General features: G+C 37.0%; 7 protein-coding genes across 14 annotated transcripts; 6 read left to right on the top strand and 1 right to left on the bottom strand.

The window, feature by feature from the left end:
* The first annotated feature begins 5,263 nt into the window (after positions 1-5,263).
* LOC127446474 (endoplasmic reticulum membrane sensor NFE2L1-like) lies at positions 5,264-28,949 on the top strand. Of its 2 annotated transcripts, XM_051707424.1 has the most exons (5): positions 5,264-5,384; positions 5,966-6,048; positions 23,144-23,359; positions 23,642-23,800; positions 26,143-28,949. In XM_051707424.1, the coding sequence occupies exons 2-5, from the start codon at positions 6,010-6,012 to the stop codon at positions 27,373-27,375; spliced, it is 1,647 nt and encodes a 548-aa protein (XP_051563384.1). In that variant the 5' UTR covers positions 5,264-5,384; positions 5,966-6,009; the 3' UTR covers positions 27,376-28,949. The 2 variants fall into 2 exon arrangements, with proteins under 2 accessions (XP_051563384.1, XP_051563385.1); XM_051707425.1 differs by lacking the exon at positions 5,264-5,384 and having other exon boundaries at positions 6,006-6,048; positions 23,167-23,359.
* A 1,199-nt stretch (positions 28,950-30,148) lies between these two features.
* On the bottom strand, positions 30,149-37,001 carry LOC127446482 (metaxin-2-like). Of its 2 annotated transcripts, XM_051707445.1 has the most exons (11): positions 36,627-37,001; positions 36,319-36,490; positions 35,941-35,988; positions 35,803-35,849; positions 35,580-35,652; positions 35,354-35,430; positions 35,177-35,269; positions 33,979-34,017; positions 33,140-33,265; positions 30,896-30,972; positions 30,149-30,813 (listed from the first exon to the last, which is right to left on the bottom strand). In XM_051707445.1, exons 2-11 carry the CDS (start codon positions 36,356-36,358, stop codon positions 30,645-30,647), a joined length of 789 nt encoding a protein of 262 aa, XP_051563405.1. In that variant the 5' UTR covers positions 36,359-36,490; positions 36,627-37,001; the 3' UTR covers positions 30,149-30,644. The 2 variants fall into 2 exon arrangements, with proteins under 2 accessions (XP_051563405.1, XP_051563404.1); XM_051707444.1 differs by lacking the exon at positions 36,627-37,001 and having other exon boundaries at positions 36,319-36,567.
* A 4,833-nt stretch (positions 37,002-41,834) lies between these two features.
* lnpk (lunapark, ER junction formation factor) lies at positions 41,835-53,679 on the top strand. 3 transcript variants are annotated; one of them, XM_051707431.1, is made up of 14 exons: positions 41,835-41,886; positions 42,241-42,289; positions 42,377-42,418; positions 43,856-44,043; positions 45,699-45,757; positions 45,957-45,997; positions 46,130-46,213; positions 46,343-46,394; positions 46,485-46,697; positions 47,719-47,824; positions 49,610-49,680; positions 49,800-49,964; positions 50,786-50,863; positions 52,364-53,679. In XM_051707431.1, the coding sequence occupies exons 2-14, from the start codon at positions 42,263-42,265 to the stop codon at positions 52,549-52,551; spliced, it is 1,314 nt and encodes a 437-aa protein (XP_051563391.1). In that variant the 5' UTR covers positions 41,835-41,886; positions 42,241-42,262; the 3' UTR covers positions 52,552-53,679. The 3 variants fall into 3 exon arrangements, with proteins under 3 accessions (XP_051563391.1, XP_051563393.1, XP_051563392.1); XM_051707433.1 differs by lacking the exon at positions 50,786-50,863 and adding an exon at positions 51,374-51,449 and having other exon boundaries at positions 52,364-52,506; XM_051707432.1 differs by lacking the exon at positions 50,786-50,863.
* A 1,450-nt stretch (positions 53,680-55,129) lies between these two features.
* On the top strand, positions 55,130-57,533 carry LOC127446486 (ATP synthase F(0) complex subunit C3, mitochondrial-like). The gene is made up of 5 exons (XM_051707451.1): positions 55,130-55,204; positions 55,416-55,503; positions 56,210-56,287; positions 56,599-56,789; positions 57,231-57,533. The coding sequence occupies exons 2-5, from the start codon at positions 55,465-55,467 to the stop codon at positions 57,343-57,345; spliced, it is 423 nt and encodes a 140-aa protein (XP_051563411.1). The 5' UTR covers positions 55,130-55,204; positions 55,416-55,464; the 3' UTR covers positions 57,346-57,533.
* Positions 57,534-58,843: 1,310 nt separating this feature from the next.
* chrna1 (cholinergic receptor, nicotinic, alpha 1 (muscle)) lies at positions 58,844-77,628 on the top strand. The gene is made up of 9 exons (XM_051707430.1): positions 58,844-59,149; positions 60,738-60,880; positions 62,683-62,727; positions 63,322-63,431; positions 63,608-63,803; positions 64,622-64,859; positions 66,233-66,456; positions 76,468-76,707; positions 76,946-77,628. Exons 1-9 carry the CDS (start codon positions 59,101-59,103, stop codon positions 77,072-77,074), a joined length of 1,374 nt encoding a protein of 457 aa, XP_051563390.1. The 5' UTR covers positions 58,844-59,100; the 3' UTR covers positions 77,075-77,628.
* Positions 77,629-78,412: 784 nt separating this feature from the next.
* wipf1b (WAS/WASL interacting protein family, member 1b) lies at positions 78,413-115,064 on the top strand. Of its 2 annotated transcripts, XM_051707427.1 has the most exons (9): positions 78,413-78,485; positions 78,776-78,857; positions 103,242-103,328; positions 103,444-103,573; positions 106,303-106,461; positions 107,015-107,767; positions 111,324-111,530; positions 113,110-113,223; positions 113,379-115,064. In XM_051707427.1, the coding sequence occupies exons 3-9, from the start codon at positions 103,278-103,280 to the stop codon at positions 113,429-113,431; spliced, it is 1,467 nt and encodes a 488-aa protein (XP_051563387.1). In that variant the 5' UTR covers positions 78,413-78,485; positions 78,776-78,857; positions 103,242-103,277; the 3' UTR covers positions 113,432-115,064. The 2 variants fall into 2 exon arrangements, with proteins under 2 accessions (XP_051563387.1, XP_051563388.1); XM_051707428.1 differs by lacking the exon at positions 78,413-78,485 and having other exon boundaries at positions 78,530-78,857.
* A 2,529-nt stretch (positions 115,065-117,593) lies between these two features.
* gpr155b (G protein-coupled receptor 155b) lies at positions 117,594-138,476 on the top strand. 3 transcript variants are annotated; one of them, XM_051707417.1, is made up of 18 exons: positions 117,602-117,729; positions 121,750-121,891; positions 122,649-123,120; positions 123,517-123,695; positions 123,805-124,025; positions 124,267-124,435; positions 124,576-124,731; positions 129,583-129,666; positions 129,873-129,993; positions 130,137-130,221; positions 130,326-130,416; positions 130,582-130,798; positions 130,881-130,952; positions 131,072-131,175; positions 131,626-131,721; positions 135,158-135,222; positions 135,343-135,480; positions 136,173-138,476. In XM_051707417.1, the coding sequence occupies exons 3-18, from the start codon at positions 122,703-122,705 to the stop codon at positions 136,219-136,221; spliced, it is 2,265 nt and encodes a 754-aa protein (XP_051563377.1). In that variant the 5' UTR covers positions 117,602-117,729; positions 121,750-121,891; positions 122,649-122,702; the 3' UTR covers positions 136,222-138,476. The 3 variants fall into 3 exon arrangements, with proteins under 3 accessions (XP_051563378.1, XP_051563377.1, XP_051563379.1); XM_051707419.1 differs by having other exon boundaries at positions 130,582-130,789; positions 136,173-138,475; XM_051707418.1 differs by lacking the exon at positions 121,750-121,891 and having other exon boundaries at positions 117,594-117,729.
* Positions 138,477-140,052: the final 1,576 nt, after the last annotated feature.

Here is a 140,052-nt window from a genome sequence, read left to right as displayed (position 1 = left end):
AACATCTTGAAGGTAATAATGCCCGATACATGAACAGAAAAACAAACAATGCATTAAGAACAGTATTAGATTTTCCCAAATCAAAATCTAGCAGTTAACCATGGAAGTAACTTGAGTTACGACATCAACATAACATCAATATCCTCAAGGTGAAAGTATGGAGATAGAATTGTTGCATATTAACGTACAAATGGAAAGATATTCACAAATAGAAAGTTGGTTCACAAATAAATTTAATGAGATCCACAAATAAATGTAAGTAGTTTCACAAAAATGAAATGAATTCACAAATAAAAAGAATGAGTTTTACAAATATATATGTTAGGAGTTTCACAAAAATAAAGTGAATTCACAAATAAATAAAATGAGATTTTCAACAAACAAAATAATAATAATAATAATAATTGCAAATATATATTTTTAACTCACAAACACAACTCTGTCCAGCATCATTTGTGAATTGTGTGCATTTATTTGTGGATCGCTTCCTGTGTATTTGCAGATCGCTACACGCATTTGTCGATTTTGAAACAAATCTAGCATCAAGATGTGCACACAAATCTACAAATAGGTGGACTCCACCCATCGTCTACTCAAGCCAGTCAGATAAGGGCCACATTACTCGGACCAATCGTAGCAAGTTCTATCTTCAATCAATCGCACTTCGTTTTATTATCAGGGCGGGACCAGAGTCACAGCTCTCATGAGTATGGAATCAAACACATACAGATAAGCCCCAAGGCAGTAAACTTTTCAAGAAACGGACGCCATCAGAGGAATACCGTGACATTTATTTGTGGATCTCATTAAATTTATTTGTGAACCAACTTTCTATTTGTGTATCTCTTTCCATTTGTATGTTAATATGCACCACTTCCATCTCCATATGAAAGTGTCTGATACAGGAAATGAGAAGAAACATGAATAAGACATGAGCTGGGAGGGCTCTGAGAATAGCAAAATAGTAAGTGTAAATAATGCAACAGGACTCCACTAGAGGTTAGCAGTAAGCTATTTTTCTCTTTCTTTCTTAAAGGTGCACTCAGTAATTTTTTACTCATTAAAAAAGTTGTACTTAAGAAATTAATTGTAATTTTGAAACATGTATATAAAATCATGAGCACTCATATGAGATGAAGACTCAGTGTCATATCAGTAACCTTATAAAAACATTTTTGTTCTACATGGGGAGAGTACCTTCATGGGGGCTGCCATGTTAGGATCCTATGACCAGCCAAAAACTATTCGCTTAATCTCAGTAGGTGCCCTGTTATTGAACACTTTCACTCGTGGATTAAATTAATCATGGCTGACTGTGAATAGCGCATTTCTACAATGGCATCAGTAACTGAAAACTTTAGCATTTTAAAATAATGCTGCATTCAGGCCTCTAGGTGTCAGTGTAAGTCCATGATGACATGCATACAAAATTAGTGAGTGCACCTTTAAGGCTGAGTAGAAATCAAATGAGCACTTATTTTTTAATGTTTCACTAACACTTTATGCAAGTGTATGCGACAAAAATGGACTGTCTTCATTTTAATATATTAATTTATTGTGCTTCATTGGCATGAAAAACATTTGCATTTCCAAAGCATGTGCAGCTCTCTCTCTCTCTCTCTCTCTATATATATAAAGTGTTTACATACTGCATTAAGTGCAACATAATTAATATCTGCACTTACTTTCCCTAACTGGCCTTGCATTCATAACATTCATATTAGAAAAAGATTAGTCAACAAAGATTAGTCTCTTTGAGTCAATACAATAAAACTGTGTTAAGATAGTTTAGCTACTCTTGAATACATTATGTGCAATGCATTCACCAAAATAAATATTTGGTTAGCTTAAAACATTCACACCAGCATAAAATATTTAAATAAAACATTTTGTATCAGAACTTAGCAATATAAACCATTTTGAATTCTAACAGAACTTCGCTAGCCAAGATTACCAAATTGTATATTTTCATGCTTGGTGTGCCTGATGGGGGGGAAACAAGAAAAACAAAACACTGCATTCAAAACATTACAAGATGTAATAAGTTACAAAATCAAAATCAGCAACAGAAGGATCTGTTGTTCGTTCATTGTTTGTAATAACTGTGCTGAATGCATTTCTTCTCAACTGTCCATAACTGCATAATATTCCATCTCAGGTCTTGAAAATGTCAACAACCACAAATATACACATAGATTTCCAGTATATTATAAGATTTTTATAAATATAGTATATGTTAACCCTTAAATGAATGGGAATTTCAACAAACACATATATTCAGATCTTTAGAGACCTGGCACATATCACAAATGAATCTGCAAAATGCCTAGATAGTGTAAAATTTTCAAAATATTTTCAAAACATTTAGAAAATAATAAAATAAAATATATTTTTATGTTTTATTTTTCATATATCAAAGAGATAATGCAAAAAATCAGGACAAATCTAGAACAGGATTACTTTCACACTGAAATTTCATGAGACAAAATTAGCTATCAAACACATATTCAGCTACACATAACACATAAGGTACACAAGCTACATATCAAATCAAATCAAATCAAATCAAATCACTTTATTGTCACACAGCCATATACACAAGTGCAATGGTGTGTGAAATTCTTGGGTGCAGTTCCAATCAACATAGCAGTCGTGACAGTGATGAGACATATACCAATTTACAATAACATCAAATTAACACAACACAATTAAAATCTGTTATACACATAATTACACTCAACAATATACAAATAATAACATACACTGTACAGTATACAATATGCACTATATAGATACACATTATTCAATAAAAGTAAAAAATAAAAATATATTAAAAAAAGTATATATATATATAATGTACAGTATTGTACTGTATTGACATTCAGGCTGTCGGTTGATAGTCAGTTATTAAGAGAGAATATAATAATAATATAATTTATGACAGTCCGGTGTGAGATATAAGAGTAAGGGTAATAAAGTGCAGTGCTGATGTATTTGATCGTGGGAGATCAAGAGTTCAGAAGTCTGATTGCTTGGGGGAAGAAGCTATCATGGAGTCGGCTGGTGCGAGTCCTGATGCTGCGATACCGCCTGCCTGATGGTAGCAGTGAGAACAGCCGAGAACATATAAGTTACACAAGTATTTTCTCAGGCACTTATTGATTTTAAATAGATGCACAACTTACATAATTTCAGTAGTACACCCAAATGATAATAGTCATCATACTCTTCATGTGTTACACTTGCTGTAGTTAACTTCCATGTTGATTCTTCATCAAATAAATGTAAAATGTAAATCAAGTCAATCACTGAAACATCAGCATGTATATTGTGTGTTTACACGCATATGGGATACTGATAATTCACCATTGTTGCACAGAAAATCAATGTGAAATAGTATTTATTTGTATGAAAATAGTACTAATTTATCTTGAAATAAAGAAATAGATAACCTGTGATAGTAAACTTCTATAGATATGAAATAATCATAAAAATATAATTTATGGAAGTGCAAAAAAATAAATAAATAAATAAATAACGACACTTACATACATAGGGTCTTTAATGACCCTATACACTTTTCCCATTATAATAGTCTTTTTTTTTTCTTTTCTTTTTTTTGCAGTTTTGCTTCTTTTTTGTGTGTGTTACACTATTTATAAGAGAAAGATTGAGGAATACTAAAAAAAGGTGTTGGCACAACTTCAAGTGAAGTACAGGGGTTGGAATGAGGTCCCGGGTCACTAAAGACCTGTGGAATGCGTTTAAGGGTTAAACATATATGAATATAAATACTTCTGTGGGTAGAAGGATTCTGTTAAATCTGCAAAACTGAATTTGTGGTCAATGTATATAACACTAACAACACTAGGTAAACAACAAGCACAGTAATCTATGTTACAATACTTCAAACCAGTCATAAAATCAAGCTTTTATTTTCTCTGAAATCAATACAGATTGGATGGGCGGAGCTTCTAAAGCAAAGTTCTGTAATGCACTGACCACACACTCACACAGCCAGAGTGGATCACAGAACTTTCCCTTAGGAGCCATGGTTGAGCGTGTTTGTGTGTGTGTCCATATGTGTAAATCAGTCTAAATTATGTTAACTTGAGTATATACTGCAAGTATATTCAAGGCCATAGATTTGGCTTGAACATTGGAGGGGTTGCAGCGTGAAGCATTTACTTGGTTCCATTAATCATGGGGGGGGGGGGGGGGTTACTTGTTTTGATTATTGGGGGGGGGTTATCTCTCCCCCATCCCCCCCGGAATCTACACCCCATGCAACTATGACAGAGAATGTCTATGCACGCATTAATGGTTTTATAAATATACAGTTGCCTATAAAAAAATGTATCAGTAGGATATTAAATTACAAAAATTTACTCCCATCATTAGTCTTAAGTCTGTTGCTTGCATTTGCCTTGGTTGAGATGGTAGCCCACTAAGGACCAATCAGCTCCTGAGGTTCCTGGGAAGCAAAACATATGTGGGACTTTATGTCCACTTTCTAGAATAAGCTGACGTGTCTCATTAACAACTGCTGCAATGATACTATATGTAACAAAATCCTTAAAATACTTTGGCACAGTCTATAATTGATGCCTTACTTTAAGTAGCCCAAGTTATGGCAAAGTTATAATTGTGGCATGTTGGTCTAAGAAAAACATGAAAGAAAAAAATGTTGGTCAAGAATATAATATGAATATGTATATGCGGATACTTTCCTCCACCTAAGTGTTAAAATGCTGTAATTCAGTTTTCAGAAGCAAGTTTAAGGTCCTACATTAGGCCTATTTATGAATTTGTGAAGAAAATTAAGCTCTTAAGATGACAATCAAAACACTAGGTTTCAAGCTTTTTTGCACAGGTTCTCTTCTTCAGTCCAGATTGTATCCCAAACTTCTGAAATATTTTTTTAAACCATGGCATCACTTTAAGCACTGACTAGAGCAGTCTAATGTAGTGTACAGTTGTGTGCAAACGCTATCCTGAGTTTAATGCATCACCTCCAAAAACATAAACTAGGGGCCAAAGCCATTGATGAAAGTTTAATGCTGAATAGTAGATCTGAATGTTTAAGTGTCTGCTTACCTTATGGGTCGGCCGGTGTCTGTCCTGCCCGTGCTTTGAAACAGACTGTATATGTATCGCTGGACCCCCCTCTCTCCCTTGCTAAAGGAATGTCGACGTGGAGCTGCCAAACGTGAACGTGTAGGATACTCATGAACGCGCTCGTTGGAGAGACTTTTCATACTTTCTTCCCTGAGCTCGTACCCTTGGCATAGGTAGAGTGGGCACGGCGCTTCTCACAGCTACCTGTCACGTTTCATGGCGCGTTGAAAGCGGGAGGTGGGAGAAATTCTTGAAAGACACCCAATGTATGATTTAACCAGAGCTGTATTTAAAATCTAATGCTTTGCGTTGTTTAATGTTGATAGCAATTCAGCAAAATAAATTCCTCATTAGAGCTTACTTGAACAATAAATTCCAACTTAAATGGTATTGCTTATGTGATTGTATCTTGTTCTAGCAAGTTACCATAATTATACCATTTTATGTTTAAGCGAGGCAAACATGAGCTCTTGTGTTGTACTTATTAGTACTACCTCACACGTGAACTGCATGATTAAAAAGTTTAATCAGCTATGTTATTGATGGGAAACAAGGTTGTAAAGGCAAGTTGTAAAGTAATGAAGGCGTGTCTCTTAAAGATGCGGTTGTGATTGGCCGATACTTTGTAGTAGGCGGATTACGTCGATTATTTGGGTTCTTCTGTTTTATTGGATGATTCTTGCACGTCAGAATGTGTTATCTGCTGTTTGATTGGCTGATGATGATAGTAGGCGGGTCCTGTCCGGTTATGTCTGTGTTTGGGTTCTGTTATGTGCGTGTGTCGTCAGATTTGATTCAGAAAATGTTTGCGGTCGCATGTGTGCTGTTAAATTTTGACTTTTATTAGTGTTCCATATAACAATCCCCTCATAACATCATCTGAAAGAAAACATGGAAGAAACCCCATTAGCCAAGTTTCAATTTGAGCCGGTAAGTCTAAAAATATATTTTTTCACGTGCAGTCTTATGTAGTGTGTTGCCTTGACGATGACATTTCTCCGGTGTGACATAGCTTGTTAAAAGAAACATTGGGTTAAAAGCTACAAAATGGTGTGATGAAAGGCTCCTTCATGAACAAATGCAGTTAAGTAACATCTTTGAAGTAGTTTAGTGGTGAGTAGATTATGGCATGTAGTGTTAAAATGTTGCTGAGCTTAAGAGAGAATACAGTGGACAACAAATTGAAATTGTGTAAAACGTATTGCGCGAAGAAATAACTATTAAAACCCTATTGGAATAATTTGTAAAAGAAAATTCAAAGGTTTTGGCAGTTTAAAAACAACAACAACATCAACAGAAGAAAGTCCTCTTTGTGTGTGTGTGTGTGTGTGTGTGTGTGTGTGTGTAAATATTATCAATATTATGTTTGTGGTCACATTTTCTGTCAGCACTGTAAAATGCCCCATCCTTTCAATAATAATAATAGTTGGGATGTTGCATGTTTGTCTGTCAGACATTCAGGGAGCAACAATTTAAGATAAAGCCACACATCCAATCTTTCAATTGGTCTCAATTTCGACAATTACTCATGATTTCTTTCACCCTAGTGCTTAATTAAAGAAAAAACGTGTCTGTATCATTATATAAAAGGCCTGTGTAAGGATCATCATGCAGTAGATCTCATTTCATGTTAGGCAGGGGCAACAACAGGACATTTTCTATTCAATAATAATTGTTAACAATAAAAATAACAATTTGATGTTTTCTAAAAGTTGGGGGAGAATGTATCCCCCAGGAGTCGTCCTAGAAACTTTTGAGTATCATTGTATTAGATAACGAAATATGAAACCAAGTGGCATTTATTTCATAGAAAGGTAGAACAATCACAAAAAGGGGATTTTACATATAAGGTTTTAAATGATAAAAACAAAAGGTATACAGTTTAAAATAAAGTCATTACCATAACTTAATATAATTTGAGAGAGTTTTTGCAAGCAATTTAATGTCTTTCATTCCGATTAAGTCGGTTTCATTAAGCCAACATATTTTAGTTGGATTAAGTCAAATCAATGTACTATAGTAGTTTTAACTCAACATCATTAGGTTCGACCAAACAATTTACTAAGGTTTTATTCAATAATTTCTTTTTAAAAACGTAATTTATTTTAGTAATAATAGTATATGCCAGCCTAATTTTTAAACACCTAATTTTAATTCATGCTGGGAAATTGAAATCCCCTGCCCAGTTTTATCAGTGCTACATTAACACCACAAAAAGTATTCATGCAGTGCCAACTCAAATGGATTAAGTAAACTTAAATTTTACTAAATTAAATGGATAAATGCAATAAAATTAAGTTGTGAGAATTTTCTGTAATTGTGTTGCTTTAGTTCATTTTAATTAAGTAAACTGAACAAGCAGCAAAAACCATTTATTTATTTTTATTTTTTATTTAATAATTTTTTTTGTTTGTTTGTTTTTTTGAGTGTAGTAAAATAGTAAAGAGAAAAAGTTTTGGGAAACTTTTTGGTTGTCAAACGTTAGTGGAGCATGTCGATAGTTAATGTAATGAACAATTCTGCCAAGACACCTGCATGAACTTAAAGGGAACTGACTTCATACATCAAATAAAATTTATGAAGTTTGTTCTTAGAAAAGGTCTAGCATAATTTGTTTGCAGATGCAAACTATCCAACGCAAACACACTTTTTTGAGGACACTGTAAATTCACATGGGACAATATGATCTAATAATTATACACAAATCATACTTAATAATCTGCAATTAGAGAATATTTCACCATTTTGAAATTGTCTGTTGAAGAGGGAACCCAATTAGAAAAGTTCTGGTCTAGGGTTTGCGACCCCTCTCAAAAAATGTTGTCCCGGGCCTCATGAATTTAAGTGACTGGACTGATTAAATAAACATTTTAAGTGGTGTACTTGAGCCAGCCGCATGCAATTGCTGCATGTTTCAGGGTGGATAACCAGTATCCCCAGTGAGAAGAGTTAATATCAGTTGTCCTTTATACACACAAGGCTGTATCACCTTGTCTACACTTTCACACAGTTGCATCATCACATTCACCACCCAGCTGTAGGCGTGTATGTTCACCTTTCACTCAGCTCACCTTTATACCTTTCTTTCTCCCAGTATTTCTTGTTTTAGCTTTATTTCCTATTATCTGATGGATTGCTTTCTGTAGGTTGCTGAGCGAGACAAAGCTCTCTAAACCATTCATAATGTCATACGTAATCTGGAGAATTTTAGTTGCGTGACTCCAACATGAGGACAGCGAGTTCAAGGCCATTATGGCTGGTACCATTACAAATTCTTTGTGCTTAGCTTGGTTTGTGCTCAGTTTTGTTTGTGCCCCAGCGCATGTAACTTTCACTCACCACAGTGTCATCATGGTTTTTGGTGTAACGGACATACCCAGAAACAGTGAAGCTGGACAGGACATACACTTACTATGCCTAATCTTTGGGTAAATAATAGTGGTCATTTTTTATCACTACTACTGATGTGTACCATGTGCACAGCGCTCTATATCAATCTCCTTGTAAACACTATTGGTAGTATCTTTCACATCACTGATAGTGGGCTTGTTTGAATTGAAATGGCGGTAAAATAGGTTACAAATTAAGCTTTAAAGAACGACTGTATAATAACTTGACTGCTATACTGTGTGACTTAAAACAGATGAAGTCATGATGGATCTTGGATTTTTATTTTCCTTGCAACTCCTTTGGAGCTGCTTTGGGACAATTTTAAATTTGAATTGAATTGAATTAAATTATATTGTTCTTTTTTTATTTCTTCCACTGTCTAATACTTGAAAGGGTTTTATGCTTGAACATAAAAATACCTCAGAAAATTTATTTATTGCTATTTTCCAACACATTAGAGCTGTTTCTCAAAGAGAGGGCTTGCGTTCTCATAAAGATAGGTCTTGCTTAGCTACCTTGGAAGAATGAACTCCGAAGGACAGGAGGACGTAGAATGCATCTACAGTTGTGCTCAAAAGTTTGCATACCGTGGCAGAAATTGTGACATTTTGGCACTGATTTTGAAAATATGACTGATCATGCAAAAAAAAGGTGTCTTTTATTTAAGGATAGTGATCATATGAAGCCATTTATCATCACATAATTGTTTGGCTCCTTTTTAAATCATAATGGTAACAGAAATCACCCAAATGGCCCTGATCAAAAGTTTACATACCCTTAAATGTTTGGCCTTGTTACAGACACACAAGGTGACACACACAGGTTTAAATGGCAATTAAAGCTTAATTTCCCACACCTGTGGCTTTTTAAATTGCAATTAGTGTCTGTGTATAAATAGTCAATGAGTTTGTTAGCTCTCACGTGGATGCACTGAGCAGGCTAGATACTGAGCCATGGGGTGCAGAAAAGAACTCTCAAAAGACTTGCGTAACAAGGTAATGGAACTTTATAAAGATGGAAAAGGATATAAAAAGATATCCAAAGCCTTGAAAATGCCAGTCAGTACTGTGAAATCACTTATTAAGAAGTGGAAAATTTGGGGATCTCTTGATACCAAGCCAAGGTCAGGTAGACCAAGAAAGATTTCATCCACAACTGCAAGAAGAATTGTTCAGGATACAAAGAAAAACCCACAGGTAACCTCAGGAGAAATACAGGCTGCTCTGGAAAAAGACGGTGTGGTTGTTTCAAGGAGCACAATATGACAATACTTGAACAAAAATTTGCTGCATGGTCAAGTTGCCAGAAAGAAGCCTTTACTGCGCCAATGCCACTTAAAAGCCTGGTTACAATATGCCCGACAATACCTTGACACGCCTCGCAGCTTCTGGCACACTGTAATTTGGAATGACGAGACCAAAATAGAGCTTTATGGTCACAACCATAAGCGCTATGTTTGGAGAGGGGTCAACAAGGCCTATAGTGAAAAGAATACCATCCCCACTGTGAAGCATGGTGGTGGCTCACTGATGTTTTGGGGGGTGTGAGCTCTAAAGGCACAGGGAATCTTGTGAAAACTGATGGCAAGATGAATGCAGCATGTTATCAGAAAATACTGGCAGACAATTTGCATTCTTCTGCACGAAAGCTACGCATGGGACGCTCTTGGATTTTCCAGCACGACAATGACCCTAAGCACAAGGCCAAGTTGACCCTCCAGTGGTTACAGCAGAAAAAGGTGAAGGTTCTGGAGTGGCCATCACAGTCTCCTTACCTTTATATCATCGAGCCACTCTGGTGAGATCTCAAACATGTGGTTCATGCAAGATGACCAAAGACTTTGCATGACCTGGAGGCATTTTGCCAAGACGAATGGGCAACTATACCACCTGCAAGAATTTGGGGCCTCATAGACAACTATTACAAAAGACTGCATGCTGTCATTGATGCTAAAGGGGGCAATACACAGTATTAAGAACTAAGGGTATGCAGACTTTTGAACAGGGGTCATTTCATTTTTTTTCATTGTTGCCATGTTTTGTTTTATGATTGTGCCATTCTGTTATAACCTACAGCTGAATATGAATCCCATAAGAAATAAAAGAAATGTGTTTTGCCTGCTCACTCATGTTTTCTTTAAAAATTCTCCAAGGGTATGCAAACTTTTTTTTTTTATTTACAATTTTTTACAATGAAATGTAAACATATATAAAATCAACATTTAAACCCCACAACCCCCCTCCCTGACCCCGCCCCCCCCAAAAAACAACCCTGTGGTCAATATACATACATACATATAAATACATATATATACACATACATACATACATACATTAACACACTGTAAGGGGGTTCAGTGGAAAGGAGGAGGCGAGAACCGGCTTGACAACTTAAATAATAATTTAATAAACAATTTAACCAAAACACACAGTACAGCTGCCTGCAATTCTCTCTCTCGACTGAGTGTTGTGTCGCTCTATTTATGCCGCTCTCCCCGTGCTCACTGAAATTAGAGACAGGTGTTAGACATAATTTAGCTCAGGTGTAAGCGCCTTTACCGCTTTCTCTCTCCGGAGAGATGCTTGACCACGCCCCCGCTGCCACACCAACATAATAATCATACAAACTATAATACACTACTCTCTCCACACCCCACCCGAGATCCCTCCAAAAACTCCAAATACCTGCCCCATTTCTGAACAAACTTATCCAAGCCACCCCGTCATCTAGATGACACCTCCTCATAAGCTGCCACCCTCCCCACCTCCGTGCACCACTCCAGATATGGGGGCGCACCAGCTGACCTCCAACCCCTCAAAATAACCTGCCTGGCGATCATCACACATGTCAGAACCCAGTTCCCTATATGGCCATCCCCCACATCGATGACCACCCCATCGCCCAGAACACAAAGTCTGGGGCAAAATGAAACCTGAGTGCCCACCACATCGCACACAAAATTCTGAACCTTCGACTAGAATTTCTGGATCTCGACACACCACCAAAAAACATGGGCCATGTCTACATCCTCTGATTGGCATCTCCAGCTGGTGGGTGTGTCTTTAAGACCAAGCCTATACAGTCTAGAAGGGGTCCAATAAAATCTATGCAAAATTTTGAATTGTATAAGACATACGCTTGCATCACTAGATGCAGACTTAACATTTTTAAGAATCTTAGCCCACACTCCTTCCTCCAATGCCAAGTTGAAATCTTTCTCCCATACTCTCTTGAGAGAAGTCAAGGCTCCGTCCCCCATACTCTGAATTAACAGGGAGTAGTACACTGATGCCTCATGACCTTTTCCAAAAGCCGCAATCACCTCTCCCAAAGCATCTGCCTCCTTAGGGGGATGTGTGCTACTCACAAAAATAGTGCAAAGAAGGTGGCGCTGTTGTAAATACCTATAAAACTGAGGTCTAGGGATCCCAAAATGTTGGGCCAAGTTTTCAAACAATCTCAACACACCACTTTCATATAGGTCACCGAGTGTAGCAACCCCCCTCACAATCCACTCTGGCCAGCAGAAAGGAGACTTGCCAATACACAGTCTTGGTTTCTGCCATATGTTTGAGGCAGCATTTAAATAAGTGTCCAATTTAAACAATCTGGACACTTTAGTCCATACTGAGTGTAAATGCGAAATAACGGGGTGTAACTTAACTTTTCCAATTAGTTTGATAGCCGCTAGGTGGAACCAATACAAAAAGAAACAAAACCGGCATCCCGGTTCCTCGGATGATCGAGTCAATTCACTCAGAGGCTGCATAAAAGTATATACCATGACTTACACAATCCGTCAGCTTTATAAAAGACATACTTTGTGTGAGCATGTAGATATTTTGCGGTCATCCATAGTGTCCACTCTCAATCTGTCCGGGAACTTAAATGCAAAAGTTTCTTTAGGTAAGTGTTATTCACAAAACAAGCTCCAGCCGTTAGGCGGAGCCAACGCAAAAAAACCTAAAATGTCGCCCAGCTTCCTCAAGAGTTAGTACAGTGAGTCACGCCCACTCACATGAGAAACATCCAATGGTTTACTCAGACATTGATTCTATAAAAGATATTGCCTGATTTGGACACGTGAATACTTTGCGACCGACCTTCGTTTCTATTCTCAGTTTGGCAGGAAACATTAAAGCAAACGAGATCTTTTTCTGATGTAAGAGTTTCTTATATTCCTTGAACCGATCGATCGATTTCTCTCTTGTCGAACTCGCAAAGTCCAGGAACAAGAAAATATTATGGTTCTTCCAAGAAAGCTTCCCTTTGCTCCTCGCCTGGCGCAACACAAGATCTTTATCGGATGATCTCAGAAATCTGGCCAGAATCGATCTGGGCCTGTCTCCCTCAGCAGATCTGTGAGCTGGGACTCTGTGAGCTCGCTCGATTTCCAGCTTGTGACCTGTTATGTCGAGCAGACTCGGGAAAAGCTCGTCTAGGAATTTCACCATATCTCTGCCCTCCACTTGCTCAGGAATTCCAACAATTCAAACGTTATTCCTGCGGCTTCTATTCTCAAGATCTTCAAGCTTTTCAAGGAGATGTTCCAAATCAAATTTGGTCGCGGGCGGATTAGCGGTTAATTCCCTCTCCGAAGATTCCAGAAAATCGATTCGTTTTTCAACATCAGTCACTCTTGTAGCTAACTCAGAGAATTTTGTTTCCATCGCCGTAATCGATCAACGTATTACAGCGAGATCCTCCAAGTCAGCAAGAATCTTCGTCACCATCACCGACATGTTGGACAACTGACGCTGGATTCCTTCTCCCGCCGCGCCATCTAAATCGAGTCCCCGGTCTGTAGGCCTGTCGGGGCTTTCATCATGAACACGTAAGTGTCTTTTAATGTCTCCAGAGTCCGAGGATTTTGACTTCTTTGCCATGTTTTGCAACAAAGGGCAAATGTGTAACTGGGTGTATCAAATTTCACCAGATTATAACATGAGAATAATCGAAAATTCAGCAAAGTGCGCAGAGCTCGTCGCTCACACGTCCGCTCCTTGCATGGCGTCACCTACACACCGGGTATGCAAACTTTTGAGCACAACTGTATGCAAGTTTTGAGATGTACTGCGATATACAGTGAAAAAAGTGTCTAGTAAGATTTAGTTTTACTAATTAAATCTTAATAGTATAAAATTAAGTAAAATCTACTTAACTTCATGACATAATATTGATTAAAGTGAGTGAGTAAATTTAACTTAAACATTTTAGTAAATACAGTAACTTAATATGGTACTTAAACTTAGTTAAATGTAAATGAACATATTATTAGAACAAGTCACATTTTTGACGATGACAAAAATATCAACAGATAAAAAATGTTGATCATGAACAAGTAATTTTGAGTAGAAAATGAACTTCAAACTGCACAAAAACAACAAAACAATAAAAATGGTTTTAATAAACTTTCAAACACTAAAACTGTGTAAGCTTATTAATTATCAAGCCCAGTGCATGCTGGGAACACCAGCTTTGAAAAGTAAAATTTACTTAATTTATTTACTAGTGAAATTTACTCAAATTAGCTAATAAATATGACATGAACATTGTAAAGATAACAAACAATCATAAATAATATTGACTTATAAGCTAGAGCATACATTTTTTACGTTTGAATGTAGAATTTACTTTATATTTTCAAGTTCACACTTATTCAACGTAGTACTTAATCTTTTCTTCAATATTTACATCACCAAAAAAAATACAAAATAAATCAGTGTAGATATATCTATCATATCTAGTTTTTTCTGCTGTGGATGATAACGTCAAACGAGTCCCAAGAACATAAGAACCCTAACTGAGAAACAGCTCTTAAATAATACAATTTCAATATGTAATGTACATTAATGATACAATGAATACAATTGATAAAAATTTTCACAATTGTTTTTCTTCAAAATAGTGCTTTTATTTTCAGATGTACAGCTTGTATCTCTCATGAAAACAACAAGATAGGAACACTGACCTCAGCTGCCTTCTCACAAAATGTTACGATTAGATTAAGATTCTTCTAGTTGATGACAGAATTTTTATACCAAGTCATTTGACATCAGTATTTGCAGGGAGCCATTTTTTAGGGCTAAATTGTGCTTTTGCATCAGATTTGAACCGCACTGGTGATGTCATTGAAGTTTACTTTGAGTAGAAAGCACAGCAGAGATTCACTAAAGCACTTTATTGGCCTGGTGTCGTATATCATTGGGGATAAGCTCCCTCAGTGGCAACACAACCTCTGACCACGCATACAATCAGGGCCCATACACTCTCCAATTACCATTTTATCATGTCAAAAGAAGTGATTAAAAGAGTGTTTTTATATGTTGCTCAGTTGAATTGTGTGTGTTTGTGCATTTGTATTTATTCTGTTAAGGTGAAATGAACACTTGCTGTACTGTTTTAAAAAGATACACTGTAAAAAAAATATATATATATATATATATTTATTTATTATATAAATTCACAGTAAAATACCGGCAGCTATGGTTGCCAGAAATGTACTGTCAAAAATACGGTGACCATGTTTCAAGCTTTATGGAATGTCATTTTGATGACCGGTTCACTACCGTTTATATTATTAAATTATATAAACTTAATATACTAACCTTCTGGAACTATAAAAGTCTGCTTTTCACTTTAAAATGTTTTGTTAATCACCGTAGCAACTACAAAAGGCCACATGATGAGTTAAAGTTTATCAAGAGTGGCCCTTCCATGCAGGAGCAATGACCAATACGCATGTAGAGACAGTGCACAAGTGTTACTCACACAAACACAAAAAAACATCAGGGGTCAGTCCATCTCAAGTGGTCCAATAATTGTAAAGTTGGTTGCTTGACCATTTTTTATTTTTCTAATTTATTTTGAGTGATTATCTCTGTGTATTGGTATTGCAAAACCACCAGTTTTTTATTTTTATTTCACTTGGTTTAACCACGACGGCCGTCTTTGTGTCATGACACACGACAAATTTGGGTTATACAGCTGTTTACGGAAACCGCAATGGCTCAGGATGGTCCTAGCTCCTTGGAACAAAAACTGATCTCTAGAGCACATTGCAAGGTACATGTACATATATAACCATTTTGCACATTCTTGTTCCTTAGACTTAGGACTTAAGTCCTAATGTAATGCTCAAGATTGCTCAAAGTTCCACTTGTAGAGTCAATTTATAATGGGAAGGGTTCGAGTCTTTTTCTTTTTTAGGGGGTACCTAAGTAAGTATTGTGTGCATGCAGAACATTTCAGGTTTGAGACTTCTCTTTTTTTTTTTTTTTTATGGGGGCGAGAAAATGTAATTTTTTAAAATTCCCCTCTCTTTCGGGTTGAATATCTTTGGTGGGCGACCAGATAGGAACCTGAAATTTTCACAGAAATAAGTCCTCTATAGTAGCATTTTGTTTTTGATTTTGAGATTCCACTGGTTATCAGGAATTGTGTCATCTCTGTCTGACTCTTCAAGCACCTGCAGTAAGGCCTCTATACCTGGACACTGGTCACACTTGTTGAGCATGCAGTCATAACTGTTTATGTCACGGACTAGAAGTTCCAGTAGGTCCTTGTAGTCCACTTTTAGCTTTGCTGACTCAACCATCAGCTTGATGTTCTGATGTTGTGTGCAGACACAGACAGTGTGAGTTCCAGATGCTCTTGCTAGCACACACCATTGTGGCCTCCGTTCACAAAATGTTGATCTCCCTAGATCTGGGTGCTGATTTTTAGTATACTCCTCGACTGCCTGTCAGACTCGTCAACTTGCGCCCACACACACACATGTAGCGGAGAAAATGTCAGAGAGAAGCAAGGCGAGGGGGTCTGACATAAGTGAGTGTGTGTGAGAGTTAAAGCAGTGTTTCTCAACTGGTGGGTCGCGACCCAAAAGGTCGCAGATCTTTTCGGACTGGGTCGCGGACAGCAGGGAAAGAACAATGCCATGGTTCTCCCACTGAAGATATTTCGGCGGCCGCCCAAGTGATCTATTTAGGACTGCCGAGACAGATTTAATGATAATCTCGCAATCAGCTAAAGGCTTCTCATCTGCACTTTCGCAGGAGTGTAACGGAACCAGCTCGTGAACATGATCTGCTGTTCTCTATGGCGCGCGTGCAACAACCGGGCTTCCCTCGATATTGCGGAGCGCAGACCTCAAAACTGATGTGACCTATTTCAATTCTAGTGAGACTTTTCTAGTTTAAAGCATTACAGAGGAAGTCAAGTCAAACCTCTCAAACAGTAGGCAGCCTTGACCTGCAAACAGCACTGAGGAGGAAAAGAGCAACACTGTGCTATGCGCTAATTTATTTATTTATTTCCCATTATACATCATCACCTTTACAAAATTGTTTCACGATTTCACATGAGTAAAAGTAACTTATATTTCGACAAAATGTTATAGTTTCATATGAAATAATCTAAAGGTAGAATCTATTAGATCTAATTTTTATATCAACAGTGGCATTTGTAGTTAAAGTTTCAAGATGTGTTTCAGCTAGTATTTATTTTTTCATAAATACTATAATTTGTTATTATTACTATTATTTAAGACTAGCTACACTGACCTAACCATAGTAATGAGGAGCCTTTCCTCCTGTGTAATACGTATGTTATATTTGAAATTAGGAAACAAACGGGATAATAATGTGCTCATTTAAGTAAATATGCTCTTCAATTTTTAAAAGGGGAGAGAGAAAACTTCCTGTCGTTTTTGTTGTCGAAGTCAACAACAAAAATAATGTCACTTGATGCATGTCCTTGTACTTGAAAACCATGATCAAAACTATGCAACATAAAAGGAAATTTCGACCCCAGGATTCATTAAATACAGGTTACGTTTTTACTATGGTGGGTCGCCACTTGATTTCCAATGTAAAATCTGGTCCTGAAGCAAAACCAGTTGAGAACCACTGAGTTAAAGGTACAGACAGGAGCAGTCTGGCTGCGCTGTCGCACACCTACAGTATATGTTAATTATTAATAATCATAGGATATTACTTTAAAAGCTCACACAGCTGTTGTTATTTTTCATTTAGTAGTTAATTTAACATGCTATTCTAACATGTTAACTAACATGCTTTAGTTATATAACATGTTATGTTATTTTTACATGCTATTTTTTTATCATGTTTATAATTCGATTTATTATTATAATTCTGTTAGCTTTCTTATTTATTATATTTTATTTTCAAAAGGGAGACTTTTTTTACACATACTTCCATTAAAAAAAAAAAATGGTTTCAAGTTTCAATTATAATAATAAAATAAAAAATAACTTCTGTTTTCACTCCTTTTAAGGGTCATTGTAACTGATAATAATAATTGTGTATACCGTGATATTTTCTGAGAGGGTTATTGTACCGTGAAAATCTCATATCGTTGCCACCCTACTTCACATACAGTTAATTATGGTTACTTAAAACTAATTGCTTTTGTTTATGAACTTTTTGAATAAACCTGTGATAGATCATGCTTCACTGTTGTCAATATCAAAAGTAGTAACATTTTAGACCTCATAGACAAGCATAAGCTATTGTATGTCAATCATAAACATAATTTCTGTAAAATACTGTTCATTTTTATTATTTGTTATGCTTATATTACATCTGTTCTTTTCTCTAAATGCATGAATAAAGTAGGCTTTTCCCCAGATTTCTACTAGCCTTAGCTCTGTAACCAGTGGAATCTCAAACAATTTTATTTATTTATATACAGCAGAATGCTATTATAGAGGACGTATTTCTGTGAAAAATTCAGATGCCTGTCTGGTCCCCCACCAGAGATATTCAACCCGAAAGTGAGGGGAATTTTAAAAATAGGACTTTCTCACCCCCATAAAAAAAAGAGAGAAGTCTCAAACCTGAAATGTTCTGCATGCACACTATATACGCCCTAAAAAAATTAAGACTGAGACTGAACCCTTACCATTATAAATTGGCCATAAAAGTGGAACTTTGAGCAATCTTGAGCATTATAATAGGACTTAAGTTCTAAGTCTAAGGAACAAGAATGTGCAAAATGTTTATACATGTATCTTGTAATGTGCTCTAGAGATCAGTTTTTGTTCCAAGGAGCTAGGACCATCCTGAGCTGAGATATTAAGGTTTCCGTAAACAGCTTTATAACCAAAATTTGTCATGTGCCATGACACAAAGATGGTCGTCGTGGTTAAACCAAGTGAAATAAAAATAAAAAGACTGGTGGCTTTGCAATACCAATACACAGAGGTAATCACTCAAAAGGAAAAATCAAGCAACCTGTATTGACTACATGAGATGGACTGACCCTCAGGGTAACACATGCGACACTAAAATAATGCGATAAGCATTCAATAAACTACATAAAATATAACACAGAACTCCCAATGTACATAACTGATATTAAAATAAGAAGAAACATAACTATTCCAATAAAATATATTGAAATGTGATGGTCATGTAGGGACTTCAAGGAATGCCCAATTATTGTTTTTCACCAAAAAAGCACTATTTAATTTTAACAATAGTTTTCAGAAAAAGTTCATATATTCTTGTGTTAAGCATAATATAAAAATAGTTTTTACAGTATTTTACTTTAAAATTACATGTATTGTCTTGTTAAATATATTATAACTTTGTACCATATATGTTAATGTAATTACCTGTTAACCAATTAATGTTTTTTTTATTTTTTTTGACTGTAGCATTTTTACATTCTTTTACCTTTAAAATTACAAAAATATATTACAGTGTTATTTTAACACTTTACTTTCATGTTCCCTTTGTTAAAGGTTTATAAAGGGGTTCATTAATGACTAATAAGTCATTTTACAAATGCATCATAATTAATTTATATGCAGTTATAGCAACATGCATAAAAAGGGAAACTTTCATCCAATACTTGCAAAATAGTGAGCATTTTAGCTTACATGTTATAAATGCTTAGTTAATAACCTTATTCATAATTATATTAATTAAAAACATAACATTCATGATTTAGGTAGCAAATGTAGTAAAATAGTCCCTACTTTTCTCCTCACAATAATAGTCTATGTCATTTTACTACAGTCTGCATTGTGTTTATATTAATTAGCGTAATGTCTTGACTCACTTGTGTTGTTACTTTCCTTGTCACGTTGATGTCAAAAGAATGGTTTTACCTAGTCCTACCTGATCTACTTAACTATTTAGGTCCTCATGCTCATTTAAAGAATATACCATATAATATAGTCTGATTACCATTAAAACATTCTGAACTTTTATGCACAGGTTTCTAATACTGGCAGCTCCTTAATAATGATTCATATGCATCCACATTACATTAAGGTACATTTTCATATGTTGCTAATGTTGAATAAGTGTTATTAAGCATTACTGTTCTTATGGTAACACTAATGTTCCCTTTGTTAAAGGTTTATAAAGAGGTCAATTAATGACTAATAAGTAATTTAAAAATGCATTATAAATAATTTATATGCAGTTATAACAGCATGCATAAAAAGGGCAACTTTCATCCACTTGCCAAATAGTGAGCATTTTAACTAGGGTGTCCGAATTGCTGATGCAATGCCGATATATCACACAATTTAATACAGTAAATAACATAAACATAAAATTGCTAAAAAAATTAAACTCTTATTTAGCACCATATTTACTCAATTTCACAAAAAACTTTAACTTTGTAAAAAAGAATCTAAAATATATATATATATTGTATTTTAAATGGTAGATAGCAGTTGCTTCTGATTCTTGTTAGTCATAAAATGTTAGTAATTTATTTGCACGAAGAAATTGTTAATACAGAATCAAACCAATTGCACATATAGTGCATAGTGAATAAGACATTTACGCATAGCACTCGTGAAGCAATTTTACTTTGAAGATGCACTCACGCTCGTGTGGATCCAGCCAAAGTCCTTCTAGCAAGTCAGTCCACTGTCGGCCAGCTTTGGAATGCTCTTTTACCCGTAAGGCGGGACTTCCTTTCTACATCCGTTGACCATTGGGTGCTTGGTTGAGCATTCCAATTTCTCCCATTCATTTTAATAGAAGTGGCCCGTCTCTGCTAAATAGTCTCTGATCCAGTGCGAGCAACAATCTCCTGACAATTTAAGCGGCCTGGATCTCCTGCTTGGATTGTCACAGACTGACTGTCATGGTTTGTGAATCAGGATCTTTTGGTTCTAAAGTTTTTGATTCTGGCAAATACACGCTTCAGAGGAAGATATTAGATGAGCACTCGACAGGAAGAAAATGCTGGATTTTGGTGAGGCTCGTGAATTACATCTGTTTAAATGAGATGGCATATAATAGAAGTTTTATTGATATTTGACTTTTATCATTAGAAAAGAAAGTTAAAAGTTACAGGGAACTGTTGAGGAGAGGCTGATAGAATACAGTGCTTTAGAGTTAAATAAATGAGCGCTCCACAGGATGCTGGATTTGATCAAGTTTTGTGAGGTTGGTTTATTACATCTGTTTAAACAAGATTTGTGCATATTTGCAGATGGTATATGATATTAGTTTTATTGATGTTTGCCTTTTTATCATTACACAAGACAGTTAAATGTTACAAGTTCAACTGTTGAGGAGAGGGAGAGAGAATGAAACAGGCGAGCACTTTAACATTATGAGCTCAAACGTGTCTGCTGCGGCTCTGATATATGAACTGTTTAAATGATACCGTGTAGCACACCAGTCTATTATTGAGAAAGAATGTCAAAAGAATGATTTTACCTAGTCGTAGTTACCTAAATCCTCTGCAAAAAAAAAATAAAATTCAGGTATTATACCATATAGCCAGGGTTGGGAGAGTTACTTTTGAAACGTATTCCACTACAGATTACAGAATACATGCTGTAAAATGTAATTTGTAACGTATTCTGTTAGATTACTCAAGGTCAGTAACGTATTCTAAACACTTTGGATTACTTCTTCAGCACTGGTAGATTTTTTTTACTTGTTTTGACTATAAAAACTCTACTGTTACTGCCAGAACAGTAAGACAGAATACACATGTTAAAAATACATTCTCTGAAAAACCTAAATATATTATGCAGTGTTGTTTCTACAACAAGATAAATCAAATTGATCTTGTTTTAAGGATTTTTAGATATTTTTACAGGAAAACAATAAAAAAGTTATTATCAAGAATACGATTTTTGCCCTAATATCAAAGGTCTTACTAGAAAAAAAGAAATTATGATCCAACATGTATTTTTTTTAAATAAAAAAATATGATCGTGCCTGGTAACGTGCATGTAAAATGGCTAGAAATAGCATTTTAGCTTAGCGTAAAACTGACAGTTTACACAAGGTTTATTTCTGTTTCTTCTGCTCCAAACTTCAAACTTACTTCTCTGTCTGCTCGTATGAATGTAACACATCATAAGAAAGTGTTTCACCGCTGTTCAAATGCACTTTGGATCGCATCATTTATATGTATAAATGTTTTCCATCTGAAAGGACTAAATATTAAATGAAACAAATGACAATAAAATGCAAAGTAATCTCTTCAGTAATCAAAATACTTTTTGAATGTAACTGTATTCTAATTACCAATTATTTAAATTGTAACTGTAGTGGAATACAGTTACTTATATTTTGTATTTTAAATACGTAATCCCGTTACATGTTTTCCATTAATCCCCAACCCTGCGTATAGCCTGATTACCATTAAACCATGCTGAACTTTTATGTACAGGTTTATAATGTTGGCAACACCTTAATAAATGCTTCATATGTGTCCACTTTACATTAAGGTACAGTTTCATAGGTTACTAATGTATTATTAAGCATTACATTTGAGGCAAAATGGCTCTCTATTTGGCAGTTATCGCATGAAAGTTGCCCTTTTAATGCATGTTGTGATAACGGCATATAAATGATTTCAAATGCATTTGTAAATGAATTATTAGTCATTAATGAACCCCTCAATTATCCCTTAACAAAGGGAACATTTAATGTAGTGTTACTTTTTTTATAAACACAAGTCAAGCCAGTCAAAATTCGGACACCCTTGCCAAAAGTTATGTTTAAAAAAACGTTTAACCCCAGGTTTACATAAATACTTGAAATTGGTTTTGTATACAAATATATAAATGGTATGAATTTCTTTAATACTAAATGTTTAAATTAAAAACTAAATTTTTAATAAATAAAAATAAAATGGATGAGTTGGACCAAGAATTGTGAGGGTGTGCAAAGCTTTATTGTTGGCAAGGGGTGTCCACTTTGAAAAAGCTAAAATATATCATAGTTTTGATTTGTTTATCATTTTTGGTTACATAAATCCCATACATCCATTTGAGTTTTGGTGTCTTTACTATTGTTCTTAAATGTGGAAAACAAGTAATAATAAAGAATGAGTAGTTGTGTTCAAACTTTTGACTGTTAACCTGATGTACTACTTATATAAGACACCTGCCAAGCAAATTATTGTAAATGCAGAACGTCACATGACTAACATAAAAACTGAGTGATATTGTGAGAGTGCACAGAAGGTTTATGCAAATAAACTGTTATTGTATGTGTGTGTGTGTGTGTGTGTGTGTGTGTGTGTGTGTGTGTGTGTGGCGGGGGGGGGGGGGGTTGTCAATGGCCACAAACAAAAATTGTTGACATGGTAAATGATCTTTTGTGCATTTTGTCTGCCTGTTTAGGATTTGATTGATATTTTATGGAGGCAGGATGTTGACTTGGGGGTGGAGCGAGAGATCTTTGATGGATGTCTTCAGCAGCGGGAGGAGGATGCCAGGAGAGCAAGGGAGAGAGAACAGAAGAGAGAGAGAGAGCTAGAACGGACTATGCAGAGGTTACAGAAACTAGACAAGGAGACTGGAGAGTTTTTGCCAAGCCCTTCACCAGTGAACTCCCAGGTAACAGTTATTGTTTATTGCTGTTGTTTTCTGCTCAGTGCTGTATTTTCAACTGTGCTGTTTATATACCATGGTATAAGTGGTATAACAGAATCTCAACTGGTTGACACATTTCTGCTCATGGTCGCACAGTATCTACTGTCAAAATGCCCTGCCTTACCTAATACAGATAATTCTTAAACTCCCTTAGATTAATGCCTGCACACACACCTAAACACACCCACACACTCTATTTGATGTTTAAAGTACAATGTTGTCTACAAAGTTTTTACTTCATTTTAGGCTGTGGCCTTCTTAGCAGCGGTGCCATCTACAGTGTCTACTCAGCATACACCCGTTACGCAGAATCCTCTGCTGTCTACCCTGCTGTTCTCAAAGTCTCAGAAGCCCGCTTCTGAGGAGCAGACCTTCAGTGAACTACTTTCACTGCCAGACCTACAGGTACCTACAGTATACTTACAGGATAGACACAAAGAGATACAGTACATGAATTTAAAATTAGGTTGTAACATAGTAGTATTTGTAACATGTACATGTAAAAGCACATAGCCACTGAACCTGAAAACCATAGCAAATTTTATTTTAAGGTAGGGGAGGCCAGTTGTCACAGTGCTGTTGTAACATACACATTTTTTGGTAACACTTTACAATAAGGTTACATTAGTTAATGCATTTGATATCAAGAATTAACAATGAAAATTGATTGTTAATGCTTATTCATTAATCTTCATTAAAGGGATAGTTCACCCAAAAATATGAATTCTCTCATCATTTACTCACCCTCATGCCATCTTAGATGTGTATGATGTTCTTTCTTCTGCTGAACACAAACAAAGAGTTTTAGAAGAATATCTCAGCTCTGTAGGTCCATACAATGCAAGTGAAGGGTGGCCAGAACTTTGAAGGTCCAAAAATCACATAAAAGAAACAAAAGTAATCCATATGACTCAAGTGGTTACATCAATATCTTCAGAAGCTATATGATAGGTGTGGGTGAGAAACTGATCAAAATCTAAGTCTTTTTTTTACTCTAAACCAATTGTACTTTTTACACTCTCACTTTGGCTAACATTGCTTACAGCACCTTTAACATCTACTGTATATATACATTAAATACACACTGTTTCAAAAGTACACATCGTACATGATTTTAGTGTGATAAAAGCTCTGTTCTACATTATTTATTTTTTACATTATTTTAGTGCGATGAAATCACTTACAGGGTTTACCGCCGCAGTGTTGTCGTGACAACGAAGTTGTAATATTGGATATAATTTTCCAATTATAAGGTTAGTAAACGATTTTGTCACGCTAAAATCATGTTAACGCATATAATGTTTCTGTCTTGTGGCTATACTTTTGAAACAATGTGTATTTTAATGTTTATGGACTGGCCCCTTTCACTTCCATCATAAACTCACTGTAACTGCCATTTTGCTTTTTTTTTTTTTTTTTTTTTTTTTACTATTATTGTAATTTAAATTAACAAGGGACAAGTTCAAATAATTTTTTGTTGTAATCAGCAATATGCCAAAAATGCTTTTGATTGAGCTTAATTTGTATTGAACTCGGAACATCCCTACTATAGCACTATTAAGGCCAAGGCATACTCATGGCGAAGTGCTTCTTCGTTCTGTTTACGAACATTCAGACACCCGACAAACCACTGTGAGAGGAGTTTAGATGAGCATTTAAATATGAGGATTTATAAGACTACACGTAAAACCTTAACTAATGTGACCCTAAAATATGTCAATGAATTCACTGGAGATCAGTAAAAAAAAGCTGTTTTAACGACTCGATGACTTAAAGTAATAAATATGCAGTAGATAATGTGTAATTTGTCATATTTACATTCTACATTCATGGCGCAATTGAGCTAACACACTATACGTGGCCATAATATGCGCTGATTACACTCGGTTATTGTAATTTACGAAGACACTGATACTACTGCAAAGATGGGTGTAAAAAAGAGTGTTAGGGTAAAAAGAGGGTAGAAACGGACAAAAGAATGATGATAAGAGAGGCATACCTTACTATAGGCAGATGTGTGAATGGCTTTTGCTGCAGACAGCACATGAGTGAAGCAGCTTATCAAACAACAGAGTGAAATGAGCACTTAAGAGTATTTGAGTAGATTTGATTCCTTTTGTAGACTAATAAAAAAAATTGTATGACATGTTCTTAGAAAATGGCTCTACACGAATGATCGTACAGATGTAGGTAAGTTTGCACCAGTTCGCTAATAACTTAACTTATGTTGACTAATCTTAACTGACTGAACGATGTAACTAAAAAATCTGTCAGCCTCAAAATAGGTGGAGCTCCAGGTCACACCTACCGATGACGTGGACCAATGGCAATAAGAAAGTGTTTAGCAGCCTGTACGAAGTTTTCCTGAAAGTTCGCCCTGGCAAACTGTTACGAACCAACGAATTGAACTCAAAAGCACCTTAGTTTTGGCCAGATTTTGTTCTTAATGACGTGATACCCTTTCGTTCTTTGATTTTTTTTTTTTTTTTTTATGAAGTGTGCTGGGGCCTTTACTGTTGAAACATTTGCTGTATGTATCTATGGCCTTACACCAATAAATAGCAAATAGATTAGCTGAGCCTGTAAGTCATGAATAAATGTTAAAAATTACAATTTTATATTGCCCCCATTCTCACTTACTTTTTTGTGTTGCTGTGTCTAGTTATACACTCACAATATTTAATTGTGTTCTCTCTCTCTCTCTCTCTCTCTCTCTCTCTCTCTCTCTCTCTCTCTCTCTCTATTAGTATTATTTGGATCTCTTGGAGTCTGAGAGCCCAAGCTTGCCCTTAGAGGATATCACCGAAATCTGCAGCCACAACATGTCCGAGCCACAGAGGAAGAACTCAACAGATGAGATTCCGACAATTTCCGACTCTTTTGAGGTTGCTCAACCTTTGTCATGCACACCCTCTGATCCAATAGACATCCTGGAAACATGCATACAAACGTTCTCACATACAGGCAATCCTACAGATTCAGCCTTGAACACAATCTTCAGCTCTAGTCCCCCTGAGAATCTTAATCAAATGAGTTTAACTAAATGCCAGCCAAAATTAATCCAGTCAACCCCCAGTGAGTTTAGCCCTGCGCTTACTAGTACATACACCCTCAATACCAGCACACTCAGTCAACCTGAACAGTCAAACAGTGCACCATCGATTTTACAATTTGCTGATAGCCCCGTCCTGCTAGGTTTTGATGACTCTTCTTCTGTTGGCTCAGTGGATCTAGAGACATCCCTCTGTGCTGCTGACTCAATTAATGGCCATTCAGATAAGGAGGAGATGGAGAGCAGCCAATCAGATTACACCGATCTGCTTCCTTTATCGCTGCTCTCAGAGGCTGTAGAGGCAACAATATACGATGCGCAACACAGTTCTAAACATCATATGCAAAATGAATCAGCACATGAATATTTTCAAAATGTAACAAAAAACATCACAAACGGACAACCTCAGTCAAACCTCACAACGGCAAGTGGAGGTATCTGGCGTGCATGCCGCGATGAACAGCGCGCTCTAGCGCTGGGTTTGCCGCTCAGTGTGCATGACATCATCAACCTGCCCGTGGATGCTTTTAACAAAACCATCAACTCCAGTAAATTCAGCCACACCCAACTTACCCTTATCAGAGATATTCGAAGACGTGGCAAAAACAAGATGGCTGCCCAGAGCTGTCGCAAACGCAAGTTGAATAGTCTTGTTGATCTCGAGGAAGAGATTGAGGGTTTGAAGAAGGAGAAGGATCTAAGGAAAGAAGAAAAAGAGAGGAATGCTAGAGATCTTCGTGAGATGAAAGAGAAACTCAGGAAACTCTACAATGAGGTGTTCAGACAGCTGAGAAATGAACATGGAAACTCGTACAACCCTAAAGAGTACACACTACAGCATAGTACTGATGGGACAGTTTACCTACTGCCTCGTAACACAGCCAACAAGAAAAATACAATGACACAGGATTTAAATATTGCTGTGTAACACACCTACCTACAGTAAAGCTCTCTTAGGAAGACTTGTTTTTGTAAAACCATGTGTCCCTATGTCTTTGGAAGGGTTTTGTTCATCAAACTCATTAAAATGCATTTGTGCGTTAAAGTTAGTTTTCAGTTCCGCAAATTGCATTTGTAATCTGCTTCAAAAATGTAAATAAATGCACTTTTGCTTTTATGATAACTTTTGAGACCATTTTTGTGATGTTATTTGGTCTGATCTGTTAGCACACATGGATAGTGTTTGTAATGCTGAATTTGCTGGAGTAAGACCACATTTGTATAAGCGCCCCGGCGTACCTGTCCATAATTCTAGAAACTCTCCAATAAGAAAATCCTGTTAACCTCAAACATATTCATGGGGAAAATCATGTAACTCCATTCATATTTTTAACCATGTACGTTTATGATCTATGCTTCTAAAGTTGTGGACTAAAACACCACTCAAACGATTAGACCATGCCTTCTCATAAAGAGAAATTATGCAAGTAACTAAACACTGCTGATGTAAAGCTGTAAAATACAACAGCTAATATTGATTCTGGAAGTCTGGAAAAGAAACATTTTAACCTGAAAGACACACAAAAAAAAACTCCTCTTCTTAACAAGAATAATTCACACCATCTTTTTCTGCCACCTTAGACAAAACATACATATCAGTTAAAATGTGTTTCATGACCCTTTAAGTGCCTTTTTTTTCATATACATTTTTATATTTTGATTGTGTCCTTAAATGCATTTAAGCAACATTATGTCGAAGTGGTATAGATTATCCTACTCAAATGCATGTGACATCAAATAAGCAAGAGTTAGGTCAGAGGTTATCCAAAAGTAATCGTATTAGATTACCTAAAGTTATAATTCAAGATATTATGTTACTGATTGCAATTTTAGACATGTAGTTTGTAATCAGTACTGGATTACAATTCAGAAGTAATCTACCCAGCACTGACACACAAACGCTATACACTGAAAAATGTGGTAACCTGCAATTTGTTTCATTGGTTTAACATGAGGCGGACAAAATGTGGCATTTCAATTTTAGTTTCCAAGAGTTTCGTAATAGGCAGAGATTGTTTATTAACAGTGTGAAAAAGCTGAAGTTCTGCATAAACTGAGTACCCATACCATATTTCTAGCTGGAATACACCAGCTCTCTGAGGGCTGACTTTGTCATTTCAAACAGGTCTGGCCATTCTCTGTTGACCTCTCTCATCAACAAGGCATTTCCATCTGCAGAACTGCCCCTCACTGGATGTTTTTTGTTTTTGGCACCATTCAGAGTAAATTCTAGAGAATGTTGTGCATGAAAATCCCAGGAGATCAGCAGTTACAGAAATACTCAAACCAGCACATCTGGCACCAACAATCATGCCACGGTCCAAATCACTGAGATCAAATTTTTTGCCCATTCTGATGGTTATTGTGAACATTAACTGAAGCTCCTGACCCGTATCTGCATGATTTTATGCACTGCAATGTTGCCACACGATTGGCTGATGTTGACGCATGGATGATTGTTGATGCCAGACAGGTTGGCTTGAGTATTTCTGTAACTGCTGATCTCCTGGGATTTTTAACAGTCTCTAGAATTTACTCCGAATGGTGCCAAAAACAAAAAACATCCGGTGAGCAGCAGTTCTGTGGACGGAAATGCCTTGTTGATGAGAGAGGTCAACAGAGAATGGCCAGACTGGTTCGAATTGACAAACTCTGATAACCGCTCTGTACAGTTGTGGTAAGAAGAATATAATCTCAGAATGCTATACTGAGATGCTGGTTGACGCTGTTACGGCGGCACGAGGGGGACCTACACAATATTAGACAGGTGGCCTACATTTTGTGGCTGATCGGTGTATTTATCCCCAGAATGCTGTGATTGACCAATCAGAATAAAGTATTTCAGAGAGTTATGTAATATATATGGGTGTTTCTTCAACTTCGCGCACTTTCATGTACCAGTAGTTGATTTTTAGGAAAACAAACAGATTTCAACTTTTTTCTTTTTGTTGTGTTAAGTTCTCATTAAAACTGAATTGGAATCTTTTTACCAGGTTTCAATTTCTTTTCATTTATTTTTGGTTCAATGCTTTTATGATTATATTTGTTATTGTTTTAGCCTTGTACCAGTCCCAGACTTTTAATATTAAACTATGAAAATCAATTTTAAAAAAAGACAAATTATGACTTGTTTAAATCTAAAATTTAAACAGAGTGAAATAAACATAAACCATTTCAATATTTATTGTGTAAAAATTATTTTTATTTTACATTTTTTAGAAAGTATGACTGTCCTTGTGTCATTTTTATCACACCAGACAACTTTGTCCCCAATAAAGTTTTTCAAAGTTAGTGTACTTAAGTAATGCATGCTTGTCATGTATTTCGAGTATTTAAATGCCTCTTAAAATCTATACAATACAACCAGTTGCGGGTCAGTTTGTATATATGCAATATATTTTCCAAACAAATGCAATGCAATTAATTTATTATTAGATGTGGCTTGAGTGTACTTTTAGGGGCATTAGTGTGGTATAACTGCCCCCTGTTGGAGAAAACATGCCACAACTTTGTTATATTATGGAGGTATTCCATGCAGATCATGATTCAAAACTTTGGGGAAAATCTGGTTTATACTAAAAATCTATTGTACTATTATCAGTAAATTTGTATAAATTAGAAAAGTAACATTATGCACAATGTCCTAGAGCATAAAAATTAGAAATTAAACCAGGCCTCAAAACTGACAAAACGCACATAGATTGAAATTCAAACACTTTAATTTCTACACCTGAAAATTACATATCTATAATACAGAGTAACACAAATATGAATGAACACAGAGAACAAAAAACAAACAGAAGTCCAACTTGTAATTTATTATACTTTGTAGGCACTTTCAATTTACAGATGATATCAGATAAGGGAATCACACAGTGGAAAAGTTTACATATACATCAATCTAATTAAACAATTCCAGCAGGCAAACTCTTGTTATGGCATTCCAACCAGGCAAAGGGGTAATTGGGAAGACTTTGAATATTCACAAACCTTTATTTAATGCCCTTTTCTCCTTCCCATTGATTTATAATGATGTTTTAACCTCAGTAGTACTCCTATACAATAAAATCAAGTATTTTGATACAAATAGGATAATTAAGCAGTCAATCATTTCATTACTTCAGATCAGGGGAGGGAGTAAAGTTGGGCAAGACGTGGAGCTCAGGTGAGTGAGCCTTTGGAATGGCACGAGGACCCTTACTGGCTCTCTCGTTCGTGCTCTTTAAAGTAAGTTTGTTCAATACGATGGCAGAAAGAAAGCAGGTTGCTGTAACCCTTAACCTTTCCGGCGAGCTCATCACTGGTCAGCTGTGTGGTGAGTATGGTGAAGATATGACCGAACACCAGAGCGTCCAGTTCAGTCGGCCTGCAACATTTACAATGCAACAGTTAGCAAAGATAGCGTGTGATAACAGACTTATGCATTTGTATGCCTGTGTGAAACGTACTGCTTGTTAAAAAAGTAGGGCTGAGTTCCAAGTCGCTGTGACAAGGCCTGACAACACTGACTCACATCTTCATACACCTAAGAAGAGGAAAAACACATATTGCCTTTTGTAGTGAGTACTGGGTAAAGTTAAAGATACTTGTTTTTTAACTCCAACTGTAAGTTGGCAATTCGTACACCGATTTTGCTGAAATGCAGTTACCTTGTGGCGCCATCAAACATTACTCTGTTTGAGCATCACAACCAACCCGACACAGCAACATTGGCTCAACCAATGGCATGTGTTGGGACAGGAATCTGTTTGTCCAACTAATGACAGATTGGGGATGTGTTCAGTAAACTACTTGAAAGCAGTCATTACTTTTGCAATTCAATCTGCAAAATCTGAGGGATCAATCGGCTTTAAGAAAAAAACTAGAGCTGTCAGAATTAACGTGTTAAGGCATGCGATTAATTAAAAAGTTTAACGTGTTATTTTTTCTTAATCACGACTGACGCATTTACCGTTAATACAACATAAACACTGGTGTGAAGGGCAGAACCTTTGTAATGTGTCCGCCTGGAGTCATTACACTGAAGCACACGCCACAGCACCAGAGCCCTTCTACCAAGACGAACCTACAAGCTTAGCACATAGACTGTATATAAAGATGGACAACATGACAGCTCCCCAAAAGTGAAGCCAAAACATCTGGATCACCCCCTTGGTGGCTGGCTGCAGTATAGGTCATAAACCACGCCCCCTCCATGTTAGCGAATGGGACATGAGCCAAATTATAAAATCAAAGTACACCTCAAATAACTTCTTCCCAAATATGGTTTCTGTCATTTTAGGTAGTTCTTATCACGTTGATGTATATTCAAGTGTTCATTTTTCTTATAAGTTTGGCTTTAATTAGTTATTTGACGCTATATAAAAGGGGGTGTGACATCATGATTGACAGCTGTGATTGACAGCTTCTCTGAGCAAAGTAGTCGCGGAGGCACCTGCGGACTTCTTTCGGGAATGTCGGGAGGAGATGAAGCGTTAACTTTAACTTTTAACTTGCCATAACTGTGATTGTCTGTTTCAAACTGCAAAATGAGTTGCTCTGCAATAAACTGTACTAACCGACCTAAGGGATCTGAGGGATCATTGTAGTTATTTCGGTAAGTTAAATTTGTTCTTTGTAAGCTAATCAGTAAATTAATGTTATTAGCTAGCTAGCTCTGTGTAAAAAAGTAGGTGATCGGTAGCTAGCAGTTACTAATTATTTTTTATTTTAGAAAATAATATGGTAAAAATCTGAATTATACTCTGTCTAAAGATACCACGGCTCCACCCGATGATTACTATTGCAGACTCTGGCTCCAAATGACGTCATCAGCGCAAGATGGCAGCACCCGTTTCCGGGATATTTTGACTTCATTTTTGTACAGTGAGAGGAAGTGGAGACGCGTCATCCCTTTTTATATACAGTCTATGGCTTAGCATAAAACAGTATAATGTTGCGGTCCCACAGACATTCTATGGGCGGAACTGTCTTAACACACTAGTTGACTGTTACGCTCTCTCCTATGATAGAGCTGCGGAGGTTATCTCAGCAAATAAAAGAATCTCTGACAGCGCTTCCCTGTCAGTGATAGCATGATAGAGAAAGGACCTCTTAACACTATTTAATGTACAAAACAAGTACAGATGGGACTTGTGATAGAAATCAAGTATTTTTCAGCCTATGTAAGAAACGTTTTAATTACCACAGAAGCACACCAAATCTTAACTATCACCAAAACGCAGAATGAGGCCTTTTTGTTTGCAGTCGCTATTCATGGTGCGTTCACTGGTATTGCCACTTTGACGCAAATCATGAATGCAGCTTCACGATTGCTGTAGGAAAGCAGATAGCCACAGTCTACTGGCAGATTAATATTGTGGAGAATGACAGTTTAAGGCATTTAATGGCCATTGCAATGAATATGCAACCTATGTGGGGACTAGTTCTTTCAATTAGTCAAACTCCCACTTAGACTTTGGGAAACGTTTAATGTTACTTGAATTGGTGATATTTTAGTGCATTTTTATCTTTATACTGTGGAAGGCTTTGTTTGAAAAATGTTAATAAAGCATTACATTGTTATATATTGTTTTGTTTTCTTTCCTAAGATGGAAATAAATGATTTTTGACAAGAAAATATGTCTATATGGTGTCAAATTTCAGCACTTTTAAAATCTGTGATTAATCGCAAATTTTACGTGTAAAAATACCTGCTCCAGACTCTTTCCCGACCATCCAATGGCATTCATCTTCCTCCGGACCTCCCACTGCTTCTGATAGGCCAGTATGTGATTGAGGGGCCAGGAGTATGGATTACTGTATCGTGGCCTAGAAATCTGAACATACACACTATTGTTAGATGTGTACCATGACCCTGTATGCAGTCATAAATGTGAGATGATCTTGTCTTTGTGGATAAAATAATGTGTGTTCTAGAGGCAGACCGATATATCAGTTTTACCTATTAATTGGTGCCGATAGTTGCTTTTTGGAACAATTGGTTATCTGCAAAAATCTACGGCAATAGTTTAAAAAAAGAAATCTTATTATTCCTCCGTGACTGCCGCTGGAGGATTCTGCTGTTAGAACAACCTGGTTCTACAGTGTAACGGGCTTCTAGAGACAAAATAAAAACATTCACTGACTGACAATATTCAACCACATTTTTATCCTCACTTCAAAGAAAATTTGGTTATTTTGATTAGATAAACCAAGTGTTCTAAATTAAAGCGAGGGCATGAAAAGAAAAATGTGACTATATGGAATTGTGCCCTGTCAGCACATACACTGTGTGTCCAACATATATGCTGTATGTTCAGTATATACAAAATCTTGAATATATATATATAGCCTTTAAAAAGCTTAATTTGTTAAATACTTAAATAAAGAGCATTGTAACTGAGCCAAGTCTCCATCATTTCAAAATAAGAGTCCCAAAATAAAAACCATCAGCCGATTAATCAATTATCTGCCTTTTCCACCATCTTCCACTATCTTCCACTATCTTCCACTATCGGTCGACCTATAGTGTGTGCGCCCTTAAACATACCTCTGTAGCAGTATAGTCATCACACCACTGGATATACAACTAGAAAGAAGACAATTTTTTTTCATTGATCTGCACAACTTATATTACTTTTCAAATGTTTATGTAAAAGAAAAAAATATTAGGGCTGTCAATTGATTAAAGTATTTAATCACGATTATTCTCATAATTATTTTGGAGTTGCACGCATTTTTAACTTTTGAAAATAATATGTGCAAATGTTGGTTTCAGTAAAGACACTTGTATTAAAATAATGGAGTGACTATTTGCACTAGGTGTAAATAGCACCTGCCACACAGCGTGGCTATTTGCACTCTAACAGTATGATGAAAACAGAGAAATTAAGGATAAACTGCACCCCCAGGTATCGCTGTAATGGCGTAGTGCGTTAAGACGGTTTGGGCATTCTTTTTCCATGTGGACGATCCGGGTTCAATTCCCCTTTTGTGTCACTTTTCCCCATTCTGTTTTTTCTTTAATACTACTTATAATAATAATAAATAAAAATGAATATAAAGGTTGATAAAGTGATTTGGTCATGGTGAAAGGTTTGATCCAGGTATAATTAACCATGGTTTTACTACAGTAATATGGTAGTAACCATGTTTTTTGGCGGAAGCCTTAATTTTAATGCAGTGAACAATGGTGTTACGACAGTAATATGGTGTTAATATAGTAACCATGTTTAATGTTGTTGTTATTATGATTTAACTACAAAAATACCATGGTGATACTATGGTTACTGTAGTAAAACCATGTTTAATTTTTGTAAGGGAAGGTTAGGGTCAGGGGTTGGTGTAGTGTGTCTGTGGGACTCTAAATAAACACAATAAGCACGCTGCAGTGATGCCACTATACTGTATAGTAGTATTTAATTAGGGGTATAAATAGTATCTGCCACTAGTGCAAAGAAGATGCTTTTTAATCGCTATTTACACTTAGTGTTAAAAGCCTCAGCCTTAAAATAAATTTGCAATTAAAGTAAAGACTTAATAAATTGCATGCGTTAACTTTGACAGCCCTGAAAAGTATAATGTGAAAAAATGTAACTAGGAATTTAAAAATAAGAATCCACAAGCCAAGATACATGATATGAAGAAAAGTGAGTAATTATTACACAAATATTTTAATCCGATATTTGTATATGTTAGCTGATAAATATGTCACACACAAAGGAGTGCTAGTGTGTGCAGGCCTCTACCTCTGCAGTCAGCAGCATGTTATTGACCAACTCCATGTAAGCCTTCATCTCAGCCCTCTGAACATCATCTAACCCGTCACTCAGAGAATTACCCTATGGACAGTATAACATAGATTACAGTCAGATATTCTAGTATTCTTGTATTGTTTTTTTTAAAGTAATGGTCGGTGGTCACACCTTTGCCTTTGTGAACTGCACAATCGGCCCCAGTTCTGACACAACTTGATTACCAACATGGATGAAAGGAACCTTGCCTAATGAACAAAGAGAAAAATGGGAAGACATATGAACAAGCTCTTAGACCAAACCACACACTTATAGACACTAAGCTAATACATGGTGCAAGCTAAGACAATTACCTGAAAAATAAAGACTGCAAAGCAATACTGATTTGGTCTCTTACCTGATGGTGACATGTATTCAGCATTGGAACGGCATGACACCTGCACTGGCAGGCCGCACATCCTTAGGAATGTCTGTAAAACAAGATCGACTTTACTACACACAAACAATTCACACAGAGCTACAAAATGGGGTTTTAAAACGACTGTCTAGTGTGTAATATTACACTGTATTTGCAAGTGTGCTTGTGTGTCTGTTTTGTGTGATTTGTGTAAACTGTTTACCTGAACTGCCAGAGAGGATGCAGAATCGGACAGCAGGATTTGATCCTCTGCAAAACAACACAGGTAAGCGTAATAATATGAGTTCATTATCTTCTGTAAATGTGTGGTTTTAAAGATCTTATTCTAAATATCAATTACCTTTAAGAGGCTGGTACAGAGTGGCATTTTCAGGCCATGGCTCAGCAGCTGGAATAAAAGATAATCAAATGGAAGGCACAAACGTAATCAGAAATTCATATGTTGGCGCACCTTACACGGATAAACATCTAATGGCTCTATGTGTCTTTGACCCTGAACATACCAGCGCAAACAAAGACTGTAACAGCTGTTAGGACATTTTATATTATAAATAACCCAAGAGGTACAGACCCAAAATAACAAACTGATTTGCAACAAATATTAAATAACTATAATGACAATAGCATTGATAATGTATCCTAACCTGACCCTCTCTGAAACACCAGCTACTACACGTCTATGGACTTTATAGCGCATTACACTCGGTATAAACATTACCTGCAATCTGAGAGACGAAAGCCTCTGCAGCAAGAGACATGGCACCGGAGAAAAAAGTCGACCTTAACTGAAGCTCGAAATGGCTTTAATTTTCCAGAGAAGGGCAAAGCTACCTCCTGTCCCAGTGTAGTGACGTCACACAGAAGTTTTTTCAGCTTCCCAGCAGAGATTCCTTTATTTCATAAAAAATAACCACTGCGTTTGTACCATAGGCGAGAGCGTAACGGTCGACAAGTATTTTAGGACAGTAAGTCACCGTTTGCGGATACCATACAAATGAATGGGGAGAGCCGTAAACTGACACCTACCTGTCGCACAATTGTCCTCGTCTTCTCTTATAAAACGGCAATTTTATCGTAGTAAAATCCACACATAGTTCATCCCAAAGGGATTTTTTTAGTGTAAACATGTAGAAGATTGGTGGACAGGCGGTCAATTAATTAAGTGATGAACTGTTTCATTACAAAAGCAGTTTATTCAGCGCACTGAAGCATCTCCCCCATAGACATTCATAAAACAAAACAAAAACAAAAACGGCTTCTTGTCTTTTTGCCAGTGAACAGCCCATAGAATGTTTATGGGACTGCTGCGTTATGCATTTTGTGGATGCAAACGAATAGCTCTCTCTAGGTATTTTAGAGCTCTATGTTGTTAACCTTGTAGGCTCCATTGTAGAAGGGCTCTGCTTCCTAGCCTATCACGTACTCCAACTTCCGGTCGAGTAATATGAAAGCGGCCTTTTCACAGCACTGCGATTGACCAACATCATTCTATAAAATCTTAACTCATTGTTCACTTTTTGCTATGTATTTCGTTTTAAGCATGATAATAAAATCTGTTTATATGCGTTTAGGTATTTTTATTTAATTATATGATAATTCATTTTATAGCGGAGGAGCAGGTGTCTGCATGCGTTCATTATGCGCGCGGGCCAGCAGCGGGCACGCGCTTTCCACTGTGAGCCGCATCTCTATTGTTCTTTCGTCAAATTATGTTGCTTTATAAAGGCTTATTGTTATCACCCTTACGTACAGTTATGTGAACAAGGAAATTAGTATATAATGCAGGTTTAAGAGGTTTACGAGGACCTTTTTTTAGGTTATAAACTGGTAATTACAAGGGTATTATGCTATAAATGTGGTTTATGAGGACATTATATCCCCATCATTCAAATCGCTTAAAAAACATACTAAATGATGTTTTATTGAAAATGTAATTGTTTAGGTTTAGGGGTAGGTTTAGGGGTAGGGTTAGGGGATAGAATCTATAGTTCGTACAGTATAAAAATCATTATGTCTATGGAGAGTCCTCATAATGATAGCTGCACCAACAACGCGCGCGCGCGCGCGCGTGCGTGCGTGCGTGTGTGTGTGCGCGTGTGTGTGTGTGTGTGTGTGTGTGTTAACAATAGGCTATGTAACCACTTTTCATTATCACAGCAGGTGTGTTAAGACGTTTTTCATATTTTTAAATGGATACATTTAGTATTAGTTAATATTAGTAGAATAATAGACCTAATATTATTGACAATATTAAAAGGATACTGTATGATAATGACTTTACATATATTAAAATGTATCACTAATACATTTACACTATTATTACAGTATTGTATAAACATTAAAGAAAATAAAAGGACACATTTGCACTCTAGTTTTTATTTAAAGTTCATTACATTTCGTAACAAATATTTTCAAATCACTTTCAGCTCATCTCTAAAAAGAACAGCTGGTGCTGTACAATTTTCCCAGGTTCGATCTGCAGTCGTGATATCTTCTCTGCAAAGGACGAAAGCTAGGAAGGCAGCTCAAGAATTTTTTTTACTACAGTAACCTACACACACACACACACACACACACTCACACACACATACATATACACATGTTGGTTTAGCTATCCTTATGAGGACTCTCCATAGACAAAATGATTTTTATACTGTATGAGCTATAGATTATATCCCCTAACCCTAACCCTAAACCTAACCCTCACAAAAAACTTTCTACATTTTTACATAAAATAAATAAATAAATAAATAAATAAAAACATCGTTTAGTATGTTTTTTAAGTGATTTAAATTATGGGGACACTAGAAATGTCCTCATAAACCACATTTATAGCATCAAATTACCAGTTTGTAACCTAAAAAAATGTCCTCGTAAACCACTCAAACCCGCCCACACACACACACACACACACACACACACACACACACACACACTAAAGACGTATTGTAATAATACTAAAGTAATATTATAATTATTTGGGATATTATTGGATGTTACACAAAATCAAGGCTGAAATGTAGTTATCTTTTAGAAGTCTTTGGATGGTTGAACGGCAAAATCTCTCTATTAAAACTTGTAGAAAAAATGTCTGTTTAGTTGCTGATTAAAATAAATGACAAATCATTTTTAAAAGGTTATGTATTTATTCAATTTCTGCAATGTGATTTTAGCTTGGAAGCAGAAGATTTTGCATCGTCCATATACTCCCCTAAAACCGAATCTGTGAATGCGGTGTGTTAACACACATTCGGTTCTACAGGGTATATATAGACGACGGGACAAAGCTTCAGCTTGAATATTTTCTCTGAAATGTAATAAACATTAATAGCACGCCATTTTCACAGTCCAGAAAAATATAAGGCGTTGCCTTATGCAGTTGTGTAGTGCTCATATAAATAGAAAATCGAATAAACCCTTTTAAAAACATATCAATTATGTTTAGTAAAACAATTTTTAGTTAAGGTAAAACTTACAATGAATTATTTATCTGACAAAGAATTTTATGAATCGTTTCGAACACATTCAAACACATATAAAATGACCCACAAACCTCTTAATTAATGAAAATTTTAGGCACTGAATTAATTTTTTTTGTTTGTTTTTTTTGTTGCTAATTTCAAATTTATATTCTCTAGGCTATTTGAAATATCTATTCGCTAAATACATTTTATTTTTGAAAAATTTCTATTTGAAATATTTTTAAATCTCAAGTGCAAAAGCTCATATAGCCTAAATATTAGCTATGAAAACATAATTTTTTTATTTTATTTGAGAGACCTGCTACCTTAGAAGACAATCGAATTCCTCGCTCGCTTTGCCCCCCCCCCCCCTCTCTCTCTCTCTCTCTCTCTCTCTCTCTCTCTCTCTCTCTTTCTCTCTCTCTCTCTCTTTCTCTCTCTCCTCGCCGCAATGCAGTAAGGTAGTAAATTAAGGGAACCCTCTCGCTTTTAAATGTTAATGATTCGTTGACAAAGCATCCAAAATAATAAAGTCAGGATTATGCTACACATAGTATAAAAATGCACAACACACTTTGACTTTTCTGACTTCAAATAAAGCTTAGTTTGAGTGTCTTAAAAATACATTTTAGATTTCTCTCACTTAACATTTTCGACTGTCACTTACATTCAAAAAATAAAGATACGCATGACCACAGAATATCAGACCTTTTGTTTCACTTTAAAATTCACACTTGTTCATAAAGAGACTGCTTCATCAACAAAATCCAATTTCTTTTTAAATTTTTTTTTTTTTTAATGCATTAATCTTATTTTGCGGTTGCACTTACCACTTGTTGCAAAGAACGAGCAATTAAAAAACAAAACAAAAAACAATATACTAAATAATTAAACATTTTTTTAGAAATCAGTAAAATTGCAGAAGTGTTAATACACAGATAATGTAGACAGACGATCCTCGTACTGAGCTTTTCTATGCAACAGAGCGCGTGGGAAGGAAAGAAAGGGGCAATATTACCGCGAGCCCGTAGCTCGTCTCATCTGTGGTACCCAATGACGGACGCGCGAGGCTCGTAAAAACCGTTTTACAACCTGAGCTGTAAATCACCTTTTGAGATGGGAAGAGCTTAGAAACCGCAGATTGTCTACCCCTCAGTGGCGTTGCCAGCTAACCACAGTCTTAATAAAAAAAACGAACAAATGAAATAGAAATAATTCGAGGAAAAAGGAACACCAAAATAACTGCATAATCACAGTTTATTAACGCCTTTCTGAAATGACTTCGAATCTGTTTTCTTCGGTTCAGTGAGAAAAAATAAAAAATAAAAATAAAAACCCAAGAGCCATTACAATAGACATCTGGCACATAGTATTTTAGTCAACAGTCTGAAATTAATTTATTTCTAAACGACTCGAGATCACAACAGGCCAAAGAACACGACGTGAGCTGTCAGATCTTGTTAGTTCAAAATTGTATCTTGCTTATGAATGCTTATATACCTCAAATATTTGCACGCTTTAGATTTGTTTAAAAAAAAAATCCATATAAGCCGTTTTTATTCAACTGACTTTTACTTCTCACTTTCACAGCTAAAAAACTAAATTATGCACCTTCTAGTGTTTTTAGATGTATATTTCTTAACGCAACAGTTCCTTGGTTTCATCTTTCTTTCCATTGTTTGATAAAAAAATTTAACATGACCTGTGGAAATGTAATAATTGTCGTACAAATATAGCCTACATTGATTATTGTTGTTGTTGTTGTTGTTGTTGTTGTTATTTTTAACTAGGTGTTTCAAACCAGCAACGACTAAAAAACACTGGGAATATGTGCACTGATGCTTATAGTTGAGGAAATGTAGCCCTTTTGTGACAACTAGCCCCGGTCTGCTTTCTAAGTACTTTCTTGAGTACTCTATTATACTAATTTTCAGTCCAAAATATATATATAAAATATGCCTTTATTAATCTAATTATAGTTCAGTTACAGTCAAATTTATTCGCAATCCAGGATGCAGTTTTTATGCAAGATGCAATTAAATTATATTAAATACTTCGATGTCGGGCTTTTAAAGGGATAGTTCACCCAAAAATGAAAACTCACTTATTCACCCTCATGCCATCCTAGGTGTGTATGACTTTTTTCTTCTGCTGCTGAACACAAACAAAGATTTTTACAAAAATATTTCAGCTTTGTAGGTCCATACAATGCAAGTGAATGGTGACCAGACCTTTCAAGCTCCAAAAATCACATCAAGGCATCATAAAACTAATCCACATGACTCCAGTGGTTAAATATATGTCTTCAGAAGCGATATGATAGGTGTTGGTGAGAAACAGATACATTTTAAGTCCTTTTTTTTACTGTAAATCTCCACTTTCACTTTCACACTCTTTCACATTCTGAAGATTTATAGTAAAAAAGGATATAATATTGATCCTTTTTTCACCCAAAATGACCGCATCGCTTCAGAAAACTATATTAAACCACTGGAGTCACATGGATTAGGCTACTTTTGTGCTGCATTTGTGGGATTTTTGGAGCTTAAAAGGTCTGGCCACCATTAACTTGCCTTAAAAGGACCCACAGAGCGGAGGTATTCTTCTAAAAATCTTAATTTGTGTTCAGCAGAAGAAAGAAAGTCATACACATCTGGAAAGACATGAAAGTGAGTAAATGATTAGAGAATTGTCATTTTTGGGTGAACTATCCCTGCAGGGCTTTTATTTTGAAGGATCGAATTGACTTCCGAAAACCTCTGATTACGTCAGCGTCGCACGCTCGACGTCGCACAGCCTCTGACCCATAGCTGTAGACAGGCAAGGTAAGGAGTGAGCTCTTGCAAATAATCTTTACCGTATAATGTGTCCCAGTGCATATTAATAAATGCACGTGTGTTTAAATCACACATTTGACTGTACTGCAAGTGTTTTTGATTCAGGGCAGTTTTAGGAATGTGGAGAATGCAAGGCAGATGTTGTTATGTTATTCTCGTGGTAACCTCTGTAGTAATGAGAGCTGCAAAGTTTTCTTGTTTCTCAGCAGAATTTTCGTAGTCACTTGTGTGTTTTCTCACTTGTAGTGTTCATGTGGATATGAATGTGCAAGTGAAGTTGCATCAAAGGGTGTGGATAGTTCTTGCAATTATGAGAGTAATTAGATGGGTTTGGTTTTTCAGGTGTGGCTTTGCAGTACTGACAATGGGAGCCATAATTTCGCGGTGGAAGGTGAGCATTGCTTGTATTTTCACTGTGTTTGTCCATGCAGTTTTTGCACTTTCTATAAATAATAATGTAATATTAATGCCCCAACAGTCAAAGCCTTCCACTGTGGACCTCCTAGAGTCACTGGATAAGGTGAGTTTATGTTCTGCCCTTTCAAACCCACAGACTCTTGTTCAGACACTGTGACCTTATCACACATCAAAGAGCTGTGTATTTTAATCTGAACCCCTGTCCTGGCTGTATTTCCCCCTCCTCTCTGAGATTCTCCTTGCTTTACTCATTCCTGGCTCTCTTCCCGAAGCCTCTGCCTGTCTGGAGACTGTATTGACAGCACCATCTGTTCACTGTGTTGCTGCGGTTGACCTTAACTGTCCAGTAGTGGTCACCGCTTCGGTTAAGAGAGAGCTGAAGGAATACACTGTGCCATCTCAGAGGGCTTTATATTTAATTTCACTCAGCACTTTCAACTGTAACCAAGAGAGCCAGTGTGCAGCATTCAGTATTCACATTTTTTGCATTAGCATGGTCAAAGTCTTACAGATTTATGTTATGTGTAGGTCTTTTAACGTAATGCTGTAACAACGTGATAAAATCTGTTGTTTGTGCCACCATTTAAGAAAACATTTCAATTCAGTGTTTACATAATTTTTAAAGGGGTTGTCCAACCAAAAATGAAAATTCTCTCATCATTTACTCACCCTCATGCCATCCCAGATGTGTGACTTTTTTCTTCTTCTAAACACAAACAAAGATTTTTGGAAGAATATCTCAGCTCTGTAGGTCCTCACAGTGCAAGTGAATGCTGGCCAGAAATTTGAAGCTCCAAAAAGCACATAAAGGGAGCATAAAAGTAACCCATAAAACTCCAGTGGCTTAATCCATGTCTTCTGAAGTGATCCAATGGGTTTTGGGGGAGAACAGACCAAAATATAACTCCTTTTTAACAATAAATCTTCCACATCAGCAGTCTCTGTGGCAATCATAATTTCAAGATCGATTACACTTCTACCTCCATCTAGCGCTCTGCGCAAGCATCAAGCATTAGGAAGTGTAATTAAGCTTGAAATCATGATCGTGCCTAGAGACTGCAATGGCAAGATGTACAGCAAAAAAGGAGTTATATTTTGGTCTGTTCTCACCTGTTGATTATATCACTTAAGAAGATTTAGATTAAACCACTGGCATAATATGGATTATTGTTATGCTGTGTTTGTGTTTTTTGGAGCTTAAAAGATTTGGTCTGTTCTTTCCTAAAACCAACGTGATTGCTTCGGAAGACATGGAATAAAACAGCGGAGTTATGTGGATTACTTTTGAAGCTCATAAAAAGCACATAAAGGCAGCATATAGTTTTGGTCATCATTCACTTGTATTGTATGGACCTACAGAGCTGAGATATTCTAACAAAAATCTTTGTTTGTGCTCTGCAGAAGAAAGAAAGTCATACACATCTGGGATGGCATGAGAGAATTTTCATTTTTGGGTGAACTATTCCTTTAAGGCTTTTATCTCTTTAAAAATTATTTAACAAATATTTGTTAAATATTGCACTTTGACATGAATCTATAGGATATAAAGGATCTTGAGGAATTTCGAGCAAAGAACCAGCGTCTGCTGAAGTTGTGGGTGGGCCGGCTTCTCTTCTACTCATCTGCTCTGTACCTGATCACCTGTCTGTGTGTGTATTACCTTTACTTCCCTGAGCAGTGGGGCGCACGACTCATCACTGCCCTGCCTTTACTGGCCTTTCCTGCACTGTGAGTTTTAAATATTATTGCATGCAAAAATTGTTGACATTAATATTGTGTTAATATGTAGTTATTACATCTGTATTGCATAGTTCTTATATAGTGCATGGTTTATGACGCATATACACTACCAGTCAAAGTTTGGACACACCTACTCATTCTTTATTATAGCTATTTTCCTTCTTTTAGGGTAAATGTAAGTAAAGTCATCAAAACTGAAATACCACAAACGGAAGTATGGCAATTATGCAGTGATCAAAAATATTAAGAAAGTCTTAATTTTTAGCTTTTTCAAAATAGCCACGTAACGCAGGCAGAATTTGTATTTGTCTTTAGAACTAATTTATATAATTTAAAGCTGAAGTATGTCATTTCTGCGACACTAGAGCCACCAAACGGAATTGAAAAAATAAGCAATGTTTGCAAAACAATCTATTAACGGCTTAATAATAGTTGTCTCATCATATTAAGCTGGGATAGGAGAAATAACACTGAAAAAGTTACATACTTCAGCTTTAAGCATAAGCCTTTAGATCAAAAGGTTTTTAACTGCAGTCATAAAAGCATAAATGTAGTTAAGCTTGTCCAAACATTTAACTGGTAGTTTATGTTTATTTGTTGTGAATTTCATCATACCTCTTTAAAAATAAAATACTTAAATGGATAGTTCACCCAAAAATGAAAATTCTCTCATCATTTACTCATGTGCCATCTCAGAGGGCTTTATATTTAATTTCACTCAGCACTTTCAACTGTAACCAAGAGAGCCAGTGTGCAGCATTCAGCATTCACATTTTTTGCATTAGCATGGTCAAAGTCTTACAGATTTATGTTATGTGTAAGTCTTTTAACGTAATGCTGTAACAACGTGATAAAATCTGTTGTTTGTGCCACCATTTAAGAAAACATTTCAATTCAGTGTTTACATAATTTTTAAAGGGATAGTCCAACCAAAAATGAAAATTCTCTCATCATTTACTCACCCTCATGCCATCCCAGATGTGTATGACTTTCTTTCTTCTGCTGAACACAAACAAAGATTTTTAGAAGTATATCTCAGCTCTGTAGGTCCATACAATGCAAGTGAATGGTCTCCAGAATTCCAAAAACTCCAAAAAGGAGATAAAGTCAGCATAAAAGTAATCCATAAGACTCAATATCTTGAGAAGCGATCCAGTTGGTTTTGGGTGAGAACAGACCAACAGACCATCAAACTGTTCATCTTGTCATTGCATTACCTTGGCACGATCATGATTTCAAGCTCGAATACACTTCCTGTAGTGCTTGAAGACTGCACGGAACGCTAGATAGCGCTATAGGAAGTGTAATCCAGCATGAAATCATGATCATCAAGGAGACTGCTGTCAAGATGTACAGTGAAAAAGGAGTTAAATTTTGGTCTGTTCTTATCCAAAACTGACTAGATTGCTTCAGAAGACATGGATTAAACCACTGTAGTCATATGGATTACTTTTTTGCTGACTTTATCTCCTTTTTGGAGTTCACTTGCATTGTATGGACCTACAGAGCTGAGATGCTCTTCTAAATATCTTAGTTTGTGTTCTGCAAAAGTTACATTATTACATATTCAGCTATTTGCTGTAGTTTCATTGTATTGTTTGTTTAAATTAAGAGTGGTCTCTCGTTTCTCTTTCTCTCCATAGAGTGTTGTTAGTACGAAAGCTGCTCATCTTCCTCTTCTCCAAACGCACAGAGAGAAACAGTAAGCTCTTTGGGTGGTATGATTTTATTCATTGTGAAATTCACTTTGGTTTGTGCTCATAAGTTTGTCATGAATTAAGGTCAGTACATGATTTCATTGGGTCTGTACTTTGACTGATAGATTGTTTATTGACCAAATGATGGGTTGATTGATTTAGCGGATTTGTTGATGTTCGCAGCATGTTTTTCCTCTTTTTCAGATGAAAAATTAGAGGATTTAAAAACACAGAAACGAAAAGTAGTAAGTGTGATTTCAGACACATTCAAACGAAAACTCTTAAGCTGTTTGTTCAAAATATAAAAACAAATTACATTGTTCGTAATATTTGACTGTACGTCATTCCATAAAACAAATAAAATGTGTTTTTGTTAGCTTGATGAGGTGATGGAAACGGAGACCTATAAAAATGCAAAAATTATATTGGAGAGATTCGATCCAGAGTCTAAGAAAAAAGTGGTAAGTACAGTCATATGTAATATTAAAGCTTGAATACTATATGGTTTTAGACACATGTAATGATTTATTTTTTCAACTTGTGTGTTTTGGGTGAGCTATGGTAGATGAATGCTTGGCTTGTTTTAACAGGAAGCAGAAGCCACTCCGGTCAGACCGCTCATGACCCCCAGACCAGGACAAGGTTTGTCTCTGTTTTTGTGTTTTTAAATATGATTATGTGTTTATGTGCGTTCTTTATGCATAATGTGTGTTACACTCTCATTATGTCCAGATCTACGACAGCGCCACGTTGCCATGTCTACTCCTGGAACAGTGCCCAATACCATGTCTCCAGGAGCCACACCCCTTCGTGCAGCCCCAGGAGGGCCTCCAGATAAAGGGGCAGCTGGGTCTGCAGGCAGCCCTGCAGGAGCAAGCGCTGCTGAGACACCACAACACATGATGAGACGAAGCATGAATCCGTATTCACCAGGACCAGGAACAGGTTCAGCATACAAACACACACACACACACACACACACACACACACACACACACAAACAAACAAACACTTGTGAACATTCTAAATGAGTATTTTAAAAAGGGTAGTTTTGACTCTAAATTCTTATTGGATGACATTCAAAACCATTATGAAATAGCACACATAAGACTGCACTAAAGTTGTTTAAAGAGTTAGTTCACCCAAAAATGAAAATTCTCTCATCATTTACTCACCCTTATGCCATCCCAGATGTCTATGAATTTCTCTCTTCAGCGGAACACAAACAAAGATATTTAGAAGAATATCTCAGCTCTGTAGGTCCTCACAATGCAAGTGAATGGTGGCTTAGAACTTTGTGGCTCCAAAAATCACAACGTAAACATAAAAGTAATCCATATGACTCCAGTGGTTAAATCCATGTCTTCAGAAGTGATATGATAGGTGTGGGTGAGAAACAAATCAATATTTAAGTCCTTTTCTGTTATAAATTTCCATTTCACTTTTACATCTGAAAGTCACATGTGGTGCCTGTTTAGTTTCACTTTTTAGTTTTCACGAAATTTTTAAAAGTGCTATTCTAATATTTTATTTGTAATTCTAATGTATGTTCAGTGTAACAAAAGTGACTTCTGTAAATTATTTTGTCAATATGCAACCCATTTTCTATTCTTAATAGGTAATTAAATATATTTAAAAAAAAATGATAAAAGCAATTAGCCCCTTGAGGCCATGCGTTGGCACAGTGAGGCCACAATGATTTTACCATGATTAAGAGGGTTTAAGGCACACTGTTTTACTTTAATAAGCTTTCACATATAGAGAAGGTGTGCTGAAAGGGTTTTGTCTTAAGTGTGGATGAATGCAGATAAGCCAGTATTAAACTGCTCACTAACAACTTACTCAGTGACTAGTGCATTCCTCAGCGGATGTACAATGCACACACATATTAAAAACAGTGTTTTCTGGGGTACAAATACAAACTTCTTTGCATTGTTTAAAGTCATTTTCTTTATTTTGACATCAGGTATGCGTCCCCCTGGTCCACCTCTCACTCGGCCCATCCTCCCACGAGAACGCAGCGCTGTGGACCGAGTCATTGAGTATTTGGTGGGAGATGGACCTCAGAACAGGTATTACACTGCTATTACATTATACCACTGTTACAACAGTGTCTTTAAATGTGACGTGTGTAATTTCTGCACTACTAGCATCACCAAATGGAATTGCAAAAGTAACAGCTGTTTTCAAACAGGTTTCTAGAACAATTTTCCCATCTTCCATCAGTTGGCTGATAGTCCTGCCCTAAACTCACACCATTAGATGAGACAATGTTGCTGTGTCGGGCTGGTCAGGATGCTCAAACAGAGCAATGTTTTAAAATTATCAGTGCTTATATTTTTTGGATGAATCAACCTACGAATTTCAGGGAATCATCCTACAGATAGCTTACTTTTAATTGACTCTGCATATAAATCTGGGATTAGAGAAAGTAATGTAATGAGGGCTGTCGATTTAACGTGTTAATTCAGTGCGATTAATTATATAAAAAAATAACGCATTAAAAAATCTTAAGCAATTAATCATATACCTGGAACTTAATAAGGAATATTCCTACCATTGGAGCAATTCAAGCTTGAAGTACCACCTGTTTTCAGCAGGGGGCAGTAAGCAAAACTCCAGCTGTTTAGGCAAACAGCACAAGATGAGAACGCTTTCTTGCGTTCAAACACAGCTGACGAGTGCGCAATTCCGAATGCAAGGATCTCGAGATGTCTTTTTATTAAGTTTGTAACTACATTTAGCTTGACACAGCAACCTAAAAATTGCTGTGTTTATGACGCGACAAAACCAAAGTGAGGTCTGCTCTCCAAATGCGCGCTTCTGACATCTCTACTAGGGCTGTCAACAGGGCTGAGAGACTAAATTAGAATTTTTCAATGAAATATTACAAAAATTTGAATTATTATATTTTAAAGACTTCATTCAGGTGGGAGGAACAATCTACAGGTCATCTGATTTTTAAATCGTCATTGTGTCCTACGTCCACAAGAGGGCGCAACAAATCAATATAAACCAATTAGCACCGTATAGTAGCGATTGACCATTGCGTTGTGTCTCGCTGTTTTTCAGCATCTCGTGCAGTACAATGCATTTTTTTAGACCCCGTGCCTAAAGTAAATTCAACCTTTAAAACACATCTCGAGACAGCCACGTTCTATTTTATTTGTTGCACTGCATCTGTTTTAGACTAAGAATGTAAGTCAGCATCAGTGCTTGGCACACATCCAAAATTTGAACGCTCATTTTAGCATTCGAATGTGCATTTTTATCCTAAATTTAACTAGTATTTGAATTTGACAACCTTAATGTGTACATTGACGCATCCTTCAAAAAGCTCTTATATCTGCCTCGGGATAGATTGACAAATTCAAATTCAAAATGGATTGCTGTGGATTGTAAACCAATGATAGGCTTATGTCCAATAATATGAAAATAAACAATACTGTATACAGTATATTGCCTTGTAAAGCCACTTTTTGTATTGTCTTAGTGCATTACTCATCTGCCAAAATAATGTATGTATTTTAATTATCTGAATTATTATATTTATAATAATCATTATAGTTACATTTATTTTAGTATAATTATTTAATCATTATATATTGAATTATTGTTATTTGAGGGCCATTCTCAGCAAATATTTAAACATGCGATTAATTCATTGGCATATCATTTAATTGATTTGATCGAAGAATAATTTAAGCGATTGAGAGCCTTTAATTGTAATAGCGAAAGAATTACATCATCTTTAACATAAGTTGTACTCAGAGAAACAGTTTGAATAGTGATATCAGCCTGAATTATATAAGTACTTGTGAAAATGGTTTTGTTGTGTCCCTCTCTTATACTTTCAGATATGCATTGATTTGCCAGCAGTGTTTTTCCCACAATGGTATGGCTTTGAAGGAAGAATTTGAGTATATAGGTAATTGCTTGTCACAACACATTACGGAAGTTTCTTTGCTCGAGGATAGTCAAAACGGGAGTGTGATATTTCCTTACATGAAGATACACTTCTTTTGAGTGTGATGTTTTATATTTCAGCGTTCCGTTGTGCCTACTGTTACTTTATGAACCCGGCGAGAAAGACTCGCCCCCAGGCACCCAGACTTCCAGAATTCAGTTTTGAGCGCAGACTTCGTTCCGAATCTCCTGAAGCACAATCCTCTCCTGCCACAGGGACACCAGAGGACAGTGATGCTCCTGAAGGTATTTCATACCACTGACAGCCTGTGACATCATAATCAAGACCTTATAAAATCATTGTCATTGGCATCTGTTAATCAGCCTTAAAATACTAGCAAGATGAGAGCAAACAACCCTGCAAGTCAAGACAAGCAGGCAAAGTCAAAACCTAGTGAGCTTCATATGGGGGCAGCATTTTATGGCATCATTGGAATGCCCTTGACAAGAAGGTTGTTCCAAAAGGCAGGCAGCTTATTTATGCTGCGTCCTAAGATGCCTCGTTTCTGCCAAATTCTAAGGCAGCATCGTATGCATACTTCAAGTAAAAGGCAATCCCAGAATGCATTTGCACCAAGCTCAGTGAAAAAATAAATGTGAGATGGTGGACAAGGGAGGAGAAAAAAAAAGCTAATTTCAATTAATACTTTGAATTATCACTAAAAAGGTAGTTCAGTGTAATTAAATAAATGTATTTTAACCAACATTTGTGTGTGCTTTTATTTTATACTCATTAAAGTATTGCATCATTAGAGCGTCACTATGTCTATTGAACACAATTGTGAATTGTGTCTCCCACACTATTTTTGCTGCCTTTGTAGAGCATTCTAAATCAGTCGTTTAGGAAGCTGCCTTTGAAGGTAGGCCTACGTAGGCAGCGAGGCAGCTTACTAGGTTTTGGAACAGAGCTATACAGTCACGTAAAAGCTTACAAAGTGGTTTTTTTTCTTTCTTTTTTCATATTGCTTAACCTACAGTATGTGTGGTAGATTGTGTTTGTGTATAAATGTGATATTTATGTTAGAATGTATTTTATTTTTATTTTTATTATCTTTTTTTATTTATAGTATCTTCCCGCTCCATTTGTGTTTCACACTCTGGCACCCCCTGGAGTAAAGTTCATAGTTTCAGCAGAATTCATTCAGGTCCCACAAACTACTTCCATGCACACACATTTTACTCATGCGCACACACACTGCATGATGCTTTGGTGCCAAACTATTCTGCACTTTTTTTTTAAAAATTGCCTTAGGTAACAATCATAAACGCAATCATTGCCCATTCACAGAGCACTCTCATACATGACAATAACTATCACTATTACAGGGCAGGAAGGTGTTTCGTGTGTGTTTGTTTGTAAACATCAGTAAATCTTATTATTGGTACCAAAAAAGTCTTCTAAAATGTGATTTGAACTGTTATGTCTCTTATGTTTTGTATCTGTCTTAAAGGAAATATCCTGAATTTTGACATTCAGCTTATTTTTCTCTGTATAAACATAGAAGTAGTAATCAAAAAGTTTTTTTTTTGTGAAATGTGGTGCAACACAATTATATGAAGGCAGAAATATGAAGCTTTTAATTTTATTAAAGCACTTGCATTAATTCTTCTGTATTATTTGAGCTGTAAAATTGTTTAAATGATCATTTTTGCAGTCGTTTTAGGGTTTGTTGACATTGCATCTTCGTGGAAAGGAAGTTGTAAAATTAGCTATATCTTTACACAGAAAAGGTTGGTAAGCGATTTTATCACATTAAATTCATGTTAACATGCATATTGTTTACGGCTTGTGGCTATACTTTTGAAACAGAGTATTTTAATGTTTATGGACTGGTCCCCATTCACTTCTATTGTAAGTGCCTCACTGGAACACAGATTTTTGCTTTTTTTTTAAGAAAAGGAGGGGCAGGTCAAAATAAATGTTTGTGGTAATCAACATTATGCCACAAATGCTGTCGATTGAGCTTAACTTGTATTGAACCCGGAATATTCCTTTAATTCTAACATAACATGTTGTCAACAATGGTCAGATGCTTGGTTAGAAACTCTCCTGAATGTCTAAAATCCTGAATAATACTTCTTAATCTGCTGATCAGATTTGATTTTCAGTTCTCCATTTTAGGCAGTTTATATTTATGATTCATGATTGACTTGTTTACAGTTTTGATAATGCATTTTGTGCTTGTTTTAAACATGTTTTATACTGACTGAATAATACAGCAGACTTCTTAATTTCCAATGTATTAACAGGCCTAATACACTCTCTCTCTCTCTCTCTCTCACACACACACACACACACACTCATAAACATTGCCATTGTTTTAATAGCATGACTGAGATCATTATCAACCTAGCTGGAAAGACCAGCATTGCCTGTCATGAGGATATGTTGTGTTTTCAAAGCTAGTTCCCATCATGTGTTGCTGGTGTGCTGGTGTCCCCACCAGGCTTCTTAACTAGCAAGACTTCAAACCAGCTTCACCAGCAAGACCAGCACCAAACCAGCAATAGCCAGTCTTGTCCAGCATGGAAATTAATGCTGGTCTTTTCAGCAAGGAAAGGCCTGTGTGCATGCAAAATTGAAGAGTGCTAATGCAATTAATGTTCCCATTGCCAATTATTATATTCTTTTTTTTTTTTTGCAGATGATATGGAAAGGACCACATCTGCTGAAGCTCAAGACCATACCACTGAAGATCCCCCTGTCGTACATGACTCAGAGTCAGGGGTGTCACTCCCTCGGCGTAGCCCCTCCCCCTCAGAAGATGCCCAGCTAGAACAGGAAGAGGCTGGAGCTCAGGAGGGACCGCAGACAGAGTCGTCGTCTAACTGAATTCTGTCTAAAACATGTTTAAGATCAATGTTTGTTCATTAGAGCTTTTGGTTTTTCAGTTTATGACTCCATGTTCTCACTCTAGAGCATGTGCATTTAGATCTTAGTAATTCTGCTGGCTGCTTTGTGTTTTTACTGCTAATTTATTTATATATATATATTGAAAGTGGATCACATTGTTTACTATAGTGGGCTAAATGTTAAATCCCATTACACTTTGTAATACTAATTGTATGGTGCGGCCCATATTGACAACATAACCCAATTAGATATCTGTGCGTCGTTTGTTTATGAAGGCGATATCACAACACATTGTTGCTGTGATGTGAGAATGTTGAAAGCTAGTATAATTTTACAGTGTTAACTTTAAATATTACATAGTCATTTGGGACAAAATTAGATAACTTTGAAGTTTAGTTAACTTTATGTTTACAGATTCACTCAAGACTTTGAAAGTACAAGCAGAAAATTACTTTTTGCTGAACAAAAATACACTCTTAGCTAAAAGTGCTGTCCTTTTAAATGTGTTTTCTTATTTTCTTTGTCAAATGCACTGTTTTGATTCATAGACATTTATTGGTTTTGTTTTGAATTGTTTTAATTGCTTGTGTGTTTTCTGGCCAACAGTTTTCTTTTTTTTTTTTTTCTTTTTTTCTTTTTTTTACTTTTATGTGTTTGTCGACTGTCTTGTGTCTTTCTGGTTAGGAACATAGCTGGAACTTACTGCACAGTTTTGTGGTCCTGATATTCTTCAGCTGTTTACAAGATAACTAAATATGACTAAGTAATTTGTTGTTTCTCATCCTTAGGATGTTTTCTGCACTACTAGAAGTTTACGCTTGACAAGTCAGTCAGTGCCAGAAGTAAACACTGGCATTTATTCATGAACAAAAGGTTTGAGGATAATGATAGTTTTAGAGTTCATCAAGTATTGTTCCTTTGTATTCTCACAAGTTTTTATTTCATTTTCTTGTTGTTCATAAATAGATTGTTGCAACAGTGACATACAGTTCTTGCCTTGAAATTAAAATTATTGTATTAACTTGACATGTTGTGCACATGTCAGCTGCATTCACAGACTTGAGTGTTTGCATGTTAAATCCAATAAATCCAATGTGCTAAGCATTATGATGTAGTGTTTTTTTCCCCCCTCTAGTATACAAACTTCAGTGAACCTAATTAATGGTTTAAGAATAAAAAGCATTCATATTGTGGTCTTCAGTCTGGTTTACATTAATATGGTAATAGGCCAAGTGCATACTAATGAAAAATACAAAAAAGGAAATATTTCATTTTTAGTACATAAAAGACAAATAACTATGCATTATACCTGAAAATTAATTTCTGTTGACACATACCTTAAAGTCATTTCCACCTTTATTGTTCAGAGGGAAACGTACAGTTATTGAACACATATTGCTATTGGGGCATGTTGTCACACTAAATGTGGTAAGTTGACACAATGGAACCTGTCATTATCAAAGGCTTTTCAGGGGAGAATTTAAATAGCAGAACATTTAACAAAACATGAATCAGTAGAAATGCAACACAAAAACAATCAAACCATTTGTTCTGGCCAACAAATATGGTAATTATTAATTTATATCAATGTATACAATTTTAAACACAAAACACATTTTTTTTTTCTTTTTTTTTTTCTTTTTTTTCTTGCTCCTACCAGACATAAAAATATCCTTTTCTTGATAACACAATTCAACCTTTTGGTTAAAGGAATATTCTGGGTTCAATACAAGTTAAGCTCAATCGACCGCATTTGTGGCTTAAAGTTGATTACCACACAAATAAATTTCAACTCGTCCCTCCTTTTCTTTAAAAAAAAAAAAAAAAAAAGTTAAAACCGAGGTTACAGTGAGGCACTTACAGTGGAAGTGAATGGGGCCAATTTGTGGAGGGTTTAAAATAAGAATTGTGAAGCTTTTAATTTGATATGAAATATTACATTAATTCTTCTGTTAAAAATCATATTATTTGAGCTGTAAAGTTTTTATAGTCATTTTAGGGTTTGTTGACTACATCGTCATTGTAACAAAGTTGTAAAATTGGGTACAACTTTACACAGAAAAGGTTAGTAAGCGAGTTTATCACAATAATTGTATAGGCTATTAATTCTTCTGTTAAAGCTCTTATAGAGAAAAATATAATGTGAGTTGTAAAGTTGTTTAAATAGTTGTTTTACAGGGGTTTTTTGGGGGGGGGGGGGTTGGCATTACATTATCATGACAACGAACAAAGTTGTAAAACTGGATATAACTTTACTCAGAAAAGGTTAGTAAGCCATTTTATCTCACTAAAATCATATTAACATGCATATTGTTTAGTCTTCTGGCTATACTTTTGAAACAGTGAGTATTTTAATGTTTGCAGAATGGCTCCCATTGACTTCCATTGCAAGTGCATTAACTTTCACACCAATGACCAGACACTGAATCAGTGTTGTATTATGTGCTTCAACATTCAGTTTATTTGATCTACACCTAAAGATTTTGTTCTTTACTTTTCTTTGCTGTATGTCTTGGTTTAAATAAAGCTCTATAAATGACCTTCAAACGCGTCAGAAGAGCATCCGGGCGCTTCATTAAATAGAGGGTCTGACATGCGCAGTAGCTCCTCAGCGGTTCGACCTCTGTAGCCGGTAAGTGAAGGAGAGCTAAACTGTAACCGGTGAAGCTAAATTATCACAATCTTGTACCATCATTACGCTTTAGATTTATTTACCGAAATCCTCTGGCCTATTTCATATTCTACTGATTGTATGTTCGCAACAAGAGGAGCAATTTAGTGCCAGGCTGTGTTTTGAACGTCCTTATATTGCATTGACCTTAAACTGTCGGCTTTTTCCATAGAGACAGACGCGGGTTTATTCCTCAACACAGTCAGCGAACTCAATTAAACATGTACGCCTGTGCAAAGTTCGTGTCCACACCCGCACTGGTGAGTATTTACGAGGATTTTTAAAATTGAAACGTAAATGGTAATGCTCAGCTGAAGTGTTCTGCTTCCTTATTTTGCGAGCTGTGGGGGCGCAAAAGGCCTGGTAGCATTTCCATGCCGATGCATTGGAATAATATGCATTATATTGCATCGAAACCAGACATTACCGTGGCGCAAAGTGTTTTGGGGTATGTCATTGAGTTTAAGAGAACTGTGGACAGCTCTTGTGCTAATGCTAATATCTGTACCTCTATTCATTGAAGTCAAGGTCATTATACGTTAATGACAGCAAGCCCTACTAATGAAATGTTAAACAAACAGATCTATTCTGAAATGTACTAACTATGCTAGATCTAAAGGACGAATATGGTCAACAAATGAAGGCTACAATGTTCATGTCCTGGTTTGTTGGTGTCCTTGTTTGTGGTGGCACTGGAGTAGCCACACACTTGGAGGGTTTCATTCATTTAGATTTTTACAAAGCATCACATTTTAATGTAATTCTTTGTATAATTCAATTTACATTTGACAAATGTCAAGCGTCATTTACAAACTTGTGTACATTTGTATGTGGTACTGCCCACTTCATTCAAATGTTGTGGAGACAACAGTTGGGTCTTTGTGTGTTAGTCTTAATTACAACACTCTTAATGAACTTATTTTGTGATGGTGCTAATCTGTCATCTTTGATCTGTCTCTCTCTCAGGTCCGCTCTGCCTCAAGGGCGCTGTACAGACCACTTTCTGCCTCTGTGCTATCCAGGCCAGATGTCAACTCTGCAGAGGTGAATGAGTCCTGGAGCTTTCCGTGTCGTTACAGCTGGTTTATGTACCTTCAGATGTTTTAGGCTGTTGTAAATGTAAAAAAATTGTATGTACTTATAGCAAATAATTTGTTTATAAAGTCTTCTCCCTCTGCCGGGTTCAATTTATACATCACCTTAAGACTCAGTCCTTTATAAACCTGTTGCATGAAGTTTTTATTCAAATTTCAAAGATACTATTTTTGATTAGTGAGCGCAGCATATCTGTCATGTTCATCCTTCATATAGGTGTGCAGTGATTACATTTTGCTCTTGACTCCTTTTTGCTATAGACCAGCCCAGCTTTCCTGCCACAGACCGGCGTGTCCCAGGTTGCAGTGCGGGGTTTTCAGACAAGCGCAGTAAGCCGTGACATCGACACAGCCGCAAAGTTCATCGGTGCTGGCGCTGCCACTGTGGGAGTGGCAGGATCAGGAGCTGGAATCGGAACCGTGTTCGGCAGCCTCATCATTGGATATGCCAGGTAGATTGAGCTGACAGAAACTGTTATGACCCCTGGAATGTTTACTGTCTAACTGCTGTCCTAACAACAAATGGTTTACCCAGACCATTGTTGCCATTAGCAGTTTTACTTGAAACAGAAGCATGTGGCACTGCTTCTGAAAATAATGACTTTACTAATCTGACCATATTGCAATGCCATGTAAACCATTGATATCCTCAAATTAGGTGTTCATTTATTTTGAGAATTATGTTTTGGAAACAAAGACATCTAAAGCATTTAAACGCTGGGCTTGTGAATAATATTGCGACATGAAAGTACAGTGTTGTGTAATATTGCAGAATTTATCTAATTTAACTTTAGCATCCTGACCCATATTACGTGCAGCTACCCATGACTTAACTATGCTACTTGCAGACATTTGGTGATAAGTGACCTCTGACCTCTTGTTCTCTTCCACAGGAACCCATCTCTGAAGCAGCAGTTGTTCTCATATGCTATCTTGGGATTTGCCCTGTCCGAGGCTATGGGTCTCTTCTGTTTGATGGTGGCTTTCCTCATTTTGTTTGCCATGTAAGCACCGCTCCGTCCACCTCTTCCCACAGCTGTGACGATACGTGTTTTACACTGGCTACCAAAAGAGTTCTGTGTTGGTGTCATTAAAATTGTACATTTTCCAGGTTTTTGAAGGCTGATAAGGTAAAAACATGTATTGTAAAAATGTATCCAATTACAGAATAAATACATGTATTTCACTATTTAAAATGTTTGGCTTTTTTGTGTCGGGATCTTGAGCCAATGAAAATGGTTATCCTATGCACCATTGCGCATTTTTTGTCAAATAAACAACATATGGTGCAGTGAAAATGGACAAAGACTGTGTGGTCTTACAAAATAGCTCAATTATCACCATGAATTGTAATCTTGGTTAATGGCTTTAATACAGATTACCTACTAAAAATCAAGATGTTTGTTTTTGGGACTGACGTGTTCGTAAAGGTCTCCTACAGGTGATAAATGTACTTGATGGCTCACTGAAGTGAAGTATTGTGAGGCAAATGTATTTCTTACTAGTTTTAAAATATGAAATGTTTTAATTTTGCTTTTAAAAAGTGAAGCTTCATGGGTCAAGTTGATCATGTAATAGTGGTTCTCAATTTTTAATTTGAAACAAGAAAGACTTTTGCCCCCTTTTAGAAGTTATTTTTTTAATAAAAACTGATCATTGCAAGGATTCATACCTATGAATGGAAATAAGCTTCAGCAGTCTCTGTAAAGGTTTTTTAAAATCCTCATCCAGTAATGATAAATGATTGTGATTGTCGCATCCTAGCCAGCGCTGAAAAAAGTAAGAAGTATCATGTGACAGCGCCGTCTACGCGCTTTTGGTAACTAAGGACCTCTGGACAATAATTTGCACCTGATTAGTGATACTGAAACTTACTAAAAACGGACCTTTCCACTACCATTTACTCACCCTCGTCATTCAAAATCAGTATTCCTTTATCCATGAAACACAAGATTAAGGGATGAGAGGATCTTGTTTGTGGCTGTCCAAGCTCCGAAAGCACACACAAAAGCGCCATTAAAGTCGTCCAAAACACTCGTGCCTTAGATTTGAATTCATATGGTTGTGAGGAACAGACCGAAATTTAAGTGTTAATTCACCTTGTCACTCATTTGAAACTGGCGTACACGCAAGAATGACCTTGTTTACGTGAGCGCACCTGACATCAACTTTGGCCTGTCAAAAGTTTAAACAAGGCAGAGAAAATACATTTCTCACATTGGTTCTTATGTGTATTTTCAATATTTTTGTTGAATGTGTGAAAGTGAGGGAGATTTGAGGATGGGTCAGACTTCCGTGCCCCCCCTACGGTGCTCGCCCCACACTTTGAGGACTGCTGATGTAATAAGTTGTTGCAATTACAAGGGGGCGACACTAGAATGCATCTCGTCTGATCCGGGTACCTTTTCCTTGGTAAAGTAGGAATAATTCGTGAGGATATTTCTTTAAAACATCACGCTGGCACGCAACATGTTTAGATAATCGAATTCAAGAGATTGTATGAATATATAATGCATTCAGCAGGTATATGCAACTGTACCCTTAAGATACTGCTTTGATTATAATCCTTGCACGTGCTGCAATGTTTGTCTTGCGCTGACTTGACAGCTGCTAGCTCGTGCCGCAACACAGTTCAAGCCACAGCCAGGACGCACGGATCACTTAAGCTGTGCTTGCTCTTATATCTTTTTTTTAATTATTTTTTTTTTTTTGTATATACTTTTTAATTATTCAGGGACTTCACGGACTTTATCACTCCTGGAAATGAATAACTTCATATTGTTTTTTCAAATAATTTCACTTTCTTCGTTTGGTGAGTAAACGATTTGTTTTCTATTGATACAGATTATATATTAAATATACAACAAACCCCTTTAATTGACTGTAAATTGGAATATGTTGATAAAGTAGGCTTCGGATTAATAGATTAATATGGAGAAGGACACGGTGTCTATTTAGAAATAATCTATATGACTACTGCAGTACGCTACTAATCTTACTTTTCTATCCAAGCTTTTTATGACGAACCGACACAAGTTACTTTTCAGCCAGACTCATACGTTGACGAGAATGTTTTTAAATGATCTTAATATTTTTAGCTGCTTTTTAAAGTTCTGTAGGCTACTGTATGTGGAATGCGCGTTATGCGTCCTGTTTGATTGACAGGCGCAAGTGCGGTTTGTGGCTAATATGAGACCACTATGAGTGAGGCTTATTTGCTGTTTGCTTACAAATATTCGCTTTACGTTTTTGCTTTCTGGTATTTGTGGTTCATTTATTTTTAAAACCAACCTCTGGGGCTGAAGTCTGTATTATGTAGGATAAATTAATACAGTGGGTATATCGGATACCGGTTGTGGCCAGCCTTCAACCGGAAATAGCACTTCGTTTGATGTGTTTAACCAAAATAGATGTACTGGTGAGATTGCACTCTCTCACTCACCTGTATGAGCATCAGACTGCATATTCAGATTTATGGAAGAATTGTCTTGAAATGAATTGAAATCATTCCAGAAGGAAGTGTTGCAAATTCTCTCATAACTTGCTTTTTTTTCCTTCAATTTTTTTAAATGGCTTTGTGTGTATTCAAAAAAGGTTGGAGAGGAAGAGGGCCTGTGCCAACCCTGAAAAAAAAAAAAAGAAACAGAAATATGTAAAAAGACCAAAATCCTTTTCTCCTGCATCATTCTCTACACACAATAGTTTAGAAATGAAAAAGAAACGTAATATATTCAATTCCGTGACCTACTGAAACCCCATTAACGTGAAAAGTCAATTATTTGCAACTATTTCTGTTAGTCCTGGTTAAAAAGAGTAAAAAAAAAAAAAAAGAGTACATTCAAATTCCTGGAACTCAGATTTGTTGGCATAGATGCATAGTTTGCATGTCTTTGTGTTAATGTGTGTCCTTGAGTTCCATGTGTGTCTGTGTGTGGGTGTCATGCAGTTGCTTGTCTCCATCAACTTTAATCCCGTGTGTCATTTGGAATGGATGTGTGTGTTTGTGTGTGAGTAAGAAGAGTGGGGTGATGTCTCATTCTCATAGAGCAACTAACCAATGTGTGTGTGTGTGTGTGTGTGTGTGTGTGTGTTTATCCTACATTGTGGAAACCAAATGTACCCACAAAGATAGTAAAACCTGAGATCACCTACCTTGTGGGGCCCAGCCAGCGGTCCCCACGTGGGTAATGGCTTATTAAACATACTAAACGATGTTTTTTTGAAAATGTAAAAATGCAAAAAGATTTCTGTGAGGGTTAGGTTTAGGGGTAGGGTTAGGGTTAGGGGATAGAAATTATCGTTAGATTGGTATAAAATCCATAAAATGCATGGATGTCTATGGAGAGTCCCCACAATGATTTAAAAACAAGTTTGTGCGTGTGTGTGTGTGTGTGTTGCAGGACCAGCTCTGTGCTCGGAAGATGAGACGAGATTAGTAAAGACTTTGTTTACTGGATACAACAAAGTGGTCCGTCCTGTCAGCCATTTTAAAGATCCAGTGGTCGTCACTGTAGGACTACAACTCATTCAGCTTATCAGTGTGGTAAATTCTCTTTCTCTTCAATTCAGTTTCCAAAAGCTATAATTATGCTTTTGAGCATTAATTATGGTTAACATTGCCTTGGTATTATCATATACATACATGTAAACAAAATACATTTGTTTGGTGTATTTTTTTAAATAACAAAATTTTATTAATGATTGAGTGCAACAAAAATTAATCTTCCAAACCATGTCTTTACCCAAATACACTTTGACAAACCTATAATAATGATTCATATTTTAGAGCTGTCGGGACGGATTTTGCGGGAAATTGCATACATACGTCATTTGCCCGCGCGTGTTCATGTCATATCCGTACACAGAGAAAATAAGATCCGGCTACTGTAGCGCGTGTGGTGGTGGACAAGCGTGAAGCTGAAAGTTTGTTGTCACAACAAACGAGACAAATTGACCATGGATCATTTAAAACGGCAAACCTCTGGGGAATCACCGGTTGTAAAAACAAAGAACCCCGAACAGAGCAGAGTCTACAAACACAAAGGGAAAGCGACAGAGTCCGTAATAAACCCGAATCAACATCGGCTTGGCTTTTCAGAGGTGGCAACAACTGAAAGGATTTAAAAGTGACCCAGAGATGGATTTTTTCTTACTCTACAGGTACGATATTTTATTGTTATGGTTTATGTATAGTTGTGTAATCACACACACACACGTCTGTGTGTTTAATAATTCAATAATTATACTGAAATCGGTGGAGAACTTTTCACTTGCTAGCACACGTGTGTATTTTTCTTTATAATGGCAAAATTTAATATAAATAAATTCTTTAGTCCTTAGCTAGCCAAGGACATGTGAGTCTTGAAATGATGTTGACCACTGGTTGGTAACAATGACAATCTATAAATTAGTTACTACCATGGTCTATTTGACCAGAATATCCTGCAGTTATAAAAACTTTACAAAGTTTGACCTTATCAGACTAGCAATCGTCATGCCTAATGTTAACGAACGTCGCCTAACTTTTGTAACGTCATTTATTTCAAAACATCAGTGTTTCCAATAAGTCAAAACAACAGCATAAGATATGGAAATTACCTGCTCAGATGACATGTTTTCGGATATCCGTCTTTTCTTTCGTTATTTATTTGTCCATTCGCTCTGATAAGATATCCTGTATCCACGTGTACACCGGTGCCTCGAACCACATTCATCCATGCAGAGGAGCAGAGCCGAAGCACAACTTGCGACATTACCAAAACAATGTTCTTCCGCAAGACGCATGCAGTTTTATTTTTTTAACCGCTAGAGGGCCAAAAGTTACATAGTGTAGCTTTAAAGGCGAAGTGTGTCATTTCTGCACTACCAAACAAAATTGCACAATTAATTAACTTTTCTCAAACACTCCCAGTTTACAGCATGGGTTTGGGGCAGTCATTATTGCTTTGAGCCAATATTGCTATGTTGGTTGGGATGCTCAAACAAACAGAGCAATGTTTTGAAAGCATCAGAGAGTTTCATTTTTGGGGGGAATAAAACTATGAATGTCTTGCTTATAATTGTCTCTGCATGTTAATCTGGAATATGAGAGGGAAAAAAACACATTTTACCTTTAAGTCTCCTGTTTTTTTAGATGTTACTCCTGAAAAATAGACCCCAGTAATTTCACCTGTCTCCTCTAGAATTTCAAAAATGTCACAAACTGTGCTTAAATATGTGTTATGCTATGTACACAAATGTTTACGAGCATTTTTGGTGTCTCTTTTACTCCTATCTCTCTCTGACATCTTAACATTTTTCCATATTCATGTCCTCTATTACTTTCTCTTTCTTTTTTATTTACAGGATGAAGTTAATCAGATTGTCACCAGTAATGTACGTCTAAAGCAGGTGTGGCTTTCTGCTAATTCTGTTCCAGAGTGATGCTATCAAAGTAGATATCAGAGTAAACTTACATAGCAGTAATAGTGCAGGGCATTGATCAGGATGTTATGGACAGATAATCTTAATAAATAGTGAAACTGAGACTGAAGCAGTATTAAATCACTTTAATATTTTCTGGAATACTTCATTCTGATTGATCAGTCATGACATTCTGTGGCTAAATATTTTTGTTGTCCCAGGCAACCAATTTCCTACATAGCTGCACTAATTGAATGTGTCTCCTATCACTCAGTGAACTCTTTCTCACATAGTAAAAAATAATATAAACTCAAATCAATATTTTATGTCCATTTATTTATTTGCCAAGTTGCCATGTAATAAGCAGGATAATTAACCAGTTATTGTCACAAAATAAAGTCCTTTTTGGTGATACATGACCCTTCCACATTATGTTTGAGTCCCAAACACCAAGTTGGGATTTATTTTGCAATAATAACAAGCTGACTGTACAGTTACACCTGGCTGATTCTCACAAAATCTGTGAGAAAATCAGTCAGGGATCATTTATACACATATAGTATATCTCCTTTTTATGTCCAGCAATGGAAGGATGTTAATCTCCAGTGGAATCCTGATGACTATGGTGGCATCAGAAAGATCAGAATTCCCTCCACTGACATCTGGAAACCTGATATAGTACTCTACAACAAGTATGAATCAATGTGTTCAATTGGCCTTCTGTATGTTTGTGTATGTATATGATATCTGTATGCTTAAATAGTATGTGAATTTGTTACTGTGTATGTCTGTGGGTATTTTAATATAGATTTGCATGTATCAGGTCAGATTTCTTTCTATATGTATGTTTATGTTTGTATATGCACAGTGCTGATGGAGACTTTGCCATCGTTCATGAGACAAAGGTCTTGCTGGAGTACACGGGTATGATAACATGGACTCCTCCTGCCATCTTCAAGAGCTACTGTGAGATCGTGGTCCTTCACTTCCCCTTCGACCTGCAGAACTGCAGCATGAAACTTGGAACTTGGACCTATGATGGCAACTTAGTTATCATAAACCCAGTAACCATAACCACACACACATATCAGCAATCCCAACCACATGCCTTAACTTGATTTGTGAGTGGTGTTTGCCCGTGTAAAACTCGCCACCACAATGCTAGGGTGTTATGGGTGGTTGCCAATGTGAAGCTATGCTAGGGCGTTGATAGGTGATTTCTATGGTGTTCTCGTGGTTGCTTTCAAAGAGCCCACCCCAAAGTGTCTAAGACGTTTGGTTCTTTGGAAGTTTTATCACTGCTAGATGGAAATTGTTAGCCTGATTGCTTATAAAAGCAATAGCATACCACTCCTATATAAGCCACATGATTTGAGTTATCAATCATGTCCATAGTACAAATGGTAAGGACCAAGTTAGGAGCCATTCATACCGAACACATTCTTGCCTTTAAAAAAGCGAGACACAGTGCAATAAATGGAACAGAATGCAGATGTCTTGAGAAGGTTTTTTTAAAAATTTATTTATTTGAAGTTCATTGTCTTAAAAACTCGCTCATGTGCGAGATGCTGAAACGAGATGTGGCGCAATGGTCAAAGATGTCCGTCTAGTGAATGTTTACATAGAAAAACAATTAAACAATTGTGCAGACAGATGCAAAAACGTGTTCGGTGTGAATGGCCTCCTAATGCTCCAAGTTTAACATATTTGTTCAAATCTCTAACCCTGGGTATGAGCAGTAGTAAAAGGGATAATTGCCTTAGCAAGCACCACTAACTAGAAAAAGCCATACTTAAACATCTGGATGTTTGAGACAAGCTACAGTATTATGAATTAATGCTAGCTATTATGGCTATTAATGAATCTTTTTGTGTTTGTGTAGGACAATGACAGACCAGACCTGAGTAACTTCATGGAGAGTGGAGAGTGGGTGATGAAGGATTACAGGAACTGGAAGCATTGGGTATATTACGCTTGCTGTCCGGATACGCCCTACCTGGACATCACCTATCACTTCCTCCTGCTCCGACTTCCACTCTACTTCATCGTCAACGTCATCATTCCTTGCATGCTGTTCTCTTTCCTCACTGGCCTTGTGTTCTACTTGCCCACAGACTCTGGTAAGCCACTGTGTGTGATTGTGTAAAAGAGAGAGTGTGTGTGTGTGTGTGTGTGTGTGTGTATGTATGTGTGTGTGTGTGTGTGTGTGTGTGTGTGTGTGTGTGTGTGTGTGTGTGTGTGTGTGTTTTTGCACATGTTTGAGGGCGTGAGATGTATGAACAAAATTCAACAAATTCACTGACAATTTCTTTTTTTTAAAATGGTTTACTGATTCCTATGGTTTGACAATCCAGTGAATTAAACACTTTTCAAATTACAGGTACTTTATTTTTTATTATTTTCTCTTTATATTTGGGACTTCTTGGACACAAACCAAAAGATAAATCATGACAAATGATTGATAGTTTTTTTTAAATATCAGAAAACAAAAGGAATGAATAGTTCTGTCTTTAAATTCTAAATGGATGTCATTTTTGAACACAAATTATTTCAATTCTATATTAATGCGCCATGTTGCTTTGCAATTGTAAACAATGTAAACTCAGTTTCGTGTTGTGCCTAACAACACCCCTTAATGACAACTTCATCCTCCTCTTGTTGTTTAGGATTTTTGCATTCTTTCATGTCTCTTTGTCGCCTCCAGGTGTAAATAACATAAAGGAGTCCTGCCCTGGTATACCATCAGACCACCCAACCCTAATGTGAATGTGATTTTAAAGGAATAGTTCACCCAAAAATCATAATTCTCTCTTCATTTACTCACCTTTATGGCATCTCAAAATCGAATAAGTTTCTTTCTTGTGCAAAATACAAACAAAGCTATTTTGATGGAGATATTAGGTGTTTTTGTCCATACAATGCAAGTCAGTGGGGTCCAATACTTTTAAGACCCAAATATGACATAAAAGCAGCATAAAGGTAATCCATAAAACTAGAGTGGTTTAATCTATGTCTTCTGAAGAAATACGATTGGTTTTGGGTGAGAAACAGACCAAAAATGTAACTAATTTTTACCCTGTATATCTTGATAGCTGCAGATTTATTGAGAAAAAAAGAGTTACATTTTGGTCTGTGTCTCACCCAAAATCGAACGCATCGCTTCAGAAGATATGGATTAAACCATTCAAATTGTATGGATTACCTTTATACTGCCTTTATGTCCTTTTTAGAGCTTGAAAGTATTAACTTGCATTGTATGGATATATATCATATCTTCATCAAAATATCTTAGTTTGTGTTCCGCAGAAGAAAGTCGTACGACTTTAAGATGGCATAAAGTGAGTAAATTATGAGAGAATTATCATTTTTGGGTAAACTATTCCTTTAAGTAATTATCTTTAACTATTTTGTTCGTCAATTTGTCTCTGTCTTATGTTGTATCTGTGTGTGTGTGTGTGTGTGTGTGTGTGTGTGTGTGTGTGTGTGTGTGTAGGTGAAAAGATGACCCTCAGTATTTCTGTCCTGCTCTCTCTGACTGTGTTCTTGCTGGTGATTGTTGAGCTGATCCCCTCCACCTCCAGCGCTGTTCCCCTTATTGGCAAATACATGCTCTTCACAATGATCTTTGTCATTGCCTCCATCATCATCACTGTGATTGTCATCAACACACACCACCGCTCCCCCAGCACACACACCATGCCCGCGTGGGTCCGCAAGGTATGTATGGAGAGAGGGAAGATGCACAGGCTAGTTTGAAAGATATAATGAATGAGCAGTGTTAGTGTTCGGTGCACAATCTACTGTATGAACTGTTTAACATATTTTAAAGTCAATATCAAGATAAAATGGTAGAATACATTTTTTTTTATTACCAGATGTTTTTCAACAGTACATAACACTACCTGTCAAAAATCTGAATACACCTACTTAGTCTTTATTATTACTATTTTCACAATTTAGTATAAAAAGTCATCGTAACATCACCAAAACAATGAAATAACTCAAATGTAAGTAATAATAAGAAATAATGTTGTGACCCAAAAAAATAAACAAATCAAACCCCTTATATTTGAGCTTTTTAATTTTATTTATATAAATGTGTGTGTGTGTGTGTATATATATATATATAAACATTAACATTTTAGTTTTGCCAAGAAGTTCATACATAGGCACAATTTAGCTACACCACTGATTTCAAGGGTTTAAAGGAATATTCTGGGTTCAATACAAGATATGCTCAATTGACAAAATTTGTGGCATAATTTCGACTTTTCCCTCTTTTTCTTAAAAAAAAAATAAATAAAAAAAGAGCAAAAAATCTGGGTTACAGTGAGGGACCTACAATGGAAGTAAATAGGACCAATCTGTAAAAACGTTAAAATACTCATAGTTTCAAAAGTATAGCCACAAGAGGTAACAATATGTGTGTTAACATGATTTTAGTGTGATAAAATCGCTTACTAAACTTTTTGGTGTACATTTTTATTCAATTTTACAGCTTCGTTGCCATAACGAAGTAAGCCTATAAACCCTAAAATGAGCGTTTAAAACAATGATTTAAACAACTTTACAGATCAAATAGTACACAAGTTTTAATAGAATATTTAATGTAAGTGCTTTTATAAAAGCTTCACATTTTTGCCTTTAAACCTTCCAAAATGGGTCCTCTTCACTTCCATTGTAAGTGCCTCACTGTAACCTTGAAAAGGAGGGACATGTCCACATTATTTTTTGTGGTAATCAACACAGCCACAAATGCTGTCAAATTAACTTAACTTGTATTGAACCCAGAATATTCCCTTTAAGCATAAATTCTTCTTTAGATCCAAAGGTTTTTAAAGGGGACATGAAATGCTATTTTTTATAATTTTGTTATCTTCCCTGCGTCCACTGATAAAGTTATGAGAGTTTTTTTGCACCAAAACAGTCAAGATTTAGTAATATATAATAATTTTCCACCCTTTTTTTGGTCCTTTGTCTGAAACGCTTGGGTTTGGCCAAGCACTTCCTTAAACCTTCAACGTAGATGCCCACGGTTCTGACTGACTAACATCATGCAGCCCCTCAAATCAATTGGAAGAACATTATAAAACAAAACTGCAGGGATTATACATAACGCACATCCAACACATTGCATCAGAATATATTAAACTGTTCATCTCAAGCACAACTGTTAACACAGGGCACCATAAACTATCAAACAGTCACGACATTTGAAATATTCATGAATGAAATGGTTTACGTATGTTTTTGAAGTGTTTTTTAACTGCCCCCTCCTTCAATAACAGTTCCTTTGCAAAGCTTGAATCGTATTTTGTCTGTTCACAAGCAATCCATACTGACATGAGCCGAAAAAAACACACATACATAGTCCAAAGAATGGTGAAATTACTCACACACATACTGAAGGCACACTGAGGTGAAAACACACCGAAGACGTATATTGTCCATCGTCCAAGACGTACACATTATAAATAGCGCAGGTGGGTGAAAGAACGCATCCATGACATGTTTGTGCTCAAAGCAACACAGGCAGCAGCTGAATGAGAGAACTGGTTCTCCCTTTCAGAGTTGTAACTTGACACTGCGTCTTTTAAAAGTGGCATGGGATATGTATCAAGCGGTTAAAGATGTCTGTCTAGTGCATGAATATATTCAAAAATAATAAAAAGTAGTCCAGATGGATCCCCTTAGTTATGTTAGGAATAGTTAGACACAGAAGGCCTACTTTCTTGACTTGAATTGCGCGCCAGTGGGCGGGGCCAAGGCCAACGCATGTTGTGGGATGTGTAAATACAAATGAGCAATGTTTCATGACGTCACAAACAGACAGATTTCAAAATGAGACATTTCAGCAGGGTGGCAACTACAGTGCATCCGGAAAGTATTCACAGCACTTCACTTTTTCCACATTTTGTTATGTTACAGCCTTATTCCAAAATGGATTAAATTCATTATTTTCCTCAAAATTCTACAAACAATACCCCATAATGACAACGTGAAAGAAGTTTGTTTGAAATCTTTGCAAATTTATTAAAAATAAAAAACGAAAAAAAAAAAAAATCACATGTACAAAAGTATTCACAGCCTTGGGTTTCCGGGGACGCCATGCGAGAAGCAGACGTGTGAGACACGAGCTCTGCGAACTTTGCTAGTTTTTTAACTATTTTCATGTTATAATCTGGTGAGATTCGATACACCCAGTTACATATTTGCACTTTGAGGTAAACATGGCAAAGAAGTCAAAATCCTCAGACTCTGGAGACATTAAAAGACACTTACGTGTTCAAGCTGAGGCCTCTGACGGGACTGCGAGACGGGGACTCGATTTGGATGGCACGTCTGTAGATGAAATTCAGCGTCAACTGTCCAACATATCGGTGATGTTGACGAAGGTTGTTGCTGACTTGGAGGATCTCGCTGTAATACGTCGATCGATTACGGCAATGGAAACAAAATTCTTTGAGTTGTTTACAAGAGTGACAGAAGTTGAAAAACGAATCGATTATCTTGAGTCATCGGAAAGGGAATTATCCGCTAATCTGCCCGCGTCCAAAACAGATTTGGAATTAATTTCGGAAAATGAATATGAGCCGAAGGAATAACATACGAATTGTTGGAATTCTTGAGCACGAAGAGAGCAGAGATATGGTGAAATTCCTGGACAAGCTCTTCCCGAGTCTGCTCGACATAACAGGCCACAAGCTGGAAATCGAGCGAGCTCACAGAGTCCCTGCTCAGAGATCTGCTGAGGGAGACAGGCCCCGATCGATTTTGGCCAAATTTCTGAGATCATCCGATAAAGATCTGGTGTTGCGCCAGGCGAGGAGCAAAGAGAAGCTTTCTTGGAAGAACTATAATATTTTCTTGTTCCCGGACTTTGCGAATTCGACAAGAGAGAAACACGATTGGTTCAAGGAATGTAAGAAACTCTTACATCAGAAAAAGATCTCGTTTGCTCTGATGTTCCGGCCAAACTGAGAATAGAAACGAAGAATGGTCGCAAAGTATTTACATGTCCAAAACAGGCACTCTCCTTTATAAATACATTGGAGTAAGCCATTTGATGTTTCTTATATTAGTGGACTGACTCATGGTTCAGTAACTCTATTATCTGAGGAAGCTGGGTGCCATTTTTGTTTCTTTTTGCACTAGCTCTGCCTAGCGGCTGGAGTTTGTTTTGTGGCATGACTCCAAGTAACTTTTGCATTGACGGAAGATCTTTTTTACACTGAAGTTTCCGGCCAGATCGAGAATGGACACTTTGGATGACCGCAAAATATCTACATGCTCACATAAAGGACGTCTTTTATAAAGTTGATGGGCTGAGTAAGTTATGGTGTATTTTTCTTTTCTTTTTTTTCTTTTTTTTTTGCGGCCTCCGAGTTAGTTTGGCTCTTGATCATCCCGAGGAACCGGGATGCCGGTTTTGTTTTTCGTGCTGGCTCCGCCTTGCGGCTGGAGCTTGTTCTGTTGAATAACACTCCTTTGGAACAGCTGTGGATAAATCTGTTTGTTCTTTGTGCTTATTCCTCCTGCTGGCTGGAGTATGTTTTGTTGAGTATTTTTACGGGACATTGGAATGATTATGTCATCCGCTGAACTCATAACAACTGGCTCACTGAACAATTGCTTGTCTGTCTGAGGAAACTGAACGGCTTTATATCAGCTGGAGTTTATTTTGTGGAGGAACACACCTTCGAGACGGTTCTGTGAATGAATCTACATGTTTTTTCTGTTATTCTGCCTGTTGGCTGGGGTCTGTTTTACAAAGTATTTTCTGTTATGTAATTTTGCCTTACAAAATTTGTATAGAAGCACCGGACTTGAGCAATCCGATGGCAAAGTTGTCGCGGGGGCTCTCGTAGGCGTACATGGACTCTTTGAGTTTTAAGGGATTGATGCCGGTTGGCGTTGTCGTGCGTGGGGTTAATGCGCACGTTTTTCTTTTTTCTGTTTTTTTTTGTTCGGGGGGAAGTTCAGGGTTTGATTGTTGCATTAATGGGGAATGTGGTCTGTATAATCTAGTTTTTGACACACAATTTATTTATTTTTATGATATCAATATGTCATATGTTAATATGAATAAGTTGTCTCTCTTCACATGGAATGTGAATGGGTTGGGGCACCCTATAAAAAGAAGGAAGGTTATTTCTTTTCTTAAGTGTAAGAAATATGATATAGTGTTTCTTCAAGAAACACATCTTTCTCCACAGGAAGCTGAAAAATTTGGGAAGATATGGGGTGGACATGTTTTCTTTAGTGTTGGCTCAAGTAAGAGCAGGGGAGTCATTATATTGATTAATAAACATCTACAATTCAAATTTCTCAAACAGATTAAAGATAAATTAGGAAGAGTCATTATTGTTTTAGCTGAAATTCAGGGGCAAAGGTTGATTTTGGCTAATATTTACACACCTAACTCTATGATCAGGGCTTTTTTATAGATCTTGAAGGGATGTTGCAAGCCGCTGGCACCCCTCATGATATAATATTGGGAGGAGACTAATCTTTTGATGGACTCAGTCCTTGATCACAGTGAAGCAAAAGTGTGTAAGCCCCCTAGAGCAACACTGACGCTTCACAGGATGTGTAAAAATCTTGGTCTTTCAGATATTTGGCGACTTTTGAATCCATCTGGTAGGGACTATACATTTTTTTCATCAGTCCATAAGATTTATTCTAGAATAGATTTATTTTTGATATCTAAGTCCCTCATTTCATCTGTTGCAGATTGCTCAATTGGAAACATTTTAGTCTCGGATCACGCCCTGGTGAGTTTGGAGATGTTGCCACATACGGAGAAAAAGAAATCATATAGTTGGCGCTTTAATGTATCCCTTTTGCAAAATCCTGATTTCCAACAAATGTTAAAGACCGAAATCAATGTTTATTTGGAGACCAACTGGTCCTCAGTATCTTCTGTGGGCATGGCTTGGGAGGCACTTAAGGCAGTTCTTAGGGGTCGGATCATACAGTATGCCTCATTCACCAAAAAATCCAAAGCACGAGAACTTGTGGATTTGGAAGAGAATATTAAAAGTGCAGAGGCAGAGCTGAAGTGCAGAATGTCGTCTGATGGCCTCAGAGAATTGACTAGATTGAAATACAGATATAATGCTATTTTGTCACGGAAAGTGGAGTTTTGGTTATTCAGGGCAAGACAGTCATACTTTGAGTCAGGGGACAAAGCAGGGAAGCTTTTGGCTAGATATATAAAGCAGAGAGAGTCTTTTTCTACTATTCCCTCAGTGAAATCTGCTGGTGGTGAATTATTTACCTCGGCCACTGATATTAATAATGCTTTTAAAGAATTCTATATTGATCTTTATAGTTCTACGTCTTCGTCTACTGATGAAGATATTAGAAACTTTGTGGAGCCATTAAAACTTCCTAAACTGATGACTGAGCAAAGAAATTGTCTTGATTCTGAGATAACCTTGGAGGAGCTTGACGAGGTAATTAAGGCCTTACCTACAGGCAAAGCTCCTGGGCCAGATGGTTTTGCTGCTGGATTTTTTAGATCTTATGCTACAAAACTGGCTCCACTTTTGTTAGAAGTGTATACAGAATCATTAAAAAACGGAAAGCTTCCTCCAACCATGACACAAGCCCGGATCAGTCTGATTCTCAAAAAGGACAAAGATCTGTGTGTGTGTAAAAGTTACCGACCAATTTCTCTGATCCAGCTAGATGTAAAAATTTTGTCAAAAATTTTGGCTAATCGTTTAAGTAAGGTTATGACATCTCTTATACATATAGATCAGGTGGGGTTTATTCGGGCAGCAGCTCTTCTGATAACATCAGGTGTTTCATTAATATCATGTGGTCAGTAGTGAATGATCAGTCTCCGGTTGCTGCCATTTCACTTGACGCCGAAAAGGTGTTTGATATGGTAGAATGGGATTGTCTTTTTAAGATTTTAGAAATGTATGGGTTCGGGAGTACATTCATTGGTTGGATTAAGTTACTTTATAGACACCCTGTTGCAGCGGTACAAACAAATGGACTAATTTCAGATTATTTTACTCTGGATAGGGGCACTCGGCAGGGTTGCCCTCTTTCCCCATTATTGTTCTGTCTTGCCCTGGAAACATTAGCAGCTGCGATAAGAAAGGAGGATGATTTTCCAGGGGTGGAGGCGGGAGGTATGGCGCATAAGCTTCTGCTTTACGCAGATGATATTTTATTATTCGTCTCCGACCCCACTAGATCTATGCCTGCCCTCCACAGAATTATTAATTCCTTTTCCAAGTTCTCAGGATACAAAATCAATTGGTCTAAATCCGAAGCTTTGGCTCTGACAGCATACTGCCCAGTAACGGCTTTCCAGCCGGGCGCCTTTCAGTGGCCCAAACAGGGCATTAAGTATTTGGGTATTTTATTCCAAGCAAATTTGTCTGATTTAGTTAGAGTTAATTTTGACCCTTTAATAAAAAGGTTTTCGAGCGATGTGGACAGATGGGCTTCATTACATTTATCGATGATTGGGAAGATTAATGTTATTAAAATGAATTGTATTCCAAAATTCAAGTACTTGCTACACTCTCTCCCTGTAGATGTCCCCCTCTCTAATTTTAAGCAATTTGATAGCATAGTGAAGTCCTTCATTTGGAATGGTAAACGTCCCAGACTACATTCCAACAAATTACATAGGCCGATTGACAAAGGTGGGTTAGGCTTACCCAAGATTTTGTTTTATTATTACGCGTTCGGTCTCAGGCATTTGGCTCATTGGTCGCTTCCACCTGAAAGAGCCCCTCCCTGGTTTTCTATTGAACAGGAAGTCCTTGCCCCATTTCACCATTGCAAAGTGTTTCTTTTAAACTAACTGGAGAAGTTAAGTCACACCCCGTTATTTCACATTTGCACATGATTTGGACAAGAGTGGCCAGAGTATTTAATTTAAACATTTATTTAAATGTTGCCTCAAGCATATGGCTGAACCCAAAATTATGTATCAATAAGTCCCCTTTCTGTTGGTCAGAGTGGATTGTGAGAGGGGTTGTTACACTCGGCGACCTGTATGAGAGTGGAGTATTGAGATCTTTTGAGAATCTGGGTTATCATTTTGGGATTCCCAGATCTCAGTTTTATAGGTATTTACAGCTGCGCCACATGCTCTGTACTATTTTTGGGAGTAGCACACCCCCCCCCTAAAGCAGCAGATGCTTTGGGAGAGGTGAGTACTGCTTTTGGAAAAGGTCATGAGGTATCAGTGTATTACTCCCTGCTGGTTCGGAGTCTGGGGGATGGAGCTTTAGCTTCTATCAAGAGATTATGGGAAAAAGATTTGAATTTGGTATTGGAGAAAGAAATGTGGACTAGGATTCTAAAAAATGTCAAGTCTGCATCTAGAGATGCAAGGGTTCGCCTTATGCAATTTAAGATTATACATAGATTTTACTGGACCCCCTCTAGATTATATAGGCTTGGTCTTAAAGACACACCCAACTGCTGGCGTTGTCAATCAGAAGTTGGAGACACAACTCATGCCTTTTGTGGGGGTGTTAAGATTCAAGATTTTTGGATGAAGGTGCAGAGCTATTTGTTTGATGTTTTGGGCACTCAAGTTTTGCTTTGCCCCAGACTTTGTATTTTGGGTGACAGAGCTGTCATAAATTTGGGGGACAAATTTATAAAAAATTGGGTTTTAACAAGTGTTATGATTGGCAGACAAGTCATTTTAAGGGGTTGGAAGTCCGACAGAGCACCATCATTTCTAGAGTGGTGTACAAAGATAGGGAGGGTGGCAGCGTTTGAAGATGGGGTATCTAGAGGATTGGGTAATTTGGACTTGTTTATGGGAAAATGGGGCAAATATTTGGCATTTATGGAGGGCTCTCGGGGAGGGACAGTGGAGAGAGAGATGTAGAGTTTATGTGTGTGAATAATTATATTTTATTAATTATTTTATTTTTTAATATTTGTTTTTGTATGTCTATAATTATGTGGGACCACTGGGATGTTGTTTTGGGTAGGATTGGGGTGGGGGGGGGGTAGTAATATAGGGGGTTAAGTATTGATTCTGTTTGTAACTGTGCTTGCTTGTATGTGTTAATATAGGAATCAATAAAAAATGTTAATAGAAAAAAAAAGCATTCACAGCCTTTACCATGACACTCAAAATTGAGCTCAGGTGCATCCTGTTTCCACTGATCATCCTTGAGATGTTTCTACAACTTGATTGGAGTCAACCTGTGGTAAATTCAGTTGACTGGACATGATTTGGAAAGGCACACACCTGTCTATATAAGGTCCCACAGTTAACAGTGCATGTCAGAGCACAAACCAAGCCATGAAGTCCAAGGAATTGTCTGTAGACCTCCGAGACAGGATTGTATCGAGGCACAGATCTGGGGAAGGGTACAGAAAATTTTCTGCAGCATTGAAGGTCCCAATGAGCACAGTGGCCTCCATCATCCGTAAATGGAAGAAGTTTGGAACCACCAGGACTCTTCCTAGAGCTGGCCGCCCGGCCAAACTGAGCGATCGGGGGAGAAGGGCCTTAGTCTGGGAGGTGACAAAGAACCCGATGGTCACTCTGACAGAGCTCCAGCATTTCTCTGTGGAGAGAGGAGAACCTTCCAGAAGAACAACCATCTCTGCAGCACTCCACCAATCAGGCCTGTATGGTAGAGTGGCCAGACGGAAGCCACTCCTCAGTAAAAGGCACATGACAGCCCACCTGGAGTTTGCCAAAAGGCACCTGAAGGACTCTCAGACCATGAGAAACAAAATTCTCTGGTCTGATGAATCAAAGATTGAACTCTTTGGCCTGAATGTCAAGCGTCATGTCTGGAGGAAACTAGACACCGCTCATCACCTGGCCAATACCATCCCTACAGTGAAGCATGGTGGTGGCAGCATCATGCTGTGGGGATGTTTTTCAGCGGCAGGAACTGGGAGACTAGTCAGGATCGAGGGAAAGATGAATGCAGCAATTTACAGAGACATCCTTGATGAAAACCTGCTCCAGAGCGCTCTGGACCTTGAGTGGCCTAGCCAGAGCCCAGACTTGAACCCAATTGTACATCTCTGGAGAGATCTGAAAATGGCTGTGCACCGACGCTCCCCATCCAACCTGATGGAGCTTGAGAGGTCCTGCAAAGAAGAATGGGAGAAACTGCCCAAAAATAGGTGTGCCAAGCTTGTAGCATCATACTCAAAAAGACTTGAGGCTGTAATTGGTGCCAAAGGTGCTTCAACGAAGTATTGAGCAAAGGCTGTGAATACTTATGTACAAGTGATTTTTTTATTTATTTATTTTTTTTTTATAAATTTGCAAAGATTTCAAACAAACCTCTTTCACGTTGTCATTATGGGGTATTGTTTGTAGAATTGTGAGTAAAATAATGAATTTAATCAATTATGGAATAAGGCTGTAACATAACAAAATGTGGAAAAAGTGAAGCGCTGTGAATACTTTCGGATGCACTGTATAAACTCTTTTTAAACTGGGGAGGAAGTTTTGAATTCTGAAATTTACAGTATGTTTTTATAATACAGTTACCTCTTGTATATCTAAATATCAAGGAAAATTGTATTCTCCATTTCATGACCCCTTTAAGATAATGCATAACATAAATTCAGTCAAGTGTGTCCAGACCTTTGGCTGACAGTGTATTTTAGATATTTTTTGACTTGCACTAAGCCATTGATAAACCTGTTGAGATATCTAGTTGAATCAGAGATGCACACTGACTTTGACTCTCCTCTGTCTCACAGATCTTCATAGACACCATTCCAAACCTGATGTTTTTCTCCACAATGAAGCGACCATCACAGGAACGGCAAGACAAGCATATCCTTCCTGCCGATTTTGACATCTCTGACATTTCTGGGAAACCCATGCCAGCCTCTGTCACTTACCACTCTCCCATAACCAAAAATCCAGATGTACGTAGTGCCATCGAGGGTGTTAAATACATCGCAGACACCATGAAAAGCGACGAGGAGTCCAACAATGTGAGAACATTTATCTCTGGCCCTCTCATATTTTCTTGTCCTACATATTTCTCAAGCTTTTTTTTCACTTCGTTTCTACCCTCTACCTTTCTCAACTCCTATTTTTTCTGACACGTTTGCTACCTCTTTGAAACTCTGCCTTGAAGCACTCTGAAGTATCTCTCTTTTATTATCTTCCTTGTCTCCCTACATCTGACTACCTCTGTTTCCCCCCCCCCCTCTCTCTCTGTTCCTCTAGGCTGCAGAGGAATGGAAGTTTGTTGCTATGGTACTGGATCACATTCTTCTATGTGTGTTCATGGCAGTGTGTATTATTGGCACACTCGGGGTGTTTGCCGGACGCCTGATCGAGCTCAGCATGCTGTGAGAGCCCAGAGGCCTACAAGAATCCAGGGACTGCAGTGAAATGCCAGCCTCAGCCGAACTGTACGAAAGTGCCTGCTCAGACCCGATGTAAATGGAACAGAGAGATTAGTCAACAACTGGAAAATAAGACTCACACATTCACTGTGATTGTCATCAACACACACCACTGCCCCCCCCCCATTTACAGTATTTCTGTATCACAGCTGCTCACTTCTTTCTTCAAGATTGTCAGTATACTGTATGCATATGTATCTGCAGAACTTGACAGAATGGATCTGACCATAAGCACAGAAATATGACAATGTGTGGCATTACTTTATGTAGGAGTAGATTATTTTATTCAGTATACTTTGTATTTTAGATTTTTTCCATGTGTTTTGATTTTGGCTGTTATGAAGACAACTGTTTTTGGTCTGTTTTCCATGCTTGGTAGCCAATGTACTTGAATGGCTTGAAATATATGTCAAGCCGATTTTGACATGTTGAAAGAGTAGAAATGTAATAAACTGTATTTGATTCTATAAAACAGCATATTAAACAAGAACTAAACCTAAATAATACAGTACAATTCCTTGACTGTTTATTCCTCCATGTTTGTATTTCACCCAATATTTCATGGTTTTAGTTTTTATAATTAATCACGCAGGCATTTTTTTCTTTAACAAATTACATTAAAAGGACTACTTTATACATACTCAGATAAACCAAAATGAATAGACCTGAATATAATCAAACACACATCTACACTCACTGAGCACTTTATTAGGGACACCTGTACATCTACTTATTTTTGAGATTATCTAATCAGCCAATCGTGTGGCAGCAGTGCAATGCATAAAATCATTCAGATATGGGTCAGGAGCTTCAGTTAATATTCACATCAACCATCAGAATGGGGAAAAAATGTGATCTCAGTGATTTCGATCGTGGCATGATTGTTGGTGCCAGACGGGCTGGTTTGAGTATTTCTGTAACTGCTGATCTCGGATTTTCACGCACAACAGTCTCTAGAATTTACTCAGAATTGTGCCAAACCATGAGGCGGATGGGCTACAACAGCAGAAGACCATGCCTGGCACTTTATTAGGACCATAGCGTTCCTAATAAAATGCTAAGTGAGTGTATATTTAAACCCATGCATGAAGACGTATTTCATATAGCAACATTTTTCTTTAAAATTCAGCAATATTCAAGTCAAAGTCAAGTCAACCCAATCAACAAAGAGTGGAAGGTAAAACACTCACACACACACACTCCTCTCTCTCTCTCTCTCTCTCCTCAGAGTTTGATAGACAGATGTTTCAGCGCAACTCGGGGTAATCTCGCGCATCTGGAAATATTGCATCACAGACCAATGTCCCGGATAAAGGGAACGAAGAGTCTGCTGTGTCGGTGGAGGAAGAAAAACATGGGTAAAGAACGAATTAGGAGACCTCGCGTCTTATTCAGAAGAAATATTGTGCTCTACTTCCCTAATTTAAAGAGATGTGATACTGGACGTATTAACTGGATTTTCCCATGCAATGTTAATACGATTTGAACGTTTGTTCAGTAAATTTGATGATGGGGCTGTAAGCGAGCGCAGCGCACGCTGGGGCGGAAACAGTGGGGAGAAGTTGTGTGTGTGTGTGTGTGTGTGTGTGTGTATGATTTCTGCCATGAAGGAGTGGCCCAAAGCTTGTGTTCCTCTGTGTTTGTGTAGATGCCTCATGATGAATTTGATTGTTGCTGCATTTGGTTCGTGAGCAGCTCTGCAAGACGCGGGGAAAGGACGCACAACGCCAGTAAGTGTTCGCGTCAGTGTCGCTTATAAGAATGTGTGCAATTTAAGGAACTAATTTTATGAACGGATACCCCCGTGATTTATTTACTGTCCTAAGGTTGAAAGTGTTCGCTTAGTTTGTTATTGTTCGGATAAAGTGTCATTGCTTAATTGCTTTTTTTTTTTTTTTTTTTTTCTCCATCTACAAAAGCGCGAGCGCTGCCAACTTTTAGGGGAAGCAAATTCCCCCCCACTTCCTGGGTTGCCAGTTTGTGTATGTGGCAGGGTACACGAGTTTTAAAAATATTTTATCTTTGTGTATTTTTAGAGAAGCAAAAAATTAGTTGCTTTTGTCTGGCAATCAAATCCTAACCAAATGCACATTGTGATACTGACTGATACACTGTAGCTGAGAGGTTCTAAAGGCTGATTGTTGCTGCTGAAGGAGCATGTGGTTCTAATTTGAAAGGCCATGAGGTCTCCACAGTCTGATCCAATGCAAGTCATATGCTTTTTTTTCTTCTTTCTTTTCTCCTAACATTTATTTCCTTTTATATTTGGGAACGAAAGGCTGCAGTACTTATGTGCAGAATGCAGTCATGTCACAAATTATTCCAAACACTGTGTCATTCATAGTTTTGCTCATTCGTTCCCAGTGTAAATAGGTTTCCTGAAAGTGTTTGTGTGTGAGATGGTTTGGTGTTTTGTGGGTCTGTGCATTTACTCATGTGGAATGTCTTGTAAAACAAACAAGTAGGACACTTGGGAGTTAATATCAGTGTATCTAACAGATTACTGCTATGAAAACTTTTGAATATACTTCAAACTGACAACTTGTTAGGCCTTCTTGCATTAAAGAATTGTATTGGACCATGCCTCGGAGTTTGGACTGGCTTGCATACTACCATACTACTCTTAATAATTATTGCCTTTATATAGCCTAGATATGGTAGAAATAGAGTAGTATGATAATATAACATTTCGAACTCCTTATGATGCTTATTTGTCCTGTGATTTTTGTTTTCAAGTGGTTACAGCAAGTGTGAAATGTGACACTATTAAGCAACTGTGATTGGTTTTAAAACACAGTGCGCTGCCATCATGTAGAATATATAAGCGTGCAGTTTTTAGTGAGAACTGAAGTAGGTTCAAGTCATTTTAGGCTCCAATAAACCGCACAAATTGAGTTCTCTCTCTGCATTAACTTCCTCTCTTTTAGAGAAGTACTGTTAGAACTTCTACTTCTCTATTGTCTGGCTCAGTGATCTATTCGAGCAGCAATATAGTGAGATTCAGAAATCATGTGATGGGGCTCTGAGATCACCCATTAGATTCAGACTTGCATGTAGCCAGAGGTGTGAACAATTTTGTCCACTTCCTTTCTGACACTCGGCATAAAGACTGCCTACAAAGTGATGGAAAGACAGAATGAGAGATGGTCTGCATTTTTTTTTTTTTTTTTTTTTTGCCTGAACATGATTGCATTATACTAAGCATTTCTAAGCCACTTTTTTGCAGAAAGCAAGCATTGTTAAGAGAAAATGATAGATATTCTGCTTTACAATGTTATGATACTTTCTAATGCATGGTGCACTGTGGGTGGCCCCTTCCTTTCTGATTCTGCATATAGAGTATGATGTTGTAGGTTTGTGGGCTCTTCAAAGGACTCCACCCATCTCAATTTGTTACTTAAATTAACATTATAGAGAAAGAGTGAGTTTGATTTGTTTAAAGCTATTGTGTGAAAAATTTATTGTGTGAAAAGTACTTTCTCATATCCCAGCTTAAAAAGCAAAGTCAACTATAAGGTTGATTTTACAAGTGTACTGAGCTCTGTGACACTCAACATTTGTGTTTGTTAGAGAGCTGTCCGTCAAGCCCTTTTTTCAAACTGTGATGGCGTGTTTCCACCTTATTTTGCAGTGTAGTTCAAATCTAGCAAACGTAAACAAATAAATAAAAAAAATGTGTGTGTGTGTGTGTGTATTTATTATTATTTAGTGTTCATTTCTAGCATTATACTATGTATTCCATTGCCCTGGAATTAGTCTAAAAAAAACTAGTTTCCACAGCTGCGATGGGGTGTCTTATACAGCTGCTGAGGGAGTGACAGTAGATTTGGCATCTACTTCGTTTTTGTTTCTCTTGTGGAAAGACATGTACATGTAACTTTTTTTTTTTTTTTTTTTTTTTTTGTCTTTAGTTGTAGACTAAAATGGGAATGCACAATAGTTGCTGTGGTCTCCCTCTTCCATTCACTGCAATTGAAGTTTACCCTGCAATAGTTTACTTTCATGTTCCAAATGAAAATGTGAGGGTTAATTGGCTTGACCAATGGTTTGAATATAGGGCGGGAGCCACTGTATGACAGAGAGAGTTTTCTGGAATCTGTTTGAAAACAGTGATATTTTCCACAACATTTAATTCCTATTAGAAATTATACACTTCAGCTTTAAACTTTGTGTTAGGGATGCACCAATATGCAATTTCTGGGCTGATACAGATAATCAATAATTCACAGCTCATTGTGGCCAATACTGATACCGATAACTGATTTAAAAAAAAAAAAATTTTTCCCAATTTGGAATTCCCATTTCTTAGTAGGTCCTCATGGTGGCGCGGTTACCTCAATCCGGGTGGCGGAGGACAATTCTCAGTTGCCTCAGCTTCTGAGACCATCAGTCCGCGCATCTTGTCACGTGGCTCGTCGTGCATGACACCGTGGAGACTCTGCATGTGGAGGCTCATGCTACTCTCCGCGATCCACGCACAATTTACCACGTGCCCCATTGAGAGCGAGAACCACTAATCACGACCACGAGTAGGTTACCCCATGTGACTCTACCCTCCTTAGCAACCGAACCAATTTGGTTGCTTAGGAGACCTGGCTGGAGTCACTCAGCACACTGGATCGATACTCCCTGAGCTACCCAGGCCCCGACCGATAACCAATATAAAACATTTTTTTTGTAATTTTTAACCTGGAACTGCTTGCTAATTCATTAAAAACTTCTCATGTGAAAAATAGGTGTCATTTAAAAGCTTTGAATTTGGACTTGCTGCTATTTAAGGTTCAGCGGATGTAACATGAATAAAAAATGTGACTATCTTACATATGAATGCTGATTTGAATGACAATACACTTGCCTAAATTGTATGGAGCCCCTTAATATATGTGCTTACGGTAATCCTGATGACTCGCTCACAGAGAGAGAATAATGAACCTCAAACATCTGTAATGTATTAAACCAAAATGAGGTGATAAATTAACAGCATGTAACAAACATTAAACAACAAAACACACAATAAAAACCGTTATCTATGTATAAATGGTGTAATATTTATGCTAGCAGCCAGACTGCGAGTGCAGTGATGGTTTGTGTGATTGTGTATGTTTGCATTGTGATTATGCGTGTCTCATTCACAGACGCTTGTTACAGCGCTCATCTGTGGCAGGCAGTTCCACTGTATAACTTATGAAATGTGAACACAACAGTCATAATTGGAATAGGTAACATCATACAAATCTAATAGTCATGAGTCATAACGTTAGAACTTGTAAAATACAACAAGCACATTCGTTTCACTCTCAAAGTAGTGTTTTTAGCCATCTCGCGTCACTCTTTGATAATTATGTCCATATCTATGCACTGTGTTAGGTTGTTGGGCTTGTTTTAATAGCATTAAGTAATGATGTGCTATGGAACAAACAAAATCTGGGAAATAAGAAGTGAAAATGATTGCTCCCAAGTAGCATACTTGTTTTTGTCCAGCTACAAAACAACGTAACAAGGTGCAGAGATGTTGAAATAATCCTCACAGAGCGACATGAGCTTGACTTTTACTCACACAGACACATTGTGTATGCGCACGTATGCGTCGCTTGAGACTGCCCGAGTCCCTACCTGAAGGAAAGATGCCAGAGTCAGTTAGAGATTCTCAGCCCGCAAGAAAATAAACCATAACAAATGATCGGCGAAAATATCGGCAGTAATTCCATTATCGGCACAATAATATTTTGATTTTCCCGGTTATCGGCCGATATATCGTGCATCCCTATTTTGTGTCAACATAAAATTAAATGTTTTCCTATATATTTTATTTATAAATGGGGGTATTTTTTATATTTAAGGGGAATGCTAGTGGACCCCTCTCTCCAGGTATTATAGGCTGAATACGGAATAGAATACTATCATACTACTCTTACTATTTCTGCCATAAACACATATGGCAGAAGTAGGAAGAGTAGCATGGGGTAGTATGCCATTCCGAACTCTGCTATAGATATTATTGGTTTGAGTGACACCACTGGACCAGACATAAAACTGTTGGCTCAACCAATGGCATATGCAATAATTCTAATCTTGCATACTGTTCAGGATAGGCTAATATATCTATGTGAATTGGGCCAGGAGGTTTGATTGCTACTGAGGTGAGATGCAATATGGCTTTGTAGACACTGGCACACTAAAACACAGACCTGGCATAGACTAATTCCGAAACGAACATAATGTTCAGCCAAAGTGCCTGTTTGAGACATGATGACATTTCAGACTGTTGTCTGTAGACCAGCATCAGGACAGTGGCGCTGTTTTAGGTTGTATATCTAGCATTTCATTTTACATAGTCCATCTTCTCTGTGCTCACTAGACACTGGAATGTAAATAATGTCCCTGTCCAAGAACGTTTACTGTGCACACGCTCCTCTAGTCCTCCCCCTCCCCTCCACTCTATGCTCCATTCCTCTTTCCTCTCACTTTTTAGGGCCCAAGCACTGAAAGTGCGGAGGCCCTATTGTTCCTCCTAAGGATTTTTTTTTTTTTTTCAAGATTTCGGGGGCTTTTGGGGCACTTAACATTTAAATTTTGAACAAGCATCAGCCATTGGCAAAAGTTAATACATGGGCGTGTAGAGGGGGATCTGTAGCGCCACCTAGAAAATGGCCGTGTCTGGGGGGCTTTGTAGCACATCCCTTTTGAGATACAGACACCAAACTTTGCACATACATAGATCTCATCAAGCTGGACAACTTTGGTTGCCGACAGTCATAAGCTCCGTCCAAAAGGAAGTCGGCCATTTTGGATTGTTTGTTTGAAAAATGCATGCTCTGGAATTTGAAATACTCCTAGGGGATTCATGTTACAGGCACTAAATGTGGGCGACATTATGCCAAGACATTGACTATGCTAAATTGTGAACAGATTCTTGGTATATTGAATGGTGTTGCAATGGTGACATGATAAAGTAACATCAAAAAATGGGAAAAAGGAAGTGTCTCATATCTTTTACGTGCATCGTAAATTTCTTTTACATTTACATCAAAATTGAGGCGTATGTTTGGCCTTGCGGGCTGTTCACATTGATGTGGCTATTGTGGGTCACAGTCATAGTGCTACTAACTGGCGGAAGGAAGTGTGGCACTTTTAACAGACTTCAAAATATCCCTCTTATGTTTACCTGAATTGTTTACATTTTTTTAGAATAATGTCAAGACAGATTTAAAATTCTGAAGGGATTCTTGATATCTTAAATAGTGTTGCCATGGCAATGCATTAAATGTAATTATTCCTTTTTTATGTATATTCAAATGTTTTTAAGGTACTTGGGATGCTTGAATTTTCATGATATTTTGCACACACATCAGAGTTGTCAGCCATTAGGTTAAAACATTGGCATGGCTGGGGAGCTCTGTAGTGCCACCTTTTGATAAAAGTGGTGGGGTCAGTTTCATCTACGGTCACCAAACTTGCTACATATTGTTCTCATCAAGCCGAACAACTTTCAAAATTACAGTCATTAGCTCTGCCCAACAGGAAGTCTGCCATTTTGGATTGAATGTGCATTTTTTGAAAATTGCAGGCCCTGAACTTTTGAATACTCCTAGGGGACTCATGTGACTGGCACCAAACTTAGGCAATATTATGCCAAGACATTGTAGATGCTAAATTGCGAACAGATTTGAGTCGCCATGGAGAAGCAATACATTTATGGTGAAAAATGGAAAACAGGAAGTGTGCATTGTGATTTTGATAAATTCAGCTGTATGTTTGGTAATGAGAGCTGATCACATTGATGTGGCTATTATGGGTCATGGTCATAGCACCACCAACTGGCAGCAGGAAGTATTACACTTTTAACAGACTTTGAAATAGCCCTCTTGTGTTTAGATGAATTGCTTCAAAATTCTTTAGAATAATGTCAAGACACTGCTGATGTACAATTTTAAAGGAATTTTTTTATCTTAAATTTATTGTAATGAAAGTATACAAAAAATCAACAAGTTTAAAAATATTAGAAAATCAAAGCCACATGTCTAACCCAGATCTGATCCAAATTTTAGGTCAATATATCAAATGACCTTTTGTGGCAGTTTTTATTCAGACGCAGTACCAGAAATGTCCAATAGAGGACAGCCAAGCTCCATTGGTGAATGATTCCCAAAAGACCACATCTGCACAATTATCTAAATTTGGCAGGAACTGGCATAAAAACACTATGAATTTGAGAACAATAATACAAAAAGATCAGTTATATGAAAGCTCTTTCTAAGGACAGGATGCCTTTTTTTTTTTTTTTTTTTTTTTTTCATAAAATGCCATAAAGGTGGGACAGTAAGATATAAAGTTTGGGATATAAACAAAACTAATTTTAGAAATACCTCTCGAACCTCATGTGAAGTGACATTTTATTGCACAATATAATATAAGACATTTACAAGATTACAAATATTATAATAACTTCTAAAATAACTGGTTACAATGTAAGTGCTGTTAGCAGTTGGAGCCAGCAACTATTTTCATTTTCAACAAACATCATATTTTTTTCTGCCATAAATTATACAAGATATTCCTCTGTATTGCTCGACCCTCGTCACCCATGGGGACCCGGGGTAGAATAGGTCCCTAGCACCCCCTTGCTGATCATAAGAGGCGACAAATGGGGCGACTTCTTTGCCGTAAGTTGCAACCCGTGTCTGGGGAGGACGAGAACCTGGTATTTGAGGAATGTGTATGCTGCGGCTGACTCGGATCCAACACAATACTTTTGGCTATGAATTCAGATAGATGGGAGATTGGAAGGACCCGGTCCAATCAATTGGCTAGTCAAGATGTACCCGAAAGAGCGTTGGCTTAGGGTCAATTGAATAAAATGAATTTCTTGTTCCTTTTGCTCAAGTATATCACCCCTGTATCCTTGGTGCATAACTGGAGGATAACCACGGCTCTGTGCACCCCCCTGTTGGGCTCCGAGGTGGGTGGGGAGCAGGAGTGATGAAAATGTAAAAATACAAACATGGTTAACAAAATCCCAAAATGACGGATGACAGAACAAATATTGGATGACGAATCAGATAATGGGTGCATTTACTCACAAAAGAGTGAAAATTGGCAGAGATTTATACTGCTAGAATCACAAATAACAGACATGCTTCTTATAAAATTGTCTCCATTTGCAATACAGAAAGGCATTTCGGCCACAGCAGGAACAGTTAAAGATGTTAAAAAGCTAAGATCCAGACCAATCCTAGTAGAATGCTCCAAGAAATGCCATGCTGGAAACATCATGCGTGCAAATATGCTGGCAAATGTACCGATAAAGGCATTTTATCACCCATCATTGAACAGCAGCAAAGGAGTTATATGCACCAGAGAGTTACACGATATGGGCGAGGCTGAAATAGCATCAGAATTAACTCAAGGTGTAACGAATGTCAAGAGGATCACAATCAAAAAAAGAACAATTAATTAAGACAGCCACTTACATTATAACCTTTAATAAATCCCAACCTCTGGAGAGGATCCAAATTGGATATGTGAGTGTTCCGGTCAATATTTTTATTCCAAACCCATTGAGATGCTACAACTGTCAAAAATTTGGCCACGGTTCTGCTTTCTGCAAAAGAAAAGCAATCTGCTGCAACTGTGGAGAAGGACGCGAACCAGGGTGTTCAAGACTGCCAAAATGTAGCAACAGTTCAGCTAATCACCCAGCCTCAACAAAAGAATGTCTAATTTGGATAAAGGAAAAATAAATTCAAATAATAAAATATGTAGAAAGGATCAGCTATGTTGAAGCATGAAAAAAGGTTGAGGAGACCCCATCCTTTAACCTGAGGAAAACATATGCTTCTGTGGTGAAACCAACCATGAGCACCACTGATTGCCAGACTGATTTGACCTGGGTGAACAGTGAGAAACCATAACATGTCAGCAACTTCCGACCCAATCAAAACGAAGAATCAAGGAACACAAAGTCAAATAATGACAAATCAAACCCAAGCCAAGGAAGACGAAAGATTATCAAATGAGCACAACCAGTTGTCGAGAGGAAAGAAGATACAACAAAATACAAAAACTCAGTCAACAAAAGTGAATCAAGAAAGGGAAAAACACAAAAAACTGAATGTTTAAAAAACAACGATTTTGAATGACAGAGACTACAAATTCCCGAAGTGGAAGCTTGTCTCCAAAATGCAAAGGTAAAGGACAGATACTTGTCTTACTTGAAAATGAGGAATCATATAATTCAGTGGAACTGTCAAGGATTTAAGGCAAGCTTTTCAGAACTGCAGCAACTAGCAGCAATTTTGTATCCCATTGCCTTCTGCCTCCAGGAAACCCATCTAACAATAGATAGACAACTGACACTGAAAAAGTATAATAACTATAACACTTTAGGCAAAAATATACAACATCCATCTGGTGGATCAGCTATATTAGTAAGACACGACATAATCCACAGCCACATACCAGTAAATACAAACCTGCATGCGGTAGCTGTACATCTAACTCTTCATAAAACCACAACTATGTGCTCTATTTATATACCCCCTGATGCCTCAGTGACAACACAAGAACTAAACAAAATGTTAGAACAGTTACCATTACCATACATATTAATGAGTGACTTTAAAAGCCACAGCACATTATTGGGAGGTAAACATACAAATACCACAGACTGAAAAATAGAGTTCATATACAATAATGATTTGTGCTGACTAAATGATGGTTCAAGCACATATTTGCATCCAGGATATGGAACATACTCCACTATTGATTTAACTTTGTGTGAACCTGAAATAATAATTGACTTCATGGCAAGTATGGAAGGATCTTTGTGGAAGTGATAATTACCCACTGATTATAACATCTACTGAAGAAGATATACAACAAGACACTTCTAGATGGCAATTGAAAAAAAGCTAATTGGTATCATTTCCAAAAACTTTGTTATAAGTTCAACATAGACTGGCAAGAATATCAAGATCCAGTAAAGAAAAATATACTGTATTAATCAGATAAATACACTGATTGAAATAGCAGAAAAAACTGTGCCAAAAACATCAACAAAGTCATGCCGTCGGAGAAACCCATGGTTCAATGAAGACTGTAAAAAGGCTATTGCTGATTGGAAGAAGGCAGAAAGAACCTTTAATAAACATCCAACAACCAAAAACCTCATCAGATTGAAAATGTATAGAGCACAAGCACAAAGAATTATTATTGAAACAAAGAGGCAGAGTTGGAAAAAATACGTCACAGTCACAGACACCAACAAAAAGTATGAGATATGATACGAAAGATGAAAAATAAGGAAGGAGGACTACAAATACAACATATAAAAAATCAAGATACTTTATTAACATCGAAACAGAATATTGCTAATAAATTGGAGACATTCGAGAGAAATTCATTACTATAAAATGGCCTTCCCAGATTGGAAATACAAATAAAACAAGAACAGGAAAAATTTTGTTTCTCTTCAGATAACACCGAACTGTGTAATCAGCCTTTTACAATGGAAGCTATTAAGCTATTCTGAAAGCTATTAAAAACTCCAATGACACTGCAGTTGGACCTGATGCAATTCACTATCAGTTCCTGAAACATCTACCCCAAAATATACTATTGATCCAACTGAACGTACTCAATAGTATTTGGAAATCAGGAAAAATACCAGCTAACTGGAAAGAAGCAACTGTTATACCAATACCTAAACCAGGAAAAGACCATATTGACCCAAACAATTATCGCCCAATAGCCTTAACCAGCTGCCTATGCAAAACCATGGAACGATCAATGATCGGCTGGTGTGGATTTTGGAAAAAGACCAAAAGATCAGTGTGGATTTAGACGAGGGAAAAGTAATCTTATAAGGTGATCAAGAGTAGAGTCTTTTGTACGAGATGGTTTTATAAAAAAAAAGAACATGTAGTAGCAGCAGTATTTTTTGATTTAGAAAAAGCTTATGATATTACGTGGAGGTATGGCATTCTAAAAGATTTGTACAATATGGGTTTCAGGGGATGTCTACCCATTTTTATTTCCAATTTTTTTATCTAATAGAATTTTTCATGTTCAAGTAAGAAATGTGCTGTCTGAATTGCATGTACAAGAATCAGGAGTGCCCCAAGGAAGTTACTCAGTAACTCTTTTTAGCATTAAAATGAACTGGATTGTAAGTGTTATGGGGCTAAATATATTCCGCAGCCTATATGTAGATGATGTGTGCATTTGTTATAAAGGCAAAAATATGAACGTAACAGAGGCAAATACAAATATGTATAAATAAAATGTATGACTGGTCAGTACAAAATGGATTTACATTTTCTAAATCAAAAACTGTATGTATGCATTTTTGTATTTTGTGATCTATGCACCTCGAGCCAGAACTCTTTTTGGAAAGGGAACCTATAAAAGTCATAAAGGAGACAAAATTCCTAGGACTTACTTTTGATAATAAACTATCCTTTATCCCTCATATCAAAATGCTGCGGAATAGATGCTTGAAAGCAATGGATATCATAAAAGTGCTAGCAAGGATCAAATGGGGTGCAGATTGTGAATAATCTTGACTCTGTAGGACACTTGTTTGATCAAAAATGGACTATGGGAGCGCAGTTTATGGATCTGCCAGGAAGTCATGTATTAAAATGTTGGATACAGTACATCATACAGGATTGAGACTTGCACTAGGAGCATTTAGGACCTCTCCAATCCAAAGCTTGTATACAGAAGCAAAAGAACCATCACTATATAACAGAAGGCTGAAATTGGCCCTTAACTATGCAGTTACACTAAAAGCTAATGAAAGTAACCCAGCATATCCTTCAGTCTTTCATCCTCAACAATCACACCTGTATGAAGCCAGACCCAGGTACATAATTCCTTTTGGAATTCACACAAAACCACACTTGAAGAACATGGACATTAATCTGGATATCCTAACATCGACACATCTGTGCCCTATACTGACCAGGAATATTAAAAAACCAACTATCATGATGAACCTGGCTCAGTATACTAAAAAGATAAATCATCCAAACATCTACCAGGAGAAATTCCTGGACATAAGATGCAGCTTACCATCTCATGTACCAGTGTACACAGATGGATCAAAGTCAGACAATCATGTATCTGCAGCAGTAGTGATTGGCCCAAAACGTTTTGGCAAGTGTATTTCTGGACAAAGTTCAATTTTCACAGCAGAAGCTTGTGCATTATTACTAGGTTTATAACAAATAGAAAAGGAACAACAATGTCACTTTCTAATTTGTACAGATTCTAAATCCTGCCTGCAAGCACTCGAAGCTCTGAAAACAGAACCCCCTACAATTATTAATATAATAGGAAAAGTGGACCCTTTGAAAAAAACAAGATTTCAGTATTGTCTCATGGATACCAGGCCATATGGGATTGGCTTGCAATGAACAGGCAGATAAAGCGGTTAAGGAAGCACTTCAGTTGGACATGACAGAATGAAATGTACCAGCATCTGATGTTAAACCCATATTGAATATGTACATTCACAACAAATGGCAAATGGAATGAATGCATGTAACGAACTACATGAAGTGAACCCAGTACTAAATCAAGGAGTTTATTTCCTCTCTGAAAATAGATATGACCAGGTTGTATATACGAGATGTCAAATTGGTCACTCAAAGACTCACTCATTCGTGCTTATTGAAAGGGGAAGAGAAACTGGTTTGTGATCTATGTAAGAATTTCTTGAGTGTAAAACATATTTTGATAGAATGTCCATATCTAAATGATATTAGACAACGCTTTTATTCAGAAAATATATTGATGGACATTTTCAAAAAGGTGTTGAGAATGTTTAGAATTCCTATCACATACTAAACTGAAAAACTCTATATAATTGTTATTACTACTACTGTTATTATTGTTATATATGGATTTTTGTATCTGTCAAACTACTGTAAACATTGTTTAATTTTAACACTGTCATCTTTGTCATGAATATAGCCATTGCTGCTGACATGGCATCAAAAATATAAATAAATCTGTATCGCTCGAATTGATCACGTGGTTGATGTTGCTTTCTAAACTGAGAAAGGCCAGCCCATGTAACCATGGAAACCTCACACTATTGCCTAAACAGAATGAAGATTTATTGTATTAATATACAGTTGAAGTCAGAAGTTTACATACACCTTAGCTAAATACATTTAAACTCAGTTTTTCACAATTCCTTACCTTTAATCGTAGAAAAATTCCCTGTCTTAGGTCAGTTAAGATCACTATTTTAAGAATGTGAAATATCAGAATAATAGTAGAGAGAATTTTATTTCAGCTTTTATTTTATCACATTCCCATTGGGTCAGAAGTTTACATACACTTTGTTAGTATTTGGTAGCATTGCCTTTAAATTGTTTAACTTGGGTCAAACGTTTTGGGTAGTTTTTCACAAGCTTCTCCCAAAAAGTTGCTGGAATTTTGACCCATTCCTCCGGACAGAACTGGTGTAACTGAGTCAGGTTTGTAGGCCTCCTTGCTCGCACACACTTTTTCAGTTCTTCCCACAAATTTTTTATCAGATTGAGATCAGGGCTTTGTGATGGCCACTCCAATACCTTGACTTTGTTGTCCTTAAGCCAGTTTGACAACTTTCGAGGTATGCTTGGGGTCATTGTCCATTTGGAAGACCCATTTGTGACCAAGTTTTAACTTCTTGGCTGATGTCTTGAAGTTGCTTCAATATATCCACATAATTTTCCTTCCTCATGATGCCATCTATTTTGTGAAGTGCACCAGTCCCTCCTGCAGCAAAGCACTCCTACAACATGATGCTGCCACCCCCATGCTTCACAGTTGGGATGGTGGTCTTCAGCTTGCAAGCCTCACCCTTTTTTCTCCAAACATAAAGATGGTCATTATGGCCAGACAGGTCAATTTTTGTTTCGTAAGACCAGAGGGCATTTCTCCAAAAAGTAAAATCTTTGTCCCAATGTACACTTGCAAACTGTAGTCAGGCTTTTTTTATGGCAGTTTTGGAGCAGTGGCTTCCTTGCTGAGCAGCCTTTCAGGTTATGTTGATTATAGAACTAGTTTTACTGTGGATATAGATACTTGTCTACCTGTTTCCTCTAGCATCTTCACAAGGTCCTTTGCTGTTATTCTGGGATTGATGTGCACTTTTCGCATCAAACTACGTTCATTTCTAGGAGCCAGAATGCATCTCCTTCCTTAGCGGTATGATGGCTGCGTGGTCCCATGGTGTATATACTTGCGTACTGTTGTTTGTACAGATGAATGTGGTGCCTTCAGGCATTTGGAAATTGCTCCCAAGGATGAACCAGACTTGTGGAGGTCCACCATTTATTTTCTGAGGCCTGGGCTGATTTCTTTTAATTTTCTTATGATGTCAAGCAAAAAGGCACTGAGTTTGAAGGTAGGCCATAAAATACATCCACAGGTACACCTCCAATTCAGTACACATATTAGCTAATTGTCTAAAGGCTTGACATAATTTTATGGAATTTGCCAAGCTGCTTAAAGGCACAGTTAACTTAGTGTACGTAAACTTCTGACTAGGAATGCACCGATACCACTTTTTCTCTTAGGATCCGGTATCGGAAATCTCAGTATAGGCCAATCCCGATCTGATACCAGTGTTTTTTTTTGCATAATCAGTTTAGAATATCTTTACATTTATTGTGTGGAACTAATTGGGTGTACTCTTTAATATGTAAAGAAACAAACCTCTAACTACACATTATTTCAATATAAATGTATAGCTTATTAAACTTTATTGTTAACTAGTATACTGGATAATGTAGCAGCAAAATTAACAGTAATTCCAGTATAAGTCATCAGCAGAAAAGAAGCAGTTTCTTTTTTTTTTCTCAACTTGTATCTGGACTTTAAAGGATTCAGATGTCTTTTTTTGTTCAATTTAGTTGTAAGATATCAGCTCACTTTTCATTCAGTTATTTTTTTGAACCCATTCAAATTAAATATTATTATAATTTGTAAACGAATGATAATATATTATAATAGTAATATATCTCAATCGTGCACCTTTTGTCACGGATCCACCGGTCTCACTTTCTTCCTCACTGCAGTCACAGCGCTCACTCTCCCATGAGTTCTGATTACACGCACCTGCATATCATTAGTGGCTATTCAAGGACTGCATATATATACCCCTCTTTCACACACACTCTTTGTCTGTTCTCATCGATAGTATGTCTGAGACTCCAGAACTTTCTACTATGTCAAACATACCTGTGTCTTCATTATTGCCTGCAAGTATCATAAGACTGTTGTGAGTTATCTGTTCATCGTGTCTATACCCTGTCTGGATATTACTCGCCTGTTGTTTGCCACTCTGCTCAACTGGATTTACTCACAATGTTTACTGTTTCAGTCATCTGTTCAATAAATCCTGCAACTGAGTTCATATCTCTGCCTCCGTGACACCTTTAACTTTTAAACTCTCACGCTTTTTTATTTTGACATTCTGAACTCTCCAGGAAGTCCTGTATGTGTCTGTTTGTAGGCAAGTTCACAGTAGTTTTAATTGGCTTCTTATTCAAATTCAGGTAAAAAAGCACCTCCAGTGCTATTCTAAATGCATATTAAAAAGTGAATCTAACTATTGAGCATCTACATCTGAGATGTCGTTCATGAGTAGCGCTCAGATATTGCGCACTGCGTGAAGGCTAAAAATAGGTACGTGTGTGTGTGTGTGTGTGTGTGTGTAAACAGAGCAGCGCCATACAATAACGCGCTGGAGCTGCGCGTGCATTTTATATATTTACTTATTAAACACAGCCTTTTGTGATTCAGAGCTATTGCACGTCTTCAAGTGGCTATGAATAAAATGCACGAGTCATATGAACTACTTTAATTGTGTTTTAATGGTTCTTTTATGTAATTTTTTTTGAGCTCGACAGTAACTAACATGACGAACACACAGTATCGGATTTGGATCGGGCTCGTCGGACCGATATCCGATCCGTTTAAAAACGTCAGTATCGGATCGGTGCATCCCTACTTCTGACCCACTGGAATTGTGATATAGTCAATTAAAAGTGAAACAATCTGTCTGTGAACAATTGTTGGAAAAATTACTTGTGTCATGCACAACTTGCCAAAACTATAGTTTGCTAATATTAATCTGTGGAGTGGTTAAATAAGTTTTAATGACTTAATAATACATTTCTGACATCAACTGTATTTAATAAGAATAACAAATAAGGCCCAATGCCTGGTTGCATAAAACACCTGAAGTTTTTCACTTAAGTAACAAATTGTGATTTTTTTTTTTTCCTTACTAAGGAAATGACATGAGGGTGTTTCATATAATCCCTTAGACACTTATCTTGGCTAAGGGAAACCGTTAAGGGATTTACTACAGTGAGCAAGGTTTTACCATAATAAAATTCTGCTCTTACCATGGATACAACATGTCCCTACCTACTTTCCAAAGATTGGAAATGTCCCGACTAACATTTGGGCAATTTTACCACATAGAAAATACTTAACTTTATTCTATGTTTTTATCTTCATTTAAATTACTATTATACGTTCTCACTATTATATTATGTAAATTATTGTCCGACCTCTTCTGAAGCAGCAAATAAATGCATGAGGGGAGCGTTGTCATGTAACAGCTGTTCCTTTTCTCAGCAATTTTCAGGCTGCAACAATCACAGTCGTTTATGATTACTGCATAAAGATTTTTTTCAAACTAATTTCTGGAGGAAACATGGGCGGATTTCCATTTGTATGATGTACAGTTCTGGGGCCTGTTGTATAAACGTTGTTGTATAAAAGTCAAGTGTGTCCGTACGGTGCACACATATTTACGCTATTTATTTTTTATAAATCCCGATATGTGCGTGGAAAATTGTGTACGCACATTTCAATGGCAATTTTGTGCGTACACAATTTTCCACGCACATATCGGGATTTATAAAAAATAAACAGCGTAAATGTGTGCACCATACGGACACACTTGACTGTGCGTACGCACACTTTTACTGGTGTGTGTGTGTGTGTGTGTGTGTGTGTTAACTGACGACTCCAGCTGGACAAATAATGAACTGAACAGATTGATTATAAACTCTGATTTTCATTTAATTCACATTTAGAATTAAAAAAAAAAAGTATGTAGTTAAGCACTTGAAACAGAAGTAATCGTTATCAAGCCAATAGTAGGCTAAATTATTTTTATGTAACTAATTGAAAAGGCATAATATAAGTCAATCGAATATAAGCTGTAAAAGGGAAATATTGGTTTGAAATGCACTACATTGGAGAACTTTTCCATGTCCTCATAGAGAAGGAACATACAGTAACTAAAAATGACAGCAAAGATTTTTTAGCCTGAGATATTTTCTGTTCTATTGCAATAATGTACTGAGATGAGTACAGCATTTGGATAAAGATGATCTGTAATGCGATGTGCACTTGACTCTGATGTGAAATGGCTCAGTAAAACGGACAGTAGCTAAAAGACAGGCACTGCTGGACACATTCAGTAGTCGAACGGACCATTGGAGAGACATGTCTCATCAGAAACAGTATTGTACAGCTGCAAACAGGTACAGCAATGCACATCAAATGCGCATCAAATGTGCTGCCTGCTCCACTTCATCCCGACCCTCATCACAATGAAACCCCATTCTAGTCTAATAAAAACATTATGAAAAGTACATTTGCCGTTCAGCTGTTTTTGAATATAAAATACCAGTCAAATATAAAATCTTAGTAATCCGATAATATCAGACAGTGCTGCAAAGAATTTTAATTTTTGTTTTGTTTCCAGTACTAAATATTTAACTTCTTAAAACGATTTAAAAGGTTTTCTGAGAAGCAAAATTGCTTCGGTTAGATTTGTCTGCAAAGATAAAAACATTTTGCCAAGGGATATTCAAGATATATTCTTTGAAAATAAGTTAATATCTTAATAATGTTTCTTCATGGTGCAGCATCTAACCTTTGGGTACATGTGACATTTACAGTCTTGTCTCTTATAATACAGTTTCTTGTACCATTAAACGCAGTAATCACGTGTTTGGATGGTGAAATGCATATGGTAATTGTATGCAGATGAGGATATGCATAGTAAAAACAGGCGTTGTACGCTCCATATGATTATTTTGGGGAGGAGATGGGGTGGGGAATGAATCACATGCATGTACGCACAATCTTCGCAAGCTGGGATTTATAAAGGGAACTATGCGCAGGTTCTGGCGAACGTACGGTTTTATAAATCTGAATTTTTTTTGTGCGTACGCAAAATCTGACTTTTGTGCGTACGCACACTTTAAGGATGAAATCTACGCAAAGTTTTATACATGAGGCCCCTGGAAATTAATAGATTAAAACCCTTTTTTGAGTTCAAACCTTTCCTGTGCAAGTAAAAAAATTTTTGCATGCGGCCCAATTAATGAAGGATTCTGCTATTACAGCCGGTAAGAGCCCTCTTGAGAGACACCTTTGAATTTTAATGACTGCCAGGTAAGGGGTGGATGGTGGTGCAAAATGTTAAGAAGCTTGTTTAACTGTGCAGAGAACTGATTGCCATCCCAAATTAAGAATATTTGTGGTGGTCAGTAAGATATAGCCTATATACATATTCGTGATATATCGCAAATTAATTGTCATGATTTTAATGCATTCATTTATACAGTTTAAGATGCAGGGAGCAGAATATAATAGGCATATTTCTGTGTGTGTGTTCCTATTAGATCGCCCTCCAGCTTGTTGGCGATTTCTCATATTATGTGATGGTCAAATATGTACTCCTGCAATAGTTTTTCTATTGCGAAATAAATCGCCTTGACCTACTGTACTCTTCAATTGGTTATATAAACTAAGCCATCTTGTTTTTTGAAACCTTTTAACTTCCCAACCTTAAGGTTAACATAGAAAAATGGCACTTATGGGCTTTATGCAACACTTAACGTGTTTTAAGGGCATTTTTAAGTAAAAAAAATAAATACTTAAGGAAAACTGAAATGGATTATGACGTTTCACTTATAAACCCCTTAAATAACACTTAGTGGTTATTTTCTGCAACTCCTTTAATTTTAAGGGAAACTTTAGGGCGTTCTTAAGGGAACATTACACTTAAGGTGCTTTATGCAACCGGGCCGAAGTATTTTAAAAGTTCATATGTGATGTTTCTGCAACAGCCCCAGAGCTCCGATGCTCTCAATGTACCTGTTATTTAATTCCCCCCATAAAATGTGTTTTTTGTTTTATAAAGACACGTATTTTAGATATTTCAGAAATATGATACCAATCAAATATTCCATACAGAGATTGCACTGTCAGAATGTTGGGAAGATTCACATATAATTTATACACATAAAAACATGACATTAGAGAGAAATCATTTTAAAAGAGAACAAAACATCACGGTTGTTTATGCCAATGAGCATTAAGCTGTGTCGTCAGCAAGTCATTTCCCATCGTCCTTGCAGTTCGTGCAACTTGGAAAAAGCGACTGCGCTGCCTGCCTGCTACAACTGCAGCAGCCTCACTCTCGCGGGTATATTTTTTACGTACATGATATCACAGAAAGTCGGACAGATTTCTAACTGGCATGCACCTGTCAGTGATCACTGGTGATTGGTTCTGTGCAGAACTTGCTCATCTCAAACGAGCCTAATGAAATGCATGCTGTTTTTCTTCAATCATTGGATTTGGTCATAAGCAGAGAACATAAAACATAAGTAGCCTACTGTCGCTCACGTCGCGTGTTTTAAAAATGCACTCTAAACATTTTAAAATGTTTTTCACTGTAATGTTCTAATCGCAAAATAGACTGCAGAAGATGAAAGTTGAGTTAAAGCTTTAATATGATACCAAGTATGTGAACATTTGATTTTGTGAACATTGAAGTTTTTGATATAAAACAAAGCGTTTCTTTTTAGCCTCTCAAACGGCCCACCTGTTGGCCAGTGACAGTTAACAGGTTTAAAATGGGCTTGTACGACAGCCTCTGTAGCACCTGCATTTTCACCTACAGTCACCAGAATTGGTACATATATAGTTCTCAAAGCCGAACAATTTTCATACTCCGAGTCATTAGCTCCGCCCAACAAGAAATTGGCCATTTTGGATTTTCTGAAAATCGCAGTCTCTGAACTTCTCCTAGGTGATTGATGAGACTGTCACCACATTTAGACAAAATTATGCCAAGACATTGTAGATGCTAATTTGCTAACAGATTTTTGATGTTTTGAACGGTGTCATCATGGTGAAGCAATACATTTGTGGTGAAAAATGGAAAACTGGAAGTGCCTTATATCTTCAGTGTGCATTGTGTGATTTTGATAAATTTAGCTGTATGTTTGGTAATGAGGGCTGATCACACTGATGTGGTAATTATGGGTCACGGTCATAGCGCTACCAACTGGCAGCAGGAAGTATGGCACTTTTAACAGACTTTGAAATAGCCCTCTTGTGTTTAGATGAATTGCTTCAAAATTCTTTTGAATAATGTCAAGACACTGCTGATGTACAATTGTAAAGGAATATTTGCCATCTTAAATACTGTTGCCATGGCAGTGCATTAATTGTTATTGTTCCTTCCTTCCTATATTTAGTTGGTTTTGAGGCACTTGGCATGCTCAATTTCATGAAATTTTGCACACACATCAGAGCCGTCGGCCATTAGGGTTGGCCAAAGGGGGGGCGGGGCTCTTTAGTGCCCCCTTTAAAGGAATAGTTGAACCAAAAATGAAAATTTGTTGATAATTTACTCACCCTCATGCTATCCAAGATGTATCTGAGTTTCTTTCTTCATCAAAACAGAATTTAAGACTTTTAGGATTTCATTTCAGGCCGCCTCCTCTAAACAATTCAAGTGAATGTACTCCATTTTTTTGACGGTCCAAAATGCATATTTAGTGTCCATCAAAATAATCCACATGACTCCAGTCTACAAATAAAGTTCTGAACACAAACGATTTATTATTTTGAGAAACAAAACAATACTTATATACTTTTTAACTACAAACATTCGCTTCGATACATCTCTGTGACACGCGCTCATGATAGGGATGACGTAAGCTCGTTGGTAAGGTCATGCGTCGTGTGGAGGAGTCAGGAAGCGCGTCATTGTTTACATAGTTTTTTTATTATTATTTGGAAATTATTTATTTTATTTTATATTGTTTTGAAATTGTTTTGGTTTGTGAACGGCGCTTGGTCTGTGCTCTGTGCAAGTTTCTGTTGTAAACAATGATGCACTTCCTGACTCCTCCTCCACGTGACGCGTGACCTTACCAATGAGTTTACGTCATCCCTCTCATGAGCGCACGTCACAGATGTACGGAAGCGAACATTTGTAGTTAAAAAGTATATAAATATTGTTTTGTTTCTCAAAATAATCAATAGTTTGCATTCAGAAGAACTTTATCGACTGGAGTCGTGTGGATTATTTTGATGCACTCTAAATATGCATTTTGAACCGTCAAAAAATGGAGTACATTCATTTGCATTGTTTAGAGGAGGAGGCCTCAAATGAAATCCTAAAAGTCTTAAATTTTGTTTTGATGAAGAAAAACTCGGATACATCTTGGATGGCCTGAGGGTGAGTAAATTATCAGCAAATTTTCATTTTTGGGTGAACTATTCTTTTAAAATGGGCATGTAAGATGGCCTCTGTAGCGCCCCCATTTTCACCTAGATTCATCAAACTTTGTATATAAATAGTTCTCACCAAGCTGGACAACTTTCAGAATAATATTCATTAGGTCTGCTCAACAGGTCGTTGGCCATTTTGATTTTTTTTAATATTGCAATCTCTGAACTTTTAAATACTTCTCCAAGGAGATTGAGACTGTCACCACATTTAGAAGATGCTAAATATGCGAACAGATTTTGATCGAACTGTGTTGCCATGGCAAGGCATTAAATTAATGGCGAATCTCATATCTTCTGTGTGCAATGTGTGATTTAGATCAAAATTGAGATGTATGTTTAGTTTTGGGGGCTAATCACATGGATTTGACTATTTTGGGTCACGGTCATGGTGCCAACACCTGGCAGCAGGAAGTGTGGCTCTTACAACAGACCTTAAAATAGTCCTCTTATATTTACCCAAATTGCTTCCAAATTGTTTCAAATAATGTCAAATGCCTAATGCATGTGTCCACCTTGCAGTGCTTTCCGAAAGCCACCGGGTGGAAATGGACATGGTGCTTGGGCCCGTCATTGCTGCTTGCTCTTGTTTTTTCCACTTTTTTGCACTCTGGCATATCTTATATGGTAAAGTGTGTAATTTATGCTAAAGTAAAAAATAAAAAAATAAAAAGTATCAAAGCCTTGAATTCTATAGTCACTATGCCAAAACGGTTTTCAAGCAGGCTTCCTAAACACTCCTCCTCCTGTCTGCCATTGGCAGAAAATAGTTTCACCCCAAAATCACACCAATGGTTGAATCAGAGTTGCTGTGTTGGGCCACTCAAGCAAGCGAAGCTACATTGTTTACATTTTTGGGGGGAATCAACCTATAAACGGCTTTTAATAGAGCGAAAAATTACATCACCTTTAAAATACATTTTAGGAATTGGCTAGAGTTTGATTGAGAGTGGGATTTAGGGCTGGGCGATAGGACGATGTAATCAGATATCGAAAATATATATATTCGATATCTGTTCGGTTTGTATCATGGTTTTAGGGTCACGGATTCGGTACAGTTTGGTATTTGCAATGTACAGAAAAAAATATTACTTTCAAATCCAAATTAAGAATATTCTATTTGGTAACAAACACTTCAACAGGTTTGCCCTGATTAAACACAAATTTGATTAGAACACAGTGGAAATTATTAGGCAGAATTAATTTGGGAACACAAATGTGTTATACTTACACCTAATAGGAAAAGTAGTGTTTTCTATTCGTTTAAGCACAGACTAAGTGAAATAAACAAACATAGCCGTTTTATGAAAGTAGAAATTATGTGGGTTGTGTTGAACTTTCTATAGATAATGGTTTATTTATGTTATGTTTATATTTATAACTGTCATTAGATCTTAATTTTTATTAGTAATTTTGCACTTGTTGTTGTAGACGGATACTTGCATGATGGCCGGTGGAGGAAGGTAAAGACGGTAAATGATTGGATTGGGTGATTGTTTTGACCACTCCGGTATTTTAATTGCTTTTCGTTTTGTTTGATGTGCAGTTTGACTTTAGAAATAACTTTGGTTTTTCGTGTTTCAATAAATTAATTACATTTTTAAATTAAAATCAATAAAGCAAAAATATTCACAGATCCCTCGGCAGTGACTATGTAAACAAATATAGCAATATTTCTTTAGAAAAATATCATGAAAATGTTTTTTGCATATCGCCCAGCCCCAGTGAATCGCTGACTTTGTGTTATCAGTAACAAGGGTACTTGAAAATAAATATTTAAATGGAAATGCAATATTTGTCTGTCTTATTATTTTGCACAGCGTCAGGAAGTTTGCTCACTTCCCATTGCGTTTGCATTCGTGAGCAGAGTGTTTGCCAAGCTGACAAGATGTCCGCTTACCTCGGAATTAAAAAAAATGATGAGAGAAAACATGAGAGAGAGTGAGTGAAAGAGAAAGAGAGGAGGGAAGAGAAATAAAATACTGTGATGTGGCTGTAACTCGTCCTGTTAAACTTGAGACATCTTCAAGGGATGAAAGAGCAGATGGTTTATAGAGCTTGTAAACTGTGTGTCTCCATGTGTCTGTGTGTTCGCAATTCTTGTTTTAAGGGTAAATCTCACAAGAACAGGTCCAAATCACATTTCACCCTGACATCAAAAGAATAAGAAATTAGATTTAGAAGAAGATTAGAAGAAAATGTCTGAGTTCTCAGTAATGAATCTGTATTTTTTGTTTTACTTTAAAAAAAAAAAAAAAAAATTAATAAGTAATTCTCATTGTTCTCGATGGTGATTCTCATTACTGTAATACAGTAATTGTTAACAGCATTACAGTAAAAACATTACAGAAATATTTGTTATATATTGCAGTAAGCATAAATTAAAGGCAACAAACATAATTTTATGTATAAATACTTTATAATTCAAATTATACATATTTTTTGTGTTATTACATTTGTATTTTTGTATTATTAAATATATAGTTTAAAGATTAGTTTACTTTAGCTGTTTCTTTGTTAGGACAATATTAACTTGTGTCTGTATATGATAGAGAGAATGAAAAGTGAGAGGTATATGCTCAAGCTCTTCCTGTTTACGCTCCCTTCTTGAAGTTACCAGTGAGGGATCTTCATAGAGCTTACAGATTGAGAGAGAAAGAAAAAAGTATGTATTTGTGGGTGTTATGAAAGGGTGTGATGGAATGTGGTGCTAAATACATATACTTTTCTTTATAAATGTATTAGTCCATTCAGCTTTGTAAAATAAAGCTTGTGTGTGTGTGCGCGCGTGCGTGCGTGCGTGAGACAGAGAGAGAGAGAGAGAGTGTTCACGTAACTAGTCTCTGTATGTTCACAGTATGTTTTCTACATCTCAGAATTCACCTTCTATTGTTTTTATGGCCTTTCCCACATTTTGATATAAGACACAATAGGAGATTAACATGTAACACTATAATATAATTTAATATAACAGAAAGAGAGGCTTACTACTCTCCACTGAACCCATTGAAAACATTGTGGCTGTGTAAGACCACTGTGAGTTAGTGTGAAAGGTCATATGAAGTGGTTTGTGGAGTCTACTGTAAGTGATTGTGATTTAGGCCAGAGTGGTGGTGTTTCACTTGCTAATTGTGCTACATTTGGGTTTTTTGTTAAGTGTTTGCTCAGGCAAGCTTAACTGTTGCTATTACTAAAACTTAGGGTTATTGTTTTTCACACTGTGTGTAAAACGAACGTGAATCATGTGGCTAGAGGTATGCTATTGATTCTTATCGGATTCATGAATTTTGCCTGGTGAACACTAAAATACTGATTAATAGCGTAAAATCCCATAGACTTGCGTTGAAGGAGGGATTCAAGATCATCCAGATCACCCTAGCAACGGCATATCAATGCCCTGGCAACCACCGAGAACTGCCTAGCATCATAGTGGCAAGCACCCCTCACATTTTCTTGATCACATACAAATCTTTTCTCTTTTTTGTTGTTGTTGTCAGGTCCCAGTTAGAGGTGGTGATTCGAAGAACAAAAAAATGCCGGTGCCTCCTCCACCTCCCCCTCCCCCAGCCCCCACCTTCTCTCAGGTACACACACAAACAAGTACACAAACTAAGTGACCTTTTCCCACGTATTATAGGTAAGTATCATCAGTGTTTTCTGATTTTAACTGACGCTGTCTGTGTTTGAATCCACTCACAGGCGAACACTGAGAAGCCTGTCTTGAAGAAGTCAGAGCAACAGGGCCGGAACGCTCTGCTGTCTGACATTAGCAAAGGAGCAAGGCTTAAGAAGACTGTTACTAATGACCGCAGCGCCCCTATACTTGATAGTAAGAGCTGTGTCTTTCTTTTTATTCGCAAATATATATTTAAAGCTACACTGTTACTTCTTTTTGTTAAAAATAACAAAATGTTATTAATGAGAGAGTGCAACAAAAATCCATCTTCCAAACAATACCTTTACCCAAATACACTTTGATAAACCTATAATAATGATATTTTAGAGCTGTCGGGACGGATTTTGCAGGAAATTGCGTACATGTGTCATTCGCCCGTGCGTGTCGCGTCATATCCGTACACGGAGAAAATAAGATCCGGCTACTGTAGCGCGTGTGGTGGTGTGGGAGTAGCTGAAGCTGAAAGTTTGTTGTCACAATGAACGAGAAAAATTGACCATGGATCGTTCAAAACGGCAAACCTCCGGGGAGTCACCGGTTGTAAAAACAAAGAAACCCAGAACAGAGCAGAGTCTACAAGCAAAAAGGGAAAGCGATAGTGTCCGCAATAAAACCCGAATCAACATCGGCTTGGCTTTTCAGAAGTGGCGACAACTCAGAGATCTGAAAGGATTTAAAAGCGACCCAGAGATGGCTTTTTTTCTTACTCAGCAGGTAAGATATTTTATTGATATGGTTTATGTATATTATGTACGTCTGTGTGTGTGTGTGTGTAGTGAAATACAATAATTATATGGTAATCGATGCAGAACTTTTCACATGCTAGCACACGGGTGTATTTTTCCTTTAATAATGGTAATAATTTGTATATATAAATCCTTTTAGTCCTAGGCTTGCCAAGGACATGTGAGTCTTGAAATGATGTTGACCACTGGTTGGTAACAATGACAATCTATAAATTAGTTACTACCATGGTCTATTTGGCCAGAATATCCTGCAGTTATAAAAACTTTACAATGTTTGACCATATCAGACTAGCAATCATTATGTCTAATGTTAATGGACGCTGCCTATTTTTTGTAACGTCATTTATTTCAAAACATCAGTGTTTCCAATAAGTCAAAACAACAGCATAAGATATGGAACTTACCTGCTCGGATGACATGTTTTCGGATATCCGTCTTTTCCTTTCTTTCTTTATTTATTTGTCCGTCCATTCGCTCTGATAAGATGTCCTGTATCCATGTGTACACCGGTGCCTCGAACCACATTCATCTGCGCAGAGGAGCAGAGCCGAAGCACAACTTACGTCATTAACATAACAATGTTCTTCTGCAAAACACATGCAGTTTTACTTTTTAACTGCTAGAGGGCCAAAAGTTACAAAGTGTAGCTTTAAAGGGGCCATATACTTTATCAAATTTTTATTTTTATTATTTACCACTCATAATGACCACATTTACATGCACTTAATAAACCGTGTATTCCAAGGTTTTTGTAGAAAGCGGCATTCTGAAATTTCATGTAAACGAGAACGCCATTTTTCTTACGTTTTCCTTTCCTTCTTATTAAGAGAAAGCAGTTTAACACACCCAGGTTTCTCCCAGAGAACACAGTTTATGTGGCCATGTAAATGCATTAGTGGCGTTCTTACAGGTTTTTGAACAGTGCGCATGTGCATGGAACAGATCGGATACCTAATGTCATAGGAGGATTGAGCCCTAAAACATGTCAACACAGCAGAAAAAATTCAACATTTCTGGGAGTACAGTGGGAAAATGGAAAAGTACATACAATATAAAATATACCCATTTATACACACCAGTTTAAAAGATTGACTACTGTTCCTCACTCTGCATATTTACGCTCAAGTACATTGGAGGAATCCCAAAGTTTGAAGTAAGAGGGAAACCCCACTATTGCACCATTCTGCTGCTGGTGGAAAATTAAGGAAACCAACACAGCAACAACTGTGGAATATCTGGAAATAAAGCAAAGCAAAAGAGAATAACATTTGGAAGTCTTTCTCGGATCCCATGTTTGTTATTCTCACAAGTATCATGGAGAAATTACATTGCTGTGGAGAATGCTTCTTACTGACCAAGCCGCATGTATACGGGAGTAAAGAGAAAGCCGCGAACGCACTGCATGTAAACAAGAATGGCAAAGTTTGGCAAACTTGTTGCCCACATTTAACACACATTGGTATTTATATACTAAGTGGTATAATAGTATGTTCTACTGGTGTTAGGAATTAAAGTACAGTATCTATCCCACTTCCTCTTTATTACATCACCATCTTGACCCGCAAAGTTGCGTAAAACTGAGTAGACATTGATGTGTAAATGTGGGTGGTCATGAGACTGTGGTTGTTATATACAATGGCAAAAAAAGTATGTGAACCCTTTGGAATTGGCTGGTTTTCTACAGTAATTGGTCATAAAATGTGATCTCATCTTCATCAAAGTGAAAATTACAGACAAACACAATGTGCTTAAGCTAACAACTTACAATCAGTTAGAATCTTTCATGTCTTTAATGAACACATCCCATTAAATATTCAGAGTGCTGTGGAAAAAGTAAGTGAACCCTTGGATTTAATAACTGGTCGATCCTCCTTTGGCAGCAATAACCTCAACCAAGCATTTAGTCCAGTAGCTGCGGATTAGACTTGCACAACGTTCAGAAGAAAAAAAAATCTGTTTTTCTGTGATATAACCCCTTTAAATGTAGATTCATTATATTGTAATATTCTCATCATTTAAAGTGCTCTGTGTATTTAAGCAAAAGTAGCAAATTTCTACCTTAGTGGTTCCAAGTCATTGCTCTTTTATACATCCATATTTTTTCAGAAATATTTACTGCTGTGTTTGTTTTGACAGAACCCAAAGGTGGTGTTGGAGGAGGAGGTGGGCCTGGAGGTGGGGGTGGTGGTGGTGGTGGTGGTGGTGGTGGGGGAGGAGGGTTTGGGGGTGGAGCCCCAGCTGGTCTGGGTGGGCTCTTCCAGGGGGGGATGCCAAAGCTCCGCTCCTCTCGAGATGGTAAGCACACACACATTTATTTTTTTAAAACACACTAAACTTAAGCCTAACTAGGGATACACCTATAGTCTATAAAGATCTTGTCTGATTATTTTTGTGTTATGGCTGAAAACCGATATGGTGACTAATATTATAAATTTATACCGTTTTTTCTGTTTTTTTTTTTTTTTTTTTTTTTTTTTACATTGGCCACTCAAACTCTAATCTAGAATTTGACATGCTAAATAAAAGTATTTAAAAAAATTAATAACTGTAGTATTCATCACAGAAAAAATTATACTGTTTGAATTGGAATAATTTGTGCTTAAATTATCTGCTTAGTATCGGCCCAAAAAGATAAGAGAAGCTAATATTGGTCGAGACCAATATGGTGAACTATATATTGTGCATTCCAACCATAACCCTAATTCATTCGGCTGTAAAACCAAAGACCATGTAACCGTAAAACGACCATATATATATATATATATATATATATAATTTTTTTTTTTTTTTTTTATATAAACAACCTTACATTTAGAATATTAGATATCTCTTGCTCTCTTTCTTTTAGACTCGTGTAGTGTCAGGCCTCCAGTTCTTCCACCTGGTGCTCGTAGCTCAGGTCCACGGCCCTTTGGTGGAGGATCTGGCTCTGCCCCTCGTTTTCCTATGCAACGCAGTGAATCTGTTGACCCTCCACGGCCACGGATGACTCCACCCCGGCCTGAAACACCTGGAGGGCCACCTCCCCCACTTCCCAGTGCCCCACGGCCTTTTCAGAGTGGCCCACAGAGCAGAGGACCACCCTCACTTCCGGGGGCACCCCGACCGGGTTCCGCACAAACCCCTTCACCTTCAAACCCTCCTGGACGACAGCCTGCACCTCCACCTGTGCAGAGTGGATTTGGTCGTCCTCCTTCCATTCCTTCACCCCCAGTGAGCCACGCCGGGCGACCCCCTCCTCCCCCTGCCCCCGGTCGAGGTGATGACCGTCCTCCCCCTGTTCCCCCTGGAAACCGTTCTTCTTTGCCCCTCACGCGGGACAGCCCACCCCCACCACCTCCTCTATCTGCAAGTAGTAAACCAACTCCTCCTCCAACTCCTGCTCCCGCCTCATTGCGAACACCTGTAAGCGCAGCTCCACCTCTGCCACCGGGACGCCCAGGCCTGTCTACTCCCGAGGAGCTTACACCGCGCCTTCCCGAACGGAACCTGTCACTGGGCTCGCATGCCCCTGCCCCTCCGCCTGGACGATCCGGCCCCCTTCCTCCACCTCCTTCTGAGAGACCACCCGCATTGGGCAGGAATGCAACCGGACGAACAGGTAAGTGAAAAGTTCCAGGTGCAGGATGGTGTACTTGCAGTGGTTCTCAAGTGGTTTTGCTTCAGGTCTAGATTTTAAGTTGGACTTCAAGTGACGACCCAACCCTTTATTTGTATAGCGCTTTTCATTACATGTTGTTCTTACAATACATGTTGTTCTAGAGAAGCTTTATAAAGAGTGGAGTGCTTTACAAACTCCACAGTAAGAAAGCCAAAGGCAACAGTGGCAAAGGAAAAACTTCCCAAGATGTATAAGTAGATGAGGAAAAAACCTTAGGTGGAACCAAGATTGTTTATTAATCATTGACAATATTCATCCATATTTTTTTCATCACTTCAATGCATATTTTGCTGAGATAATCAAGTGTTTTAAATTGAAGCGAGGGCATGCAACAAAAAAAAAAGTGACTATTGAAATGCCCTATCAGCACATAATAATAAACCTTATTCTGCTTTAAACCTCATCTGGTGAGATATATATAATTTTTTATTTATTTTTTTTTTTACAAATCTTTTCATGTGGTGAATATATGGGCTCTAAAAAGCTTAATTTGTTTAATACTTAAATATAGAGCATTCCAAGTCTGTCATTTCAAAATAAGAGTCCCTGCTGTGTTTGGGGCTTGTTCATTGTTAAAGATCCCACGTTATGCACCAAATCTTCATTTATTCTGCTAATTATTGAGATTTTTGTTGAACAATATACTAGAGGTCGACCGATAGTGGATTTTGCCAATACTGATAACTAAGATGGTGGACAAGGCAGATAACAGATTAATCGGCAGATAGTTTTTAAAATCGAATTATAGAATGTTAAAAAACATATTTCCTTACTATGACGGGCACAGGCATAGTGGCAACAGTCCAAAATGCATAACCCAGATGCAGTTTATTGTGCTGTGCAACCAAAGTCCCAATAATAACGAGAAAAAACACTTACAGGTGCATCTCAATAAATTAGAATGTCGTGGAAAAGTTCATTTATTTCAGTAATTCAACTCAAATCGTGAAACTCGTGTATTAAATAAATTCAGTGCACACAGACTGAAGTAGTTTATGTCTTTGGTTCTTTTAATTGTGATGATTTTGGCTCACATTTAACAAAAACCCACCAATTCACTATCTCAAAAAATTAGAATACATCATAAGACCAATAAAAAAAACATTTTTAGTGAATTGTTGGCCTTCTGGAAAGTATGTTCATTTACTGTATATGTACTCAATACTTGGTAGGGGCTCCTTTTGCTTTAATTACTGCCTCAATTCGGCGTGGCATGGAGGTGATCAGTTTGTGGCACTGCTGAGGTGGTTTGGAAGCCCAGGTTTCTTTGACAGTGGCCTTCAGCTCATCTGCATTTTTTGGTCTCTTGTTTCTCATTTTCCTCTTGACAATACCCCATAGATTCTTTATGGGGTTCAGGTCTGGTGAGTTTGCTGGCCAGTCAAGCACACCAACACCATGGTCATTTAACCAACTTTTGGTGCTTTTGGCAGTGTGGGCAGGTGCCAAATCCTGCTGGAAAATGAAATCAGCATCTTTAAAAAGCTGGTCAGCAGAAGGAAGCATGAAGTGCTCCAAAATGCTTGGTAAACGGGTGCAGTGACTTTGGTTTTCAAAAAACACAATGGACCAACACCAGCAGATGACATTGCACCTCAAATCATCACAGACTGTGGAAACTTAACACTGGACTTCAAGCAACTTGGGCTATGAGCTTCTCCACCCTTCCTCCAGACTCTAGGACCTTGGTTTCCAAATGAAATACAAAACTTGCTCTCATCTGAAAAGAGGACTTTGGACCACTGGGCAACAGTCCAGTTCTTCTTCTCCTTAGCCCAGGTAAGACGCCTCTGACGTTGTCTGTGGTTCAGGAGTGGATACGACAACTGTAGCCAAATTCCTTGACATGTCTGTGTGTGCTGGCTCTTGATGCCTTGACCCCAGCCTCAGTCCATTCCTTGTGAAGTTCACCCAAATTCTTGAATCGATTTTGCTTGACAATCCTCATAAGGCTGCGGTTCTCTCGGTTGGTGTGCATCTTTTTCTTCCACACTTTTCCCTTCCACTCAACTTTCTGTTAACATGCTTGGATACAGCACTCTGTGAACAGCCAGCTTCTTTGGCAATGAATGTTTGTGGCTTACCCTCCTTGTGAAGGGTGTCAATAATTGTCTTCTGGACAACTGTCAGATCAGCAGATTGTGTAGCCTAGTGAACCAAACTGAGAGACCATTTTGAAGGCTCAGGAAACCTTTGCAGGTGTTTTGAGTTGATTAGCTGATTGGCATGTCACCATATTCTAATTTTTTGAGATAGTGAATTGGTGGGTTTTTGTTAAATGTGAGCCAAAATCATCACAATTAAAAGAACCAAAGACTTAAACTACTTCAGTCTGTGTGCATTGAATTTATTTAATACACGAGTTTAATTTATTGAGATGCACCTGTATTTTGGGACTCTTATTTTACAATGCTCTATATTTAAGTATTTAACAAATTAAGATTTTTAAAGCCTGTTAATGTATATTCACCAGATTAAGGATTTATATATATATATAATATACTGTATATATGTTGGAGACACAATGTATGTGCTGGCAGGGCACAGTTCCATATAGTCGCATTTTTCTTTTCATGCCATCGCTTAAATTTAGAACACTTGATTCATCTAATCAAAATAACCAAATTTGCATTGAAGTGAGGATTAAAATATGGATGAATATTGTCAGTGATTGTTTTTATTTTATCTCTAGAGGCTGCTGTTATTCTATAGAACCAAGTTGTTCTATTTGTAGACTTCTCCAGCGCTGGCCACAGAGGAACACAGAGGAATAATTTTTTTTCCTGCATAGATTTCTGCCGATAAACGATTGTTACAAAAAGCAACTATTGGCACAGATTAATCGGTAAAACCGATATATCGGTCTACCTACACAATAAACTACATCAATCTTTTTTTGCCTACATTTTTTAACATTCTATAAATTGCTTTTAAAAAAATATTGGCCGAGTAATCGGTTATCGGCATTTTCCACCAACTTGGTTATCGATATCACCAAAATCCAGTATCAGTCGACCTCTAGTTTTATGCTCCATGCACTTTGTGGCCAGCATAAACAATGTTTATCCTCATTGCTAATGTACCCATGTTTAATGTTGTCTGGATTGAAATCTTCTTTTACCTTGCATAGTTTTATTTATAGTTTTCGAGCATGAGGGCATGTAACATAACCTGTCCATGTTGGCATCTCTCTAATTTGACTGACTTTTGACAAGTGACAGAATACCATATGTAAAATATGGGAAGCATTTTCAATTCCCCTTTATAATTTGATAAGCCTATTTTTTTTTTTTTTTTTTAACTATGCAGGTTTATATGGTTGGTTGCATTTTATTATTTGCATTCTGCGTAGTTTTTTTCTAGTTTTTTGCTCGTGGTCAGAACAGATCTGTAACCCATTTTTGGGTCATGACCCACCAAGTGAGAACTACTAATTACTAGTTTGCACTAGTTTGTACATTTATATTTGTTGCTGTGTGTGTGTTTGTGTGTACAGGTCCCCTTCCACCTCCACCTCCTTCAGGGCGTCCAGGAGGAGGAAGCATAAGGTCATCACCAGCTCCTCCCCCGCCAAGCAGACCAGGGATGGAGCCTCACCGTGGTGGAAGTAGACCACCCCTCCCACCCGACAGACCCAACTCTGGACCTCTGCCCCCTCCCCCACCTATGGGCAATGGTTACCACAATCAGGGACATCATATAGGTATGGGGACGTGTCGGAGTAATTACAGTATGTGTACCGAGTAGTTGTTTGGTTCAACCATTGATAATTGATTGACTGGATGTTACAAAATAGTAATTTTACTCGCTTTGGGGACAATATAAAAAGCTAGGTTTAATACAAGTTAAGCTCTATCAACTCTGTGAAAATTCTGTGAAAACAAACAGATTACAGTAAGTTTGCTCTTACAATGGAAGTCTATCAGGCAAGGTATTGCACCAGAATAAACATTAAATGCTCACTGTTCCAAAGGTATAGGCATAAGCTCCATCCACAGGAAGTATGTTGGTCATGTATTCAGAGAAGTTCACCTGCCTAGAACAGTAGTCCAACCACTAAAATGATGATTTAGCCACCTTTTTACAGATAAAATAATATTAGGGCTGATAGTCGATTTAAATTTTTTAATTGCAATTAATCGCAGATTTTGAAAATGCTGAAATTTGACACCGTATATATTTATTTTCCTGTGAAAATGCATTTATTTCCATCTTAGGAAAGAAAAAGAAAAATATGTAACATTATAATGCTTTATTAATATTTTCCAAACAAAGCCTTCCAGAGTATAAAGATAGAAATGCACTAAAATAGCTCAATTTAAATCTAAATTTAAACTTTTCCCAAAGTCTAATTTGGGAGGTTGACTTATTGAAAGAATTAGTCCCCATAGGTGGAGTATTCATTCATATTTTCATTAATTTCATATTTCTACATATCTCATTTTACATTTAAAATATTAATCTCATAACATTTATTTATGCATTTGCAACTGCTGTGTAAATGCATTTATTCCTGCTCTGATGCAGCTTCTGTGCCACCTTTACTGTGTAAAGAGAGCTTTAGTCCCCATAGGTTTAGTATTCATTGCAATGGGCATTAAATCTCTTAAACTCTCATTCTCCACAATATTAATCTGCCGGTAGACTGTGGCTATCCACTTTCCTACAGGAATCGTGAAGCTGTGCTCATGATTTGTGTCAGAGCGTCAAAGCCAGCATCCAGCACCGCCTTGAACTCCACAGAAATAGCAGTGATAGTATAGACTTGACATGCTTCTATGGTAATTAAAATGTGCCTACATAGGCTGAAAATACTTGATTTCTATCACAAGTCCCATTTGGGCTTGTTTGTACATCAAACAGTAGCGCTAAGAAGTCCTTTCTCTTCACTTTTTAAATTAAATGCATGCAATTAACGCGTTAATTCCGACAGCTGTAAATAATACACATTTTTGTTCGGAAGAATTAATATAAACGCTTTAACAAAAACTCAAGCTTCACATTTCTGCTTTTAAACCCTCTAGAATGCCTTGCATCATTGACTTCCATGATAATTGTATTACTGTAAACATGATGAAACAAAATGTCAAATTATTTTCTGTGATAATTGACAGCATGTCTAATATGCTGTCAATAGCACTTAAGTTCTAGTGAACCCAAAACATTATTTTACATCACTTTATTAAGTCCTATTGAGCTGTAAATAACACTGTAGCTAATTCAAATACATATAGCAGATTGATTGTTACACTTGTGTGTGCATTTGTTTTTATTTTTTCAAGATGACTGGGAATCTCGCTTCACGTTCCGGCCGCTATCGGACCTTCCACCTCCTGAACCCTACATCCCCTGTCAGAAGACCTATCCTAGTAAACTAGCCAAGAACGAAAGCCGAGGTAACCAATCAGGGCTGTGTTTTCTGATCTTATCCCTCACTGTTGCTGTGCACACAGACAAAATGTACCTACAGCTGTCTCTTCCACATGCCACTGAATCAATCATGGTCTTACCCGTGTGTGTGTGTGTGTGTGTCTGTTTCTGTCTGTTTCAGGTTCAGGAAAGAAAGAGAGAGGTGCACCTCCCCTGCCTCCTGTTCCTAGGTGAAAGTAACTGATTGTTTACTCAGGGTTTGAAAAACCTTCCCGTCTCCAGTTATCTACCAGTACCAATTTTCTCTGATACTGTCTGTATTCATATTGTTCTGCCAGAGTAGTCCATTGAACTATTAAAGATGTATAAAAGAAGTATAAAAAAAACAGCAAATGGTGTTCTATAATAGACAACATTATCATGCTACTGCCAGTTTGTGCTAATTATCTTATAATAATATAATGTTTTGCTTTTGTTTGCTTGAAAGATTGATGAAACGATTTGTTTGTTTGCTTTGATGTCAAGTGGTGAGATATCTAAAAATAGTACAGCAAGGTTTTACTTTATTTTTTCAGCTTTTTTCTGTGTGAGAGGAAATAGTGAGGAGTTGTTGCCCTGGATGAAAGTGATGGTTAAATCAGCTGTTTGCCACTTCTACCTATTCTTGTTATTGCATGTGCACCTATTTCCTTTTTGTCTGAAAAATAATCTATAATTATGAATCCGTGCAGATTTGATATTAAGGTGCAGTCATTTAAAAATGTAAAAAACAAAGTAATGCAAAACTTATCTGTGCAGAGTCCCGTTACTGGTAATTTTAGGAACTTTTTTTAAAAGATAAGATTTTTGGCGCCCCCTACATTCCACATGCCAAACAACACGGTATTTATATAGCATCGAAAATTGAAGCCCAGCTGCTTAGATGTGGAGAACACATTGTGGAGAGTATCAGAGTAAGAGTAAATCATGTATAAGTCTTCAATGTTGACGGAATGTGTATTTGCATTAGTGCAGTCATGTGGGTCTTTTGTGGTGTTTTCAGTACCTCATGCTGATCTAAATGAAGGATGATTTGCTTTACATTATCATGTAAATGCCTTTATGTAATATGGGATTATATCTCTTTATGATGCAATGCAAAAAGCCAAAAAATGTGTCAGAAGTTTATATTTTATGATCTATGTATGCACCTGCTTGTTTTCTTTGTTAGCTCAGTATTACGGTGCCTTATGTATATATCACAGACGTATGATGTCTGTCAGAGAGAAAGACTGCGATTTTCTAAAAGTATAATTGTTAAATTAGGGAGATTATGTTGTTAAATATAGTTTGCCTCTTCCATAATGTGCTTCTAGAAAGAATCAAGAAGCCAAGGTGAGGTGAGCTGGCTTTGTTTAGACTGTTATGATGCCTTATATTTGTTCACATTGAAAAAAGGATTTGGCAAAGGTCTTCTGATGAAAATAAAATTGTAGTGAGTAAAGAAGGAAAATGACAGATTCAGAAGATATATGCAAAGTAACATAACTTCTGCAGCATCTTAAATTAGATAAGAAGAAGTGAAAAAGTTGATGAAAGATTATTGCATAACCAAAAAACCAAAATACAAAAAAAATATTCCAACATCAAGGATGGTAAGGCCTCTGATTTATGATGTGTTTGCACACACATCACTGACATTAATGTGTGATAGATGCTTAATGCGGTACTATTCTTTTTAGGTTATTTTTATCTGCCTGTATGAGCACATTTAAGTTTCATACAGCATATTTGTTTCATTTGTACATTTCTTTGTTAACTACATCCAATCTTTTGCCAAAAATGTTATTTGATTTAAAATGTTTTCTAAATAAACATTCAAGATGGATTTTGGCTTTTTAAAAATGTTCTTATAAAGCTTTTTACAGTGCTTTACTTCTAATGTACTGTATGGTACAATAGACAGTAGCCTCGTCATACACTGTTTGACCAGAAAAGGGCACAAAATTCCTTAAAAGGATGGTTCACCCAAAAATTAAAATTCTCTCATTTTCAAACCCTCATGCCATCCCAGATGTGTATGATTTTCTTTCTTCTGCAGAACACAAACGTAGATTTTTAGAAGAATATTTCAGCTCTGTAGGTCTTTACAATGCAAGTTAATGGATACCAAAATTTTAAAGTTCCAAAATGCTCAAACGCAGCATAAAAGAAATCCATAAGACTCCAGTGGTTAAATCCACATCTTCAGAAGCAATATGGTAAGTGGGTGAGAAACGGATCAATATTTAAGTTTTTACCATAAATTCTCCTCCCTGCCCAGTAGATGGCGATATGCACGAAGAAAGCGAATCGCCAAAAACAAATGAAGAAAGTGAAAGTGGAGATTAATAGTAAAAAAGGACTTAAATATTTACCTGTTTCTCACCCAAACCAATCAATTCGGTTCTGAAGTTATGGATTTAACCACTGGAGTCATATGGATTACTTTTATGCTGCCTTTATTCCCATTTGGAGCTTCACAATTTTGGTACCCATTAACTTGCATTGTGAGGACCTACAGAGCTGAAATGTTCTTCTAATTATCTTTCTGTTCAGTAGGAAAAAAGTCTTAACATATCTGTGATGGCTTGAGAGTGAGTAAATGAGGAGAGAAATTTCATTTTTGGGTTAACTATCCCTTTAAGGTAGAGACTTTTGCCCTACTGTACACTTCTTTAACCTTCAAACCTACAGGTTAAAATCCTGGACTGTATGGCACTTCATTAAATTGAAGTTGTTAATGTTACAGTTACAATTTAAATCGTTGGTAATTAGATTAGTTGCATTCAAAAAGTATTTTGATTACTGAAGAAATTACTTTGCATTTTATTGTAATTTGTTCCATTTTATATTTATTCTATTAAGTTGGAAAACATCCATATAAATGATGTGATCCAAAGAGTGGTTGAACAGCGGTGAAACACTTTCTGAAGATGTGTTACATTCATACAAGAAGACAGAGGGCACTTTCACATTGTTATGGGTGAAAAGGTGGATATGATGTGAAACGATCAGATGATGATGCCATTGTGTGCACTCTTGGAGCAGCAGAATTAGTTAACCTTGTGTAAATTGACATTTGAACATTTAGCTTTATGCTAAGCTAAAATACTATTTCTAGCCCTTTAACATGCACCAGTTAAGGCACGATCATGTATTTGTAAAACATGATCATTTTCCATCCTCATTCTGACCCTTTGTTAGAAACGCTCATTTTTGGTGTTGCTTCTCCTTTAAGTCTTGACAGTAAGTGCCCACTGTTATGATTGGCTCTCTGCTCTTCACTGACCTGCTCTCTCCTTGCCATCCCACTGCGTGCTACGGAAGTGATTAAAGGTAAAGTAGGCATTGATGTGTCGTTGTCAAGGCGATCAGATGCAAATGTCTACCACAGTGTGACATCACAATGAGGAGGAAGAACCAGACATTTTGGCAGCTTGGTTTCAACAAATGATCTTTTTTTCAGTGAGGCTGAAGTTTTGAGTTCTGAAACTTGCAGAATGTTTTTATAGTTCAATATGCCAAAAGATCAAGGAAAACTTGATTCCTCATATTATGACTCCTTTAAAACAATATAAAGTAACATGTTATTTATTTTTTAGAGAATTTATTTTTAATAAGTGTTTTTGCTTAAAAATATGCCAGTGCTGAAGAAGTTATCCAAAGCATTTAGATTACATTACTGACCTTGAGTAATATAATGGAGTATGTTCCAAATTACATTTTACAGCATGTGTTTTGTAATCTGTAGTGGAATACATTTCAAAAGTAACCCTCCCAACCCTGAATATAACACTATAATATAATACCATAATATAATGAAATTCTAAAATGTAATATTATAATATAAACTATAATATAGATATAATAGACCATTAAAATATTATAGCCTATAATTAAGAATCATTATTTTTTTCATATATTTAGCCATTTTATTTTTATTTTTTTAATTACTCATTGAGTAATATCTTTGTTTATTAACAATTTTACTGTTTTTACATGAAAGTTTCTTATAAACATGCTTATATTATGTTGTATTGTAAATATAATTTTACATATTTTGTTGCTTTATTTGGTCGGTATCCTTTATAAATCTTCTGTGTGATTTCAATGAACTTGTATTTTATTGTAGTTTTTCCTAAATAAATAAATAAATAAATAAAGGAAACCTATTCCTATGAAGCAACGGGTTGACAAGGTCCATCAGAAATCTACAACATGAATAGCGCGCATGACTGTGACCAATCACATATGAATGACCCATAAACATTGGCATACGGTATACATTTCTCCAATCATTGACATGACCAGACGAGATAAGGCGGGGTTTATCTACTACGCCATAGGCGGACTCGGGCGTCAGTCATTCAGTGATTTGACATTGGAAAGTAACGGAGTGTAGGAGCGCGTGAGATGCTGAAATCAGAGTGAAAACATGGATGTTTCAGGCGTGTTTTTATACAAAATCATATGCTATCCATTTATCGATCAGCTCGACACGTGAACACAGGGTAAGTCATCTACAACCTTTATTTGTGTGTAGTTGTTTTTTTGAAAGATGAGACGTTTGCAGTAAGTGACCAATGTAGCTGATTTAGCTGTCCATCCATGGCCCTGTGTATCGTAAGACATAGCATGTTTGTTTTACTAGACGTAGGCGAATTAGTCATATCCAGATGTTATATGCAACAACAACTACAATAATAATAATAATAATAATAATAATAATCATATTATTATTATTATTGTTAATAATAAAATAATAATAATAATAGCTAATGTATATAACTATAACAATGTTTTTTATTTATTTACTATTAACAACTTATTTTTTACTTATTTTAGTATTACATATACGTACATTTATACATTATGTGGTATTTTATACATAATGTAATATATTTTCTTTTTTAATTTGGTCAGTATCACTTTTAAATGTGTTATTTTAACGTAGGTAGCATACAAGACCAACAGAGTTTGTCAGTATACAAATGTTTTTGCACGTAAAGACAATAATAATAGTAATTTTAATAATAATAATAATACTTAAAAACCGAAATGTATTATTAATAATAATAATAATACTAATAAAACATGTGTATTCGTTTATTGTTACTGTTATTATATAATAATAGTAATAATAATATAATAGTTAATATATATATATATATATACAGGTGCATCTCAATAAATTAGAATGTCGTGGAAAAGTTCATTTATTTCAGTAATTCAACTCAAATTGTGAAACTTGTGTATTAAATAAATTCAATGCACACAGACCGAAGTAGTTTAAGTCTTTGGTTCTTTTAATTGTGATGATTTTGGCTCACATTTAACAAAAACCCACCAATTCTCTATCTCAAAAAATTAGAATACATCATAAGACCAATAAAAAAAACATTTTTAGTGAATTGTTGGCCTTCTGGAAAGTATGTTCATTTACTGTATATGTACTCAATACTTGGTAGGGGCTCCTTTTGCTTTAATTACTGCCTCAATTCGGCGTGGCATGGAGGTGATCAGTTTGTGGCACTGCTGAGGTGGTATGGAAGCCCAGGTTTCTTTGACAGTGGCCTTCAGCTCATCTGCATTTTTTGGTCTCTTGTTTCTCATTTTCCTCTTGACAATACCCCATAGATTCTCTATGGGGTTCAGGTCTGGTGAGTTTGCTGGCCAGTCAAGCACACCAACACCATGGTCATTTAACCAACTTTTGGTGCTTTTGGCAGTGTGGGCAGGTGCCAAATCCTGCTGGAAAATGAAATCAGCATCTTTAAAAAGCTGGTCAGCAGAAGGAAGCCTGAAGTGCTCCAAAATTTCTTGGTAAACGGGTGCAGTGACTTTGGTTTTCAAAAAACACAATGGACCAACACCAGCAGATGACATTGCACCCCAAATCATCACAGACTGTGGAAACTTAACACTGGACTTCAAGCAACTTGGGCTATGAGCTTCTCCACCCTTCCTCCAGACCCCAGGACCTTGGTTTCCAAATGAAATACAAAACTTGCTCTCATCTGAAAGAGGACTTTGGACCGCTGGGCAACAGTCCAGTTCTTCTTCTCCTTAGCCCAGGTAAGACGCCTCTGACGTTGTCTGTGGTTCAGGAGTGGCTTAACAAGAGGAATACGACAACTGTAGCCAAATTCCTTGACATGTCTGTGTGTGGTGGCTCTTGATGCCTTGACCCCAGCCTCAGTCCATTCCTTGTGAAGTTCACCCAAATTCTTGAATCGATTTTGCTTGACAATCACAAGGCTGCGGTTCTCTCGGTTGGTTGTGCATCTTTTTCTTCCACACTTTTTCCTTCCACTCAACTTTCTGTTAACATGCTTGGATACAGCACTCTGTGAACAGCCAGCTTCTTTGGCAATGAATGTTTGTGGCTTACCCTCCTTGTGAAGGGTGTCAATGATTGTCTTCTGGACAACTGTCAGATCAGCAGTCTTCCCCATGATTGTGTAGCCTAGTGAACCAAACTGAGAGACTATTTTGAAGGCTCAGGAAACCTCTTCAGGTGTTTTGAGTTGATTAGCTGATTGGCATGTCACCATATTCTAATTTTTTGAGATAGTGAATTGGTGGGTTTTTGTTAAATGTGAGCCAAAATCATCACAATTAAAAGAACCAAAGACTTAAACTACTTCAGTCTGTGTGCACTGAATTTATTTAATACACCAGTTTCACAATTTGAGTTGAATTACTGAAATAAATGAACTTTTCCACGACATTCTAATTTATTGAGATGCACCTGTATATATAAAAATACAGGGGTGTAAAAAATACTCAGAATTTTAGTCAATTAAAAGTCCAAGTATCTAGCTGAAAACACACTTGAGTGAAAGTAAAAAAGTATTCACATTAAATTGTACTTAAGTATTAAAAAAGTAAAAAGTAACTTTTTTTCCCTAGCTAGAATGAAATGAAGAGAGGAGATTGTGTGAGAGAGGATGTTGTTAAATTCAATTGGTTTGTTAAGTCACCTTTTTACTGTCTCTGACGATTGTCATACACTAGAGGCACTAAAACAACAATGACTTTTATTCACTTTCACACAAATCACGAGTAAAACGGTAGATTATCAGTTCATAAACACTTCCGTTTCACACTGTTCCTCACACAGTGCTATCTTATGTCTCCAGTCAGGCTTCCTAAGCAACCAATTGACCCGGTTGCTAGGGAGGGTAGAGTCACATGGGGTAACCGCCTCATGGTCGCTATAATGTGGTTCTCGCTCTCGGTGGGGCACGTGGTGAGTTGTGCATGGATGCCGCGGAGAATAGCGTGAAGCCTCCACGCACACTAGGTCTCCACGGTAACATGCTCAACATGCCACATTATAAAATGCGTGGATTGACGGTCTCAGACGTGGAGGCAACTGAGATTTGTCCTCCGCCACCCGGATTGAGGTGAGTCACTACGCCACCACGAGGACCTAGAGCGCATTGGGAATTGGGCGTGCCAAATTTGCGAGAAAAGGGGAGAAAAAAATAAAAAATACAATAATTTGCACATTAGCTCAACTGATAGAGCATTGCATTGTAAAGGACTGGGGTACGAGTCCTGAAGAGCAATTTGAGTCCACACGTGAGCTCAAAGTGTCATATAAACACCACAAAATGATGTGGTTGCTTCAGAATTATTTTTTTTTATATTTTTTTATCTCACATTTGCTTTTTTATGACACTATCAATTAGGTGTAGATTTAAGGGTAGGGAGGTCGGTTTTGTTGATTTAAATCTCGATATATCATTAACCTTAAAAACCGTATCTGTTCGGGAGAACATTTCACTTGCTTTTAACACCACACAGTGGACATTTCACTTCGGTACTGCCCTAAGACGTGTAATGAACCACAAAATTTTATTTTGCAAAAATGTTGCCACAGTTACGCAGTGTTTGTTGCATGGGAGAAGGCACTCATGAATTGCGATGTCAGAGCACCCAGCCCCTTAAGACATAAAGAAAGAATTCAAATGAAGCTTTGAAGAAAGATAGTAATGTTGTTGGTTTTGTGAATTGTTACCAAAACTTGCTGTTGTAGCAGATGGATGAATTCATTATAAATTCAAAATAAAATTCATAATTAATATTTAGTCAGATTCCATAATTTTTATTATCATTATTATACTCATTATCATTACTGGTTTTATAGTTATTATAATTCATAGTTGCCTAACAACAACAAGAACAATAATTCAGCAAATAGGGAGCAGAAAATCATAGATATGATTTAAATATGAAGGCATGTGTAGAAATAAATGACATGTACACATTTAATTACAAAAGCCTTTTGTTTATATATATATTTGCAACATGAATGATCATTTTTGACTTCATAACTGTCCAATCTGTAGAAGTAGCAGGTATTTAGAGTAAAGTTTAGGACAAAAACCTTCAGTGTTTCTCACTTCGTGCTCATAGTTTTGAACGAATACATCACATTCAGTCGGGTGGTCACATACGGTCAGTTGCACAAGTATTGCAACGTATCCGAAGCTCAAATCAGATCCAAAATTCCGCCTCTGCAGATGGTCGGAACTCCACACAGTCGCCGTGCGACACTCCATTTGAAATGACTGACCTCTGGTCTGCCATCTGTCATTTGATGGTTGCAGAGAAAAGGGCGGCTTCAGTACAGCAAGATGAAAGAAAATGATCTGCAAAAATATAGTGAGTACTTTTCAAGTTTAAATAAAATTGTGAGGAGTAAAAAGTACTATTTTTTCTTTGGAAATGTAATTAAGTAAAAGTATTCCGTTTAAACTGCACTCGAGTAAAGTACAAATCCCAAAAAATAATGCTTAAGTAAAATACTTAAGTATTTTTACTCAATTACTTTACACCCCTGTACATATACTGTATATACAGATTTCTTCTGGATCTATTCTATTCTATTCTGTTCCATTCTGTTATGTTCTGGGGGTTTTTTCTATTCTATTCTATTCTATTCATTTCTTTTCACTAAAACAGTGTTTTTTATTTCAGTATCCCTTATGAATGTGTTATTTGTAATGTAGGTAGCATACTAGACATAGACAAATTTGTCAGTATTCTGATGTTTGTATATTTTTTGCATGTGATGAGATAATAATAATTATTATTGTTATTATAGTTCATATAATTAACTGTAACAATGTTACTATAATACATTTTCTTATTTTTACTTGGTATTTTCTCAGAATACATTTATTTACATTATAAACATTTATTTTATTATTCATACTTAATCTTATTATATATACTTCATACATGTGGTATTTTATACATAATGTTATATAGTCTGTTGTTTGATTTGGTCAGTATACCTTATAAATGTGTTTTTTGTAGCTCAGCTTTGGTTTTTATTTTTATGCAGAGATCTCATTTGCATCTCATGTCTTTGCAGTAAAGTTTGTTTTTTGACATCTCTATGTTTTGTCTTTTTTAGCCCTAGTTTTCTGATCTTCACTGTTAGATCATCTCTCAGTGATCATCTCTCATCATGGAGGGCCAGTATGTCTCAATTCATGGCCTCAACATCACCCACAGCCCTCTTGCGGCACCAGCCATGTCTATCGACAAACTCTTTCCAGCTCTGCTGGAGTGCTTTGGCATTATCCTGTGCGGCTATGTGGCGGGTCGTAATGACATCATCAGCGAGACACAAATCAAAGGGCTGGGCAGCTTCTTGTCATGTTTTGCACTTCCTGCTCTGCTCTTCAAAAATATGGTGCAGCTGCAGTTCGAGCACGTCGTCTGGTCTTTCTTCTGGAGTGTCTTGATCGCTAAAGTGTGTGTGTTCTTGTTGGTGTGTGTGATGACGCTGTTGGTGGCAAGTCCTGAGAGCAAATTCAGTAAAGCAGGGCTGTTTGCTATCTTTACAACTCAGAGCAATGACTTTGCACTGGGATATCCTATAGGTGAGGATCACTACATATACACTACATGGCCTAAAGTATGAGGTGTTGTTACTCCTTTTGCTGCTATAACAGCTTCCACTCTTCTGGGAAGGCTTTCCACTCATTCATTGTGCACAGGGGCATTTTCAGGCTAGAACAAAAAACGTATACTCAGTTCTTCATCAAATGTTTGTCTAAGGAGTTTGCATGGCTGTATGCTTGATTTTATGCACCTGTTAGTAATTGGTTTAGCTGAAATAAACAAAGCCGGTAAATAGAAGGTGGTGTCTGCATACTTTTGGCCATACAGTGTTCATAAATACATCAAAAGTACACATGCAGACACCTATCTGCACAAAAATCACATTGAAAACATGATTCCAAGACATTAATCATAAATCCATATTCTCCACCCAGTTGATGCATTGTACAGGAATTCACACCCAGAGTATGTGCAGTATATATATCTGGTGGCTCCTGTATCTCTGATGCTGTTGAACCCTGTGGGCTTTGCTCTGTGTGAGATCCAGCGATGGAGACACAACGCCGACCACAGCTACAGGAAGCTACATGTGATCTGTACTGTTATACTGCAGGTGTGTGTATTTATCTCCTTGCAGACATTTCTGCATTCATATTTTAGTTTGTAATGGTTTCAGCCTTTTCCATCTGCTTGTTCTGTTCTTTCCTTTTCATTCTTTTCAGGTTTTGAAGAATCCAATTGTCTTCATGGTCATTGTAGGAATTCTCTGCCATTTCCTGTTTGGTGGGCATGTCCCCGTGTTGCTTGACGAGTTTGTAGATGGCCTGGCAAACTCTTTTGGAGGGGTGGCGCTCTTTTATCTGGGACTGAACATGGTGGGACAGATGCATAAACTCACTCGTGCCACTGGAGTTTCCCTCATTCTGCTTATAACTGCCAAACTGTGAGTGAGATCAAACTGTGAGATCTTGGTATTAACCAAAAGGATATAGGTTTGAATCCCGCAACAGATGGTTTATGGGCTACCATCATAAAGGCACTTGATGCTAGGTTACTCCAAATCCTTAACCTTTAGGTTACTACTTGCCACCAGCATAAGTGTTTACGTATTAATCTGTGTGTTTCAGGTGTGGTAAGGAATTGCCAATGTGGTTCTGGATAAGTGTATGTTTGTGTGTTTCCAGGCTAATTATGCCATTAATGTGTAAGGACATGGTGGAGCTGTTGGATACTGGTTATTCCAGCTCTGTGAATCACTCCAGCCTGTCTGACTATGCATTCCTGTATGGAGTCTTCCCTACCGCTCCCAGCGTGGTCATCTATGCTGCCCAGTACAATATGGAGCTGGAAGTGGTGAGCGCTGAAAGCATGTATATTGTTTTTCACTGGTAGATATGCAGAATGAATCACTGGAGAGTGTTCACACAGACATGGACTCATTCTCGTTAAATGTGGAGTCTAGACGGATCAGAACATGTGTTTGTGTATATCAGGTGACCTCAGGTATGGTCATCAGCACGTTCCTGTCTGCGCCCATCATGTACGTGTCGGCATGGTTACTGACTATTCCATGGATGGAGGCCACGTCCCTGGTGAAAGAGCTACAGGATGTGAGCTTCAATGTCAGCAGTGTCAGCCTAATAGCTCTGGTGAGTGTGTGTGGGTTGATGTGTGCAATTGTTGCTAAAGACCTAGAACAAAGAATACATGTTCCACTTGCTATGGATGAATGAGAAGAAAATAGAGACTTTGAGACTTTGGAGTTGAGTTTTTAAATGATGGAAAACGGTGAAGCTGGAAAAAACGGTGAAGCTGTCTGTTGCTTGCTTGTAATTTCTATTCTTTTCTGTTGTTCTTTGGGTTCTATCTCATTCCATTATATTATATTCTGTTCTGGTTTTATTATGGTTTTATTTCGATCAATTCTGTTCTCTTATGCTCTTTTCTGGTTCTATTCTATTTCAATCTAGTCTGTTCTATTCAATTGTATTCTATTCTGATCTGGATCTATTCTATTTTCTTCTGGTTCTATTCTATTCAATTCTGTTATGTTCTGTTTCTTTTCTATCCTATCCTATTCTAATTCTATTCAGTTCTCTTCTGTTTCTATTCTATTTTTTGTTCTCTTCTGGTTCTATATTATTCTGTCCCGTTCCTTTCTGTTATGTTCTGTTTCTATTCTATTTTGTTATTTTCTATTCTAGTTCTATTGTTATGATTCTATTCTATTCCATCCTGGTTCTCTACTCTCTTCTGGGTGAATTCTATTCTATTCTATTATAGTTCTAGTCTGTATTATTATTTTCTGTTCTCTTATTTTCTATTTCTATTCTATCCTATTCTGTTCTATTATGTTCGGTTTCTATTCTATTCTAGTCTTTTCTTGTTTTAGAAGAGCTCAAATCTTCAGATATTTTGTTTCTGTTATATTTTCTGTTGTTGTCTTCTGGTTCTATTCTATTCAGTTCTCTTCTGTTTCTATCCTATTCTGTTCTATTTCTATTGTGGTTCTGTTATTTTCTGTTCTGTTTCTATTCTATTTTTTTCTAGTCTCTATTTTAGTTCAAATCAATTCTCTAAGGGTTCTGTACTATTTTCTTCTGTTCACTTCTGGTTCTATTCTATTCTGTTTCATTCTATTCTGTTCTATTCAATTGGATTCTATTCTGATCTGGATCTGGTTCTTTTCTATCATGATTCTATACTATTCTTTTATGTTCTGTTTCTTTTCTATACTATTCTATTCTAGTTCTATTAAATTCTCTTCTGTTTCTATTTGGTAACACTTTATTTTGATGGTCCCAAGTAGATATATAAGTGACATATCAACTAACTTGCTGTAGCTAGTAAACAGTGTTTCAACAAACATTCAGTAGACTATCAAAAACCTGTATAACGGCAGCAAAATAACAGCTTATCGACTGACTTGCTATAGCTAGTAAACAGTGTTTCAACAAACATTCAGTAGCCTGTATATAGATCTCTATTAATGAGCTACTTACATTATTGTTGAGAACATCAGTTAATTAAAAGGTCATTAATAAAGATCTATATACAGGCTACTGAAAGACTACTGAATGTTTGTTGAAACACTGTTTACTAGCTATAGCAAGTCAGTCGATAAGCTGTTATTTTGCTGCTGTTATACAGACTTTTGATAATCTACTGAATGTTTGTTGAAACACTGTTTACTAGCTATAGTGACTTATAGTCAGTTAAATATGTACTTGGGACCATCAAAATAAAGTGTTACCTTTTATTTTATTCTGTTTGTTCCATACTCTATTCTATTCTATTCTGGTTCTATTATTTTATGTTCCATTCTGTTTCTACTCTATTCTAGTTCTGTTCTATTCTCTTATGGTTCTATTCACCACTCTTTTATGGGCAAATTCCAAATGCCGTTTTAGCACCCTTGAAGGGCACTGCGGGAAGGGGACACCACACAAAGGGGTGTTCCAAATGAAAGTGGGCAACTCAAGCCCTCTGCGAAGGGCCTTTCCACAAGGCCGTTAGCGAAGAGTACATGCGATGGTCACTTCAAGGATGTAATTTTACAGTTTATGATCATGTGACCCTGGGTGGTGTGTCCTCGGGATATATTTTAAAGCAAGGTTGTCAATCAGAACATATATTACATGTTCAAACGCTCAGGCAAGCGGTATGGCCCTTTTATAACAGATACTTCTCCTCCGCAGTTTACGTTCGTCCTCCTCCAAATACAGGGCCCATTTTTTTACTGTAGGCTAGTCTGAACCTAGTGGTTTATTATTATTTATTTTCTATTAAGACCTCTCATGCACCAAATAATTTTCAGCAGGAAACTTTCATTCATGTATTTTATATACAGTACATTTATGTATAAACAGTGCATCTGGAAAGTATTCACAGCGCTTCACTTTTTCCACATTTTGTTATGTTACAGCCTTATTCCAAAATGGATTAAATTCATTATTTTCCTCAAAATTCTACAAACAGTACCCCATAATGACAACGTGAAAGAAGTTTGTTTGAAATCTTTGCAAATTTGTTAAAAATTAAAAAAAATAAAAAAATCACGTACATAAGTATTCACAGCCTTTGCCATGACACTCAAAATTGAGCTCAGGTGCATCCTGTTTCCACTGAACATCCTTGAGATGTTTCTACAACTTGATTGGAGTCCACCTGTGGTAAATTCAGTTGACTGGACATGATTTGGAAAGACACACACCTGTCTATATAAGGTCCTACAGCTAACAGTGCATGTCAGAGCACAAACCAAGCCATGAAGTCCAAGGAATTGTCTGTAGACCTCCGAGACAGGATTGTATCGAGGCACAGATCTGGGGAAGGGTACAGAAAAATGTCTGCAGCATTGAAGGTCCCAATGAGCACAGTGGCCTCCATCATCCGTAAATGGAAGAAGTTTGGAACCACCAGGACTCTTCCTAGAGCTGGCCGCCCGGCCAAACTGAGCGATCAGGGGAGAAGGGCCTTAGTCAGGGAGGTGACCAAGAACCCGATGGTCACTCTGACAGAGCTCCAGCATTCCTCTGTGGAGAGAGGAGAAACTTCCAGAAGAACAACCATCTCTGCAGCACTCCACCAATCAGGCCTGTATGGTAGAGTGGCCAGACGGAAGCCACTCCTCAGTAAAAGGCAAATGACAGCCCGCCTGGAGTTTGCCAAAAGGCACCTGAAGGACTCTCAGACCATGAGAAACAAAGATTGAACTCTTTGGCCTGAATGGCAAGCATCATGCCTGGAGGAAACCAGGCACCACTCATCACCTGGCCAATACCATCCCTACAGTGAACCATGGATGGTGGCAGCATCATGCTGTGGGGATGTTTTTCAGTGGCAGGAACTGGGAGACTAGTCAGGATCGAGGGAAAGATGAATACAGCAATGTACAGAGACATCCTTGATGAAAACCTGCTCCAGAGCGCTCTGGACCTCAGACTGGGGCGAAGGTTCATCTTCCAACAGGACAACAACCCTATGCACACAGCCAAGATAACAAAGGAGTGGCTCCGGGACAACTCTGTGAATGTCCTTGAGTGGCCCAGCCAGAGCCCAGACTTGAACCTGATTGAACATTTCTGGAGAGATCTGAAAATGGCTGTGCACCGACGCTCCCCATCCAACCTGATGGAGCTTGAGAGGTCCTGCAAAGAAGAATGGGAGAAACTGCCCAAAAATAGGTGTGCCAAGCTTGTAGCATCATACTCAAAAAGACTTGAGGCTGTAATTGGTGCCAAAGGTGCTTCAACAAAGTATTGAGCAAAGGCTGTGAATACATATGTACATGTGATTTTTTTCCATTTTTTATTTTTATTAAATTTGCAAAGATTTCAAACAAACTTCTTTCACGTTGCCATTACGGGGTATTGTTTGTAGAATTTTGAGGAAAATAATGAATTTAATCCATTTTGGAATAAGGCTGTAACATAACAAAATGTGGAAAAAGTGAAGCGCTGTGAATACTTTCCAGATGCACTGTATATATATATATATATATATATATATATATATATATATATATATATATTATTATTATTATTAAAACAGCAACAGTAAGCAGTTTTAAATAAGACACAAAAGGCAATGTTTGGGGAAAAAACTATTACAAAAATTATATTTATTTGCAACAATAAATTAATAGTATTAAATAAGAGATTCCTGTTGTTAGAACAGCTGCGCAGCATTGTCATGGTAACGTTCAGGCGAAGATAATGTGGAAGTGATGTATGTCTTTCATTACTCCCTTTATCAAGGGTGTTCCAAATGGCCACACATGAGACACGAGTGCCTTGCTCCCTCCAGAGTTCCCACTTCAAGGCCTCAGCCCTTCAAAGGGAGTAGGGCATAGGGATGCTCACTTTCTCTTGGAATTCGCTCTCTGTTATGTTCTGTTTCTGTTTTATTCTATTCTAGTCTCTATTCTAGTTCAAATGAATCATTTTATGGTTCTATTCTATTTTCTTCTGTTCTCCTCTAGTTTTATTCTGTTATATTCTGTTCCATTCTAGTATGTTCTGTTTCTATTATATTCTACTCTCTTAGTTCTATTTGATTCTCTTCAGGTCCTATTCTTGTTTTCTTATGTTCTCTTCTGGTTCTATTCTATTCTGTTCTATTCCGTTCTGTTTCTATACTGTTCTGTAGTAGTTTCTTCTAGTTCAATTCAATTATCTTTTGTTTCTATTCTATTTTCTTCTGGTTCTATTCTATTATATTCCATTCTGTTGTGTTTCTATTCTATTTTAATCTCTTACAGTATAGTTGTATTAAATTCTCTTCTGTTTCTATTCCATTTTCTTCTGTTTCTATTATATCCTGCTTCTATTCTACTTTCTTCTGGTTCTATACTATTTTATTCTATTCTAATCCGCAGAAGAATTTTAAGAGAATTAGAAATGAAAAGTACTACATCAAACAGATGTGAAACAAAGAAACAAAGATTTACAGAAGTTTTATTACCAAAATGTGTGTGTGTGTGTTTGTGTGTTGTATAGGTTTGGACCCTTGCTCTCATGCTGCTAAGCAAGAAATTTAGAAGGTTGCCACATTTGTTTGCCACAAATCTGTTTTTTGCACAGGTACATAATCTTGCAACCACCCAAAACACCTTAGCAACCGCATAATGTAGCAATGCCCTGGAAATGTGCGAAACACTTACTTTAGCATCATGTCTGCGAGTTTTGCATGGGCAAGCACCACTCTTATTTTCATCAGAAAATGTGCAAATCTACTTTTTTCATTTACTTTTTTATGTGTTAGTATATCTATTTCATCTCTTGTGCAGCTCCTAGTGTGTATGTCGATGATCTTGTGGAAGTTTGTGACGCATCAAGGAAATGTGTGGTGTCAAATTCTTACCTTCACATTGCTCTACGGGTCTCTTTACAGTACCTACATGTGGACAGGTAACAAATCAAATACTTACGCTAACTTAACAATACCGGATGGGTAAAGCCTGATTTCATTGTGTGATCTTTTTTGTTATACATCTTCTTTTTGTTGTGCAGTTGTAGCAATGTTTAGAGGTTGTGTGGATATTGTGTTGTAGGTCTTTTGGCATTTGCACTCACTTTGTTGAAGAGAAATGAAAACCTAAAGGTGAAGCCCTTTATTTTCATCATCTTTGGCTGGGGGTGAGTATGCATATGTGTTTGTGTTTTTTATTTTAGAATTTAAAAATGTACAAATGCTTTGAAACTTGAAAAACATCTTTTGTATTCTTAATTTATTATTGTAGAGTTCCATTTCTGGTTGTGGGTGTGTTGCTAATGCTAGGACAAAGAATGAGTAACAACGTAGACTCCACCTTCTTTTACGGCAAGGAGCAGGTAGGTTGGGATCATCAAACTAATTAAGGACCTGCTACACATTTGCACTTTGACCATGTTTATACAAATTATTACTATTCTTGAATGAAATTCCTTATGTTTTAGGTTTCACTCTCTTTTTCTTTAACTATTTCTGTCTTTCCCTCATTCTTCCTCTCTTTTCAGATTGTGTGCACTGTGGTGGTCCTGGGCTCCAGCATCATTCTGGGTGGTCTGTCTTTGATGGGTTTGAGCCGAGGGGCCCAGAATGAGCAGAACTATCAGGCCCTAGATCACAACTTCATGATAGGCACAACAGAAGACGTCAGACAGCCCCAACCAGAGAACCAACACGCATCTGAGCTAGCACCAACTAACAGTAGCCTCAACAGAGGTATAGATAGTGAGTGTTTTGTTGTATACATGTGCACATATTTCTTGTGTGTACAGTATGTGCATTCTTACTTATCCTTTGTTATTGACAGATGATGGTTGTAGTGAACCCATGCCAGATATGATAGCTGGACATCTTAACGACTCACCAGTGCCTTCAGCAGGTTGCGATACTCATTTTATGAATGTCCTTGCCAAAGCTATAAAACCTGTGCATTGACCAACACATTAGGTGTGAAGTATGTTTCGGTGGTGCACATAAGTGTGTGTGTCTATGTTCCAGGGGTTTTGCTGAGTGAGGCATCAAGCTCCACACGTGTGCAGGAGGAGAGACAGATAGCTCGACATGTGCTCCTCTGCCTGCTCCTCATCGTCAGCATGCTGGCCGTACGTCAACTCTCCATACGAAACCGACACACAGAGACTCAATGACTCTGTGGGGGCCATACCATCTGTTGCAGTTGTCCTTGTTTTTCTTCTATTCTATTCCATTTGCAAAAAGCAATCACACAGCAATGCACTTATAACCATTCTGAACAGGAAAGCAACCACATAGAAATGCCCTGGCAACCATACTCAACACCCTAGCACTGTAGCATTGTTAAGGCTACTTTTGCATGGGGAAAGTACCAAGATCTAGTTTCTACCATTACATATCTGAACTCATTTAAAGAACTGGTTTACCAATACAGATTTTAGCCAATTCTGCATTTTGGTCTTTTCATGATTTGCAAAGGCCTGAATCTACTGTTCTTTGCTGAAAATAAACTCAAAGTATACTCAGAGCAGTATTCTTCAAATCTCTTTATCTTCTTTATATCTATACCTGTATTTCAGAACCTGTCCAGCTGCCTGTGGTGGTTGTTCAATGCAGATCCTGGGCGGCTTTACCTAGAGCTGCAGTTTTTTTGTGCTGTGGCCAATTATGGACAGGTGAGCACAGTCACACAACTCTCACTGGTCTATAATATAGATCTGAATTGCTGATGACATCATAACATTGAAGCCACTGCGCCACCATATTGGAATGCCTAAACATTTGAGTGTGCCAACTTACAATCCAAGTAAACATTACACATTCAATCACAGATTTTATACCTGAAATATGCCTGTAAAGCCTTACAATGCAATCTTTATACGCATGTAATTGTTTACATTTTTAGAAATACACATGTATGTCATTTGCCTGAGAGAGCACATTTTCTCTCGCTCTCTCTCTCTCTCTCACACACACACACACACACACACACACAGCGGGCGCATAGAGAGGTAAAGAGAAGCCTTGCAAAGATGGTTAAAATAATAACTAATGCACTATGTTTAAATGGTTATAAAATGGCAAATATACACACACACACACAGAAAGAATGACATGTATATATAGCTATAGAGAGCATGTAAATATGAAAACACAGCCAAATCCCAGGAATTTTAAGCAATTTAGAAATCCTAACCAGACTTTTTTAAGGTCCGAAAAATAGGATGTCCAGGGAAAAGGATGCATGGTCACCCTAAAACAAGCAGACATTACAGCTTTTCCTACTTGATTTACAACCTGTAAATTGGACAGTTTGTCCACATCCTTTGGTAAACGCTGTGCTGTACTGATACGCAGCACACCGGTACAGGTGGATGCTCTGACATCGCGATTCACTTGTGCCTTCTCCCTTGGAATTGATATTATCCTTAGTGAACAAATGAAAGGTTAATCACGACTATCACTTGGGGAAAAAGGCGACAACCGTATCAGGAGTTTGGAGACAAAACGTGCGTCCCAAACTGCACACTTCTGCAATATTCGATGCCATTTTGTAGTGCGAGTAGTATGTTAACACTGAAAATGCAACAAAAAGAAGTGTACTTTAAATACCCGGATGATGCACTTTTTCAACCGTCAAAACTGAGTGTGGAATGTTGGACACTTCATGCACTCACGCTGCCGTAGATAGCGGAAGGCGTGGAGTTACCTGGCTGTGCTGCTGGTCTGATAAAACAGTTGTAAATAATGAAGAATGTAGTAGCTAGCGAAACTTCAGTGGATGCAGCACCTTGCAAATGTGAGTTGAATGCTTTACCATCAAGCTGTGTGAATATGTGTGTTGTTTAAGATACAAATGTTGAACTGAGGTTGGCTAACAGGCTAAAGCTAGAGGCAACACATCATATATGCTTGAAATTTCACTTCCGTCAGCTGTTATACGGTGAATGCTTCCGTGTAGTAAAAATACGTTAACTGTTCCATTTGGGACAATACTACACTTTGAAAATTCGTACAGTACATGGCTGAGTGCATAGTATATTTTGTAAATGCATAGTGTATAGTGTGTCATTTGGGACACAGCTAGAGAAAATGCAGTGGTATTGCTTGTCAGTTGAGGCCCTAAAGCCATTAGGAGCTGCATTCCACTTCATTCTAAAAATCCACTGGCTAACTAACTTCCCTAAGAAGTCTCCACGGGGGAATCCCTGTCGCCATTTTGGGAGTCCGTGCCACTTCATTAAGTAGGCGAGGGAAGTTTCTGTTGACAGACCTTCAACCCCTCGATTTTGACCGAGGGTTCGAGCCTATTCAGATGTACGCTTCAGGCAGCTCCACATCCCACAATGCAACTCAACTGTGACATCACAGCACAGATCGCGCTTAACCTAACCCACCCACAAACAACTATATTTTATGATGGAAGTGAATTTAGGTCAATTAAGCAGTTTTGAAGAGTTATATTGAGATTTAACAGCATAATGCTTGTAGCTACCTTACATTGACTGCTTGTTACACAGCCATAGCATATGTGTTCATTGTAATGTTACCATTTCCGTTTTTGTAAAACTCAATTAATCCTTTCTGACAATCAATTCCAATGAAAACATATTTTTTTCTTAACAGACAAGATTTGCACATAAGCCTCTGAAATTACAACCATACTTGGCCTGAATCTGTGATTGCATAAATCTCTGAATATGTTGTCTTCTTTATCACTAAATAATTCCACCAAATGACATCAGGATCAGTTATCAAGGGCTTAGGGTGTTCCAGTTAAACCTATAGCTTGTTTGCAGTCATGTGATTCTGATGACGCGCAAAATTCAGATGGAGGGCAGGAAGTGAAAAGCAGAATGGACGAGATGGAGGAAAGTCCGTACTGTATTAGTTTAGACACTATTATGAGAGAAAGGTATAAACAGAAAATCACAACATATGTTGGACATGATCCTTATGTTGTGAAGAGGAGCGATTTTTCAACTGAACTGATTTACTTGCCTGCCATCGAGGCGGTAGATATAAGCAACTACCTTGTCCTCCAGACATCCTTCTACTCCAGAAAACAATGAAAGCATACAAAAGTATGGTGGCATACAACTTTTTTGTTAGTGGTTGGGTCAACGACCTCGGTACCAAGGTGCTCCACATTTTGGTTTTCGCCCGGGTGAGTGGTATTTTTTTTTTGTCCTGTGGATTAACCTAACAACAAACATGCAACGCTGCTGCGCCTCTCGATGTTAGCATTACGGTTGTTTACGTTATTAGGTTAACCACTCTCAAAGGTCCGCTGAAACGGCACTAAAGACATGGATCATTGCGAAACAAGAAGGAGAAGTCATTGCAGCTCATTGCAATTGCATGGCAGGGTAAGCTATTTATGTTCGCCTGTATTTTGTGTAACTGTTAAGTGTTAGTGGGGTACAAACTCAAACAAAGAAAAGAAAAAACAATTGCTTTAACTTTACAAAGTACGGAAACAGCTAACATTACATAAACATAAACAAAGCCACATAAGTTGTATTAACTTACCTTTGACGCAGTGGTCACTGCACACACGAGCATTATCCGACTCGGCTCCTCCCAACCGCAGATGCAGGATTACAAGCCATTTTCCCCCGCGTTTTTCAGTCAATTTCTTGCATTTTCCCCTCTTATGAACAACAACTTTTGGTACATGATAAAAGCTCCTTGTGGTTTCTCGGTTTGATCGATTTGAACAACCATAAACGATGCAAAACATAGGCATTTTGAGTTTGTGATAGTGCTTCCTATGTAGAAAATAACTTCCTGCCATCCATCTGCATTTCGCGCCACAGCAACGCAGTGACGTGACGTCATGTGCAAACAAGCTATTGCACGAGTTCCACCAGTAGTATAAGCAATAACGTACATCCGAGTCCATGAGACTAAGTGAATTTAATGAGGGAATGGCGTCAAATTTTGAAGTGGAACGCAGCCAGAGAATACCAATACTACCGTTTGAACACTACAGAAGTCTTGGCAGTTAACTTTTGTGTCAGTAATACAGTTCTATATTAAAGATCAGTGAGTGAGATTCATTTGAAGAGTGGCTATAAATATTTAACATAGCTTTTTCTTCTGTCTTAGGGTTTTATTTCCTTTGGGATTTTTGGGCTGGATGAACATCTTATTATTCTTCCATTCAAAAAGAGGTGAATATTTGCAAATCTACCTGCAATTTTTTTATTATCTGAATGCTAACATTACTGTTTTTGGATGTAGTTTCAGCACCTACTGTGTGTGTGTGTGTGTGTGTGTGTGTGTGTGTGTAGGCTAGCTGCTCTGTGTGGTATTACTCAAGATGAAAGCCCGGAGTCTACTGCTGTGCCAGAGGAGATTCGACTCACCTGTACACAGTTGGTGCGATACCACAAAGATCAGTGCGTTCAGGATATAGTTCGCAACAGAGGGTAAGTGTGTGTAAGAGGTCATGTGCTTACATTTATTTTCAGATGGCATGTGTTGGTGTGGGTAGCATGTTTTTCTCTATAGAACTTTGGTTTTATCTTTCCATGTGCCACATTTTTCAGTTGTTGATCATAAATGCATGCATTCTTATTATTAGTTTAATTATTGTTTATTCATAGAATAGTAGAGAAGGGGTAGGAAATGATTGGGGGGTAGGGTCTGAAAATGTAAAGAGCCAGATTCTAACTCACGCCACCTGCATGAGCAAATATGTTTAAAATACACACACGGGACCAAGATATCTGTTATATCATGGCAAAAAACAGCTGTTACATTCTACAATAAGGTGGTCCCGTCGCATGGAGAACACATGACGAGCCAAATTTTTCTAATTTCATCTTGGTTATAACATTAAAGTATTATCAGTACTTTAGGTTTCAGAATAAATTAATCATGACAAATATATCAACAAATAGGGTCAATAATACAGCGGTAAGAGTAAACCTTTGTTTTTGTGTGATTTTGCATTCATGCCAGAAGGTGTCAGTATAAAGTCCAAGATGACTGGTGTGCAAGCCAATGTAAACAAAAAATTACTTAGTGCACCTTAAACACACAGTTCACATTTCATAACACATATACTCTTCCTTTTTCTTGCTTTCTTATCCGTTTCTCTCTCTCTCTTTTGTCATAGTGGGTCTTCTGAATCTCTCACAGGACCAGTGGGTGAATCCTTTCTTTGATTGATAGGTGTGCTCACTGGTGCCTAACCAGGTAGCTCATTGGATCCTATGCATGGGTGTGGCCAAAGATAGAAAGGTGTGGCCTGCTTTTACAGCACACAGCTGCAGAAGAATGGTGTCTTAGAGCATGTGACACAAATGTATGGTTTCCAATGCCCTGCAATATTGCTCCAGAAAGCGGTGATGTCGCACGTTGATCATCACAACCTCAAACAAGGACTAAACAGACTGAATTAAGACTGGACTGAGCTATGAATTGAGCTGTTCTTTCATCAGTATGTTAAATTGCTATGCATGGCATGCAAAGGGCACAAGATTCTCCCTTTATCTCACACACGCACATTCAACAGCTCTTAAACTGTTCTGCCCATTAAAATACACAGCCTATATCTGCACTGATTGTTGCAGTTACATTAATGATCTGATAATGAAGGTATCACAAGTCTTTACAAATGCTGTAAAAACATACTTCTGACTGTATGCTTATTTGTATGCTTTGTGTTACTTGTGAGTCTTGATGATAAGACTACATTATATGGCCTTGCTGCAAAGCAAAACATGCCATGTTTACAAACCTCTGCTGTGATAGATGAATTATACTGCAGTTACATCTTAAGAGTGAGATAATGTCAAATTCAGGACTAGGGTGACCAGGTGTTCTGATAAAACTAGGACAGTCCCAATTTTTCAAATTGTATCTTTGTCTTGATAATTAGTCTTAGATTAAATAAAAGTTTGAACTGATATTGCTGAGCTTCTTGACTTTTAAATAATGAGAAAGCAGCAGCTCATTCCTGCCATTTCAGAAAGTAACTTGATTAATCATTAAATATAAAATATTTTGACTAAAACACTTCTTCAGAGGACATCTTGTTTAATGTTAGCCCTCAACTTATTTGTTTTGAATCTAAATTCCCATTATCATCAGTTACAGGGGAAGTCACAAGGGCTGCATCTCATTAACTAAAAATGTTTAAGTCTAAAATCCATTACACAAATGTGTGTTTCTTCTAGCAGTGGTTTTGTAGGCTTGTTCCAAACAACTTGTTTAAAATTGTATTCTACTCTCTTAAACTAAAATTTCAATAGAATTATATTTTTGTAATAGCTGTTGGGTAAACCAGTGAACATAATAAAACCACACTGGCATACATTCAGGCAAGGCAGGTTCCACTGTGACAACTTACCCCTACTGTGACAATATACAACGCTATTGGGGTGTGTTGTCACAAAAGGTTATTTATTTATTCAGGGACAATACACATTAATAATACAAAAGAAATGTAAAATGTGCCAGATTTAGCCAAATTGGCTAATTTTCATCTGTAGTCCCTAGGCAGGTTGATATTATAATAATCAAATAAAAAAACTAAATTGTCATTACACAAATACAAAACTATCATACCAGAATCTCTATAAATGCTCACAATTTTTATTAGAAAGCAACCACATTTTCAATTTTCTAGAGAAAACACAACAACTTGGTATGTGTAACATTGGTGTCTGGAGTGGAAGAGACGCAGGAGTAAGTACTTTCAGTCTTTTAATTATAATCATTGGAGTGGAAACAAACAATAACTCTTAACATCAAAACTTAACTCAATGTAACACTTCAAGGACTGACAAATGATGACCAAAACAAGAGTTTATATATACACAGGGAAACTAATGAGGGAATGGAAGGTAGGTGCAGATGATGATTAACTGATGGAAGTGATTAGGGCAGTGAACTATGGGAGATGTAGTCCAGTGGAAAACTTCAAAATAAGAGTCCTTGAAGAAAATGAGGAAGACAGACTGTGACAACATGTTTTATGTTTTTTATGTGTTATGTTTTTTAGTTCCGTTGGAAGTCTATTCCATTCATGGGTTCCTCTAAAAACAAATGATATCTAGCCAAATGTGCTTCTTCTCAATGGTATATTACAATCACCTCATATACCCGCTCTTGTGTACCGTCCTGTTTTTTGATATATATATAATATTTTAAAACTGGTGGAGCAAAACCATTTAAAATCTTAAAAACAAGTACTAAGTCAGCAAATTTAATCAAATGTTCCCAGCTCAAAAAAGAATACTTAGTTAAAACACTACAATGATGAAAACTATTTGCCTTTTTATCTAAAACCTTAAGAGCTTGCTTATAAACAGTCTCAACCAGTTTTAAAATAGACTTACATGTTTGTGTCCATGTAGTCCTACAGTAAGTGATATGTGGAAGAATCATGGAATTCATAAATAACACTGCTGCCTCTTTGTCAAACTGTTTCTGATAAATCTAAAATTGGCTAAATTAAATTTCACAGTGTTAACAACTTTCTTCACATGTTTTTTAAAAGAAACCTAACCCTAAGTATTTAAATTCATTTACTACCTCAAGCTTCTGTCTCTGGACAAACACGTCTGCTTTTACATCATGATATGCCCCTTTGGTAAAAAACATACAAACTGTTTTCTTGACATTAAGATGTAAGCATTATTTAGTAAGCCATTGTGAAACCTGATCCATCGCAGAAGTAAATTTCTGTGCAGCCTGTTGCTGACTTTTTGCATGCACATACAAAACAACATCATCAGCATACATTTGACAAACAACGTCTAAGGGACAGACATTTGGTAAATCATTTACATACATACTGAACAACAACGGACCTAATATAGATCCTTGTGGAACTCCAATATTAGAATCTAAATATTCTGAATGTTGTATTTATAACTCTTACACATTGTTTCCTATTTTTCTAATAAGATTTGAACCACATAATGACATCAGCTGAGAAATTAAAATTCGATAACATCTAAAGCAAAATATCATGATTTACAGTATCAAAAGCTTTTTTTTAAATCCAAAAATACAGCACCAACCACACCTCCTCTATCCATCTTTGATTTTATATTTTCCAGCATAAAACAATTTGCAGTTTCTGTAGAGTATATTTTTTCTGAAACCAAATAGCATAGGATGTAGAGGAAATGCACCATTATTAAAATATGTAATTAATTGTTCTGCCACCCATTTCTCAGCAACTTTAGACATTACCGGAAGGATACTTATTGGTCTATAATTGCTAATTTCTACATAATTTCCAAATTTATAGATTGGTATAATTACTCCAAATTTCCATGGAGTAGGGAAAATTCCTTGTGTTATAAATAAATTAATAACCTGAGTTAAAGGACCTATGATTGATTCCTTATAAGTTTTTTCAAAAATAGAATCTAATTCATATTTATCTCTAGCTCTAGAATTTTTGAGAGAACTAATTATTTTATCAACTTTTATATCAGACACCTGCTTAAGAGTAAATATGGGTAAAGCAGTATTCGCTAGTTTGATACATTGAGTCTCTATACAGAGAGACTTAGTAAGAGCACTTATTGTATCCACAAAGTAATTATTAAAAGTATATGCTATCGTGCCATGATCATAGATAAGTTTTCCTTCCAACTCAAATTCTATATTTTTCACTGGCTTTTTATAATTTCCTGTTAAATTTCTCAGATTTTACCATATCAATTTTATATTTCCTTTTCCCTCCTCTATTATAGAAATATACAATTTCGCTTTTGCTTTTCTAATTTCAATTATTACTATATTTCTTAATTTATTGAAATTTCGCTTCTCGTATTCCAATCTAGATTTGAGAAACTGTTTCAATGCATTGTCTCTTTGTTTCATAAGTGACCAAATATTTTCATTTAACCAAGGTAAACAATTTTGCTTTCTATGTCTACTTTTATGTCTCATAAAACTATCTGTAGTATTTTGAATAATATGCATTAAAACATTTGCATCCATTTCAGTACAATTATAAGAAAGTGAAAATGTTC

Source organism: Myxocyprinus asiaticus, chromosome 9 (genome assembly GCF_019703515.2).
Source record: "Myxocyprinus asiaticus isolate MX2 ecotype Aquarium Trade chromosome 9, UBuf_Myxa_2, whole genome shotgun sequence".
In the NCBI taxonomy this organism is placed as follows: Eukaryota; Metazoa; Chordata; class Actinopteri; order Cypriniformes; family Catostomidae; genus Myxocyprinus; species Myxocyprinus asiaticus.
Note: the sequence above shows the minus strand (reverse complement) of the source record. Positions and strands in the feature narration are given on the sequence as shown.

Coding starts and splice junctions, on each gene's coding strand:
- LOC127446482 (XM_051707445.1), bottom strand. CDS start 36,358: ATGTCTCTTGCTGCAGAGGCTTTCGTCTCTCAGATTGCAG. Junction 35,653..35,802: donor CATCCTCTCTGGCAGTTCAG/GTAAACAGTTTA, acceptor CTTGTTTTACAG/ACATTCCTAAGGATGTGCGG. Junction 35,431..35,579: donor TGAATACATGTCACCATCAG/GTAAGAGACCAA, acceptor TTTGTTCATTAG/GCAAGGTTCCTTTCATCCAT.
- LOC127446486 (XM_051707451.1), top strand. CDS start 55,465: ATGTACGCCTGTGCAAAGTTCGTGTCCACACCCGCACTG. Junction 55,504..56,209: donor TCGTGTCCACACCCGCACTG/GTGAGTATTTAC, acceptor TCTCTCTCTCAG/GTCCGCTCTGCCTCAAGGGC. Junction 56,790..57,230: donor CTCATCATTGGATATGCCAG/GTAGATTGAGCT, acceptor TCTCTTCCACAG/GAACCCATCTCTGAAGCAGC.
- lnpk (XM_051707431.1), top strand. CDS start 42,263: ATGGGAGCCATAATTTCGCGGTGGAAG. Junction 42,290..42,376: donor CCATAATTTCGCGGTGGAAG/GTGAGCATTGCT, acceptor ATGCCCCAACAG/TCAAAGCCTTCCACTGTGGA. Junction 45,998..46,129: donor AAACACAGAAACGAAAAGTA/GTAAGTGTGATT, acceptor TGTTTTTGTTAG/CTTGATGAGGTGATGGAAAC.
- gpr155b (XM_051707418.1), top strand. CDS start 122,703: ATGGAGGGCCAGTATGTCTCAATTCATGGCCTCAACATCACCCACAGC. Junction 129,667..129,872: donor CAAATCTGTTTTTTGCACAG/GTACATAATCTT, acceptor TCTCTTGTGCAG/CTCCTAGTGTGTATGTCGAT. Junction 130,953..131,071: donor CTCACCAGTGCCTTCAGCAG/GTTGCGATACTC, acceptor TCTATGTTCCAG/GGGTTTTGCTGAGTGAGGCA.
- chrna1 (XM_051707430.1), top strand. CDS start 59,101: ATGAATAACTTCATATTGTTTTTTCAAATAATTTCACTTTCTTCGTTT. Junction 59,150..60,737: donor AATTTCACTTTCTTCGTTTG/GTGAGTAAACGA, acceptor TGTGTGTTGCAG/GACCAGCTCTGTGCTCGGAA. Junction 76,708..76,945: donor GCGACGAGGAGTCCAACAAT/GTGAGAACATTT, acceptor CTGTTCCTCTAG/GCTGCAGAGGAATGGAAGTT.
- LOC127446474 (XM_051707424.1), top strand. CDS start 6,010: ATGGAAGAAACCCCATTAGCCAAGTTTCAATTTGAGCCG. Junction 23,360..23,641: donor CTTCACCAGTGAACTCCCAG/GTAACAGTTATT, acceptor ACTTCATTTTAG/GCTGTGGCCTTCTTAGCAGC. Junction 23,801..26,142: donor TTTCACTGCCAGACCTACAG/GTACCTACAGTA, acceptor TCTCTCTATTAG/TATTATTTGGATCTCTTGGA.
- wipf1b (XM_051707427.1), top strand. CDS start 103,278: ATGCCGGTGCCTCCTCCACCTCCCCCTCCCCCAGCCCCCACCTTCTCT. Junction 111,531..113,109: donor CAATCAGGGACATCATATAG/GTATGGGGACGT, acceptor TATTTTTTCAAG/ATGACTGGGAATCTCGCTTC. Junction 113,224..113,378: donor AGCCAAGAACGAAAGCCGAG/GTAACCAATCAG, acceptor TGTCTGTTTCAG/GTTCAGGAAAGAAAGAGAGA.